Source organism: Ixodes scapularis, unplaced genomic scaffold (assembly GCF_016920785.2).
Source record: "Ixodes scapularis isolate PalLabHiFi unplaced genomic scaffold, ASM1692078v2 PGA_scaffold3__209_contigs__length_174095766, whole genome shotgun sequence".
NCBI lineage: Eukaryota > Metazoa > Arthropoda > Arachnida > Ixodida > Ixodidae > Ixodes > Ixodes scapularis.
In genome coordinates, this window is record NW_024609868.1 from 104,108,278 (window position 1) to 104,252,456 (window position 144,179).

The window sequence follows — 144,179 nt, forward strand, 5'->3', positions numbered from 1 at the left end:
TCGCAATACATCGAACTGGCAGCAAGGTGTATCTCCGTGCCGGCGTTCTTCGACGCGCGTCCGCGACAGATCAGATGGTTCAACTTTCCGTGCACCGTCTTAAAAAAAAAACAAAAAAAACAAGTGATCGAGTCAGCCGGTAAGGACAAATTTGAAATCGTGAAAAGCAATTCTTCGTCTCCTCCGCAATGCTAAAACTTAAGCACCAGAAAAAGTTCCGTCGTGCGAGTTCATCGTTTCAATTTAAATTTAAATTTACTTTAGTTTGCAGAGACTGGAGGGACTCAGACAAATATCTGCTAATAGCAGCTTGATGGGGTCTGAGAGTCCCGCCCATGGATAGTCGGCCGGTCATTGGATGTAATCCATAGATAATTCGCATTCGCATGTCATTCGGCGTACCAATATATTTGAACGAAATTTCAGCGGTTTCAGAGATTGCCAGTTTCTTTAGCACTTCACTGGACAACCGCGCTGGGCTGGTTTGTGGCGAGCCACAGAACGAAGGATAAATTAGTTTGGGCAATGGTGCGAGCATTTCGCATTTCGGGACCAAGTGGTGAAGATGCAACCTCGTCTGGCGAGAGCAACTGCTGATTATGCCCCTCCCCACTTCTCAGTTAGTCCCAGTCGACCGCGGTTGGTCCCCCAGTTTCGCACGCGGCACATAGTTCCAACCAGATGGTCCCTGCGAGGCGCAAATGGGAACTCAAGTGTCCAAATGATGTCGTTGCTTCCCAGAGGCTTGATTGTTTCTTTTAATAATAAAACTCATTTAATGTTGAGTTTCATTTGACTCTAAAAACACACATTAGAAGCTCAATCGAAACTCACTGTTCATTTTTGTAAGAGTACAACACATTTTTTATTTCAGATTCTTTGTTTTTCATATACCCGATCGAAAAAACAACCCTCTCGGCACCCCGCCGTTCGTGTGAATGCCGGAGTCGGGAGGGTGTTCCGCTTTTAAAATATTATCAGTGAGTTTCAATTGAGTTTCTAATGAATTCCTATAGAGTCAATTGAAACTCGATATAAAATCGATGATTAATAAGTTTGATTATAAGAACTAAATATATATTCCCTCGAATTTATTCATTACGAAGGAAATTGAATTTGGTCATAAGAAAATCAATATCGAATTTACTCATTAGGAATGCAATTTGGTTTGATAATTAAGAACACAATATATATTATTTCTAATTTACTCATTAAGAATAAAATTGACTTGGTTCATTAAGAATGTAATGTATACTCTTTTGAATTTACTCATCAAGAATGCGATTGAGTTTGCTGATTATGAACCCAATATGCAATTGAGTTTTCTCATTAGAACTCAGTATCCATTCATTTGAATTAACTCATTCGATATGCAAACGAGTGTGGATTTGGCGACTTCACCGAACGATCATTCCTTGTTCCAAGGTGTATATTTGCTTTGTTTTTGCTAAGGGATAGGGTCTAATAATGTCGAAACACTGTTCATAATTTATCAGAATCCTGAGGAGGCGATAGCATACTATACGTTAATAAATGCTGATATGGTCACCGGCCAGATGAATACATTTCATATATAGGCTATATAATGCGGTGGAGTAGCTAAGGGTGAGTGTGATTACTGCGTTGTTGCTACTTCATGGTGTTTCTGTTCATTTGTTTAATGTGTTTAGTTTCCTCCATGTTCCATGCTGTAAGGAATTGTAAGATAAAATTCTCCACATGGTGCAGGATTGTTTAAACGCAGTAGCAAAAAACTTCTATTGAAACACAGTTGCGAAAATTCGATGGAAACTCAATTGCAAAGATTAATTCAAACACTATTGCCAAAATATTAGTTAAAACAAAATTGCTAAAAATTAAGTAAACGCAGTAGCCAATACTTTGTGAAGGTTCAATAGGTCCAAAGAAAAAACGTATTAAGTTTCAACTGAGAATTAAATCTTTACCCTTTCAATTGAACCTCGTTTAATTTTTTTTTTTTTTTTTTGTAAGGGCGGATTGCAGGTCAGAATGTCAAACAAGATGAAATCTCCAACGGGTCAAACGTCAAATATTGAACAATTTGTATCTTTGGACATTTCGTCTGACGTTTTGACTCGATGGCCATTCTGAAATGTTTAGACGTTTTGACTCAATGGACATTTTGAAATATTTCGACGTTTTGAATCGATGGACAATTTGTCTCTACTTCGGATGTTTTGGCCTGTTCAGATATTACGACTCGTTGAACTTCTTGCCTCAATCGAAATGTTAGAAAAAAAAAATTTTTTTTTAGTGCGAAAGTTTTTAGGCTTAGCTTTCTCGTTCCGGGAGAAAAGTGAGGGTGTCAAGGGGAAATAGTAAAGTAATTTGTGTCCGGAATGCATTAACCTGTCGCTGCTCTTTAGAGCAGACTGTAATAGTGCATAGGCCATTTCCGGATTCGCCATATTGCATTCCGCCATATTTTATGTGGCTTGATGGTATCGACAGCCAGCAAAAGTTTACAGCCAAAGGAAGATGAGCGTTGTAATTCCGATACGAGGCAACCTGGTTTCGTCTTCGTTTGCAATAACAATGCTGACGCAACACCTGTCACATTTACTCTTAAAAACTCATGAAAATTCCTTCCTGATACGCCAATACATGACACCGAACATTTGAGGGAAGGTCCTTTCGGTTTGTGAATTTGGAGTGATACTATAGCACTCCACGCGTGCGCCTTCACAACTGCAAATGCCAGTTCGTGCTTAAGTACGGAAGATACCACGAAAACAGCGCTCCGAAACCCGTGGTATTTCTCCTAATAAACACCCGGCTAGCACGCAAACACGGTCTGAAATAAAGTAATTTCGGCAATATCACGCAAGCGCTTCCGTATTCGCCTAAATACGCGAATTCACATTTTGACTCGTTGGACAATTTGTCTCGTTAGACTGTTTGATTGCTGTGGGAATTTTTTGTCATCGGACAATTTGACTCGGTAAACATTTTGATCTTTCTGAACATTTTGACCTGATGCACGTTTTAACTCGGTTAACGCTTTGATCACAAGCGGGAGGGAGTTTGCTGCTGGTTCCGCCGATCACTGAAGTCACGGACACCCTTCCCCGAAGCATTCCCGGTGCATGGGACAGAATGAGACATTCGCACTGAGAGAGGGCCTCATAGTGGCACACGATGAAGGACATGTCGACTAATATATAATGACTGATATGCTTGTATTTGTACACGTATTTAATAAAAAAAGGACTGCTTTAAAACTGATGAGCGGACCTGGGAAATAAAAACAAAATCACATTATATAATCTGTCCTGGAATCGCATATAAGTAAAAAACAAAACGCATGACATGACTCACTAAACTCCCAAATAAAACAAAAATAAAATGATACAAAACTGGGTGCCAGAAAGCACGAAGAAGTTGTAAAAGTATAATATTTTTTTATCTGTTTATTTACTTACCTCGAAAAAGCATGCTAGAGCTGGAACGAATATTTTCGCTTTGCATTTGTACAATTTACATAATATTTGTACCAAACTCGCCGGCGATTCTGAACATTTCGCTAAGAATGACGGCAAACGTGAGCCAACTTTAAATGTACAAGGCTGCACGCACACAAACGCACGGACACTCGAATCTGTCTTTCGGAAATCAGGCGAAGGCGGTTAGCACGTTTCAGAACCGTACTACTACACTAGACTCAACATTGTTCGTAGTTTTCACGTCAATGTCACTTTCGTGGGCACCGTTTTCGTGCGCATTCGTGCTCTTGTATTCTCCGTCGTATGGACCGTCACCGTGATTTGCCCCTCGGGTAGGACTCTTGTCCTTGCTATTTGTCCGGTGAACGCCGTGGGGCTGGGAGCTTTTGCTGGCTGCAGCACATTGAAATCCTTCCATCTCGTGTGCTTTGTTTTGCTTGGTGGTTTCAGCAGAAGCTTGGGGCTCGCCTTCTTTTGCCCATCCGAACACCAGGTTATCGAGGACGGCGATTGGACACTCGATGCAGAGGTAGGGGATGGTGGCGAGTGCGTAAGCCGTGATTGTTACCCCTATGTGCTCTTGTCCCTGAAAGGCAACGAAATGATACAATCAAGCCTAGTTAAAACAAGCCCCATTAAAGTCTAGAGACAACATTTGCGCGAACAAACTGAGTAAATATATGAAATATTTTGTCTCGTTATTATGGACAACTGTCAGTACGGACAATTTAGGAGGTGACGGAGGCGTCCATATTAACGAGACACTGCTGTACGTTGCATTAAGACATTTTTTTTTAACCCACGCAATTTTTTATGCTAGGCATTGATTATAGGGATAATATCGAACATAGGCTAAATTTATGAGAATCAGCTCATTGCCCCCGGCTGGGCTTGCAAGGAAAAAAATCTCGAATACTACGCCGCTGACATTATAAAATATAAAACAGTTTGTTGTTGAGCGAGTTGGTGAACGTTTGGATGCATTGTTTTGCGCAAAATGACGGACACAAGAGAGAGAAAGAAATACAAGCGCTCGTGTTTGTTTCTCTCTCTTGTGTCCGTCTTTTTTGCGCAAAACCATGTTTCCAATACGTTGACATTCACCTTCAAATGTATGGCGCTAAACGGTAAGAAAGCCTAATCGGCCATATTTGTTGGAACCCTGGAACTCAATTTCAGCTTTTTTTTTAAATATATATTTTATAGAACAAAAAGGGTAGTAATGATTTTTGTTGTTGTTTTTAATTCTTGTTGTTTAACGATAGGAATGACGTTATTCTCACTTTTCAACATTAGAGTTATATTTCTGTGCGGTGAAACAGGAATTTATTCAATTTAAGAATCTGACGATATGTGTGTGTTACGTTTTAATTAACTAAAAAAACAAGTGCTTAAACTTCCTTAACATTATCTCATGCATTTGTGTTTACAGCAGCATTGGCGATATTGCACTGGCGGCATACATTAAAAAAATAAAACCGGTTATTTAAAGCAACCGTACCCTGTCTGATGGTAACTAAGCGCGGGCCGCATTTATTTCTGATCTGCACTCCCCCCTAAAATAAAACATTGATGTTTCAAGTTTTCAACAGACATAAAAGAAACATTAACACTGGGAAATAGATCATCAAACTCATATGTTCCGGTTGAACGAAGTTTGTTTGATCAGTGACTGCAAAGAGGTCTCGTCAGTAGGTCCTGAAATGCATAAGCTCGTAAGCACACGAACACATTTCTTTTTCTTGTTCTTATTTTCTTGCGTAGATTGTTTTGTCATAAAGCGCAGAAAACAAGGCTAATATATCAAAGATAATACACCAGTGCAAATGCAGATGACTGAAAAAAATGTGCGATATCTGTTGAAAAGGTAGGAAACGAAAATGCTAAAGCAGCTGTCAAACTGATCAAACTTCATACGAAAAAAAAGAAAAAGAGACGGTTTTTACTGCAGAGATGACGACATAATTATCTGCGAACGAGCCTTAAGAATGTTTAAAGGAGCTTTGCTTCGTACATACAGGGTGTCACAAAGGAAAATTTACACGGTCTTTTTTACCGCAAAAATAAACTAGGCACCGCCGAACGCTCATTCTCCGCCCAAAGGTAGAGCTAGAGGTCACAACCAGATGCCAAAGTTTCAGCCCGATCTGATACCTTATTCAAAAGTTATAAGTGATTTTCTGAAAATTTCAATGGGAAAACGCAGCCCATTTTTGCCCGTTTTCGGTTTCTGGTGCCATAGAGCCCCATGTGTTTGAAAACTCCGTCGGCCGCCATTTTCCCATTGAAATTTTCAGAAAATCACTTTTAACTTTTGATTAAGGTATGGGATCGGGCTGAAACTTTTGCATCTGGTTGTGACCTCTAGCGTTACCTTTGGGCGTAGAATGAGCGTTCGGCGATGCCTAGTTTATTTTTGCGGTAAAAAAGACCGTGTAAATTTTCTTTTGTGACACCCTGTATGTATTCGTCGTATGTTCGACGTGACAGGACTGCCACACGAGAAAGAAGTGCTTCTCAGGCAGTGTGGGCAGAGTGTCTCTTGTTTGATGTATTAGACGCGCGACCAGGGCTTTAGAGATTCCTATTATGGGAATTGACTCCACCACGCGCTCATTGTCTTCAGCCGTGCCTTGGCTGCGCAAGTGACGTAGCGATTGCAAAACCAGAAATCTCGCGCTAAGGGCACGAGCTCTCTTAACCTGCCACAGACTGTACAGCATTAGAAATCTTTCAAGTCCTCAGCCCTACTCCATCACTCGGCCCAAGACCCACTTTCCGCCTGCGCGGATCCGCACCATTAAAGTAAAGCCCGGCGCTCACCAATCGCGGCGGTACACTAATTTCATTGACTTTCTTGCCGACTGTCCAACTCAGAGCTCCAAAACGTGCATCCAACTTATACACACCATTCAAATTTTTACAAATCCTCAGCCCAGCGTGCGATCTCCTCAGCACAGCACGCGCGCTTTCGTCGCTTGGAAAGGCGAGCAAATCACGCGCCATGCGCACGAACACTAAAAAGGGAACCGACTGGCTGGCCAATCGCAGCGCGGTGCTCGCAATCGCGGCGGTCGGCGATCTCGCCTACTTGCTCGCCGTGTCCAACCTTAGAGCCCTTGTTTTTCGCTGCCGTCCCAAGACACTTGCCTCGAGGAAGGGCTGGTGAGACCTCCGCTCCCGGCGAAGGATGGCGTTGACTCCGAAGACAAAGACGTGCACGAGGTACACGGCGAACGAGAGCCGTCCCAGCGGGTAGAAGATCGGGTTGGAGAGGATCTTGTTGACGGGCCCACCGCGACCCGTCGCGCATGCGTACATGACCCAGGAGACGGCGAAGCCCCAGGCGAACCTGTGAAGGGCGGCGTAGACGTCGGACTCGAGGCGCTGGGGTTCGCGTCCCCGGTTCCAGGAGTAAGCGCCGAAGAGAGACGAGCAGGCGAACACCACCGCCACCGTCCACCAGAACGCCTGCGCCTTGATGGACAGCCGGTGCGGTTTAGCGGCCAGGTAGCCGAAGATGATTGCAGTGAAAAGCCCTGAAGCGTAGGTGAAGGCCTTGCCGTAAATGTAGATGTTCGTATCAATAACCGACCTGTGAAACGAAAAAAAATCGGCTGGCTTAAGACTGGTTCACTCATACGTCGCAGCGCTAAAATCAAGACTTAGAACAGAGCTTACGTGAAACTAACTAAGCACTTATTCAGCGCTGTATTACCAATAAAGCATGAGCTCAGAGCTGATGACCAGGGCTATTTACAACGTTTACTAACAGTTTTGTGCTGTATGTGTGAGCAAGCCTTTAAAGGTTCCTTAAAACGCAATGCAGGAGCAATAGCACTTTTAATTTTTAACTTTAGCTTTTAACATGCAGCTGTACATGCTATTGGAATAATATGTATACCGTTGCACGTGGCGAAGGAATTGTGAATGTACATAGGATTCTTCCTTTTCAGTCATGCATTTTTTTTTCGACAGCCCTGATATCATTATTGTCTGAAATGCAGTTACGCATCAAATCTGATAGCGAAATTCCTCCGCGTCCACAAGATTATTGTACCAATACGCAGTTACTACCCAATAGTACACAAAGTCCTTTCGTCAGAAACAAAGGAGCAGGGGAAAAAATGAAATATTAGCACACTATTTGCCCCCCCCCCCCCCTCTTCCCAACTCCACGAGTCCATTGGTCGCGCGGGTTATGACGTCATACCAAACGTTGCGATTCGTTGCTGACATTCTTTCTTACGGCCTTGATGCTGTGCGGCCAACATCAACCCGAGTGAGCAAGGTCAATGGAGGGTTTCTATATGAAGCTGTCGCGTTAAGAAAGAATGCGGAAACACTTTAGGCTTTTAATTAGGAGAGGAAAACTATACTCGGCGTTAACTTTGTTGGGCTAAGTTGTCGAGGCTAGTGTAGCTTCCGCAGTGACAGGGGAAAGGAACTGTCAAAGTTGCCCGAGTGCATGCGGATGGGACGCAACATGGAGCCACATGCTCAAGCAGCAGTGCGAGAATGCTAACTAGTGCAATCCACTTTTTACTTTGCAAAGTTAACGCCAAGTGTAAATTAACCCACAACTTTCCAGTTAATACGGAACTTTTGTTTCCTGCCACAATTGATGTCAACGTTTACAGAAAGTTATCCTCTTCGAACTGCAATACCAATGCCTCGGAGGCACGACCTGATTTGCCCAACAAAGGGCAGCGAGAGTGTCAGTATGCGATCTCGCCGCCTTCTAAATTAGCCTATCTTCACAGCTTGATCGCCCAACGCGATTAACACTACGTAGGTATATAGTTGTGTAATCGTTACAAACCGAATATCTGTTGAAATGACCAGAGACAAAGGCATGTAGTTGTAGAAGTGGGTGACTAATCCCAGGGCGAGGGAGGTTGAGAAAACAATCGCCACCATGATGGCAATACCCAGTTTCGGAAACCTGAAATAAAAAAAAAAAGCATGGTGCAGTGTTGTTGTTTCTTCTTCTTACGCATGAAATATATCGCCTATATGCAGCCATATTTTACCTTGACACGATCACCACGAGAATTACTGTTGTGACGATGGCCAGTTGAAAGTCCGCGGAAACGTACCAGAAATGCGGCAAGCACTGCGAAACCAAATGTATCAATGAGTGACCTTGCCTTAATTGTTCTCATAATAATAAAAAAAAAACAGTATGTATTTTTGTGGGAATGTTAGTGTCTATAATTTTTATTCGCTTCTAGTGAGCGATGTTGTTCCTTGAATGATCTTTGCACAGAGTCTGAAATCAAAATTATCGCGCTGGTGAGCCCAGAAACGATCATACCGGGAAAAGACGGAAACGAGGAAAGGAGGAAACGGCAATAGACGCCGGTCACAGAGAGCCGACTGGCTGGAGGATGCTGCTCGCTTCCTAGCTAGTCTAAGTGTCTGTTTTGTTGCGGTCGTCGTCATATTCACCATCTTGGGTTCATAGGATTTTGGAGCCCACTTTGGTATGCTAAAAAATTGCACTGAAAGCATTTTCATTAATGTCGGTGTCTATCGATTTGTACAGGTAGTCAGCACCTCATGCGTCTCTATCTGCGTCAATTTGATATGTGTATATCACCCTTCGATTGTTTCTTCCCTTTTATAATTCACTTTTTAATGCGGCTTCACCGCCTAAACCCATTACCGAAAGTTGCTGAATCTAGGGAAGGCACTGAGAAATCAGGCAACCATTTGCTTTGCTCTTTTTCTGTTTCAGAAAGTATCCCCTAGTTAGAAACACACTGAAAAGCCTACTCTTCAGGTAATACGAATATACGTACATACTCTGACTTCTCTCTATTGGATTCTTTATACTGCATACACGTTAGATATTCACAAAAAAAAACAACCTTTAAGCGTTGTAGGTATTTCAGTAACTAATGAATTCAATACGTTATTCGTGTTCATTAAGCCCTGAACCGATGTCTATTTTGTGGAGGAGGCCAGCTTTTTTTTTTTAAATTATTTATTTAAACCAGTTACATTTAGGCAGTTATTTTATTTCACTTTTTTTTTTTTTTTGGGGGGGGGGGGGTTACAGTTTCTTTCTGTGATGAATTGGAGTAAAGATGTCGCTTGGCATCCAGTACCCAAAAGAAAAAGTCTATTAGCAGACTGACGATTTTCTTATTCCTATTTGCGAACATTTCATATCAAGTTGGGCCAGCTGGATATGAAATGAAGAATTCACTATAACAGTAGCTGAGACGTTGGAAAGTAGTGAAATCATATCTGGCTACAATTGCTCTACTCCGTTTGTGCCTAAGTTGTGAACGAAAGGGAAGCTACGCACTCGCGAGACTAATCGCCTAATCCTGATTTTCGATCGTGCGTTTGAGTTGAAGCGTGATCTTGTGCCGGAACATTGATGTGCGACTGGTACAACGAGCACGTAGCTTCTACTGCACTCTCAGCTTAGGACCAAACGTAGTACACTCGTTGGGCTCGACGCGTCTCGTGAAAGTTATGACGACGTCCATTGAATTAGTTTCGGGAGGTTGGATCGGTTTTCTGTGGCCCTTTAGGGTGATCAAGGGGACGCTGTTTACTCATATAAGTCCGTTGGTAGATGCTCTTGATAACAAACTACTTATTTATAAGATAAGGTCGTTTCGTGTACGTGGAACTTTTTTTTCTTTACTTCATATTTACTGGTCCACGAGGCATAATTATTTCCCGTGTGTTGTGAGCTTGAGCGATATTATCTGTGTTTGTTGGGAGGGTCACAAGGCTTGACAGTCGGGCGAATTCCTTTGATTGTGTCCTTACTAAACGTGGCCTCGTGTACAATGATGGCCATAAATTTGTTTCTATTTTCCATGACTCCATGAAAGCATAAAAAAAGGTCACCGAACGTATCTGTTTTTCGTTTTTATGCTGTCATGCAGTGACGAAGATTTGCTTGTCTACTTCCTAAGAAGGGTCCGACTGTATCTCTTTCTTTCTTAGACGAAAGTGTCATAGCATTTGTCTGAACAAAACAATGATTTTCAGCATAGAAAATTGTTACTTGTAATTTCTGTATAAGTGTTCAGTGTGAATTATATTTCTAAGTCAATATCGGCGACATTTCAAAATACTTCGATCAAAAACTTTGTATTCTAATTTTTGAGTTTCGTTCGACAAACAGCGTTGTAGTAATTTACTTGATTGAAAATTGTGCTCCGTTGAGCTCTATGAAAGAATTAACATATGTTACCTTAATTCCAGAAAATTAATTATGTCAACAGAGTTTTATACTTTCTGTTACATTTCATAGGTTAATAACTCACGAAGACATACATATTTCAAAAAAACAATATTTTTGTCGACATTAAAACCGAGCAGTGTTGGAGAGATCTTGCAGTTCGTTATGTCTGCGCGGCTATTTCAACTAGGCTGATAGTACATCAATCTCTCGTGTTTCTGAACTTAGAAAATGTTACTGACAGGACTGGTTTTCGGTTTCTGGCGTTTCTTCAGTAATAGTAATAAAAGGTATCCGACATTTCAATAATTCCGGAATTGAATGCTACATTGAACAATTTTGTTTTGGGCTAACTGTGTTTCTATTGTTAATATTACTGAATAGAGTCGACTATAATAAATATTTCTGTGCACCATCAGCATAAACTTGGCCGACCTTGAGCTTTAAAACATATTCATTGAAATAAACTACTTTTTTTTTCTTTCTTACTTTCTTTATTTACTTAGTTTTTCACCGGCAATGAAGGTACGGACAAAATGCATTGGTGTCTCAAAGGGTTCTGACCCCTATACAGTTCAAGCCAGAGAAACAGAACAACAGCTGAAAACAGTATTTCGCAAAGCACATCGTAATATTAAATGTATTTTTTTAATTCCGGAAAACAAAATTAAAGTCAAAACTTGGCGTGTGTGATATTATTAAACAATCATAAAGCGAACCCCAAATTTGCAAAGAACATCGCGACGATCACAAAAATACGTTGTCTGCTCAGTCGGAAAGCCAATAAAAGAACTAATTTGAATTGCGCAAAGATCTGCAGCTTACACATGGGAGAGCGCGCGGGCTACAAGAAACGCTCACCATATTTGACAGATCGGTCATGTAATTGTGGGTCATGGTGGGGATCCTCCACCAGTGTACATCACAGGGTTGTTCCTTCAGGAACCACATGTCGTTCAGCAGCGGGCCCGTAGCGACTAGAGGTATCAGGTAGACAAATCCAAGAAGAGCCATCATGGACGGAACAAGCCTGCGTCGTGTAAAAGCGTAGTAACAAGGTGTTCAAAAAACGTGCTTTTTACAGTCCGTTTCACTTGAAGTACGACCGCAGCCGATAAAAGGAATCAACGGATTCATTGAAGCAGCACAAGAATAGCATCATCACGGCTCTCGTTTTCTTTGTGGTAAACGTGTGCGAATACCGCTTCCAATAGAATAGCCTTAACATATTTAGGAAAACCGGTTGCCGTGGCTTTCGGTTCCACTGTGAAGGCTAGGAATGACACGGTGCTGCCTGAGACGAAGCGATATTCACACACTCGTCTACGAGGGATTACCATCACCAGCTAGAACATGGGTCGCTAAACTATTTGGCTAAGGGGCCTGATCGGATATATGTCGTTGTCTCGAGGGCCTGAAAATAAGTACGTATATATAAATGAGGTGAAACGAAATAAATAATCCTTTCTATTGACAAGCGTTAAAATAAAAAAAATGAATATAAGGCAGACGAATACGTTCACATAATTTATAAATCCAATATTTTGAGGATAATGACATTACACAATAATTGTAACACAGAAAACGCCCCGGGCATCAGTTCAACTGCATAGGAACACTGGCACTTTTCAACGGGGAAGAAGACTACTAAGTATGATAGAACTCATGCTGACACCATGTAGTAGATACGGCACAGCATACCGACCTCAATGTACACGCAAATGAATTTTAACCGTGCGTAGTTAGAAAAATATAAAACACTTTGGCTAAGAACGATGAGGCAGGTGACAACAATGTACAATGAATAATACGACGAGAGGACACACTTTACGATAGGCAGTTCTCTCTTTCGATTATTTCTTTGGTATCTTCGTTTAGGCGGTTGGTGCGCGTGGCGGCACCGTTTCTTTACGCGCGCGCTTATTAAAGCGAAAGCCTTACTTTTCCCATTTCGCGAATGGGCTTCCGCGTGGTGACCGGAAGATGGCAATAGAAATACGTCATCAAGCACGCGCCACTCAGACGCGCCTCAGAAATAAGACACAAAGAAAAGCACAGCAAGGCAGGTGCATCGTCAAGGAAGCCGTGGAACTGGCGGGGGCGCCGCGCCTGAGCAGTGGGGGAGCGTGATGTCACCACCGGAGCACCGTGTGAAAAAGAAAGACGTGGCGCGCTGCTTGTAGAAACGCGCTGCGTGTAGAAATGCTTTCGCATTCCAACACGTCGGCAGTCCTAAATGTCTTCGTTTTTTGTTTTTTTTTGCATTTTGGTAGCAGCGGGCTTGTTGGCTTGTTGAAGGCGGGCCGTGCTTTGTTGGCAGAACCGTTGCTATCCCCTGGCCGGTCGGAAGACCTCCGCGTGCCGGATGTGGCCCGCGGGCCGGGGTTCGGAGACTCCTGGGCTAAACCAACCACTCAATAGAAAAAAGCGCAAGAACGTGGCGCATCTTACTACGCGGTTGGTTTATTCGGTGAGAGCCAATGCGCTAAGGACAACGAGCGCTGTGGCGGCGAACGTTTGGCTGTGCAGGATTGGCTCCATGCATGAGGTCTCAGCGTCGGCCGTGGTCGCACTTGAAGGGCCACGAAACAATTTGTGCGCGGGGATAAATATTCTTAAATTGGGATTTTACTTATCGCATAACGCTCAAGAAGGAGGGCAGAAGGGCAAACAACTGCTTTTTCGTTGCGGAAATTTTTGAACATAGCGTACTATTTCTCCCCGCTTTCCCTTCGAAAGCTCTCCGCCTTTTCGCTACGATACATCCGCGGTACACACCGAAGCACGCCAGCCGACCCCTGCTAACGCATGTAACACGAGCATTGCGTCATGGAACGTATGCTCTCGTCGAAAATCAATCGCTTTGACGAATGTTTGGATTCGCCTTCCTGGCCAATGAGCGCCGTGACGGCAGTTATCTTCACTTACAAACGACACGTTTCGTGGTGTGCTTAAGGAAAACACGCTGGAAGCTCGGAGTCATCGCATCCGGTGAAATGCTACGTCAGGGCCACATGATTCCCTATTTCGCTTTTGAGTTGAGGAGGAAAGCTAAGCTGGAAGGAGTTGGAAGACCATTTTCTGGCCCCTTTAAATTAAGATAAAGTACAAAACAAGTATGTCTGTTCCTTGTGCGTTTAAACATGCGATTTGCAACTGTAGTGATTCATGCCTTAAGTGGGCACTAAACCACTCTCTGCGATGGTCATGACTCAATCTATAGGCTCTACACGTCCTAAAATTATCAAAACATTACAATGATGCGTGGCCGATATCTGTATTAAAATCGGTATCAAAAGAACGACACCAGATGGCGCCATCGGCCAATGAAGGGCACAGGCCTGTCCTTCCTCCTGCGACAATGACCTCTAGTGCCCGCAATTGTTTCCAGGTAATTGATATTTAGTACCAATTTTAATTAAAAAAATCGGCCACGCCTTAACGCAATGTATGTCTTATATACGATGCTTAGAGTTCATAGATTGAGATATGACAACAAACGAACTATCGCAGAGAGTTGTTCAGTTTAGCTTCTTTTATACTCAGGAAACATAAGGCGTGGTGAAACCCGACCATCATTATCGCTTTGTAGAAAAGGATATTGCGCCACTCGCTGGTAAAACTACCGATGAACAAATCCCAAAGCAAGGAACATGAATGCAATAAGTCACGCCCGGTGTTTTTTAGGCTCTACGTGACTGTGATTCTGTCACTACTCTGAAGTCGCTTTCTAACTTTGTTGGTACATGGCGTGTGCTAAAGATATTAGAATAAACCCTTTAAAAGTTTAATAGGCTCTGACGCTGTAAGAACAGGAGCTTACTTCAAAAAGATCCACCTTCAGAAGTAATGGAACTTTGTGATCAATCTATATATCACGGGAATGAAGCACTTTGTTCCGAAGTGATCGAGAAGAATTTCACATCTTTCGACACTGCGGTACAAAAGTAGGCCACCAGCCAATTTTAACGGTTAAATCTTTTCAGTTAACAAACTGTCGCCTTTTATGCCAAAGAGGAACCTTCTAGAATAACACTTACACCATTAAAGAGATAATTACAAACTAGTAAGCACCTACGTTTAACGTGGCTTAAAAGTTTCATCACCAAACTGTGTGCTCTGTTTCTACTTGGCAGTTTTTATTTTTCCCTTTTAAAATGGCGCATATTATAAATCTCATGTGAACTAATACTCGAGGCTTTCACGTATTAAGCACACACCTTACGGAATTCTAGGCTTCGAAATAAATCATTTATCTTTAACGGCGTCGACCACTTACCTTATGTATCTTCTGATGAGAGGAACCAGAACGAGGAGGTACGTAGCCACTTTCGGCGTTGGGGTTTTCACTAAGATGTATCCTGATAAAAAGCCACTGGAAGGAATTAGAGAGTAAGTCGCACGGAGTCTATACTTGTTCTCTAAGACTTTTCAATTATTAGGAGAACTCCAAGTCTAGAAACTCAAGGAGAAGAGGAAATAAGAGCGCGCGGGAACCTCGCAATGCCGAGCTATATAAGGACAGATTGAAGACGCAATGGGCAGTTGCCATTACCTTCACTGGGGGGGGGGGGGGGGGGGGGAGGGCTGTAAACGTTGAAGACGTAGCACTCTAGTTATAGCGCTATTGATTTTGGGGCGAAGGTAATCCGAATAGGACATCAAAATGCTTGAGACACTGACAATTGTGCGGTAAGCCTCTTTCTGATGATCAATCACTCGACGAATCAAAGTTTAATTTTATTGTGCTTGCCAGCAGCTCGGAAGTTTTTACGGTAAAAGAAACATGTACAGAACGTTTCTTTTTTTTTTTTTTTAACGCGGGCCAGCCCCCTCCTTCAAAAAGCACAGACGGCACAGGAAAGAAATGTCGATGTCCCGTTGATATCTGACGAAGGGCACGTTTGTACAATTAAAAAAGTTCGTTGTAATGATTTTCTAATATGTTTAGCAATAACTTTTAACTAGTAAATTAAAAGGTATGGTTTCAATTAAAAACGTTGTGGGAGTCATTATAAGCCATTATATCAATCACTCTACAAAAATATATGGCGCACGGAGCATTTTTATAGCCTCCCGAAAGAGCGCTCACCTGTTTTGTTTTGACCTGCTTTGAAGTTTCGGGTTTTCTATCAAAACAAATCTCCGAGCGAACGGTCCTGCTCCGCCATGGTCAAAGCGCGAATCTCACGCACCCACTGTTCGCACTACGAATGTGACACAAACTGTCAAGGCTCATTCTTGTATTGCCATGCGAACATCATAGCGTTTCTTTTTGCCCGATCGTGCCACACGTCCTTCTCTCCTACAGGGACACGAGGCGATAGTCGCGTGATTTGGCCACGGCAAGCGGGGGCACTAACCTGGACACTTGGCGAAAAAGTCGGCGAGAAAAGCGACGGCCGCGATTCGCCAGCGCTGCGCTTGACCTTGTTGCTTGTCAATGATGGCCGCTGGATTCCTCGCCGACTTTGTCGCAGGACCGCTGACGCAAAGATTCGCTCCGATAGGGAACCAAAACCTAGATACGCGTCTAAATTAAACGTGTAATCTGGTTTTCGCTTCTTTTTTTTGTTGTTGTTGTAGTTTTTCGGAAGGACGCAAAATGCTGCTGCGCATGCCATTTTTTTTTTTTTCTAAAATGCGCCAATATCGTGGTTTTCAATGAAACCCAGAATATTTCAAATTGAACCCACACGTCACAAATAGAAGAAACGTTGATTCCTCAAAAATAATTAGAGCCCAAATATACCGAACCTTAATTATTTTTTCTAAACAGGCCCTCTGGCTGAAACCAGAAGGACATGAACCTTTTCTTTGTGCAACTTCTATACTTTCTAGGAGTAGTTTGGCCCGCGTTTCAAAACCCACCCTGTATAATAAAATTAAGTACTCCAAAATGCATGAGTTTCAGTCTCTAAAGGCACAAACTCCCCCCAAAAAATTACGATGTCAGTAAACTGTGTGTCTGAAACAAGTTGAAAGTTGTGCAGCTGGGCACTTTCTCTTTGCAACTTTAATTTACTTTTAATTTGAAGGTTTTCCTTTAAATTATAATGTGGTTAAGTGTATACTTCGGGCTGGGCAATTTCATTATGGTTTAGTTCCACTTCGAAACCCATCGACAGACGATTTTGCAGCTCATAAGCCAAGCAATCGACTCGAACCCCAACTTGCGCATGGTTATTCTTATGGGGAGCGTTCTTAATGACGAAAGTTATGTCAACGTTACCAATTATATCCTCTAATGTAGATGTTGTGTTGTTTTTATATAACGTGATATGGGATGGATTTACGTACGTGATTGCGAAGAAGCTCACAACACCCAAGAAGGAATTCAATTGGCAAGAAAAAAATATATCGTTTGCCATTCTTCTCGACACTACGGTTAAATCGGCTGAAGAGAAAAACAAAAAAGAATATTAATTCCTCAGACAATATGTTTTAGAAATATTAGCTTTTTTTAGTTGATTTTGTGTGTTTCTTATATTGTCAGTGACTATGGCATCCATCACAAAGCACTCGCGGTTTCAATTTGTATTTTTACCATTCTCCACAATAGCTCAAAACAAGCGATTTCAATTTTATCGGGAACGCCCAAACTGAAATGCGTTTTTTTTTATATTAATAATAACGCTATGCCGTGAATAAATTCTTTTTTTTTCAATTATCAGAACTTCTACTGACTAACTCACATTTTTATAGTGGCCATTGTGCTGCCAGGATGGCCATGCAAAGTTTGGTAAGCCGTGTAACTACTCGCGCCACAATGATGCTCTATCGCGAACTGGACTTGCGAAGGTTCCTGGGCTTACCGTTCCTCTATGGACGCGAAAGCGCTTTCTGCGCTCACATTTTGATGCCGATACCGCATAAGTTATTTCTACGAAACAGGCCCGTTACACAAGAGCTCACATTTTTTGTGATTTTTTCAGCTTTACTTGTACTTCGTTTAACCTTAAGACGCAGCCGACCCAACGTGGTGACGGGACCGATCAGAGAGCGTAAAAAGCGCACTGTCATGGTGTTCGTGATGTTTATGCATATGTTGTATTGCCGCTGAACCAATCATAAACACAAAAGGCAGAGTGACTTGCGCTTTTGATGCTGCTTGATCGGTCTCATTAGCGCATAGCATCGGCGACGTCCGGGGCTAAGCCGAAATATAGTAGAACTAAAGCAGGCATGCACCGACATTTTTTTAAGTTTTCGCAGTGAGATCGAGCGCTGACACAGATTGGACAGGAATGCTCCATGAGGCATTCGGCTACCATCGTGCCCAGTTAGTGGGGACGCTCGGCGCCAGGATCGGGTCCAACCGGTGAGGTGGCGCCATCCTATACGGCGAGAAACTGAGAGAGAGGAGGAAATGTAATAGCGTGCCGTGACGTCAGCTTAGTGCCGAGCTCTGCAGCTCTGACGTCTCCGAAGGCTCTCACCTCCTCACTCCCTCAGTGCATCACCATCGCTAATGGACTAAAGGGCGTGGCTTATTTGTTCGCTCACGCTTCTAGATTCGTGGTTCGCTCTTCGGTCTACGTATGGGCGAATGATACAATTTCATTGGTTCATGAGCAATTGTTAGATTCCTGAGAAGCACCCCGGCCCGCATTTCTTAAAGAGGTCAGAAAATAAACTTTGGGCTCCGATAAAAACTATTTAGACTGATTTCAGTAATCGCCTATCCTTTACTGGGCCCACACACACAATGAAGAGAATAGAAAGTCTAGAACCTGCTTTTCAAATGCTAAAATTTAAAAATACAGCGGACTATTTCGTATTTCTATCCTTTCCTTCGAAAGCTCTCCGCCTTTTCTCTGTAATACATCCGCACTACCCAAAGCCCGTGGGCCGATCCCCGCTCACGCATTGGACACGATCACGGCGCCACTCGGACGTATGCGCTCGTCAACGATCAATCCGTCGACGAACATTTGGATTCGCTTTCTTGGCCAATGGTGCCGTGACGGCGCTAATAATTACTTGCGAATGGAAAGTTCCATGGTGTGCTTAAAAAGCACTCTGGAAGCTTGGAAGCACCGCATTCCCGTAAAATGCTTCGTCATGACGACGAGATTACTTATTGCGCTATTGATTAAGAAGTTTGAAAATAATCTTCTTGCTGCAGTGACTATGGTGTAATGAGACATCCCATGGACTGTTTACGGACTGTGAATATTTTAGGCTGTGTTTGTTTCTTTAAATATTGAATCATTGTTTTATATAATTCAAGTGGCACTGAACTGTTCAAACAAATCAAGGACGTATTTGAGACGTGCAGTTGTATTGCATATCCCTCAGGATGTAGGAGTGGCCGAGGATAATCCACGTGGCCGACAGGACTCGCATGCCGTGCACGAATCCCAGTTCCTTGCTGTAGTCTCCGAACTGCGGCATCTGCATCAACTTCAGGATGGACCGCCGCAGAGAGAACGCCAGGAGAACTCTACAAGGAATACCTGACAGAAATAAATAAACGCATGCTTCAAACCGGCTGTCGAGTGTGCATGAAAAGATGCAAAATAGTCATTTTTCCAGCCACAAAAAAGGTCGTTTTGGACACAATAAAAAAAGCGTAAGCTCAAATTCTAAAATGCCTATGTAGCAAACAATGTAAGCAATATATGTTGTTTTTTTTGTTTTTTTTTTTTTGCTTTTTTAATATACATAATATAATATAGAATGCACTGGCTCTGTGACAGAAAATAAAACACTGTCATTCGGCACCTACAAATGAACCAAGTCTTGGAGAAAGCTGAACCTTCGTGTGTGTCTGACGGCAGCGGTGGGAACGGAATGCGGAACTTTAAAAACATGACGTCATCTCGGTCACGAGATCAAACATAAACACCAGATTTATCTACGAAGGGATATCCAGCTATGCCTAACATTTATTTTGAACCATAAAATGGCATTGTGGTTTCCTGTGGCATTTAATGACGTGAAAAACACTTGTCAAAAATAAATGTCTTACTGTGTTCTTTCTGATAGGATGGATGATTGGGCGAGTTGGTGAACCATACTTGACGGTGACGGCTCAGGGAAAAGCAACCTCACACCAGACACTTCCTGAGTGTCTGGTGTGAGATTGGTTTTCCCTGCGCTGTCACCGTCAAGTAGTGTTCGTTCTGGCTGAAAAAGGCTTTTCTGTTATATTTTCTACTAAAATAAATACTACAAATGCTTACAATGCGATGCCTTGATCTCACGGATAGTAGATTTAGGTGACTATCGACCCAGAAAGAAATTTGGTTGTTTGTTTCTTTTTGTGATCAAGGTAACGTCATGTTCTAAAACTTTGACAAGCTATTACAATCGTTAGCGTTCCATTCACACGGAGTTTCAGCTTTCTGCAATATTTAGTTCGTTTACAGGGGCCGAAAAACCTGGGATAATTTTCTCTCACGGACCCCGTAGGCAGACGGAAAACTTTAAAAAAATCGCGGTTAGCCGGTCCGTTACTTTCAAACTATCAAGACCTAGCAAAAAGAAAGCTTAACTTTGCCTTTAACATTCTGATAACTTTGAGATTGCGTTGCGCGTGCATTATGCGTTTCCTATTATTTGTTAGGATTGGTTGCGGTGATATTTGAGTGGTTTCGTACGGACTCCACATACGACTCACTAAATACTTTCCGGGTTTATCAGAACTATCGAGACAAGTGAAACTTATTCAGGAGTGGAGTGGGTGAGGAGTATGCTTTATTGAGGAATTAAGATAGGTTCTGCCTGTGGGGAACGTGGCACGGGGGGGGGGGGGGGGGGGTGCCCATGGGACTGTGGCGTACAAAGGAGAGGAAGACGAGGATGGGTGGCACGGGTCAGGGCGCGGACGGCGGGTTCAAGAATAGTCATTTACGAAATGGCGAAACATCAAGGCGCTGCCTCCAGCATGTCCAACTCTGAGACGGTGAATTCTTTACACCCTGCATTGTAATTTTTTTTGGGCGGTAGAGGTGGGGCCTTATCGAGCGCTAGCTAGAATGAACACTCCAAATGCTTCTTTCGGGGGTGCTTGTTGCGTCTTGATACCTTAGTCACCTTGTATTCCGAGGAGCTCTTGAATTAACTGAAGAAATCGTGAGGCGGGGAGGGGAAATTAACTTAAGGCTTCTCTATCGGGAACGACATCATATCGAACCGGAAACGGCCGGCAAAAAACGGGGATAAACACATCATCTCAGAGGCTTCGTGTTGGTCCCCGTTTTTTCGCCTTCGTCTCGTTCTTATTATGTCGATTACCAACCAGCTTGCCTGCTTAATAACGTTGTCTCCAATTATCCTTGAAGAATGCGGCGTGCTATTTTAGAACAATTAAGGCCACGCTACCGTCGACGCGCGAGTGTTAAAGAAACTGAAGGTAAAAGGGACGGGAGGAGGGAAGAGGAAAGCCTATTCTGTAAGAGCACTGTGGACGCCAAGAGCCCATTGCTTAATGGAAAAGCGCTTGCATTGCTTATTGAAACAGCGCAGACTTCATATTTAGGTCTAAATGGATGTTCCACGTCATCATTCGCTTAGCTGATTTCGTGTATCGCAGGGATTGGCTTTTGAGTGTTTTGAGGGTAAGTAGACGCGCAGGTATTTCTTAGGGTGTACGTCCGCTGCGCTATTCATTGCTGCGTTCTGATCCGCCTTTAACGTCATGAGATCACGTGGGGAGGTGTACCCTTCGTCACCCATGATTCGGCTGCACGCGCCTACGATCGCCTTGTGTACCGCAGGCTCGCGTGAGTTTTCGAAGTCCAGCTGGTTGCCGTGTCTTTCGTCTCATCATTGTGACGTAGACATGGGTGTCCGGCTACCGATTCCACGGTCCGGGTTTGATTCTCTACTGAGCCGTTGTGTAAACCTTCGTGTTACGATTAATTCTTTTTAATAATTACGTACAATAAGTATGGTACACTACGTCGTCTATGTGCTTCTTTCTACCATTTGTGGACTCGGTATACTTCTGTTGCCTTGGCCTGTGTGTCGCAATTTATCGCTACGTTCAAGGGTAGCACTTTTGAACGAAGTAGAAGTGTGTAAACAAGACAAGCGATGACTTTCAATTGAAGTTTCAACTGGAAAACAAACACTGAAATAAACAAGAGCATACAATACCATTATGGTAATTCAGCACGTCTACAGATAAAAAAATCTCTCTCCTATGCAGATGGACCCAATTTTGATTTACGCAATGCAAAGTCCCTTCTTTTTTATTGTGTACGCCTCAAATGTTTCTCTAGTCATCTGAATTCCGCTGCTTCCTACTATGGTGACGTGATAAAAGTCGGAGTGGCATCAACCCATAGTCAGAAGGGGAGAGATCAAGATGACCGGAAAAAGTTTAGAGGCTTTTTTTTTAATTCAGGGCATCCTTTTGCGGTTTAAAATGTTCCATAGATTATGGTATGTGTTTTTAGCTATCAATTTGTAGTGTCGTACGAACAATCGACGTTTATCGTGGCTTGTGTTTAAGAGATTCGGATATGGGCATGGGATTTTTTCAACGGGCATGGAACATTCGAGGGACCCGAATACTTAAAGCATGTCCCCGTACCAACGAAAAAAAAAATGATGTAAGATGTGTGATTCTGAAGGCAAGAAAGAGCCTCGCGGACAATTCCGTGGAAGCTGTGTTCTGCATCAATAGAAAACAAAGCGCTAGACAAAGGTTTGTCTCCTTAGAAAGCTTGGTAATTTCTTTTTTAAGGACAGCTCTAATTCGGGTTTTCTCTAGTTTTATGCGATTTCTTATAACCCGACTCGGGGGCTAATTTTCTGAGTTTATCGTCATTTGCCGAAAACCCGAAACCCTATAGAACTAACCAGACAAAAACATAATCTTATAGTTCCTCATAGCATTCATACATAAAGTTAGAGTGGTAACTGCATCATCAAGTTGACGTTTCTCGAAACATTTTGACTCCCAAAAAATCAACACATGATCGTCTGGGTCATTTTTACCTTGCCGTCGTGGTTTTATCGCATCCTCCCGGTCGTGAACGGATCTCCAGCACTGGAGCAAGTCAAATGCAGTTCCGAGGAGCAATAAGAAAATCCAAGCTCCGTAGATGCTTCTGTAACCATGAAGGAATAACATTATTTCCTTAGCCGCAAACTTCATAAAAATTTCGTATAGATACTGCCAATGTCATTTTTGACTCAAAGCGAATTACAATTGGTACTTCGAGCGAACTTAGCATTCAAAGGGCCATTCAAATGTGACCAGCTACTATTTTTGATCTTATTGGGGTCAACAGAACATCGCAAAAATCAATAGCCCAATGGCGCACTCGGCTGCCAAATTCAAAGCACACTCACCGAATGGTGACTTCGCGCCATGTTTTATATTTTGCAATTTACCCTGCCATAGTACTTTGTCCGGAAACCCATTTACGATCACATTCGAGGTGTTTGCGTCATGTCCAAGGAGCTTAAGTCTGGTTCGCACATTTGAGTTTCAGCGTGACGCACTGTGCAGTGCCGCTTGTGACTGCGCTAATACGGGAGAGTACACTGGCGCCATCTATCGAGGATCCTTGGTACACTTCAGGTAGCCTTATACTTTTCTAATATTTTACGCATCAATTCATGACCTTGAATTCTAAATGTTGCTTAAAAAATAATTTTTCTGGATATTTTAATTTTTTATGCCACTTTTTCCCTCTTATTTGATTTTCTTATTGAATCATCGTTTAACAGCCCTTCGCTGCCTTCCTTGTCTTGCACTCAGCCCATCGAAACGGTAAGTATAAGTGAGGATAACGTGCGTTGCTGGATGTTAGACCAAGCGTGTGAATGTTGGTCTCTAATATTTTCCTGGGCGCCTTAATGACTGAATAATTTAAATATTGTAGAGTTTGCGATACAAAATCAGCGGCATAAAAGAAAATTAAGCATTTATTTCTCCTCCTGTTCCCGTTTCCGCGACGCCGCTAGTGATGACCACTTTTTTTATGTTTGCATTTTTACCGCAGGTGACGCCAAGTTGAGCAAAAAGTTTTTTAAGCAAATGTCTTAAGAAATTATAAATTTTACGCGCAAGAAATTCGCGATTGGCCGCGAACTAAGCTGCAGTTATAAATCGAATTCAACCAGTTTCTGCGCTAACTGGTAACCGAATACATTTTTCAGACGCAGGACTGAACTGGAACCAATACCGCTCAAATACACTACGGCATACCGAACCAAAACTTTAGCAGAACCACACTAATGACTGAATTGACACACTGATTTTAATATTCCGTTCTCGCTAACACTGAGCGACGCAGCTACCGGGAACACGACTTTGCGCTTTCCTATACATTTTGCTCCACAGAGTATTGGTGCTCACCTAACTTTAGAGCTGGAGTAACTCCCCCAAAAGTGGACCTTACTTACACTAGCTTTGGTGCCTGCTAAATTTCCATCTATAAACAAAAAATACTGCCGATCACTTTTTGGCGCAAACATTTTCGCTCTTTCTCTCGTTATGTTTACCTGGAATGATACTAGTAATTAACAAAACGTTCCTGCGTAAAGGGTCTAGTACAAAATTATGGACGCTTATGAGTCATATATGCAATACTCTCGTAGTTTTTTTACAAAGGGCAAAGTAGATGTACGGGTATTAATATTCTCGCAGCAGCAATGATTGTTCTGTATAAACTTTTCTACTCAGAATAGCAAGGAAACTGGCTGGTATGTCACTTTCCTTCTTTGTTTCAAACATTTTTTTATTCGGTCAACACTGGTGCGTTATTGAAAATAAAACTGTATGACCCATATGATATATTTCTCATAACGCCGAATGAAAGAACCATTTTTCATATTATATACATTTTTCTCAAGGAAGAACGCTCAGGGCAATCGGATGCCCGGCACTTCTTTTCTTCATACTTTTTCTGTAATATGACAGATAAATGGGATTGTTTTGTCCAAGTGTCTATAATAACTTACTAAAATTCTACATTTTAATTAATATGTCGCACTCTTGATGGTAATTTTTTGTATTATACATGCATAAGATTGTGTAAGTCATCTTCAACCGCCTATATTGGTAAATTCAACTGATCGCTCAACATTGTAAAACCCGAGACGTAGGACAAAAGGAGAAGAAAACAGGGGACAACACAGACACAGGGCACTGTGTTGTCCCCTTTTTCTTCTTCTTTTGTCCTACGTCTCGAGTTTTACAATGTTGAAAATTCACCAGCTCGCTTGCATCTTCTCTGTAATTTCTTCGACTGATCGAGCTACTTAATTTCAGGTTTTTGTTCATATCGGTCTTTTAGGTCGTATTTTGGAATATGGGGCGTAGGGGTGCAAAGGGTTGTTTTTGTTAGTTTTTCAGAAGTAAAGGTGTATAATTTATAACAGGGTTAAGTTTCATTTATAAATAATTGAAACCACGAAAGTTTGACTCACATAATCGCAACTTGACGTTGATCCAAAACAACTGGAACGTTTACTCGGCACCAGCCGACATTAAGCTGGATTTTATACTTGCCAAGAACTAGAGGAAAATAAATGGTCAATTTAGCTCTGCCGGAATGAGGGCCATCTATTTTTTTTTTTTTTTTTGCTAAATATCAATCGTTTAACAAGCACATATGTGGTGGTATCAACCTTTTCAGAACGCAGATATCTGTTCTCAAAGCTTTCGCACTATGTTAAAAACAAAATCCTTCACCGTAGAACAATATTAGCACAACCATAAAATTACACACTCGGCGACTTAGCGGTGCAGAACTAATAAGATGTATAGAAAGTTCAATGACGAATCGTGTAAAGCTTCAGAACTTACAAAATTAGAGCGTATTTGCATCACAACTTAAAATGCTTAAAGTATGCAAGTAATGTATTAAAATTCGGATGATGGCAAATGTTTTTCAAACTCGAAATATATTGAGAGTCGACTATTCCTAGTACTTCTCATCTATGCTGCCAACTTGTAGCTAGAATTAATAGCAGTTTTGAGTATGTTATAAAAGGGGCGGTGCAACGATATTAACGCTGACTTGATTTGCAGCTTGTATTTTCATATTGTTTTTATAGACACAAATGAGAAAGCACGTCCCAGAGGAAACGAATCGTTAGCCAATCTGCAGCGGCGTGTGGCGGATTCGGGAATCACGGGGTCACGTCACTGGAGTAGATGCGAAAGTCCATAAAAGCAGTCCCCCTTCGCTGCTACACCCGCTGTGAGAGTGTAGCGATCCGTCTTGTGTTTCGATCGCTCGCCTCTACCTTCGGCGTTGCTAATCCTTGAAAGGTCGACAATCGCCGAGGGGGTGGCTGGGGGCTTAGAAGACCCAACGGGAAACCACGTAGTCCTCCAGTGGCGTCACTCAAAAGACGGTGCGTGGGAATTGAGGGAAACTTTTATCTTCTATTTGTTTCATTTTATTTTGTTTTAATGAAATCTAGCCCGTCCAAGCAAAACTTTTCTGTCCTTTATTCTTTGGCGAGGCTATTTGGTAAAAAGCCGAAACTCGTTTCACCGCCCCCTTCAGATAGGGTCTAAATGCTTAAAATGTATCCTTATATTTGAATATAAAATGGCGTTTTTGTACAATCACACTACTGGTCGCATAAAGGCTATTATTCATAAAAATGCATGAAGGGTAATCTAGATACCAGTGTCCAGGATGAACTGAAGGTCCTCTTGCTGGCACAGAGACGGAATGCAGGCTCCAATTTGGAACATAGCTCCGCCAAAGGCTTCTTTGGATGCAAATAGCCTGCTGATGTTCCCGACGTACTGCATAAACGGTTTCGGTAGTTTTGAGATCGTTCCTGCGTGTGTATCGGAAGTCCACAGCCGGCAAAGTATATTTGTGGGTGCCTATCGATTTTTCATCCGCATTAATCATATATATATATACAGAGTGTTTCAGAAAACGCAGGCGAAATCGCTCCTGCGAAAACTACTCATCGCAACGAAAAAAGGCTTGTGGCTTTTTGGTCCAGGGCCAGGGGCCCATTTAGGAAAATTATTAAAGTCCGGGATAATTAAGCTGTTAATTATTTTTGCGTAATTAACTTTTTTAGTATTGTGTTTAAGGGTATAGTTTAAATTAGAAAATTGCTCAGCATCATCGAAAAGCACCAAATTAACAAATTTCAGAACAATAAAAATCACGCGCAGCATTTTAAGACTTTCTGAAAAGCACACAAAATTGACGGGTTTTTAAGTTTCGGTTTGCTATCGGAGCGCATCTCAGCCCCGGCGGCACCGCGCCCTGTGGAGAGATAGTGCAACCAGCCTCTGCTGCGTCGCGCGATGACAGCGCAGCAGAGGTTGGTTGCACTATCTGCAATTTGTTGATTTAGTGTTTTTCGATGATGCTGAGCAATTTTCTAATTTAAACCATGCCCTTAAACACAATACTAAAAACTTAATTACGCAGAAAAAATTAACAACTTTATTAATAATTTTCCTAAATGGCCCCTGGCCCAGGACCAAAACGCCACAAGCCTTTTTTCGTTGCGATGAGTAGTTTTCGCAGGAGCGATTTGGCCGGCGTTCTCTGAAACACAAGAAGAGAAAACTTTTGGTGAAAACAGCAACTGTCAATTTATTCTTCGGAATAAACCGTCCGTTGTTGCTGCTTTCACTAAGGGTTTTCTTTTCTTTTCAGTTATATATATATATATATATATATATATATATATATATATATATATATATATATAATATATGTATCACAATTAACCTTTCTCAAAATATACTAGTAGGATATTAAATCTCAAAAGAAGGCCAATTATTTTCAAACTCGGAATGTATTTATAGTCGACTATTCCTAATACTTCTGATCTATATGCTGCCGACGTGTAGCTATCATAAATAGCAATTTTGAGTATGTTATTAAAGGGCAGTGCAACGATATAAACGCTGATATGATTTGCAGCTTAAACATATTTTTAGATGAGGGTGCAACCCGCTGGCTGCATGTATAAACACGGTGTTTCACGAAAAGTGGACAAATTCGATATTGCGAAAACTACTCGTCCCAGCGAAAAAAGGCTTGCGTCGTTTTGGTCCTGGACCAGGGCCTATTTAGAAAATGTATTAAATTCCGGGATAATTAGATTGTTAATTATGTTCGTGTAATTAACTTTTTATTATTGTGTTTAAGGGCATGGTTTCAATTAAAAATTACTCAGCATCATCGAAAAACACTAAATCAACAAATTGCAGAACGACAGAAGGAACGCGCATCATTTTCTGGCTTTCTGAAAAACCGCACAAATTCGGCGGGTATTCAAGTTTCGGTTTGCAATCAAGCGCATCATGGCCCCGATGGCACCGCGCCCCGTGGAGAAGTAGTGCAACCAGCCTTTGCTGCGTTACGCGAGGACAGCGCAACAGAGGTTGGTTGCACTATTTCTCCACGGGGCGAGGTGCCGTCGGGGCCGAGATGCGCTCCAATTGGATACCGAAAATTAACAAACCGCCGAATTTGTGCGGTTTTTCAGAAAGCTGTAAAATGCTGCGCGTGCCTTCTATCGTTCTGAAATTTGTTGATTTAGTGTATTTCAATGATGCTAAGTAATTATTAATTGAAATTATTCACTTAATCTAATTATCCCGGACTTTAATGGTTTTACTAAGTAGGCCCCTGGCCCAAGACCAAAACGACACAATTTTTTTTTTTTTTTTTGCGAAGCGTAGTTTTTGCAATATCGAATTTGTCGACCTTTCATGAAACACCCTGTATATATATAAAACTTATTTACTCAAGTAATGGCCGCACTATTTATGAACAAGGCACTTCTGTTTACTTTCTTTTGAAGCATATATACAGCCAATCATCGCGTTGCGCATAGATAACAGCGAATAACTAGATCAAGAACACGAGGCTCCATACAAATGCAACCTTCACAGATGGTATCTTCGTGCGAAGACGTTATCTGTCCTGTAAATAGCTAAAATCATGCTGTCGATCGCGGTGATTGGAAATCCGCGTACTCTGCGGAAAAGCGAACCCTGGTTTTCTTCATAAACAGTGCGACTATAACTCGAGTACATACGGTATATATATATATAGCCAGCAGGTTGCACTCTCTTTCCAAAATTGTTTCGAGTAAAAAATATCACCTGGTATAAATTTATGTAAATGAGAGTATGCATTTTAATTGCATTCTTGTTTACTACACTAACTTAGTTTCACATAGTGTTTGCGAAACAAACTGTCAAAGTTTTAACTCATGAAGTATACGCGACGCTTGTGGTGCTAGTATCGTAAATAACTTAAAAAAACATTAATGTATATATATATTTATATATATATATATATATATATATATATATATATATATATATATATATATATATAATGTTTTTTTTATCTAAACATGCAATGCTTGGAACAAGGTGTTCATTGAGTGATTCCACTGACACGAAAAGTGGATTTTATAACACGTCGTTGAAACGTGTTATAAACTCCTAAAAGTAAACTTTCAGAGGGCCTAAACAAGGCTTCTTCAAACCTTGGCCCGCGGCAAGATACGGCCCGCAGAGGCGCTCCGCCCGGGCCGTGACCCGCCGCTTTATAGACACTAATAAGCTCCTAAAAAATAAAAAAAAACGGCGCCACGACGCGTTTTAATAGTTGCAAACGAAGATTTAAGAAAGAACGAGAGAAAATCTGCATAAAAACGCGGGTTCTCTTGCCATATCATCTCTTTGTCATTGTCATCGCCAGCATTATACAACTCATAGTTCCCTATTTCAAATCTGTAGCTATGATCAATTTCAAAACTGTTGTATATTGTCATCATTAGATTTATCACCTCATTAGTCTTCTGTCCTGTGGCAAAGTTCCAAGTTCAGATGCTCTGTGATGTGTGCCTGGTTAGTTGTCTGGGTCACAATTATTTTGTAATGTCACAATTAGCAACATATTGCATTTAAAAATGAAGTATAAGTATGAGCCTCACTTTTTAATTCTTGATCTAGTTTCAGTTTTTGCATTCAAATGATTATTTAGGTTGATTTATTTAGTATCCCATGATTTATGTTGCCCGTTGTCAAAACGTTTGGAGAACTCTGGTCTAAACAAATATCAGTTTAAGCTGCTATGGTTATTATTGTTTTATACAGGAACCAGTATTCAACTCACCTTAAAGTTGTGGCGCTCGAAAACTTTGTCGATCACCTTGTAAAGTGTTGGGCTGATCTTCCCATTTGAAACAAGCTGAAGCATGCAATATCTTCCCTGGAACGAGCTTTTTGGATGTCGGATGTCCAGGCACTGGTCGTAGGCTCCGTAGTCAGCCAGGCGGCCGGTTAGAATGCCTGACGGCGGACGTCCAATCGAATCTATCACTGAAAAAGTCGAAAATTACTGCATTCACTTCCGTATAAAGTATTACTCGTTTGCGGACATGTACAAGTTTCTCAAAAAAGTAATTAAGCTACTCAGTATTGACCTTAAAAGTAATTTAAGTAGAGTAGAAATTACTCAAACCGAAAGTAATTGAGAAAATTACTAATTACCGTAAAAAAGTAGCGAATTGCTTTTGAAGTTACTTTGAAGTTACTTTTATAGCTTTTTTTATGCTAACAAGAAAGTACATAGGTTTTGATCCGTTAGCGAATTTGTGCCAGCGAAATATGGATCGGATTGTTTTTTTTCAAAGAAATGCTTTTATAGCTGGTTCTGCTTCTGCGTGCCTAATTGTTTTGTTCTTGTTTGTTTCGTCAATGGTGTAATGCAAATGTGTCATTTCTATTATGAGGTTTAGCACTGCCTGAGTGCCTGACTGCTTGATTTTTAGACAGTATTTGCTTGTTTACAGTGTTGCATAGTACATCTAAAAAGTACTTGAAGCAAAGTACAAAGTAAATTAGAGGTTATGTACATCAAGTAAAGCAGTAAATACACCGGGTGCAATGTACTCAAAGTAACGTCCTATAGATACAATATATTGCAAGGTAAAGTACCAGTACTTTTAACATAACCTTTCATGGTGCCCTTTCATTCCCTATACAGTGTTTTTTTTTTTAAAGGGAAGCTGCAACACTTCTTGAAAAAAAACGAGTTAGAGGATAATTCTGGCGTGTTTTTATCCCGTGAATCTGAATATCACATTCGTTTTCCCCGAAGATGCAACTAAAAGCGAGAAAATGCGAAAAACCTCCGATCAGTCGTGACGTCATACTAGGATCTTTGGGCCGCCAAGCGCGTGCCACTCGTGTGGGCAGCGCGTGCAATGACAACTTGCCAGGTGTATCTTTCCGCACTTACGGCAGTCGTGACGTCCCTTTTTAACCTTTTCGAAAATAGCAAGAGTGCGCGTGCATAGCTTTGACAGGCGCTGAAGATGCGCGAGAGCAGAGATTCCGAAAACTCCTAGTGTGACGTCACGCCCCGGGAAGGAGGGGCTTCGGTGGTACTTTAAAAATTAACTTCTGAAGCCTCCGTGCACCAAATTGAAAAATAATCTCGCTATTCCTGATCCTGGAGGTCAAATGAAGGCCATTGAAGTCTTTTTACTCAAATACAAAACCGCTTCAGTTTCCCTTTAACTGGTACGCATTGCTCTAGAGGTAATCGGAGGCGCATTAGTTTTTTTGCGAAAATGGCAGCAAATATTGCTTGAAGTCAAGTCGCCACAGAGTAGTTGTTTTACTCTCGCTGACGAACTATTTGACACAATCAGCTTATAAGCCACTTATTTGTGTCGGTCTTGTAGCCGCCATTACTTCACTCAAAGAAATGACCAGATGACGTCCTAAAAGAACGCGTTTTCCCATGACGATACGCCGTTTTTTTTTTTGTCTTCAAAGTGGAGGAATGTACATTGAAGTCGGGAGTTTTACTTTCTTCGGAAAGTACAAGCACATGCCCAGAGAATGTACTCCAAGTGAAATACAAGTTTTCTAAACAGTAGTACTTTAAGTACCATGCACTCAAAGTACTTCCCAACACTGCTTGTTGAATATTTTTTTATATAAGACGTTGGGGGAATTACTATGGTTTCTCGAACGATCGTCACATCTTTCAAGAATTGAATATTCTATGCTTTAAGAGGAAAGGAAACGCAAAAATGTCCCCTTTGCGTTGCCCCTTAGCACGCGACTCTTCGAGTACAGCACAAACTACGGGAGCACCAGATGAGCTTCAGAGCAGGTGATGCATTTTCTTGTCTCCTTTGAGGGAGGATGCAGTGTGTGCACCTCCTGTACTGGGCGAGAGTTTCTATGTTGGGGACAAGTGGGAACCAGCCCTTTCTTAAAATGGGTCAAGTCTCCTTGAGCTTCGGGACACAAAAAAACGCCAGTCTTCGGCGCTAATCCCGCAGTTACTTGGCCTCTCTTGCGTCGTGCCTGTTCGCTCCCCGCGCTTCGTAGCCGTGTTGTTGCAGAGGGTGGCTTGGGAAAATTTTGGGGGGTTTCTGACTCTCCAACCAATATCCTCCCCCCCCCCCCCCCTTTTCTACGCCACATGCTTCTCCTTCTTTGCAAATATCAGCTGATCTCCCAACATCTTATCTCTTTTGTGCAGCAATGTTTGTTCATAGGCAAAACAACCACTAAAATTCGAAAGTAATTTGTAATTTAAGTGGAAGTTACTCAGAAAAAGTAGTTAAAGTAAACTACTAATTACCGAAATGAAAAAGTAATTCAAAGTTATTGAACTACTGAGTAAAGTAGTTAGACTACAGTAACTTGAGTAGAGTAGTTGAACTACGTACAAGTCTGCTGATTTGTTAGATAACTAAATTTATTAACCGTGTGATGTGATGTCTGTTTAATATGTGGGCTCATTTGAATTATAACGAATTTGTTAAAGTAGGTCCTTTGGATTTCCTCGCAAATATATGAGTTGAGCTTAACTTTTCTCATAGCGAAATGTAATGCAAAGAAATTTACTCAATTTTGTCTTTTAACAAACATTTGGAAAAGTATATCTAAAGTATGCATTTAGTTAACCTATAGTATATTAGAACATGTGCTTTTTGTATGCACTCCCGGTTGCAAGGCTTGGTCGACCAGCGGACCGCACTGCTAAAATATAAAGTACACTCATAGTAAACTAAAACTATATGATGTATGCTAGAGATATACTTTTACTGTAGAACTATGTTTAATGCAAGTACAAAACTAGCATACTTTTTCATATCGCTTTTCACCAAGGGTTAAAATAATAGATATTGCCCTCAAAATAAAACCTGACAGTCCTATAAAAAAGCATTTTAAGAGCCACGTCGTACAAATACGTCAAAAACTAAATGTAAAGTTGCGTAGGCAGGCAATTTGCGAGAAGCTGTTGACATCACAGAAACATCTTTTTTCAGGAATTAAGGCCAGTTGAAAACCAGACTTAAAAGGAAACAAGTGATTTTAGTTTTAATGAGCACTTTTTTTTTTTTTTTGGAAATTGCAAGCTTGCTACTGGGAGACATTTGCATCACATTCGAAATGTCGAGGAAAATGAACCGTTAACAACTGCAGTGATGTGATTGGTCTAAGCCGTTTTGGAGCACCTTTCGGAGCAGCCAAAACAGTGTTTCGGAGCTGCAAAAGTTGCTCTTGGAGCAGATATTCTTAGAAAAATAAATATATTCGTTTCAAGTTCTCGACAAACGAAGCACACTTTGCTCGCCGCAGTAAACATATTATAGTCAAGTTAGACCACCTGGGAGTCTTTCAACAAGTAACTGAATTGCCAATGATATGAAACATTTTGCAATGCCTCAGTAAATGATACATATATATGTACCCGCTATAGGTGAATAAGAACCAAACTGCATCTATTAAAATTTATTGTAAAATGACCAGCTTAGTATTAAATATCACAGCATTAGGCTGACTAGTTATATATTAAATAGAAGCAGTTTCTAACTGTTGATACACGTGACCACTGCAGTGCAATGCGAAATTGTCACGCAAGCGGAGATAGCTGTTCGATCGAAACCATGCCACACCGCTCCGTCGCCACCTTGTTCCCGAAATGATACACAAAATGATCTGTCCAGCATACGACAAAAGTCAGCCCAGCCGCACGTGCTTGTCAGAGCGGCTGGCGAGGAACAAGCTAAACACACACACAAAAAAAAAAGAACCTGAGCGCATCGATGTAAAGACATCACGAGTTAGGGTCAAAAAATTTCGGAGCGCTTTGTGAAACGACTGAAATTGAAACAAACAAGCGTGCTGTGCGAGTTCAGTGTAACAGACATTGCCTTCTTTGCTTTAGCTCACTTCTCTTCCCCAACTCTTTTGCGGCAGATTTTTAACGTACCGCGGTCCCCTTCGGAACTAAACTTACCGAGAGAAACCTATGCAAACAGTACTTCGACACAGCAATCTTTGATCTAGAGGAATTTTTGTAGTAGCGTATTAAACAAGAACAGGAATGTTGATGAACATTAGGGCGGTCCTTACGTTCCAGTTTAGAAGGCGCCATAGCTGCAGCGACGTGGCGACGGCAAGACTCGACGACGCGCGACCACGGCGACTGGCAGGCAGGGACCAAATATAGTTTTCTCACGGCCGTTGCTTCCAGGAGCAAGGGCTTGAGCTCACAAATTAACTCCCGCCGCGCAAAAACGTGGTTTCGTTTCACAGCATGATCAGATGGCCGGTGCCCAGCACGCTAGTGTCGGGGCGTTCGCGCATGCCCGCGTCTATCGTTGAAAATGTTTTGAAATGACGCGAGGCAACGAGAGCGCGAGTCAAGAGACGGCGGGAAAAACCATGCAAGACCGGATAAACGGTTGATGCAGGGTACTTTGCGTCGGGCGGCCGCTTGCGCCACCTAGCTCATGTGTGTTCATTACAGTACTTAGTTTAGTTTCGGTTTTAAAAGGCGAGCAAAATTGGTTCTTTGGCGCAGGCCTGGCGCAGATTACCTATATTTTGGAAAAATGTAGCAGGATGTAGCAGGGTCAGCCCCTTGGCGCAGTTTGGCGTGATTGGCGCAGCAATCACATCACTGCAACTATGGCACAAAACAACTTTGAGCGCATAATGACAGAACTTGCCTAATTGAATTTTGCTCGTGTTGGCAATATTTATAAAAGGTACATCTTTATTCAATCTAAAAAAAAAAACATTTCGATATCATTGGAGTGCATTTTCTCAAGAAAAGTAATTTCAATAGTTCTGTATAAATTCTTGCACGTATGGCCAATAACATTGGGCACCCCAAGGTATTAAAATTAGCCTACTTTCAGTCTCGCATTGTCCGATCATTAAGTTAATTTTACCTTTTATTTTTGCTCCAGTCTTGTTAAAAAGTTGAAGACCATTTGTGATTGTTTTTTGGTTTATTTTTGCACAAATGTGTATTTCTTAATTCTCTTACTTTTTATGGATTAATTGCTCATAACATCGACAGACACTGAATATAAATATTCGTTCACGTTTTTCGTGTGCTCTCGGGAGAACCAGATTTTGTTTTCACTATTTTTTTTTCAGTGATAATATAGTAAGGGTGCAGGCGAGCTGGTGAATGTTAACTATGTTGAATAAACCTGAGACTGGGGCATAAATGAACATATAAGTCGAAGGAAGAAAAAGGGACAGGGCGACCATGTTTTCTAATGAACAGTCTAAAAAACTCGAAAATTGTTATTAATAGGGCTCGGAAAACGTGGTTTGGGGTTGATGCATGGTGTCAGTCCCGACAGTCTCCTGTCAATCCATGTGGGGAAGCGTTAACACGCAAGACGGGGGAAGCGTTAGCTAAGGGACCGAAGTGTTGTTTAGAATTGAGACGCCATCCTGTCCTTTTCTGTTCCTTCGACTTTTATATTCATTTCTGCCCTAGTCTCAGGTTTATTCAACATGGTTTCCTTTCATCCTTCGACTAAGGAATACTGGCTTCTCCGCAACATGCCTGGCAGGCTCGAATAATTGCGGATTTTACAAGTAAACAATCATTACCGTGACGCATTCACTGTCACGCCTGTTCAGGAAGACGCCTGCGTAACGTAGGATTTGTTTCCACAAACGAATATCAACGGACTGAAGATTATTCGAAGTTTACCAACGCTATTTATTTGCAATAGTCATCGACGCCTACAAAGACCAGCGAAGATGCAACATTTTCTTGGTCTAGAATCGCTGAGATGCCTTTGGAAAAAAAAGTGAGACTCAAGCTTTTATACGCCATAACCAATCATTACATACATGATTACGTCTCACCTTACCTGGAAACCTTCTGACTTCTCAATTCATGTTTTAATTATGGTAGACTTTTCAAGCCGTATAAACGTAGCAGCAACATTCAAGAGTTGTTCATTTTCATGAGCAATGATAGAATTAAACTTCGCACCAAAGTACGCTCTCAGTAGTATAACACATGTTTTCCCTTAAAGGAAAAAAACACCAGAAAACTAGAAAACCCTGGATATCTAACGAATTATATCAAAGGATTAAAACCGGAACAAGCTGTAGCAGATATTTTTAAAACAAGAACTAAAACTGACCTTTGCATATTTAAAAATGTATGAAATAAACTAAACACTGATATTAAAGAATCAAAATGTGAAAACTACGTGGAAACGTTTTCGGAAGTTATGGGGTATCGCCGCTTGATATAGCAAACAGTAAATGAGTTAACTTCTAAAAACGTATAGCCAAAAGAAATGTCATTTTACGATGAGGCGCTACGGAAGAACAGATAGCAAATCGGTTTACCGCCCACTTTGTTGCCGCTGGGGCTCCCTTAAATGACCGCGTATATATAGCATGTGAACAATTCATCAGGACAAATTCTGTTTATTATATCCGACTCATGAGTTTGATATTATATGGCACTGAATTGTGACTGCACTTCCGGTACAGATGATATCAAGCCTAGACCGTTAAAAGCCGTTTGTGAGGAATTCAGCTTCCCCTCAATGCTGCAGCTAAGTCTGTTTTGTTTAAGTCTACCGATATTTCTTTTTTTTTTTTCTTATTATTCTCTGAAGAATGCAGCGATTGGCTATCCCAAATGCTTCGGGGGAAAGCAGACAGGCCAGATTTCTTAAAGGTGAAGGGCCAAGACCGTTCTCCGCGTGCGCTTCACAAAAGACCTGGTAGTCCTCGCGTCAAAAAACCATGTGTCTTCCTCTGTACCATTTCCCGATCATTGATAAATGGTTCCTAAAGAATGTCTCTCAGGAAAGAAATTTTTCTTGTTTAAATGGAGTCAAGATGAGAAATATCCGTAGAGACGTCGGAAGTGATCGAAAAAAAGGGGGAGGGGGAGGGTTCCTCTCGAATTTACATTTTTTTGGATAAACTGGTACCTCCTGTCAGAAAACGATTTGACGATTTCGTACCGGGAAGCGCCGGGAAATAAAGGGCACCAATGGAAAGGAGAGAGAGGGTTCTTTGGTCTATGCTTCGTTTCATCTTCAGTCCAGACGCAGCCGACACAGCGAGCTTATTGGACCAATCAGACAGCGTCAAGAGAGCACCATCGTGGTGCTCGTCATGTTTCTGCACATGTTCAATCATTGCTGAACTAATCATAAACAAAAAAGGCCTATTGACTTGTGCTTTCGGCTTTGCTCGATTTATCCCGTTACCTCGTAGTGTCATCTTCGTCTGGACTTTCGCTGTAACAAAGTATAACCTATGGCGAGAGATAAGTCACGATCAGCATAAAAGTAATATTCGGGAGCCTAGTCTATCCAGGGGAACAACCTTTCTTAGCAATGCGGTCAAAGTTGGGCCCAATCCTATTTGGAGCGCCGATTAAAGTTGTGCGCTCGCTCTCCTCTTCTCCTTGAAAGGCCAAGAGAAGTTGTCCACAGGTATAGGTCACTGTAGCTCAGTGGAGCCAACAGAGCCAACAGGACCAAGAGCACTCACTCAAAGGAATTCTTGCGCTCGCTCGTGCTACACCCACGCAGCTTTAAACCGAAGGATTCTCAGGCCGGGAAACTCAGGACATGGCGGGGGCTGGGGAAGGGATGAGATAATTGCACCCTGTTCTCCCTGTTCCGACACCTCTGTAAGTGACACTGGCCAAGATGCTGCTTGGAGACCTTCAATGGGAATAACCCTCCTACATTGCAGGTCACTAAATCTACCATGAGCAGTGCTCCTTGTAACAAAATCATTTGAACAAACATGCCAGTAAAAAAAAACAAAAAAACTCCAATGACTTTCAATATGGAGTCACACTGCAGAGTTCTACATCACAACAAAATACAGGATGCATTTAAGTCTGAGCAATCAAAACCGGGGATAAACGATTGTTCTCGCTAGACTTTTTTATGGGGACCGCGCACAGGATAGCCTTGAGATACTGTTTTAAACTGTCGGAACAGATCAAGCTAATTGAAACGACATAATGTTACATCAGCGGTTTTTTGTTGTCATTTTTTTTTAAATATTACACTGAATGTATTGTGCCGTGGCTCGAGGTTCCCAAACGGCTCCGAAAGGGCTGTGTTTAGAACTGTATATGTCCGTTCAGAGGTATGAAAACAATGTTTATAGCACGTTATTAACAATGAAGTGCGTATCAGCTGGCACAGGGTCGAATATTCGAATATATATATATATACACGTAGTTTTGTTATTTTATACACTTGAAGGAAAATAAAACGTGAATATAATGTTTTTCAACTTGTTTACCTGCAAGAACAGAATACTACAACGTGGCATTTGTTTGTAGATGCGCGCCGATGTGTGTTTAATGAAGTAGAATGAAAATGAAAGGCCACAGAAATCCCTCCTATCCGCCTGCTCGATCGCTTCCTTGTTCGGTTTTGTCCTTGCGACAAAGCGGCTGAGCAGGAGTCCGCACCCTTCGCTCACAGCACCACAGACTGCGAAGCTTTTTTTTCTATCTTTTCCTCCGTGGTCGTATTTAACATGTCCGCCATAAATCGCTACCTGTTGCAGTCGTGGAACGGCTTTGTCGCAGCTACTTCTCGCAGCAACAAGATATAATCCACACCTCAGAACCACGATCGCAAAGCGCATAGGCCGGACAGGAGCGGCGTGGCGGTCATCTTGAATTGCGTTCCTCGCTGGCTCTCCCTTATCTCGCCAACATTCGTTCTCGCGAGACCCACGCTAGCCACGCCGCGCTACGCGCCTCTCTATATTTTGGTCCGATAGCGCGCCTCCGTTAGCCTCCACAGCTCCGCAATGTTTCCGCTAGCAGCGCGCATGCGAAGTAGCGTCGTCGCTCTAGCGTATGGGGTAGCGGGAGAGCCAAAACGATCTACTAAAACTCTCTATTGTTTATAGGAGAGAACGCAAGCGCTGTGCGTTTGCGTTGCGTGCCGCAGGCTGCACATGCGCGTCATCGCCATGCGTCAATCCAGGCTGCAGTTTGGGCTCCGCGCTCGCGCAGTGTGCAACACGCAACGCTAACGGAAACGCACAGTACTTGCCTTCGCTCGTACAAGCTATATTAAAACTCACTATTATGAGAGCTTGCGCAATAAGAGGAACCATACTAGCTACGAGCCAGGGTGGAGAACATATATCAGTATGATTTAAATGGCGATTGAGGCAATAATTTAATTTTGATGTACATCATAGTTTCAATGGTGCTTTTAATCGGTCCAGTTTTACTGTGATGATTTAAACCGAAGCTTACCTCCAAAAATAATAGTGATTTTTTTTTCTATTGTTTATTGATTATGCGCATTTGTCTGGTATTTCAATGAAAGAATCATCGCGCAAGAAAGATTTATATGAAACTGAACAACGACAAAAGCAGTGCTCTTCTGAAAAAATCGGAACGTTGAGCTTGATTTCTATCTTGCAGTTAGTTTGTCAACTATTAACGTCTTATTGCCACAAAATCAGACTGAAAAAGAAACAAAGGTAACTAGAAAGTTATCTCCTACTGCAGTCGAGTTAGGGCTCGGAAAGGAAAATCAATGAAGTTTTATAGATAACTGAAAACGCAAGCACTATTTGCTGCAGTATGCCGGTGATTACAGCAAAGTTACGTTTTTAATTGAATTGTACTTAAAAACTGCAGTAATCCTTTCCCCTGCACTATTACCGGTGATCCAACGAATTTATTAATTAATTTGACATGCTGAAAATTATTTTTAGTGGTAAAACAATCACTTTTTGATCTACATTGATTTAAATCCGACTCATCTGATTTAAATCACATAAATCTTATTTAAATCAATCTGATTTAATTTAGTTTCGAAAAAAACGCAATATTTTTTCTTCACCCTACTAGGAACCCGCGGGCACACAACTTAACCTAAGGAGTCATTATTCGGCTGTGACGTGTGAGCCAATCTGAAAGTTAGGTACCCTCTTGTTCCAGAGGTCCCTTTTTTTTCCTTCTAGAATGCAACTGGGTAATAGCTACGAAATGACAGTATGTAGGACGCTTAAGAACACAAAATAAACGAGACTGACTACCTCCCTAACCTTGCTAGTTGTCGCCGCTTCTTGACGCAACAAACTAACTCTAGTTCTTCTCTTTTTTTTTTTATTTATTTAACGTCGACAAATAATTTTCGGGCAGAAAACCACGCGTAAAAGGCTGAATTTGACGACAAAGCAAACGTTCTCTACTGCTGCTGTCCAAGACGCCGTATGAGACGTGATTGTTCATCTGGACGTCACGGTATCGGCAAAGATGGCGCGTCAATTAATTCAATCGCCGATGTAAGAACGAATGAATTAAAAAAAAAAAACATTCTTTGCAAAGACGGCTTTGCGCTACTTTTACTCGCAAACGTGAACTGCGCCCTTAATTTAAGTCACTCGTCTCACGGGCGAGTAGTAATCTTTTACTTTCTGTGCAGTGTACGAAGTTGGAATGTTAACAACACTCATGGTCCACGATAGCCAATCGTGACCAGAGGGGCAGGTGCTCGCAATCGCGGGGTTATACAGCTTAATCCAACGGCAATACCTTGCCTGATCACATTGGCTAACCGCACTTTCGAGTTCCGTCAAGGCAGCATCGGATGGTTGCCAAAAGCAATTTCGGAAAGGATCTCTTGGCTCGGCATACGTAACTAAACAAACGGTATGTTTTTTTTTCTTTATCTTAGCGGCTTACTTAATATTATTTAAATCTGGTGTCATTTATCTAAACAACGGGGCACTAACACACTCAGGGCCCGATTGTCAAATAGCGCTGGCTTCTATAATCTCACGTGCCAGTTATCTTTTTGTTTTCTGATGACCTTGACTTGACGGAAAGGAGTGTATTTTTCTACTCAGATCGGAGAGCAACGGCGCCTGCAGATGACTCTAGGAACAGGTGTAGTCCTCCTCTTATGTTGTTTCTTTTCTTGGCTTTTGGGCCGGGCAAATTGTGTATTTATACAGGTTGTCAGTGCCAATAAAGCTCAGTTGTAAGTCAGCGCTGTGTGTGTCTACCGCCTTCTACTCTGTCCGTGTCTTTGCGCTGTTCGTTTTCCGCTAATATGAATGACCAACTAGCCCAATCGTCAACACTACTGAACTAATTACGGCGCAACTGGTTATTTTAAACCTCGACCAGCGAACAAACTACAGTGCGAACGCGACCAAAAAGCACGAAAACATAGCATAACAGCGACGAGTGCCTCCCACATCGATTCCGGCAGGTTGCGGTGAGATTCAGGAACCGGTAGTATAGCGTTGCATCATGGTCTCGTGCAACAACCCTATTCTGGTCACGCGCAGGTTCCCTGGAGGCTGAGGAATAAACTCGCGAAGCCCTGCTTTCTTCAACATAATGGCTAATAAACGCCATATTTCGCCAGGCCACTAAAATAAAAGCCGTAAAACTCAGCATCGATAAAAAAAAGGAAAAAAGAACCCCAAGTCACTGAACCTTAATTATATGCGCATTAAGTGAGCCAATGTATACTTCACTTTAGCTCGGGTTGGTGTTCTGGGGTTACTTCTGGAATTGTGAGAAAGATGTACGCCGATAAACTGAGAGAGAGGAGGGCACGGAAGCGCGCGGGGACTTCAGAACGGATAGCTCTAGTTGAGATAGACTTTGGGGGTTTATGGCGCAATAGCTACGAGGCCATCTGCGCCAAACTAATTGTAAGAATCGTTGTACTAAAGGAAGGGTTTTACAAAAGTATGACCAAAAGGCTAGAGTCGGTGTAAAAGGCCAGTACTACTAAGGAATCATATTACTAGTTCAAAAGGCACTAGAGGATTCTCTCCCACAAGGAAAGCAGGATGAAATGGGATATGATATTGAAAAAATTCAGGGAAATGAATGCGGCGCTTGGGCTGAAGGCCGGAACACAACCACAAGATATGTAAAACAGTGAGCCTGTCACCACACTGATCACACACGGGTGGATCTTCTCCCGAAAGCAGATACCTATGAGTTATAAATGAGTGCCCAATTCTCAGGCGGCACAACAACGTTTCATGAAGTCGGCTCTTGCATGAAGAGCTTTCCCAAACTCCCAATGCAGGTTTGGTAGCATGGAGCTTGTTATCACACTCCATGTCCCATTCAAATTGCCAAGAACGAAGAATCGAGGACTTCACCAAGGGCTTAATATCTTGATAGGGTAGACAGGACAGCGATTGTGGAAGGTTCCCAGCAGATCCTGCAACCTTGTCGGCTTCTTCATTGCCTTGAATGCCAGTATAACTGGGTACCCAACAAAATTTTATATCTTGACCCCCATGCAAAGCAGAGTTAAGTTTATATCGGATTTGTTGTACAAGCATATTTTTGGTATCTTTAAGAGAGCAAACTGCAAGAATCACACTTTGAGAGTCAACAAACAGGACCGCCCTCAGTATTTTCCTACTGATAATATAGTCAATCGCCATTGATACCGCATAGAGCTCCGCAGTAAAAATGCTGGCAATACGATCAACTCGTTGAACCTTGGAGAAGCTTTGAGAGTATACAGAGCAAACGACGAAAGATGAAGTCTTGGCACCATCTGTATAAACATGAAGATAACCATCACACTTATTTTGCAGTTCAGCAAACTCTTGCTTAATTACAGCATGGGAAGTGCCGTGCTTGTTGAACTTCGCGAGAGACCAGTCAGATTCAACTCGCTGTGTTTTCCAAGGTTGAATACCGTTGACTTTCCGAACGAGGACGACCTGGTCCAGAGAAAGGTCCAGCGAAAAGCGAAGATGTTCAATGCGGAAGCTTAACGGGCTTACAATGCTTGATTTATTTTCAGAAAGGCGATAGAACCGTGATCTTGTGAGGCAAGAGTAAGTTGGATGCTGAGGGTCGGCCAGAATCTTGTAAGCATATGTTAGACTAAGATATTTATGTCGTTTGTTCAGGGACAGCTCATTGGATTCTGCATATAAACTGAGGACGGGGGACGTCCGGAAAGCTCCTCTTGCCAGTCGCAAGCCAAGATGGTGAAATGAGTCCAACATCTTAGGCGCAGAGGGCCGAGCCGACCCATACACTACTGCACCATAGCCAAGGCGGGATCGTACAAGGGCATTGTATAGCTGCAGGATACATTTTCTATCAGACCCCCAAGACTTGTGAGATAAAACTTTCAGAAGATTTGTCGACTGAAGGCATTTTTGCTTCAGCGCTTTAAGGTGGGAAATAAAATTAAGCTTTCTATCAAATATCACACCAAGAAATTTGTGCTCTTTCCTAACAGGTATAGGAGTTCCATACAATTCCAAGGATGGATCCAAAGAGAGCCCGCGTCGCAAAGAAAAGGGAACACATACCGTTTTTGAAGCAGAGAACTTGAACCCATTTTCGTCGGCCCACTTGGACAGTTTCTTTATGGCTAACTGCAACTGGCGCTCACAACTAGAAAGGTTACAAGACGATGATGAAATATGTATATCATCAGCATAAAGAGAATATGAAATAGAGGGTGGCAGCAGCTGTGCGAGTGAATTCATTGTTAGCAAAAACAAAGTAACACTTAAAACACTCCCTTGAGGGACTCCGTTTTCTTGAACAAAGGAATCAGATAGGGCTGAGCCGAGACGAACTTGGAAAGTCTTGTCTGTCAGATATTCCTTTATGCTTCGCAGCACACGGCCCCAGATATTACAGGCATACAGGTTTCGGAGAATCCCATACCTCCACGCTGTGTCATATGCCCTTTCTAAGTCGAAAAAAACCGCAACACAGTGCTGCCTGTTCACAAATGCCTCACGTATCACAGTCTCCATGCGAACGAAGTGGTCAAGGGTAGATAGACCTTGGCGAAATCCACATTGATTGTTATCAAATACCCTCTGGCTTACTAACATGTAGACCAGTCGCCTGTTTATAAGCCTTTCATATGTTTTCCCAAGGCAGCTTGTCAGTGCAACGGGGCGGTAGCTTGATGGTTCTGAGGGGTCTTTGTTAGGCTTTAGGAGGGGGATGATATGTGCGTGTTTCCAAGCCCGAGGAAAACATGCCTTTTCCCACAAAAGATTAAAAAACAAAAGAAGGTTTTCAAGGGATTCTGGAAAAAGGTGGAGCAGCATTTCATAATGAATTCTATCAGGACCAGGGGCAGAAAGCTTTGTCACATTAAGAGCCATCTCAAGCTCGCATCGCGTAAATGGTTGGTTGTAGTATGCTGAATTTCCTCCTGACATGACAAGCTTTTGCCGTTCCGCACGAGCTTTTAACTGTCCCAAAGTAACACTGTAGTTGGCCGAACTAGATGAATTATAAAAGTCTTCCCCAAGTATGTTGCCAATATCTTTTAGTGATGAAGAAGGGGCATTAAACGTTGGAATGGCGAATCACCTGTAATCCCCATTTATTTTCCTGTATCTGTCCCAGGCCTCTTTGGCTCGGACAAAGCTGGTTAAAGAAGAGATATACTTCATCCACGACTTCCGCTTTGCTTGCTTCCTAGTCCTACGAGCCTTGGCTTTTCGTCGCTTGAACTGAACAAGGTTGCTTGAAGTGGGGTATCTGCGAAATCTGCCCCACGCCCTATTTTGGTCCGCCCGGGTCGTGGCACACTCCTTATTCTACCAAGGTTTACATTTTTTGGGTATATTACCAGATGTCTGTGGAATGGACTGCTGAGCAGCCTTTAGTATCTGCTCAGTAACCTAAAGTGTAGCGTTCTCAGGGGACATAGAAGAAAGAAGCGAAGGATCTAAAGTAGAGTGAAGATTAAAAAGTGCCCAGTCTGCCTTGTCTAACTTCCACCTATTGACCAGCTTTAAAAGATTAGGCAATGGAACGGTACTCTCTAAAACAACTGGATAATGATCACTTCCAAAAGGGTTATGAAGAACCTTCCAAGAGAAGCAAGGAAGTAATGAAGGTGAAGCAATAGAAAGATCAATGGATTTGAATGAGTTGTGTGCTGCACTAAAAAAGGTTGGCTCTCTCCCGTTAAGAAGGCACAGCCCCGAAGACAATAAAAGACGTTCAATCACACCACCACGGGAGTCTTGACGGGTACTACCCGACATAGGATGTTGGGCGTTAAAATCAACCAAAATTAGAAAAGGTTGCGGGAGCTGTCCTATAAGTCCCTGCAGCTCTTGAAGGTTTAAAGGAATGTTAGGTGGTAAGTATAAAGAAACAATTGTTACAATCGGTCCAGAAGGAGACGTACTGCAACAGCTTCCAGCGGCGTGCAGAGCGGACCTTGAGAGCAAGCAACTCCACTCTGCACGACCCCGCAACACCACCATAAGGGTCCACCCCTTATGGCGGTGTTGCAGTGGAAAAGATCACCCCTCGAGGGGCGATCTTTTCTAAAAACCTGATGATGTCTTAAAATATTAAAGGAATTAGTGTGAAGATGGGTTTCTTGCAAGGCGAGGGCGATGGGCCGAAGCTGATCCATGAAATAGTTCACATCATCAATATTTCTTCAAATACCGCGACAGTTCCATTGCATAAAATGTAACTTAGTCATCTATAAAAGATATGTAAATATGCTGCTGAAAAAATAAACCTAATAAAATGAGTAAGATTGTAGAGTCAACACAAACTAGGTGGAAGACATTGGGATCATCATTTGGGCGGGACTACAGGCTTCTTATTCTTTTTATGTTTACTGGAGGGCGTTTCTCACTCCATATTGTCCTGGTTGGACCCAGGAGTGGACAGATCGTCAGCGTCCGTCAACATCTCCGCCTCCTGAAAGGTATCCGCTGTTTAATAAGCAGCACTTGTCCGGCCAGGTGTCCGGGGGGGGGCAAACCTCGGCCACGACCAGCTGGGGGGGGGGGGGGGGGGGTTGCAGACGAGCTGGGCGACGAGTCGTCTGAGCTCGTCCGGTCGCCTCCTTTCACAGGAGCGGCATGGGCACCATGCTGCTCTTTCGGTAGGGGGGCCCTCTCTAGCGAGCAAGAGCGAGAAGTTCGCTCCGTCTCCCCAGAGGGGGACCAGGCGCGGCTGCTGCCGGCCTGCCGTTGGAAAGAGGAGCGGCACGCGTGCTACCACCAGGGACTGGAGGAAGCAGCTGCTGCCCCTGTCGGGGAGCTAGGGCCCTGAAGTCGGCAGCCAGGATCTCGGGAGAGATCTGAGTGGCCCTCGACTCCGAGCGTGGTGCAGGGCCCCTGCGCACCACCTCGGCAAAACTCCCCTTTGATAAAAAGGAGAACCGCTTCTTGGCTTCTAGTTCTGGGTACGGTATGTTTTCCTTTGCTTTGACGGTAAGGATGTCCTTTTCTAACTTCCAAGAGGGACATGCCCGATAATAAGCAGGATGTGGTCCACCGCAATTAGCGCAGTGGGCCACAGCTGCCTCGCAAGTATCGGAAACATAACCTTGACTACCGCACTTCGCACACGTCCCCTTCCCACGACAGCTGCGTGTTCCATGACGAAAACGCTGTCAACGGAAGCACCGCTGGGGGTTGGGGACGTACGGGCGGATGCGGCAGTTCAAGTATCCTGCCTTGATTGTCTCAGGGAGAGTGTCCCTTTCAAAAGTCAGAATGACATGTCTCGAAGGAATTTGTTCGCCATCTTTCCTAAACATGATGCGTTTTACGGCGACGACACCAGCACCTTGGAGTCCCTCGAGGAGTTCTTCCTCACTGGTGTGCAAGAAGTCGTCCTCAGAGAGGACTCCAGGGACAGTATTTAGTGTGCTATGAGGGCTCACCGACACCTTCACATCAACGATGGTAGTCAGTTTGAGGAGTGCGTCACTTTGTTTTTTTTTGTGTTCACTTTCACAAGAAGGTCTCCAGTGTGCTGTTTTTTAGCCTTGTAGGAAAAACCTACAAGGTTTTCTAGCATCTTTGCTACAATAAAAGGTGAGATCTTTGAAACAGGTTTTTGTTCATCCAGCGAATGAACTATTAAAAACTTAGTAAATGTTTCTACTTCACATTCTTTGTCGATGGTTTTTTGTTCAGGGCAGCGCCTTTTAAGGGCGTGCCCTGAACGGGGTTTGGAGGGGTGAGACGCCATAAGAGGCCAAAGAGTCTTCAGAATCCGCGGTGCACCGCCCACCACCGAGCCCAACAAGGGGTTAGGTAACGCACCATAACAAGAAGGGCTTGGCTGGAGACGTTACGCTAACAACGCTGCCGGGAAACTATACCCAAGTGTGGGTCAAGACAGAGGTCTATTGCCACCCAAGGTTAGCCCTTGCCGCCAAAGAGGGCTGAAAAAGGAGCAAAGGAAATGAGAAGGAAGTAAAAGAAACAGGAAAGGTAAAAGCGAAAGATCGGAGGGGATAGCAGAAGAAAAGGCGACTAGACTGAATCATCCTGGCCGGGCCTTACCAGGACTCCCGTCTACGAGAAGCGGGGGCCGAAGTGGTGTATTGCCTCACCCGGGGGGCCCCGAAGGGTCCAAACCTACCCCGGGCTTGGCTCAACCACCAGGATGCCCTTTTCTCCGGACACGGGAAAGCCACGCACAGCCAGACGTGGGCGGGCGAACCCGCATGGCTCGGTGTCCGTGGAGACGCCACTCTCCAAACACCTGCTTTCACAGGTGCCCCCTGCGGGGTAGCTCTAGTTGGAATGATTAGTAGTTAGGCCTAAAGCAACGTTACAAGAACAACTCAGTTGGGAAACTGTCAGGGAACCTGCTCTGACAAAGTGGCACCGATCCGTACTACAAAACAGAGCTAATGGCGATCGCAACGCCGCCATTTCCCCCGCAGCGGCCACTCGGCGAACTGCACAGCTGCTTGCAGTGATTCGGGAGTATCGTATTCTGTAGCGTTCGCTGTCACTGTTCTATTTTACCTTTAATCGGCCATTTTGGCGACAAAACGTATACTGTGAAAAGGGTTTCAGGGATGCCGATCCCCGTCTCCTTAGCGGACGCTCCGCGAATTACAACCGAGGTTACGATGCTCCCAGATCGGAACTCGCTACCTGAAATTACCGGTGAAATATGGTTTTATAAAAGCAATATTAATTTTTCCGCAAAACATTGTACACTAAAAATTTCGGAAAACGTCACGCGCCAGCCATTTTGCACTAAGCTTCAAAAATGGTTTCTACAAAAGAAGTTTTTTTTTTCCGTTTGTTTTTCCGCAAAAACATGCTTTATAAAAGCCCAAGGTGACCACAGTAAAGAACAAAGATGGGGCCGTCATCTTGGCACCTCGAGCCCGGAACTTTCGGTACTCTGGGAACATTCAGTGACTCTGGCACCTAGAGTTATTACAATAAACGCTAGACGCTCAGCTCGCGCTAGTGTCTACGGGACTTCCGGTTTCAAATTGAAGCAGACAGCATGCAGTCTACGTTTCCAGCCTCCCTGTGTATTCCTATGGGGAAACGCGCGTGAATGTTGTCTCTTCGCCGGAAAATGATATAAATACCTTTTGTCATTTCGGTTGTACCGGATAGTATGTGTCTTTATTGGTATTGTGAAAGTGTAATTGCTTTAATTATGGCATTTTTTCTTTACCACTGAGCGATGTTAAACTTCGCTCTATTTCAAGCCCAAACCTCTGTTTCAAGGAAGGTATGTGAAAACGAGCGACGATTCTAAGCACACTAACGATCGAAAGGAATGTAGAGTGTGTTCAAGGTTTGCTAGCATTTCGGTGGTGCTTATATATTGCTAATAAGCCCGTCCTGTCATTGGATGAAAATTACTTTGTCGTGCATCTCTACGATCGGTTGAAGAAACATTCGAACGCAATAAAGCACGTGAGCTACGAAAGGTGCTTTTATTGGGCACCTGCCCTCTGGCTCCCTCTATTTGCAAAGATTTGGAGCGTGCGGGTGATGATTTAAACTCAGAACAAGCATCTTCGCACATATTCATGAGCAGAAAGAATTAAGCAGTACCTATTTATTGCAAATCGGACTATATTACGTGGCTTTCAATTTATTTTGATCGCCTGCGTGCACAAGGAGTTACTTATCCAGTGCTACTGCGTAGTTCTTGCTTTCTCTCTTGGTCGTGTTCGCGCTAACAGTGTCCGACAGTGCACATAAATACACGTCCGAAGCGGTTTTAACACAGTTTTTCATGCGACGAATTTCAAATAAAAATGCTGTAACTGACCAATTATTTGGTCTGCGTGACTAAGAAATGTTCAAATGTGCTTAGTACGTAGGAATTATTCGCGATATTTGCTCTTATAAGCGAGCGCAGAGAGAAAACGCACTCGCTTTTTCCCATAGAAATGCATTACCGGAAGTCAATTTCTGACGGCTTGCTGTCTGCTTCAAAATGCACCAGCGCACTAGCACCACTTGAGCCTCTAGCGTTTATTGTAATAACTCTATGCTCTGGCAGTAGCCATATAAGGCAACTTTCATATTTCAACTCATGGCTAAAGGGTGGCGCTGTTCTCAAATTTAGCTCGGTCTCGGTGGACGCCAGCGGCCCAGGTTTCAACGGTAGGTTTCCCAACTGAGTGTTCTACTAACGTTGACCTAAAGCTAGGAGTTTTTGTCTCTACTTCACTCGTCGAACGCGTTAGAATACGGACCGCAGCCGTCCGGCCTTTGGCTTAGCATTCGAATGCCTTTGACGAGTGCAGCCGAGTCACGGGCAGCCTTGTCTCCGCTACACTCGTCGATTGCGTTAGAACGCGGAACACCGGCGTCCGGCGTTCGGTTCTCGCATTCGAACGCATTCGATGACTGCAGCGGAGGAAAAGGCACCTAGCTTTAGGTCTACACCCCAGTCAGTCCAACCAGAGCTTGCCGTTCTGTCGTCACTGCGGGCTCCCGTCTCCTCCTCTCCCGCAGTTTCTGCGAGCATAGCATCAACAGCTCCTAGAAATAAGGCCATAGCGCTCCGAGTGGGCATGTCACAATGTCGGAGGAGCAAAGGCCATGGCGCAACTACGTGAGAAAAGTACTGCTGTCGACGCGTATCGACGTGAAAAAAATGTTTCTTCTCGAGCGGCGCGGTAATGTTCGTGCGCGTTTATTGGACATTAATACACGTTTTAAAAGCGCAGTCCTGTACAGTTTAATATATATATATATATATATATAATATAAACGTAATATACAACGCGTTACCAAGTTTTAAAGTACCAAATTTATATTTATGATTATCCCCGTAACTGCGGGACTACGCCCAGTTCCGCAGCTCCCCACACTTTTTGAATGAACCGGCTCCGAACTTCCGATGCGACATCTTCTTCCCTCGTACGGGCTCTGATTCTGGTAAATTTACGTTCCGTGTGAGCTGTTGACTGTCTGCAAAGATACGCTGAGACATTTCGGAAGGGAAAGGAACCTAAAAAATATCCAGTCGTCGCCGCAGAGGGAGCGCACACGAGCAAGAGATGGATCAACATTGTTAAGCCTCTCGTCCCACACTGCTGGTGCTGCTCTCGCGTGTGTTTGTGTGTGTGTGTGGTTCTTTTGATCCTCCTACCCGTCGTTTTTAGTCGTCACCGCAGTCTCGGGTAGTTCGTTTTGTGTTCGCTTGATAGTACAGCATTTACGTGGATTCGCAAAACAAGTACTGCTACGGTTTCAGTGACGTGTGTGGCAACTAGTCAACGATGACCTCTCTCTCGACAGAGAGAGACTTCTAGAAGTTTGTGTTCAAATGTTTTCGTGATGGATCGTGCGGGACGTATGGATACGATCGACAGGTGAGGAACAACTTATTTACGGGCTTTCTTGGTCATGTAAGACGCAAGTAAAGTGCTGCAGTCGATTTTTTTTTTTTTATCTCGTGATAGAATGGAATTTTGTTCTTCGTCGTTATCCGTTTGCTATTGCGTCGACATTTGTAAATATGCGTGGTAATATTATAGTTTTAGTGGAAGGTAAATAACCATTTTGTGAGATTATTGAACGTGCGTTGTTTGTGCTTATGTGTTTATTTATACAACGGTGTCGAACCGGAACCGAACCGAACCGAAAACCGGAACCGAACCGGTATTTTTTCCGGAACTGAACCCGAACCCGAACCGTTATATTGTTATCGCGATGAACCCGAACCGGAACTGAACCGGAAAAAAATAACGGTTACCGGCTCATGTCAAAACGGTTGGGCCACGCGCTGTTGACAATAAATGTGCTATCAATGCCATTTGTCTTTTAAGTGCCGTCAACTGACACACACCTCGCTTGCATATTTTTCTTCTCCACTCAGTCTTAGGAATATAAACGCTGCATCCATGAATCTTGACAAACGCTGCATCCATGAATCTTGACATAGGAACCAGTATTGCGCTGGTCGCGGCTTGCACGGAAAAAAGAAAATTAAAAGGCTGTGCAAAAAAAAAAAAAATTGCGTCACGGGATTTTATTTTCCTACAATCTCGTAAATCCTAAATGCTGCTGTGTGCTCATTTCATAACACGTTTCTAGAACGTGATGTTGCATTTTTTTTTTATTTTGATTTTTTTATTTTGATGTTGCAATTTGTCATTTATAATTTCCGAACCGGTTCGCGAACCGGTTCAGCGCCCCGAACCGGTTCGCGAACCGGTTCGCGGATCGAATTAATCGAACCGGAACTGAACCAGAACAAAATTAATTTACCTGAACCTGAAGCGTAACCGAACCCGTATTTTTTTCGGTTCGACACACTGATTTATACTAATGTTATTTTGTTGCCTTTACCACGTTTATACTAGAATCTTAACTGTATTAATGTAATAGTATTATTGTATACAAAATAGGTTATATTTTGTTCTTAGGCAGCTCGAGCCCATAGGGTGAAGTAAACTAGTTGACTGTAAATATTAAGTTTAGTACCCCTGCCACACGGAAAAGTTAATATATTTTTATTAAATAATACGGGATTTAATCAGCTCGCCGTTTTGTGTGATTGTGTGAGCGTCGCAAGCTGATTTGTCGGCCCCATATAGTCATTCGATCGAAATTACATTAATTTTAATTCAGTGACTGCACGCGATAACATCGCTTACGTGATCGCAAGTGACACTTGTTGAGCCGTGTCCGCGTTGGCAACGTCTACCTGATTTTTAACTGATCTGTATTGCTGTGTCCAATCACTGCGTGTCTCGCCATTTTGTCGAAATATTTATCTATAAAATATGCATTCCTAAAGCAATAATTGCGGGACTTAATATATTTTCTACTTAAAACAATCACATTTTTCTATATACCGACACGCGGGCTTGACGTCACGGAGCTGCGGTGGCGCTCCGGTCGCGCCGGAGCCGGGTCGTGTGGGCAAAAGGGCACACGTTTCGCATGGGTGTCATAGCATTTCAGCATGCCGCGAGGCTGCGTTGCCGGTAATCGCACCTATATGTACAAGAAAAATAGCGGAGTGAGTTTCCACAAGTTCCCGGCAGACCCTGAAGGGCATAGAAAATGGATAATATCCGTGGATCGAAAAGAATGGCCGCCTCGCGCGAACGACCGTTTATGCGGCAAGCACTTTCTTGAAACAAGTGCCGCTTCCATCTCAATATCCGTCCCGAGGCCTGCGTATGTGCAGGGAAACCGTTGTCTGATCGAGACCACCCGGATTTTGTTCCCACGGTGTTCGCGCACAAAGCACCGGCCAAGCGCTCGTCGGAGGCTCGCTACGCCCATGCTACCAAACAGAAGGGGATCGGCGGCAGAACGGCAGTGTTGTAGGCGTTAGCGAAAAAAAGTAACCGAATACGTTACTCGTTACTTGCAAATAAAAGGTAATCGTTACTGAGCTACGTTACCTGAAAATAAAAGGAACGCGCTACCGCTACCGATAAAAAGTAGCGCACGTTACTCTGCGTTTCTTTTTAAATTATGATTTAACACATTTTACGGTTTTGACGATACATGCATGCATAAGCTCATAAATCAAGAAACTGAACATAATTAATTTATCTCTTTTTACGGTTTCACCTATATTCTCACGAGAAAAAACGCAAAGACAAACATAGCTTCACGCCTAAAAAGACAGAAAAAATTGAAGTGTAATTTCTTTAAGACTTGGGAAGGAGTAACGAGTAACGTAACTACGTGACTTGAAATAGTAACGTAAGTACGTTACCCGTTACTGTGTCGAAAAAGTAACGAGTAAATTACTACGTTACTGAAAAACGTAACGCGTTTCTGGTAACGCCGTTACTTGTAACGTGTTACCGCCAAGACTGCAGAAGGAACAAAGCGTTACAGCTTGTCATGCATTGTGGTCATGAGGGTAGGAAAAATATCATACCTCTATTTCAATACGCTGTGTGTATTTATTTAATTAATAAATACACTTCCGCAGACCCACGGTCTGCTGATCCAGCCGGCGGTGCAAAAACCGACTCGAAGTAATCGTAGGCCTCGAGAGACTTGTACGCCTGCACTGTGTCGGCCGTGAACTGGCTTGGCGAAAAAACTAAATAAACGAGGACGTGAGCCGTCGACTTCGGTGGCAGCAACTTCACGTCGGAAGTCCAGCAGGCCTTGTTTACGGCGTACGGATCCTCGTAGGCAACGCCGTCCACGCACAGTTTGTTTCGATAGTGCTGCCGTTCAGGCTCGGGCAGCGAGCTCATATAGTCGGGCATAGCATACGACATACGTTGTCAGGAAATAAGACTCACAAATAAAGCTAGAAGCGTCCCTTCAACGTCAACAACGAGCGCACGCCATAGAACGCAATGGCGAAAACACGGAGAGCCGGGCTGCTTTTGCCCACATAGCTACCGCGCGTGCGCGGCCTTCCGGCCGTGTTGGTAAACAGAGCCGCTCCGCGTGTCGGTCTATAGACGTCTTCTACGCATACCTCGTGCCATTTCGCATCGATTATTTCGCGGCGTAAAGTTTTGCCCGTATAATAAAGTGTTTCTTAGACCCGTTGCAATGTGCAGCTTTCATTTTATCTAATAAGCAGGGACTCAAACCGTAACCGTAACCGAAACCGAAAACCGTTAGGAACGAAATTTTTTCTGTAACCGTAACCGGAACGAAACCGTTATTTGATATTTATAAAACCGTAACCGTAACCGGAACCGTAAATTATTCACCGGTAACCGGTTTTAACCAATATTAACCAAAAAATAAACTATTAGTTTTTCTGAAGTATGACCTGGAGGAGGGATCTTAAATTGTTGTGGCCATTTGATAGAGTTACTGTCAGCGAGTGGTGCATCTGCTTACATATTTCCATTCAATCTGACTTTAGGATTAAGAATACTCAGATTGAATTAGTGGTCGAGCTTATAATTAAAAAAATTCTATATTTCTAAATCTGCCACACTCCTACATCGCTACATGTATTCAGTACGTGTCGCTTTCAGTGTATTAACTAATAAGTTCGAATTCTCAGATGTCCATCCAACTCGGTTCTATCAAAACCACCGATGTTCCTGACATGCAGTAGCCAGTATAAAGAAACGAGGTAAATTGGCCATCATGCAGAGCTGGCGGAAAAGAAAACCTGGGCCCGTTTGCTCGAAGCGCTAACCGCGGCTAAAGTTAGCAGCAGTACCTAGGAAAGTGAGTTTGAAATCACGTGACTGGGGGCTGGGATGCCGGGAAGCATGGCGGCGCCCCGGTGCGTGAGCGCCGCTCGCTTTGTAACTAATATGTCGTTGTAGCTGCACTATCGGGCGCGTTAGTCAGCAACGAATGGTGCAGGAGGCTTTCGCTTTGCCTTACCTCGCTTAATCGCAAAGCACGAGCAATGACTTCGCGGCATTTGTTGCATAGTCTTTCGATTCTGGCCTTTCTAAGCCTAAATGAACGCGATAAGTGTCGGCATGGCAACGTCTTTGGAAAGCGGATTGCCTTGACTCAATCGACCGGATATTAATAGTACACAAAAGAAGACCAGCGTCCCGCCCCGACAGACCTTTTTCTAAATTACCCAAGCATCGAGAAGAACGCTGGAAGTGTAATTCTATGGTCCGCGCTCGCTGTCCTTCCTCTAATACCCCTGTTACACGGGCACACTTAACCGCGGTTAACTCAGCTTAACTGCTGTTTCGCGGCACCACAGATACCGCACTATACTGTCTGACAGCTATATCAGAAGAAGTGAAGAGCGCGCGCGCACTGCTTCGATAGATGCTCAAGATGCTCAAGTGCACGTTCGCCCATAGCTTTGACTGCATAGCCGCAGAATGTTGTCCGCAAGTATTGTGCGCTATCTGCGGCTTAGCGTAACTGCAGTTAAATGTGCCCGTGTAACAAGGGTATTATAAAAGATTCGAAGTAAATAATCATTATAAGACTTGGACGAACGCGCGTGCAAGGCAAAATTTGTTTTAGACTTTTTCCTTTAGAACGATAGGCCCGTAGCTCACAAGTTTTGAGCAGCGCTGCAGGCGAGCAAAATAGAATATTTGGCTCGCGTTTCGAACATGCATCAATACGCTTCCCCACTAGAGTTTTTTCTACTCAGTTCCATTCTAAGTTCCAGCGTAGCAGAGGCTACAAGAGCGAGCTGCGAGCTTTCCGCGTCCCTGCCAAGCACGCGCGCTCGCGCAGTGCGAGCATCGTTCAGGATGACGCGCTTTTCCGAGTAGCTTCGGCTTCACTATCACGTAAAGTGAAATATACGTGCTCGCGGAAGCTGTGAAAGAAAGCAAATATGAAAAGAATGTTTAATGGAACGCTGCGGCCACAAGCAGCATAATTCTGTTCTTTTTTTTAAAACTTTTTTTAGACGTTTTGTTACCGCACATCTACAGATGCTGACAGCGGCTTGTATTCGAACATGGCACGTGCAAAATCGAACGTTACAGCGCCACACGGATGATGCAGCCAGCAAAACTTGGTCGCGTCTTGCGTAAGTCTTCCGGACGCGCTCGCGCCCCCGGCCCAGAGCAACGGGTATATTACTACTGCATACGCCAGCACGCGCAATGCCTGCAACTACACTCGTAGCATGCACCTCGGTGCTTGGGAAATTTGTGTGCTATCAATACAAGGCCGATTGCGTCAAGGCAATCCACTTTCCAAAGACGTTTCCATGCATGCCGACAATTATCGTGTTCATTTAGGCTTAAGAATGGCCAGAATCGAAATACTATCTAAAAAATGCGGCGAGGTCATTGCTCATGCTTTGCGATTTAAGTGAGGTAAGGCAAAGCGAAAGCCTCCTGCACCATTAGTTACTGACTAACGCGCGCGATATTGCAGCTACAACGACATATTAGTTCCGAAGCGAGCGGCGCTCACTTTGCGGGGCACCGCCATGTTTTCCCGCATTCCTACCGATCCCTGTCACATGATCTCAGAATCCCTCTCCTAGGTACTGCGGCTAACTTTAGCCGCGGTTAGCGCTTCGAGCAAACGGGCCCTAAAGCCCCTGTATCCTGGGAAAAGTGGCGCCTTCATTGTTGTGGAAACGCGCGAGACACGTTCAGCGCGCCACTTCTGGAAAGAACATGGCGTCTGAAATCTAGCTCAGTGCTGCGCTGTGCCGCCATGACCTTCCCAAGGGATGCACGTTGCACGTGCCTCGTGCATCGACGCACTTTGCGCTACTTTTGAAACATGAAGGGGCTTTAAAGGGGCGATGCACTGATATTTGTATTTTGCGCAAATACCGCTTAGAACGAATCCCTGACGTTAATGATCTGTGAAATACCCGTTCGTTTTCACCACACGCAATCGAACTCGCAGAAAAAAATAAAGAAAAACAAGCAGAGTTCACCCCCTCAACTGGCAGCCAGAACAAGCGGCCCCGTGATCTGGAGCCGATTATATGCCGCCAATGTTGATCATAGCCATGCGCTGGGGTTGGCAAGGCACAGGACACGCGCTGAGTTCCAGACATTGTTATGGTTCCGCTGTTGTCGTCATTGCAGCGATTGGACACAGGACACTACCCGAATGTTTCTCGAGCTATCGATTATCACGAGCCCAAATCGAGTGTCCACGCCATGCTCGGGTCCAATCTATGAGCCGTATTCAAATATCGTCACTGGGCGGTACTGCTACCGCCCAGCTACGTCATCGGGTTTTTCGAAGGAGAGATTGAATGAAAACACTGGGTTTTGTCCTCGAAATTACAGCGCAACAAAGGAATTTCTTGGTCAGTCGCGTTGCGTGCGAGTATCCTTGAGTGCCACTAGTGCCATTAAGCTCGTGTAAAGTGAAAAACATTCCAATTGATGATCGTTGCACTGCCCCTTTAATGGGCCCTGCTGTTCATTAATAATGTTTATGTTGTTCATTTAGTGTGAAACGTGTCGCGAGTGACGATTTTGAAACAACACAGAAAGAAAAAAAAGTCAGGGGTTGGACATTGGCGTTTTGTATTATATATACAATATATATATATAGATGCTCGGGCTGAGAGTGGTGGAAGGAGCGAGGAAACGTCAGAAGGGTGTCCGAGTTTTTTTCTTTTCCTTCCCGCGCCGAGACCCTTCTTCCAACCGAGTGGCACCCGCCGCCTAAAGCCCCTTCATGTTTCAAAAGTAGCGCAATGTTCGTCGATGCACAGGGCACGTGCAACGTGCAGCCCTTGGGAAGATCATGGCGGCACAGCGCAACACTTAGCTATTTCAGACGGCATGAATTTCCCAGAAGTAGCGCGTCGCACGTGCCTCGAGCATTTAACAACAATGAACGGCGCCACTTTTCCCAGGATAGAGGGGCTTTACCGTCGCCGGCACTGCCACGCCTCTCAGCTTCTCAACATGACAAAAGAAAAAGCCAAGGAGAAGGATGCCTCCTCGTCAAACGCGCCAACGCGCCACCCTCGTCCAACAGACATGGGATGTAATTTCTGCCTCCTTCGCCTGAACCTTGGGAGCTGCCCTGCTTCCAATCGTCGATGGCCTGGCCAATATCGCCCCACACGGCCAGCAGTCTCAACAGTCTCTCTCGCAAAACTGTGAACGCGAGCTATTCGAACGTCGGCACGGTGAGCTCGAACATCCACAGACGCGCCGAGAGATCGCTTCCAGCGTCGCCGGAGGCCTCCCCCTGCCACCGCCGGAGGTATGGCTTCTACGAGAATCATTTCTACCAGAGCCACCAGCGCAATCCAACTACCTCTGATAGAGCCCCCACCACCCATGCCGGAGCGAGGGTCCGTCTGCCTACGACATTCTGAGCGACCTCGCCGAGGACACCATAAGTTTCTCCACGAGAGATGTCCATGAAATCAGGCATCTCCCCCGCCATCGGTTCTACTGGGATGACATGCTCCCCGAACACCAGCACCTCATTTTCGATAGACTGGAACTCTTCCACGTCGTCGCGAGAGGGAACTGTAGGACGGCAGTCCTATCCCAGACGTCGAGGATTCGAGTCTGAGGTTTTCAGAGAGCTCCCCGACCAGCTACCCAACCATCCTCGACGCGGACGCCACACGCCTCGTGCTCCCGCGCACACCAGCTACCGCCCAGACACCAAGTCGAAGAGGCCCCCTAATCGTGAGTCCGGCAGCTACGCTGAGTCTTCGAAACCCACCAGTGCCGTCATCGACGGCACAGTCGTCTCCTCGACGCTCCTGTGCGTTTTTCCTGTCGAGGACATTCTCGCCCATGCTGTTTGCGAGGCTGGCGTCTCGGCCGACCGTGCCCGAGCTTGATCTTGGATCGAAGAAAACGACCCAATGGATCCCGACTCGACAACCACCGCCACCGAGCGAATCCTGGAGTGGCTCAGCAGGACCGACAGTCATTGAGCCCCACGCCGATGACGGCTCCTTCGACACGTACGATGGCAAGGAGGAAAACCACACCAACACAAAGGAACACACTACAGACAAACAAAGCGTCGTCGAAGACTCTCAGTCGGACCTGGGTAGCACTGCCTACAAGTCAAAAGCGACGGGACCTACACCGCCAGTCCACTCGACCCAGCAGGCACCTGAAGTCGACTGGGCAGTGTTTAGTGAGGCAAGTAGTTTTCACGGGCCGCCCGACTACGGCGGACTTTCCATTCGCTGCACGAAGGCTTCTTGCCTCACGGCCCGCCCAGCCCAGCTCTCAATTTTATTACTTCATTCCACTTAGCAGTATTTTACTAGTGGATGGCTGTAGTTCTGTTCCTTTCTTCAGTGAAGCGAAGACTCGCCTGCGTGTATGAGGTTGAAATCAATTGTAGCGACGAGAAAGTGCGAATGGTTCTTCCAGCATCAAGTGGGAACTTTCTTAGGGTAATTGTTTATAAATGGTGCCAAACAACAGAGTAGCGGTGTTTATTTTAATTTTTATTATATAGAACGCGATGATCCCCGAGTACTAGAAGTAACATGTATGCTCGGGCATCAAACTAAATAATGTAAGTAGATGCAGTGAACAAGACTTGGAGCTAGGAACGTGTGCAACTTCTGACCAATTAGAAGAATTAAGACGTTTCTAGGTTCCTTGTATTTCACGTTATTGGATATCTGAGACTACTTTAAACAGTTTTTTCTAAAATGGCTATCTAGCATTTCAATTAGACAAATTATTGTAAAAACCGAAATAAACCGGTTTTTATGAACGTGTAACCGGTAACCGAAACCGTAAAAATTAAAACCGTAAAAAACCGAAACGAAACCGTTATCAACAGGAAGTGGTAACCGTAACCGTAACCGAAACGTTATATTTTTCGGTTTGAGTCCCTGCTAATAAGACACGCGTATGTGACGAAAAGCGCGTTACGACGGTCGATCCACGCGCGTGGCCTTCGCTTCGACAGGCGCCCCCGATGGCCTTCCTTTGCGACGTCACGAGAAGAGCGCTACGGCCTTATTTCTAGGAGGTGTTGATAGCATAGCACGAGTCTCGTCACGCTCAAGTACCTATTTTTGCGACATCTGCTACTTTTGAGTCTGTTGAACACGATTTGGTGAAGTCGGCGTTTCTGAGCCGAAGACTGAGAGTCAAGGCAAAACGCAGTGTTGGAAGCAACGCGTGGCAACTAACGACGTTACTGGTTACGCGTTACATTTTTCTGTGACGTACTTGTTACTACCCTAAATGATTAACGAGCAAAGTATATAAGTTACCATTTTAACGTATCGTTTATAAAATTACCTTAATCGCTACGTTTATTTTGATATTTTTGTTTGTTTTAGCTAAAATGGGACCTAATTCTTAGCCCGTAAACAGCGCAAAAAAAAGAGTCTTATCCTTTCTCTTCTTAACGTTCCAAGATCCTTCGTCGAGACTCTAACGTTCCCGTCTCGATGGTCAAAAAATGCCATAGGGTTATTTCCGGCAGAGAAGCCCCAACCGTCCTTGGTGGATGTTTTGGACACACTTCTATCAAGAGGCGCCTCGTCCTCCCCGTAAATAATTGCCTCCATAGCTCAAAAGACACAGGTGTTTCGAAACATCCGATTCAAGTGGATGGGCACTTCGTTCCAGCTAAATCCGTACGAAGACTCTTTTGAATTATGAGAATTCCATGATCGGTTCACAAGCCGCGATTGTCAGAGCACTTCATTTCCGCTCTTACGCTCTGCGGATTAGAGAAATGTGTGCTCCTGGTCCTAAAACCGGACATTACCGTCTTTGTGACGAAACATGTGAAGCAAGTAGGTATTCCGCTCCACAACGAATTCGTCACCTTGTTGTTGCCTAACGTAAGGTCTCTCTATCGATCGCGTTTCTTGTATTCCAACTTCACGACCTTCCATTTCTTTTTTTTTTTTTTCTGTTTTTAGGTTAGTGTTTACTTTTTGTCACACTCGTATTGTATCACCGTTCGTGGAAGGTCTGAGTTGTGGATCAGAATCCCTGGTGAAAAGTTCGAATACTCTCGAAACATCAGCCGAAACCTCAGCCTGTTTTATAATATTTTAATGAATATGCCAAACAGTTATAGCAACGACAGCGGTCAGGTCACCTGCAGCAGGCCGGAAAGGTTCTCGAGGTGACTCTTCCCACCTGAGCCCTGCTGTTTCGCTGTTATCTGCCCAAGCATGCAAAGTTAGGCCTATGTTCTGTTCTAAACAGAGGTGTCAGTAAGTACGTTACCTTAATGGAATTACAGTAATTAAATTACTTTTTGAAGTAATGTAATGAATTACTTCTCTAGGCTAGTAATATCGTAATGTAATGAATTACTTTCAGCCAGTAATTTCGAGAAAATTACGTACTACTTTTGAAATTACTTTTGTCCTAAATGAGAAAATCTGTTTGCAAGCTTTAAGAAATAAGAGGAAAATTATTTTGCATAGCGAAACGTTGTGAAAGAGCACCAGAGGAAATAATCGATAGCCACCTGAGCGCAAAGCCCTGCACGAAAAGCTGGGCAGGCGCACAAAGGAGGGCTGGAAAGGCGAAGGAGAAAAGCTTGCGTGTAGACATCGCGAAAACGCAACGGCTTACGAACTCCAGGCACGAGAGATTCACGGCGTCGCGTCATCACGACGACACTATACTTCGTTCATTCCTAAGCTGACAGTGCTGTGGGAGCTGCAAGCTAACTTGGACCAATCAAACACCTTCTTTAATTCACATATCCCGTCCCTTTCTCTGCGTGTGAGTATGAACGAGAGCGTGGTTGCATGGCGAACGATAGACGTATGTCTGCTTCATCAAACACGTAGCTTCCACCGTTCATCCCTAAGCCGACACTGCTGTGAGAGCTGCAAGCTAACTAGGACCAATCAAACACCTTCTTTTAATCCCGTGTCCCGTCCCTTTCTCTGCGCGTGGGTATGAACGAGAGCGCGGTTGCGTGGAGAACGATTGGCGTGTGTCTGCTTCAATAAACACGTAGCTTCCATCGTTCATCCCTAAGCTGACAGTGCTTCAGCTTAGGGATGAACGGCTTATGGGCTTTACGAGGCGACGGGCACATCACCAGTGAGTTAAACATAATTTAAGACCTGAGAGAACAGGGCAACATATCTGCAGCCTTGTACTTTCATCAGGCAAGGTCAAACCGTAAGCTTTGACCATTGTGAACAAGAGACGAGAATAAATAATTAATTCCAAACGCCTTGTCAAAGCCCCAGATCGTTCCATGCGTCCTCGAGCAAAGCAGGTGCCGCTCGCGGTATACCTCGCTGCCTTCCCTTGGGAAGTTTATTCGGGAATAAGCCTAGAAGCAGAAATCGCTCTCCGTTTGTTGCAAAAGTACACAATTTAGGAAGCTCGCGCCATTCCCCAACTGGCGACGTTTTTCTTAGCAATTATCCGGGTCCTTTGTGTGGCAATACGGAAAGCCTTGGACTCTTTTGATTTTCGGAAAAATGCTCCTTGAAAGGCTTGACCGAGAATAGGTAAACTATGCTTGGCGACAACTTCTCTTGGTAATGCACTAAAAGGTACAGGCACGCGTGCCCTCTCCCATTTTGAGCGCTGAATAAAGCCATGCGCGGACTCTCGTCCTCTCCACTGCGTTGCTAAGAAAAGTTATCGCCGAGCATAGTGCTCTCGGGATAACAAAATTAGATTGCGTCCGAAGCCGGAAGGGAAACGTTTCACGTGACAACTCCTTGTAAGAACGAGCTGCCATTGCCCGACATAAAAAACTGACAAACTGGAAACCATATCACCCTTTTAGTAAGAACCTTCACCATTGAATGAACAGCAAAACCGGGGAGTCGACTATCTTTCTCAGTCACATCTAAAGAAGAAGTAATTAGTAATGTAGTTTAATTACTGTTTGAAAGTAATTTTGTCATCTCTGCACTAAAGAAGCTATTCATCACGTTTAACACTTATGTCGCGTGCGCCAACAAAACCACTGCCCAGTATGGTTAACATTGAGGCACATAAGGTTGTTCCAGCGTAAACAGGAAGGTCTTAGTTTTGGTACATATAGACCAACTCAGCTCTCTGACGCGACATCACTGTGCTGGCGCTGCTGTCGGCACTGCGCATGCGCAGCGCCTCGCTTCACCCGAATCTGGTTCCTGCACACACGTTGTATGGGCAAACGAGGGCTTGTTTTGTTAACACTGTGTTGGATGAATGCCGTAAATAAAATAAGCCCAAATTACTGCCTCAAGGTATTCAAAAGTAACGTTTAAGTAAATTCAAAGTAATTTTATTACTCTGGGAAAGTAATTGTAATGTAATGTCATTACCTTTAGTCTGTGGGAATTATAATGTAATTTAATTGCATTTGCGCAGTTTTTAGAAAAGTAATTAGTAATGTAATTTAATTGCTTTTTGAAAGTAATTTCGCCATCTCTGGTTCCAACTAGTAGCGCTGAGGTAGAGATGCGGTGTATGTGGCAACAAACCTGAATTCTAAATTCGACTCGCTCGAATGCCAAACGATAACGACGCGTGCGCTAACTTGGCGGGGAGGGGATTCATTTTTCTATAAGCGTAACAGCGCAGGTTGACTGATGATCGGTCATAAAATAAAACCCCAATACAGGAGAAATAAAAAATAAAAAGAGACAACAAAACGACGTCTTTTTGAGTCGTCGTTCTTCTCTCTTTTTTGTATCATTTCCTCCATATAACTCTTTTTCGTTGATTCTATTCAAATCAATGCGGCTTGCAATTTCATAATAGTCTAATCATCTAAACAATTTTCGTCATCCGGTGTTAATAACATTACATGGAACTTTTAAAAAAAAGTTTACTTCTTCATTCTGTCTAAACACTTCGAGCAGTCTCTTTCACTAGGTGAGTTTCCGGTTGTCTGGAAACTGGGAACGTGACTCCATTTCACAAAACCGAAAATGAATAGTGTCCTAAAATTACATTCATCTCACTCACGTATATGATTTAAAACGATAGAATATATCGTTTATTATAATCTGGATAAATTTATTTAGGTCAACTCATTCTAAAACACTACACGGTATTCATAAATCATTTTCTGGCAAAACACAACTTGTAAGGTTAACGAATGACTTTCAACCAATCCTAGATGGTTGTTTGGTGATTGACAATTTTTCCTGGACTTCTCCAAAGCGTTGGACAAGGTGTCTCATAAGCTCCTTCTCTCTAAACTCGACAAGCCTAATATTGAACCTAATGTTCTTTATCTCTGCTGGCGATTGCGTTGCATACAGTGAAATAGCTAACAGCTCGGCATATCACTTCTTCGGAATGGCCTCGATTCTATATCGCGTTGGTGGAATGCTTGGCACATTTTATTAAGCTTTAAAAAGTGACATGACCATTTCACGATGATTTAACGTATTTGGAATACATTTTAGCGCTCAAAAAACAGGGACAAAGAGGCGAGAAACAGACAGCACAGTGCGCTTGCTGTCTGTTTCTCGCCTCTTTGTCCCTGTTTTTTGAGCGCTAAAATGTATTCCAAATTCCAGAACCAACTAGCCCAACAATCGACTCTACTGAGATTTAACGTATACCGAATTCTCAATTGCATGACATTGGAAAACGTTGACACTTAGAAACATCTGGGTGTTTACATAACTGATAACATCGGACCTCACTTGAGGCTTATGGTTCTACACATCGTTTCTAACGCAAACCGGATATTTAAAACACAACTTTTCCCAGGCTCTTTCAAATCTGCAACTATTTTTATTTAGAACACTATCAGGAGAAAACTAAAGTACGCGTCGGGCGTCTTGGACTTTAACCCTGTCAATCTTGTTGGCGGCTTGGAAGCTGTCCAGAATAGATCCTCGCGCTTTATTAGTTCTAATTCTCAACGTACACCGAGTGAAACATCTATAAAAAAAACACCTAACCTCTATTTGCCTAATCTTTCTTTACACTGGAAGAATCCTCGTTAAAGTTTGTATTAAAACAGATATTTTTTATTACCCATTCCTGAAATTTGAGCTTCTAATGGAGACATTTTACATACCATCACGCACCGATAACACAGATAAAGTCGGGACTCCGCAGTGTCCGACTAATGCCGTCTTTAAATCATTCATACCTCGAACGTCTACTTACTGGAATCATCTTCCCACATCTATTGTCACAATTCTTAATCCTGATGATTTTAAATGTAATGCAACCGGACTCTACTACGACCTGTTGTATGATTTCCTTTTTTTTTTACTTTTTTTACGTTGCAAATCCCCCCCCCCCCCCCCCCGGGTTTGTGATGCCTGCTGGCTCTAAAGGCACAAATCAATATCAAAACGAAAGTGTGGCTCGCCACAGTATGTCATTACGTGATTGACGACGGCATAAATTGCCTGTAATCATACAATCACTTTAGGACGGGTTGACGTTTCTGGGATACTCCTGTAACCCAAATTGTGATAAAACAAATAGCCTGGGATCGGTCAAACAAAGGTACTGTTTTTACATGATAATTTTGAGCTTATCAAGAACGTTGCCTGAAGCCAGCATTTGGCAGCCATAGATTGAGAGTGAAGCCAAAAAGCGACTAAACAACTTAACTGGTTATTCCGAGCAGATCATGAACAAAGGTGAGCCAATATCTATACCCCTTAAGAGCAAGCATTTTACGACGTCCAAAAAACATATGAAAAGGCCTCTAAAAAAGCTCTACCAGAATCATTTCCAGATGGTTGTTTTTTTCTAAGTTAGGAGCAAGAAACTCGGCTTGTTCGACTGACGACCTCAAGAATAAAACAAACAAAAGTAAACCATTATTTACATTCTGTAAATATTAAGCGCCGTTCACACTCTTGCAACCGAGTACGACCGAGAGAGACCAGACCGGTTTTTAAGCCTTTTGCGACTTCTTAGGACCGGATGCGCGGCAGCGGAGCTGGTCCTAAGAGATCGTAAGAGGCTTAAAAACCGGTCTGATCTCTCTCGGTCGTACTCGGTTGCAAGAGTGTGAACGGGCCTTTAGTGTTATGTACAATTAAAGGGGTAGGGAAAGGAAATTCCAGCGCTCATTTTCTCCTTTGAATGTGTTGCATGTTGCACCCTTATCTCAAAAACACCAGTCTCCCGTTGAAAGGCACAAGATAACTAATTTTAAAGCTAAATAAACGATCTTTCAATGTGAACCTGGTGGATGCAAGCGGAGCCTATTTGGGAGGTAATCTGGCAACGTTGGGGAACTTGCTACGTAGTCGTGACGTAGAAGATTCCTTCGGAGCAGCGCCGCTCTCTGGCAGTTCAACATTTGCCTTCTTAGGTTTCCTCCTCAACTCACATATCGCGCATTGTACCAAGCGGTCCAAGAAGACAGAAAGGAAGGACTTTCCTCTTTCTCGGACCCTCGTTCGTGCAACCGGACACAGCCACTCTCCCCTAGAGATTAGCCCGTCGCTCAAAACTCGAACAAAAGTTGCTTTCTCCACCCCGTTCAGCCCTAAGCTGACTGTGTTGTCGAAGCTACGTGCTCCTTGGGCCAGCCACACGCTCGTCTTCCCACGGGTGCTTCGAACTGCTCGGTTGTAACGCGCTGACGCTATTGACACCACCACAACGCTGACAACGCCACCAAGGTCAAAACTCATAACCACGTCAGCCTTGCCGCCTTACGAATGCGGCAAACCTTTTTTGTTTTCGTTTGCGCCGGATATCTAATGACGCATCGCGCTCTCCGCGCGCTTCTTGCGCGATGCATCATTGAACGGTGTATGTGGCAACAAACACCGCGCGCGCGGTGTTTGTTGCCACATACACCGTTTGAAACGAAAATATCGCCAATCGTTCAAAATACAAACGTGCGATTATCATTTACGGTTATTATCCATCATGCTTGACTCATTTCGGAACGAAATGTGAATATTTCATTTTTTGTCTCCGTAACCCTTTTAGTACAAACAGTTAGAAGGAAATAAGAAAACGATGGTTTGAGCGAATTAATCACAAATATATGAATATATGAGGCAGTAAAAAAATGCAAAGCAGGATATATATTTTTCATTACCGTCAGAATACTAGTATATCATTAGATAGCTCATCTTAATATCTGCGCACTCACAGATTTGTTGTGTCATAGTTTTCAACGGTTCATATCCTGCAATTAACCTATGAGAAACATTTATCTAAATAACAAGCTTACATTTCTTTTCTTTTTAGAGCGCAGCTCTTGGCCGCCCGTTTCCGGCTTGAGCGGCGTCGCCGTCGGCGTCGACGTCGACGTTTTCGTCGCCGTCGCCGTCGGCGTAACCGCGCGGTGCATTATGAGAAAATTTCCCCGCCAAGCTTAGCGGAAACATTTCCCCACTAAATCTAGCGGAATTCCCCCGCTAAATTTAGCGGAAAATTTCCCCGCTAAATCTAGCAAAAACATTTCCCCGCCAAATCTAGCGGATTTTTTTTTTTTTCTTTTTCAACAAACTAATTATAGGAGTTGGAAACATCCTGTGTTCTTAAGAAAATAGTTCGTAATGGTTCGTGTTATGAAATAAAGATATTAGAAGTTTCAACAAATTCAGTGATTTGTAAACATCTGCCGAAATCTCGACGGTTATAGCGTGATTTTAACGTATTTATCATGTGACATTCCAGTTTTCTTTATCTGCTAGGTTTTATTTTATTTATTATTTTCGATTGCAGTTTCATTTATAGCAGGAGCGGTACTATCATAGGTTTATTTAAATTTTAAATATGCGGTGCCTTTCTACGCCCCACATGTTTTATCAAATCAAAATTATACTATAATGATGCCTCGTTAATATGGATACAACAATAAATAGAAAACCTCATTTGTGGCCGAACTGGGTAAATATATACATTTTTGACTCGTTATTTCATAGGCACCTCCCACTATGGACGCTTTTTGTGTGTGTGTGTGTGTGTGTGTGCACACGCAAAAGATTTTAGTAATGAGGCATAACTATGCATAGTGAGACTTGATAAAGGCCGCAACGCGAACGAAATTAGAAAGAACACGACAGGGAACTTACTTTGAAGAGCCCATAGTTCGCCGTCCCTCATCGCCGTCCCAATCTTCAAGAGGCCTCCTGCGCACTTTGAAGACAGTCGCGGGTCGTAGATGAGCTCGCTGATGATGGGATAAAACTGCTTCGTCGCGAATCGCGTTATGTCCTCGGTCAGCTGCCGAAATCCCTTTTCCCTCTCTGCAAGCTCGGGGTCTAGGGTAGGGTCCTCCGTCGACTCCGCGGCGTTGCAAACAACTACGGTGTTGGCCGCGACGACCATGGCGGCTACAAAACTTAAGAACTTCACGAGCCTCCCCATACTTGCCGGTGTCGCTCTCACCGAAAACCCAAGAATCCGCCGGATCTGAGTGGATAAAAGCGAGGTTCGCACGTCTCCCCCACCAGCTAATAACGCACTGGGAACCGTACAACGAAACGTCAGGCGCTTTCAACGAAAAAAAGAAAAGGTGGAGGGGGTGAGAGCCTGCGTTGGAATATCCCGCCTACCGACGCTGGCTTTATCCAAGGCCAGAATAAACATTGAGCCGTGGCATTTGTTACCGTCGAAGGCGTCCTAGTTTTTCCTGTTGTGCATTTGATAGGTCAGATGTAATCACGAGAGAAAAAACGGAAAACCTTGGACAGACATCTAACCTCAATCACTTGCGGAACTGACGCGAAGGTAACCTTGCGGACCTGCGATCACTCGTGCTTCATTGATGAACGTTACAAGCGGACTGGGACCACATTTTTGCGCGGGTGTTTCCCAGAACGCTGGCTAAATCACACCTGCGAAAAGTACGCATCGGACATTAAAAAAAGTTGATGTCTTATGGGTCCCTGCCAAAGTGCCCAGTTATATAAATTAGTAACATTGCGCGTAATTAGGTTTTTAAATTACTTTTGAGTAATAAGCTTTCAATCAGTAAATTCAAGTGTGTAGTTCAATTATTTCCTTTTGTTGCAATATCAAAGCAAAGTCAATACAAAAATGTCGTCAAATAGGGTTTTTTGTTTGTTTTTTTCTCAAGCAAGGTGTGCGAATAAAGAAATTTCAAGTAGAATTTAATTTAAAGTTAATAGTGTCAAATAGTGAAGAAAAATTCGTATATCGAATCGAATACCAAAAATTGTATTGGCGATACTCAAAAAAGTCACATAACTAAAACAAAAAAAGCCCACAAGTGTTTTTTTTTTTTTAATATAGCTACGTTAAAGGAAGAAAGGCTACCACGAACAAAAGTGATGTAGACCGCAGTTTACCGACAAAGCTTAGCAGTCACAACTGACTGATGTGTCTACTCATCCGCGTGGGTATACGCATTGTGCTGGGTGAATGACGGATATGGCTGAAGGGTTTCAATCGGGCGGCGTCTTGCGCTCCCAAGCCCTGGCACTTCACTTCATACCGCCGGGATCGAACGACGGATTAAAGGAGGAGTTTGGTTCAATCGTAACTTTTATTTGTCATATTATGGACTTAACAACCGATAATAGACTCATAGTGCACAGAGGTAGACGTAGGTGAAAAAAATTGTCGACTCTAAAAAGGTCACATATGTGGTTTATGGCAATATTCTTACATCTATCAGTTGACAAGCGCCACGAAAAACTGTAGTTCGAAGACGGGCCTTCTCGGTTGCCTGCACACAACTAGCATTGAGATGATAGCGATCCTAGCGCAATGAGTCCCAAGGGCGACGGAGAAAGTCCTTTTTGCTACGATGCTCCTTTTGCGCAAACGTTTTGTTTACCATAAAAAAAAAAGAATCAAAAACTTTTTTTTTCTACAGCAGGCAATAAGAATTTATCGTTTTACCGGTTCCGCCACTTCTACCCGTCCATGCAGGCCGATAACGAAGCGAGCTCCGCCGAGCGCACGCACCCGGAAAAGGTGCCAAGTGTTTTCGGAAGCTTGTCAACTGACCTTGTTGTGTTTCCGTCGAGCGCATTCAAGAAGTTAGCAGCATTGCTTCTGATCGAAGAACACAAGCTAAAACTACTTTTTGTCGAAATGGTTCATTAAACGAGGCGTCTGAACGCAGGCTGGATTTAGACAACGGGGATGCATGTGCACGGTGTATTCCAGCATACAAAAACGTTTCTGAATAAACTCTATTTTATATACCAGCAGTACAGACATTTGATGCATAAAGTTTTTTTGTTTGTTTTTCAATTGAGTAGTAAAAATTCGAAAGTCAAGTCGAATTATTCGATCAATCAATATTCGAATTGAATTCGAAACTCGAATATTCTTTCACCCTCACTTAAATTATAATGGATTTATTTAAGCAGGGGTCCCAGCGTTTTCAAAGAAAAGATTTGGGAGCCCTGTCTGAAGAACAATAAAATGCAGAAACCAGGAAAATAGGATAGTTTACATAAATATAAGGCATGCGAAGCATCTTAAGGCGCTTAAAAAACAACCCTTCATTCAGCCGCCTTTTCAATGTTCTGTTTTTCATCGAAACGCGTTTCCGTGACAGCGGTTCTGCTACGCCGCAGCCGAAGTGCGAAACTTAGGTGCGTCTCCACGTATTCTTCGCATGACGAAGCTAAGCCAAAACCAAAGCTAATTCTTGCTGTGGTCGGCGAAGTAGTAGCTTCCCGCTTTGACTGCGGAGACCAGCACCGCTTACGCAGAAACTCACTATGACAGGAGACCGAAACTTAAAAACGCGTCCAAATTTAGTGGGTTATTTGTTTGTCCTTTATATCCCGTAAGATGCTTCGCTTGCGTTGTATTCTTGTGAAATTCACTGATTAAGTGCTCTTCGATTTTCTCGAAAGGTTTCTAATTGAAATTATAACTTTCAATTTACTAATTAAAAATATAATTACTCAACAATAAATGACAACCAAAATATACGAAAAGCTCTCTTCTTTTTTTTTAGATGCGCCCTTTGGCAGAGTTCAATTTAAAACAATTCTTTTTCTGTGCGATCTTGTGGATGTTGCGAATAGGCCAAACTAGCGTAAAACACCCGGTACATTGGCAGTTTCTTTTCAATTAATTCAGACGGTGGGTTTCCTTTAAATTCTTGTTTCTTCATGTACCGCGCGAATATGCTTAGTGTAAAAAAAATAAAATCCCAAAGAAGCGGGGAAGGTCGGCTGTGTGTTTTCACAATTGTTGTCTATGATATCTTTGTTTCCCGCTCAATTCTAAACTGCAAGCGACAGATCGGGAAAACATTTAAGACAAAATATATGCTTAGGCTAGACATCTAACATTTAAATGAATGTTTAACATTTGTAACCTATATTGGTTTTACGAAACCCTAAACATGCCCCTAAAAATAATTTTACTTAAAACCGCCAATTTTGTTCATGTTTTAGATTATCATATTAAATTTTATACCACACAGAACGCGTGTTGTTTTTTTCAAAACAATATAAATGTTATGTTTCTGCATTCCAAACGATTTGATCAGCTCATTGCAACAATATTTGTCTTAAAAGCAAATTTTCCTTTTATTATTTTTACGTGGAGTGGGTTTTGTTTTAAGCTAAGGATTGTGTTCTTGACACGTTGACGAGATAGGATAACAAACAAAACACCTTTTTTCGAATTTCTTTTTTTTTTTTTTTTGTAAGTCTCAAACTTATTTTCTCGATTACAGCCGGTCTTTTTTAGCCGGCCCGGCTGGCACAGAGGCCGCCTAAAATTACAGAGTATATACCAACTCACCGCACAGCCTACAATTAGAGGCTACGGGGCCTAGATACAGACTCAACCTGTTTTATGTCACGGCGCGGCGGGGGGACTTCGGGCGCCATGCCAGCGTGGGTTGGGGCCAAACACGCCAATCTCTCCGTTTATTGCTACGTGTTTTCGTTTTGCCTTTTATTTATGTTTTGTAAACATGTAGGAACTTTGATGTTTGTCGAAGTGCTGCAGAGTTGTGCAGCCTCTGGCTGTGCCTAAAGCGTGACTGGCAAAATAGTCGCAATTAGTTTGGGCTTAATTCGCCGCCTGCCCAATTCGTTCAAGAACGTAAATACGCGCCATTAAAAACGGGAAATGACGTCCTTGGGCCATGAAGCACTTCGCTACGGGCGAATTCCCGGAGGCTTGCCGGCGTGCACTTTATTTGTATTGTTCCAACACCAACGCGCCAGCCCCGACAAAGACTGCCGGGCCACTCAGGCTCTCCTTCCGAGCGTTTTCACGTTCCTACCTCTATCACCGGTAGACCATGTTGGCCTTCCACGAGTCATTTACACCGTAATTGCGATACGAATTAACACTTGGCCTCCGGATACCCGTCAACTTGAAGGAAATGCGCGGTAAATCGCCTCGGTGTAACCTGTAGAGACGATGGGACGTTGACCAATGCAAACGATGCCGATCGCCGACTTGTTGCCGTCGTTTTTTGTTCGTATGAACCAGGTTAACAAGGTGTGCTCGCTATAGACTAGCTCACTGTATACAAACAAACCTGCGTGTGCCCCCACCAGGGGGTCTAATCTGGACACCTGGCGAAACACGTCTTTCGGGAATTCTTTGTCGTGATTGGCCGGCTTCGTGCTTGGCCTTTCCGACGGCCAATCATGGCGGTCGAATTCCTCGCCGCCTTTTTCCCCGAGTGTCCAAACTATAGAGCCACAGGTGTGACCATCGCACGTGCGCAGAAACCATACTCGCTTGACGGGAAGCGTCTGCGCAGTAGCGATAACAGCCCCGCCGCAATGACGCGAGGTCAGCCTAGTTGAGGTGGCGTATACAGCCGAAAATTCCTGAGGACCGATCCGCCCCCACATCATGTTGCTTCGCTCTCTTTCACTAAGTAAATTGCGCTTCGGAGTAACGACGCTTGCACCATCTTCGTGCACAAAATTATTGTTACCAGCTACCTGGAGCTGTATCGGGAATAGTGGGACACGGGTTTTCGTTGTCCAGAAATGTGAAAGCAGTCCGTGACAGAGCAAAACGCCGTCGCCTGAGCTTCCCCATACTGTATCTTGAGCTGATGGAGTCGTAACGATCGCCAATTGCGTCTGCTTTGCACTAAGTTCCAACATGGCGGTGTCCAGAGGAGAATCGGGAATGAACTTCCGACGCTTCAAGCGTAGCTCATTTAGTGGCTCTAGTCTCGTTAATATAGAGAGCTACAATCCGGACTATGGACAGCTAGTTCGGAACGAGCTGGATAAATACCTGCATTTTCGTCTCGTCATTTGAACACAACTAAGCTTTTTTTCTTAAAAAAAAAGTCCACTAATGCAAATAAAATATTAAAAAAAATATTTCTGAAGTTGTTTTTTTTTTTTTTTTTATCACGGAGCACGCCAACGCTCCACTATTTTCTGTTGTTGATAGCCTTTCCTAAGAAATCAATAAAATCTGGGCGCCTAAGAATGCTTCGATTTTTCGAGGCTTTTCGGCCAAATGTGTCATTCGTACACTTCTCCCCCTCTTTGTGTCAAAGCCGCAGAAGTCAAGCATAAAGGACATTCATGGCCATGTGTACCTTAGGTGCATAAAGACGAAGAACTATACATTTCTGTCGTCACTCTAATGAGGAAATGTATGTTGGACTTTTTTATCTTGACATGTTATTATGAACGACTCAGATTATGGACGATTTCTATGGGAAACGGAGCTATTCATATTACCGAGACACGACTCTACTTCCGACTTACGTGCTGCTACGGGGTCTGCAATATTTAGTTGCGTCATCGGGCACTGCAGCTTTTGTTCGCACTTGTTGCGCAGCCCGAACGAATTTTGTTCTGTGTATGTTTAGACATCCGGATGTTAGCTGCGATGGGCGTCTCGTGTCTCAGCTGAACGTTAGAAATTCTGCCGGTGCAGTACGACCGCTAGCCTGGGGTCTGTATCGTTCACAACACAGTAGTGATACTCGACAGCGGGCCGATGCGATGCTCATTTAGATCGAAAAGGGGCAGGGTGGGGATTCACCCCAGGATCCCTGGGTTCTGCAGCTAGAGCTAGAGCTCACGTGCCCAAAGATGCAGTGCGTTAACTCAGCGTGACGTAGCAACTGGAAATAGCGAAAAACCTACCAGTATGTGGATTAGGATTTAGCGCCTATTCACCGGTCTTTGCTCACATGGATCGCCGCACGCAACGCCATTCACGCGAAGCTACGTGGTATAACTAGCCTCGTTTATTTTGCTCACGCCGCTAAAGTAGTCATACATTGCTAGGAAGATGTGCAATCAACAATCCCGTGTGCGATAAAGGCACAGTAACTAACGCCTGTTGTTAACAACATCGCAAGCCATTGGTTTGCCTGATGGATTACTCCGCCCTTCCTTCCACCATACTAGAATGTTCTAGAGGAGGTGTAGTGGAAAGAGCGGCGACCGCTTACTATGACCCGCGTGAAGACGAAAGACGTTGAAGGCCAAACGAGCGGTATCTGGCGCTTCAGTATTAGCTAGGAGAACTGCCGGCGCACGTTCTTGGAGAAGCCGGAAAGCGAGGCGAGAACTAATGGTTTTGTCGAACGAAAGCATCATTTCTTGCAGTGATTCAAAAGTGCTCAATCTCTCGCTATTTTACAACGAAACCAGTGACGGGCTTTTCCCGCCACTAGAAATTACGTCCGTTGTTGATGTTGTAGATGTTGTCATAGATGTTGTTGTTGTAGTTGTTGCAGTTGTCGTAGTAGGGCGTAGGGTGCATGTCGTTGATGTTACCAAATTCATGAAAAAGATCGCCCGTTGAGCACAAAATTCGAAGCTGTGTCGGCTACATGAAAAACGGAGGCGTTGCCACAGTGTTTTTTTTTTATTTTTTTAATACAGTTTAATTACGTACCGACCGCATTGCCAGGTCAAAGTTTGCCCAAACAACTTTGTCATACACACAAAAAGGAAGAGAAATATCAAGATAAATGTGGGGCGCAACATTTGTCACCCGCCACGGTTTGTGATTACTTACACCAAGGTGGCTTTGAGGTGTGAGCAATTGTTACCTTTTGAATGCACTGCTTTATTTTTTGCCATGTGTCACTGGCATTCTCTTGCCCTGAGTTGACTGCACTTAGCATCCATTGCACCTTTTATTTGAGCAGCTACCGGGCTGCTTTTTTATACTGGAGCCCTCTCTACATGTCAGGTTCGACTTAACCATAATGCGTGGAAGGCCATCAAAAGTTACGATTTAAATTATTGTGACTGTTGCTCCGAAACACCTGATAGATTTCCAGCTGGGTTCTAAATTGTATTCAATGATATAGCAAGAGTCCGCCCGAAAACAAAATACACTCTTGCAGTCTAAAAACACATGACGAAGCGCCTTTCCTCCCCGCAGAAACCGCACTCTTTCCCGAGTGAAAGCCAGTATCCATGATATAACTAACAAGGATTTCGTATGAAACCTGATAAAAAAATACTCCTCTTTTTGGCGAGAAACGAAGGGTGCCCAGACAAAACATCAATTCCGGAATATGTTTAAACTATTTCCCATACGAGGGTGGGAACAGTCTACTGAATGTGTCCCAGTACGGTCGTTTTTTCTTCACTTGCTGTAGGTGCTAACCTCATTTGAAACGAATTTGTCGCATTTGCGATTTTTTTTTATATAAGTGCAGACATTTCGCAACCTTCAGCTCCCCGGAAACGCCGATAACTTAATTAGGTACACCGCTCCCCAGTGCCCATCGTAATATTTCGTCACTTGAGTCTATGAAGAGAAAACATAAATATAATTCACTTTTATCTTTAGAATCACATACGCCAGACCAATTCCGCCACACTTGAGGGTAGGAAAGATATTTGAACGTCTCATTTTCTTCATCGGACAAACGTGGCGAAAATCAATGTGCATCCCACACGGTACTTGTGTCGATCGAAACGACCTGGGCTACGTACATCAAACTGAAAAAGAGAACTGTGCTGCACACGAAGCTCCTTTGGAGAAGATGATTATGTCTTGTGTGCTACGGTAGAAGTGCCTTCCTCATTTTCTGAAGCATTGCCACCACTTGTCGTGAGTCGGGCATGTCAAAGTTAGTGGTACACCGAGGTGTTTTTCTAGAGAGGATGACCCCTGCATAACCAAAACTCTTGCAGGCTGGTAGACCAAGTTCCTCAGCCACGCTCTTGTAGATCATTTTCAGACAGACGAGCTCCTGACGCGGTATAAAATTACTGTATTATATTTATTTCCCTCGGGATCTGCTTTTTTTCTGACCGGACGATGGATACGTCAACCGCGCATGCCATGATTTTCAGTTTGCGAGTTGGCACCTAGATCCATAGAATTTTTTCATTCATTTTTATCGCCTGATACAATGGCTCAGGGCAGAGTGCGAAAAGTAGGCGGAAAGTTGATACCCTTGCCTTCCGGAGGAGAGTACGCTGATTTCATTTTTTGTTCACTAGTACCTTTTTAGAGATGTGGCACACATGAATCTAGTTAGCAAGGGCGTCGCTCACCCCTATGCGTTTTCGAAGTTTGATCAAGAAGTCTGCTTGTACGCTGGCGAAGCCATGGTTTAAGTCGAGTTTCACAAGAGCTAAGGGTGTGCTCAACATTTGAGCGGCTTCGGGAAAGTTCGCAATGCATGTAATATGTGCGCAATTGAGCGCGACTCTATTGCATAGTTTCGGTGGTATTTCACCACCTCCGCAGCTCCTGCTATTAGTCGTTTTTACTAGGAGGCTTGTCGATATCTTGTAGTCAGTGCACAAGAGTCTGATTGGCCTGAAGTTATTGAGCGATGGGATGTTATTTGCGGAATGCGGTTTTGATATTAGTACATTAACTAGCGGGCACATCGACGGCGTTAAGAGCCTTCTTTTAAACGTTCCCTTGACCGCTTTATGAAGGAGTGGGGACAACTGCCTGATAAACTTTCTATAAAATTTCTGGTGCTAAACCATCCGACCCAGGAGACGTGCTGGATATCATTCCTTGTGTTGATCTCCTGATTTCGTTTGCGCTATTTCTGTGTTCCCACGTTTGCCGATGTCATCGCTTAGAGGTTTTAAAGCCGTGTAAGCATGTCGCCTAGAAGGCTGCCGTTCACGGCGTTTTCATTTGAAAGGTTGTGACCGCATTCCGAATAAAAAAAAAACACATAATTTAATCGTCTCAGGACACACTTCGGCCCTTGTCATTTTTCCCGAATGGTGTTGCACTTTACTCTTTGTTTTTCGAAGAACGAGAAGCGCTTTGAAGGCTGTTCGTCTCTCACGATTAGTTTCTCAGGACTCCTTACCACTGCAAATTTATACCTTGCTTTGAGCAGAGCCAACATTTTGTGGTTTATACACCAACTCAACTCTCCTACGTCACGCCGCGGTGGTGGCGCGCCGGACGCACTTCCGGTCTGGGGCGGTGGGCAGAAGTCGCCGTGCCAGACATGCATTCCTGTGTTCCTTTGGAAGAAACGGGACAAAAGACGTGCCTTCTCGTCAAAATGCTGCGACGGGGGCTGTACCAAGAGAGTCTAGAAAGTTTTTGAACATCAGTTTTCATGAGTTTTTGCCCCCTCCGTTCGTCCGAGGACGTGGATAGTAGCCGTGAAAAGGGCAAACAAGACGCTGTCGAACTACGATTGCGTGTGCGGGCCACAATTTGTGGTCGCCAGATGTATTTGCTTTGTTCCAACATGAACGAGAGAAAGCCCCCAAATTGTCCGGACCACTCACGGGTTCAGTGCGTCTTCAAATTCACACGGCCGCCTGATCGTTCGAACTTTCGTCTGCTCTTTCAAAGTTGTCTGCTTTTTGTCGTCTGTTCGGTCAAACAAAAGCGGCCCGTAGACCAAACTTTGACCCGGTGATTGCGATAAGAAGTAATTGCAGGCCTCAAAAGGCTTAAGTAGGCTTGGCGTAAACAGTAGATACAAGATGTTAATTATTGGTACCGGTGGCCATCACCTACTTCTTACGCTTGGTCTGTTCCCGTTTCCGATTTTCAGTATCGACGTCGATCATCGCCGCTACCTTTTACACTTTTGCAGCACGAGCGACGTCGCGACCGAAAATAGCTACAAGAATCTTATCATGGTTTTGGCGTCCATTCTGCAGCGTTCATGCGAATGAATCGCCGCACGTCAAATTATTTACGGAAAGTTTAGCGGCGTAACGAGCCTTGATAATTTCGCTCAGGCGATTCAAGTGGTAAGACATTGCGATGACGACGTAGAATCGACCACTCCAACGCGAAAAAGAGCATGCATACTCACACAGACGCCGACAACGTGACATTCGAATGGTTTGTTGACGCGGGACGCGGTGCTTCTTGCCCGTACTTCATTGCGCGTGCGTTCGAACTGTCGTCTGCTCTTTCAAACTTGGCTGCTTTTTGTCGTCAGCTCGTTCAAACGACAGCGGCCGTAAACCAAACGTTGACCCGGTAAGTGCGATAAGAACTAAGTGCAGGCATCAAAACACTGTTGAAGGTTGGTTGGGGTAAGTCGGCTAAGTGTAAACAGACACAAGAAGTTGTTGATCATTGTTACCAGTGGCCAGCACCGACTTGTAATGCCCGATTCTACTTGCGGTTTTCAGTATCGATGTCCACTATCTCAGCTACGGTTTACGCTTTTGCAGTCCGAGCGACGTCGCGACTGTAAATAGCGAGATGAATCTCATCGTGGGAGTCAGGCTTTAGCGCCCATTCTGCGGCGTCCACGTGAAATGAATCGCCGCACGTCACATTATTCACGCAAAGTTTTGCCTCGATAGTTTTGCTGAAGCCGCTCAAGTAGTCAGACATTGTTAGGAGGACGTAGAATCAACAATTCGAACGCGAAAAAGAGCACGGGGACTCCCACCGACGCCGACAACAACGCAATTCAATGGTTTGTTTATGGGCGACGGCGGGCTTCTTGCCCACCATCCACCGCGCATGCGCGGCGCCGGTGGCGTCCGCTAGGGGCGCTCCGGTTTGTTTGTAAACATGAGTTGGTGTATAGCTTTCATTTGGTTCCAAACTGGTCTGGGTTTGAGTCGTCCGCCGTGGTGAGCGTTTCTAAATCCCATAAAAGTGCTTTCTTTTTTTTTTCACACCTTTATGTAGCATTTTGTTTGGCATAAGACATAGTTGCGCTTTTCACTTCGGCCTTCAAGATTTTCATTCTTTAGTCGTTGAAATCCGGGTCCTCTCTTGGGAAACAGAAGATGTAATTCTTTGTAACGGTTGCAATTTTTCATTTTTTTAAGGTTACTGTTAAGCATTTTGTAGCCACTGCTGCGGGGACTCGATTGGTGGAATGTGCCTGCACTCTCCATTCAAACGTGATTTAACCATGGTCCGAAAAAGAAACTGGTGAAACTTTGTAATGTGTCTCGCTGTAGTTAAATGCGCCGGAAATGTAGGTTCTGTCTAGTTGCGTACTGGATTACCCCTGCCAGTGTGAATGAAGCCGCGTTTTGTAAAAGCGCGTGATTTCGATCACATCTATGGGGTTGTTTTCCTTTAGTACAGAGCGTAGCACTTTCAATCTCTTATCAGGTGGCGCCCGTCCCGGAAAGTGATCTTCGTGTCTGTCCACGCAGTTGAGAACACCACACAGAATTACCTCGCAAACGTGTCTACTACCAAGCGTGTCGACTCGAAAAACCTACGGGCTCGCTCATGTTGTTTGAGGATTTCTAGCCTAACTTCCTTACCAAGGTGCTCGTCAAAATGCAATCAACGAAGCTGATTCTACCTCTGTCGTCAAGCCCGATAAGGCGACAACCCCCCCCCCCCCCCCCCAAAAAAAAAAAAAATGTTTTCTGCGAAAAAACAGCGCGCATCTACCACTGTTTCTGCAAGAACGGGAAGTAAAACGTGAAAATATTTCTTAATTGTGTTTCTCGCTCTTTCCTCCTGTTCGATTATTTCCAGCTCTGTTTCTTGGACAGATGCTAAATCAATTCGCTTTTTCAGTAACAGGTCTAAAAGCCAGTGTTTTCGCATAAAAGAGAAAAAACACAAAAGGCTGGATTTCATGGGGCGAACACGCTGCGAAAAATCGACGAATTTTTCCCGGCGGATTTTTCTCTGCGCGTGGCATCAACACAGTGGCTGCTATACGTCGCGCGCAAAGAGAGTGCCGTCGGGCGCAGTTGGTCAGTTATTCTTCGCATAAATCGCTGCCTGGAGTTCATATTTCACTATATTGAGCGTTCTTACGATAATCATGATTGAACTTCGAGATACCTCACTCCGCACAAATGCCCTCCTTCCTGGTTGCACGGTAAAGGATTCTAAAAGATAGAGAAGAAGGAAAGCAAAGTGCAAAGGTATACACTTTAGCATACCGGTTTACGCTTCTTGGTAGAAGACCTCTTTTGGATCACTAAAGGTTTAGTAAAGATGTACCGTCGAGAGCTGAGGGCTCCGGCTTTTATCAGCTTGAGGGAGGATATCAGAGCGTCCGTTGTTTTACATCGCTTCGCAGTCATGATGTTCCAGCGTTTTTCTGCTGCGTGATCTTTTTCGCCTTTTTTTTCCTATTTTGCGTTTGGCCATTAAGTTACTGCCGGATTCCTTACCGAGCTCCATTTATTTGTCTTCCTCAGCTGTCCTCGACTTAGGTTGCGTTTGCAGAGTTCCGGGCAGAGGGTCAGGCGTGTCGCCGGTGTCCGGCCGTGGTGCATCCTGCTGAACCGCCTGCTTCTCATGTTGCCGCTGGGAAGCTTGGTCTGTCGCAGCAGAAGTCAAATTGTCTTGAGCAACCTGAAACTCTGGCGTCGCCGTGGTTTTGACCTCGTCGTTGGTACCGGTATCGTTCATGTTGCACAAACCCATTACGTGCTCGAATTCGTGTTCCTTGCGTTCTAGTCATTGGCGCATGACTCTGGACACAGTCGTCTTACTCATGCACAAGCATGCTGCACGTCTTACACCACGGCGTCCTACATTGCTTTAGAAGGTAGTCGAAGACACATTGGTGGTCGACCCGGTATAGAAACCAGAGCTCGGCGTCCCATGGTGGTGACTTGGTGGAGAATGAAATCAACAGTGTACCCTTTTTTCAACTCCCCCGTGACACTTCTCGTTACACATTTTTGAAAACCGGAGACGACGGACGAAGAAGGGGAAAACACACAAAACGTCTCAAACGTAGCTACTAAATTTTATTTGAACAGTCGTTTATATAGCATCTCTCCCACACGTCTTCCGGAACTGCCCACGTCACTGCAACTTTTAGCCAGGGTACATCTCATCTTGACTTTTTTTTTCCTCTAATCACCTCACTTAGTTTGTACAAAGCATTGCAATACAAGCCCCATCGTCGCACTTCCTAAAGTCGGACCCAAGGAACCACACCTTCACAATCCACCTAGCCTAACTGGCAAAAAAAAAATTGTGATAACAGCACAAAATCGTTTGGGTCGCTTCGTCTAGTCTGATAACAATTCAAACCTCCGAACTCCCTTCAATGTAGCAACCTTGAAGGTCGGACCCAACGCACATACCTTCAACCACGCTCCAAGGCCTAACTCGCATCTCGTATCACAAAAATACTCCAAAAGCCGGGAGACGTCATAATTAAAATAATAATTGTCTGCCGGATTGGTGGTCTGCTGTTGTTTTGAGCAAAGAAAAAGGTTGTGCAAAACGAGTTTTGAAAGAGACAATTAGAATCACGACTGTACGAAACCGTATCAGTCAGCAGTCAATCGCATCAGACGAAGCGACCCAAAAATTTTTGCTGTTGTAAATTTTTTTATATGTTTTAATGTGGGGTGCCTGTGCGTGATACGAGATAATTAAAATAAGAACACCGACCTGACATAACAGAAAAAACAATTTCATTGAACATTTCGCCTCCCATGCGGGAGGCGAAACGTTTAATGTGAAAAATAGCGTTGGACGTGAGGTTGAACCTTGCATTTGCTGTGTAACTACTGATGATGCCTCCCCCATGGGAGGCAAAACGTTTAATGAAATTGTTTTTTCTGTTATGTTAAGTTGGTGTTCTTATTTTAATTATGACGTCTCCCGGATTTTGGAGTATTTTTGTGATACGAGATGCGAGTTAGGCCTTGGAGCTTGTGCAAAGGTGTGTGCGTTGGGTCCGACCTTCGAGGGTTGCGACAATGAAGGGAGTTCGGAGGTTTGAATTGTTATCAGACTAGACGAAGCGACCCAAAAGATTTTGTGCTGTTATCACATTTTTTTTTTTGCCAGTTAAGCTAGGTGGACTGTGAAGGTGTGGTTCCTTGGGTCCGACTTTAGGGGGTGTGACGATGGGGCTTGTATTGCAATGCTTTGTACAAACTAAGTGAGGTGATTAGAGGAGAAAAAAAAAGTCAAGACGAGATGTACCCTGGCTAAAAGTTGCAGTGACGTGGGCAGTTCCGGAAGACGTGTGGGAGAGATGCTATATAAACGACTGTTCAAATAAAATTTAGTAGCTGCGTTTGAGACGTTTTGTATGTCGTCCCCTTCTTCGTCCGTTGTCTCCGGTTTTCAAAAATGTGTAACATCAACCAGCTCGCCTGCCTACTTACTTTATCTTCAATCACAATTCTCGTGGTTTTTTCGATACCTACGAATCCTGGTTGGCGCCATTTGTTCCGCATCGCCTTCTCCGCACTGCCGTGGATTGAGAAAGCTTTCCTATCCGCTTCCCCGAGCAAGTTAGTTGTCAGCAAGTTGACCTTGAGGGTTTTCTCGATGATCAGACTTCTTTTCCTTAACTAGGAGTTCCCGTGCGTCAATTTTTTTCCTTAGCTAACACGTTGCGTGGCGTTAGATTCTGCACATGGATGAACTGGTATGCACCGAGCCCAGCAATGCCCTTCAGGCTGATTGATTGATAGATAGATAGATAGATAGATAGATAGATAGATAGATAGATAGATAGATAGATAGATAGATAGATAGATAGACAGACAGACAGACAGACAGACAGACGGACAGACAGACAGACAGACAGACACAGATAGATAGATAGATAGATAGATAGATAGATAGATAGATAGATAGATAGATAGATAGATAGATAGATAGATAGATAGATAGATAGATAGATAGATAGATAGATAGATAGATAGATAGATAGATAGATAGATAGATAGACAGACAGACAGACAGACAGACAGACAGACAGACAGACAGACAGACAGACAGACAGACAGACAGACAGACAGACAGACAGACAGACAGACAGACAGACAGACAGACAGACAGACAGACAGACAGACAGACAGACAGACAGACAGACAGACAGACAGACAGACAGACAGACAGACAGACAGACAGACAGACAGACAGACAGACAGACAGACAGACAGACAGACGGACGGACAGACGGACGGACGGACGGACGGACGGACGGACGGACGGACTTATTTATTTATTTATTTATTTATTTAGGTTTATGGCACATCACCATAAAAGGGTAAATTGCCCCAAGCATAGACTATTGGAATACGGGGTTACGAAGCGGAAAGAACTATAGTGTCGAAATATGCGATGAAACTATGGACATGGCTGTGTATAAGTGCAAAAATATCACCATGTTCTTGGGATAGAAACTAAAATCACAGTCAGTGTAGAAGCCCGATTTCTGTCAGAAAGCTAAAAACACAGCTGTTTGAGATGTCCGGTTCATCACCTAGTAGTAAGGCAAGGTGTAGTAAAATGTGTTATTTTTAAAGCAGTGAGAGGTGTTTACAACGGCACTGATGATACACAGGGCATTCAGTGAGTATGTACATAATAGTTAGAGGTAAATTACAGTGTCCCCATACAGGGGCATCCTCCCCGCTCACGAGATGTCCATGTGTGAGACGGATATGACCAATTTGTAACTCACAGAATATGAACTCATAGAAGCGCTCTCGATGTCGGGTACTCTCCCACTCACCTAGAAATTGTTTGATTGCTTGAAGTTCATTGCCGGTTTGATCGTTCCACTGTAGCTGCCAGTTTGCTTGGATGCAACATTTCAAAGAGTTGTGGTAATGTTTGTTTGGTATTTGACGTGTATCGATTTCTCTATCACTAGTAGAGCTGGCTGCGCAAGCAGCCGGCTCATTTTTAGGAATGCCAACGTGGCTTGGAACCCAGCATAGGACTATGTCAAGATTTGTCTTTGCAGGCAAGAACAGTTTGTACTTGAACCCACTAACCAATAAGTTTGTTAAAAAATTTATTGATGTGATTTCTTTTAAAACACTAAAACAAAGTCTGTCTCGATTACAGCGTGAGGAACCCTTTTTTTTAATTATGTAACCAACTGCCAGCAGTAAATCATAAAGCTTTGCTTTTAGTATGGTAGCTGTCGAATTGATTATTTTTATTCAATTTACCGATGGTCCCATCATAGCACAGCCTACTACCGAGTCTCTTTTTTACCGTCTAAATCAAAACTGGCAAACTGATAATACATGTTTTCAATCTAGAGAAAACAATTCCCGCCTTATGTTTTCGGTGAAACATTCCTTTTCTTATGCTTGGTGAATGTAAGGTCGCAATGTATGTGGCATTTGTTCCATGGGGCTACAATTGGTGGATACTGGAATAGTAGAGGCTTTGCATCTATCCGAACAGATTTCCGCTGCACTATTATTCATTATAGAAAAAGAGGGGGCTATGGAAGGTTTGTTTTGAAATGCGCGCTGAAACTTCATATCCTCAATACTATCTCGAACGGGGTGGTCGGCGGCGGAGCGAATTATGATGGACTACATGAAACCCCAAAAAAATTCCTATACTCGAGGGACAGTTCATTCGCTTTTGTTTAAGGGCTCAGCACCGGGGAGGTGCGAAATGCACCAATAGGTAATTGCAGTCATTGATATCGAATGGGATCTAACGTCTTTATAACTGATGGTCGAGCATAGTTAGAGGCATTTCAACCATAATCAAACTGAGAGCGAATGACGGAGCGATACATGCGCAACAGGCACAGTCGGGCAGAGCGCAATGATACATGTGACAAGACCTTAAGGATGTTCAAAAATTTAAGACACTTGAGCTTTAAGCACTTCATATGTGGAATGAAAATCAACTTGGAATCAAACATATGGTCCAGAAACCTGTGTTAATTTTTTTACAATAGGAGTACCACACATGCTCAAAGACGCTTCTGAAGAATTCCACGTCGACGAGGAAAACACACACAAGCCGTTTTTTCGGAAGAAAATTTAATACCATTTTTATCAGCCCATCAGACCAAGTTATTAACCGCAAGTTGGACCCGGCCTTCAGAAATTGAGGAATTATAGGATGAAACGGAGATCTGTGGATCATCAACATATAAAGACTATTGCACTGAAGGAGGAATTGCACGGCTAGTGGAACTAAGTTTGACGATAAAAGGTGTGACACTCAGTACACCCCCTGAGGCACTCGATTTTCCTGTAAAAACTCCTTAGAGAGAGTTTTCAACACCCTCACGCGGAAAGTACGGTGCTCCAGACAACTCTGTATAGCACTCAACATTCAGCCACGTAAACCAAGTTCGAAAACCTTGCAGTATGCCGTAGCGAAAGACCGTGCCGTATCCCTTCTCCGAATGAAAGATGGAAAGAAACTTTTCCGTGTTCACAAACGCCTCACATTCAAAAGTCTCAAAGCGGACGAGACTATCAACATTGGACCGTGCTGAACGAAAGCCACATTGTAACTTATCAAGGCAGTTGTTTTGTACTAGAAAAAACACGAGTCTTTTGTAAATCCTCTTTTCTAATGACTTGGCAAGAAAACTAGTTAGAGCTACAGGTCTAAAGCTAGATCCACAAAGGGGATATTTGCCGGGCTTCAGCGCTGGCAGTGCGACCGCGATCTTCTAGGAGGATGGAAAGTGGCCCTCAAGCCAAGCTCCATTAAGAAGGTACAAAATTATCTCCATAGTGGATAGATGAATATGTCTGAGCATTTTATAATGAATACTATCCGCTCCAGGGGCAGTTTGTTGGAAACAAAGAGTGTCATTTGAAGTTCGTATAATGTAAATAGAGTATTATAGGCTTCGTGCATGCCACCCGATCTGATAACAGTTTTTTTTCTACATTTTTCGAGTGGCGCTGAAACGTTTGAAGGTAATGTTGGGAACTGGAGACATACTCGAAGTGCTCACTAAGTACGTTGACCTGTTCCTCAAAACTTGCAGGACACACTACAATTCGACTGAAGAGGGTGACAGTGAATTCTTGGTGAGGGTCGTTAATTTTACGTACGCGATTCCAGACTTCCTTCGCATATACAGTGCTGTTAATTGAGAAAGCGTAGCCTCTGAACTTTTTCTCTTCGCTCGTCTTCGAATACACCTCGCCTGGGCTTTCTTTTTTATATTCAATAAGATTGTCAGTTGTAGCGAAGCGCCTAAAAATACCCCTACTCAAATCTCTTCCTTTTTGGCCAGGCAGCAATATTTGTTCCACCAGGGCTTAAATCTCCTGAGTAGATGCGAGGACGTCATGGGGATGGAGAAAATGGCAGCCTATAAAATTTGCTTAGTGATATGTTCAGTGGCTCCGTCGATATCGAGATCATCGAGTGATGTGTATGCAAAAAGGGGATGATTCTTTTAAAGTAGCCCACTTGGCATTTTCAAACTTCCAACAAGGAGAGCGCGTTGAGACTGTCATGTGAAGGTGGTTAAATTCTAAAATGATGGGGAAGTGGTCACTTCTGTGAGGATTCCGGATGACAGTTCACGAAAGCAAATGGAATAATGATGGTTAACAAAATAGATAGTTCAATAGAATTAAAACTGTGAGAATTGCTGAGCTAAAATATCTAAACTTATTTGTGTCTAGCAGGCACACTTCCGTAGAAAGCAATACACTTTCGACAAGGGCTCCTCCGAAATCCCGACTGTCACCACCTCACAGGAAATTCTGTGCGTTAGAATCTCCTAAAGTAAAAAAGGTAAAGAAAGTTCATTAACGAGGTCTTCTAGCAGCTCCATATGTAACTGGTAGATGGGAGGTACATACAAAGAACAAACTGTAATTATTCGATCTAACAAAATGTGTGTATACACTGCCTCCCGTAATGTCTGCAGGGACACGTCATTACAAGGAACTGAACGTTGCACAGCCACCGAAACACCTCCAGCGGCATGAGCTGCATTCATGAGGTCTGTACAAAACACCTGGAATTCTTTTCAAACATGAGCTTCGGTGGTCTTTAGGTGTGTTTGCTGTAAGCTACATGCAATGGGCCGGTGATCGTCCAAAAGATAGCTCACATCGTCGTAATTAGGCAGGAGGCCTTTGCAGTTCCACTGAAGGAAGAGAGACATTTATCTCCTATGAAAAAAAGAAGTCAAATATGTGACCTATACAAAAAACTAAATCGTGGTTTATGCGTCTTTTGCTGCCACAATCCGTGGGATAGTTTTCTTCTTTGCGTTGTCCTTCGGCAGTAGTTCACTCTCGCAGGAGACCGATGAGAAATCCTGATACAGGGAGAGGAAGGTCCTCGTCAGAAAGTGGGATGCTCTCATCCATTTTCTCATCCAATGAGACCTCGGGTCCTTTGGACGGCAGAGGTGGATCTGACCGCACAGGCTTTAAAAAGCTGTCAGAGGCACGGGGAGGCAGCCCTCACACCCGCCAGAAAGGACGATACTGCCCTAGCACTCGAATACAGTGACGGAACAAACGCACTTTTAATTTTTCAAAATGATATTGAATTACTAACGACATGGCTTTTCTGCATTAATTTTTTGTGAACTCTAGTAAAACCAAACGTGTGTGCTTTCGTAGTCCCTACAAACATTTGAACTTAACGACTTCATTGTTTTTTATTCTCATCATTGCAGAAACTGTAGCTGCCTACCATAAGAGTATCCTAAACAACAAAATATTTAGGGTTTCATCTTGATGTAAAACTTTTAAGGAATGATCACTGCGGGAACTGGCGCAATCCGTGCCCAACATGACGACACAAACTCCCGCTAGCAACTAAAAGCCCTCCAAATGATTTACGAAAGGTGCATATTTTAAATTTCCATGGAAAAAAAAAATTTCCTAACGATAGGGAAGCGTCTACAGCGGCAGCGTCTATCCCTAGCAAACTTCGGCGTAAGTTTGGGGACCACAAGTGTATTAAACGACTCTTCTTCACCTTAATAAGATCAGCTTCGTAACTCCTCACGATTCTGTTCAACAATTTCAGAATCAACTAGTAATAATAGCAATAAGCTCTTCAGAAACCGGATTATAATATCCGTGTTGTAAGTAGTGCGTTACAGGCAACGATATTACTTGTAACGCGTTACTTTTTTCAGTAACGTACTAACATACTCGTTACATTTCTAAATGAAAAACGAGCAAATATTTGCGTTACTATTTTAGGGAAATTTCTATCTTATCCCGTTACACGGTATTGGTCACTTTTGAATCATATTTTTTTTTATTAGGCTTAAATACAAATTTATATTCAATCACAAACTTTCATCAAAAGAGGAAAAATTATGTCCGTCTCAGTGGCCAATTTTGAAAATAATCGTGCTGAAAGTTAACGTTCGTCGCAAGGTTATTAACGGCAAGAGAGCCGCACCCATCCTTGGTGGATTTTTAGGACGAACTTCAAGCAAGAGGGACCTCACCCTCCTCGAAGATAACTGCCTTCATAGCATCAAGACACAGGCGTGTCGCGTTTACAAGCATTTGTCTAGTTTAAGACGAATGCTTTTTTAACGCGACACGCCTGCATTTTTATGCTAAGACGCAGGCGTGTCGCGTTAAGAAGCATTTGTCTAGTTCTAGACAAATGCTTTTTAACGCGACACGCCTACGTCTTTATACTATGAAGGCAGTTATCTTCGGGGAAGTGGCCAAGTTGCGGCTCGCGAGCCGCATGCGGCTTTTTGCGTGTTAAAGTGCGGCTCGCGGCTCCCTCACCGCTCACACTCTCGCCTCCCTCCCGCCTCCCTCCTGATCACACAAGCACTTCCCCCAAAAGAGAAATAGAACGCTTTTTAAACTGAAATACAGGTTGCGGTTTGGTAGTCTTATGCTACTGTTACCGCATGTACAGTTGCACTGCTTTTGACTCGGATAGATTGAAAGTAGTTCCAGTTTCGTTTATTGCACTGGACAAAATTTTGCCCCCCCACGGCTTTTGGAAGTTTTGTGGTTTTGTTTGAGGCTCTTAGGCCGGGTCAGCCTGGCCACCCCTGGTCTATATCATGACGATCCGTCCAAGCTTGGAGGCGTATGGAGCACTTGATTCTAGCTAGATACGCACGAAGGCTCCTTCGGGCTATGAGACATTCTTGATCGGGTAACTAGCCGAACTTGTCAGCGAGCTTTCTTTCGATTCTTTTCCACCCTCACGCCCTCCGGATTAGCAGAATAACTGCTTCGATACCTAACCCAAGACTATACATTCGTTCCATCAAATCTTGAGTGAAGAATAACCTTTCAATTTTCATATTGCGTCTTAGCAGCTTGTTTTATTTCTAGGTTCGAGTTGACCAGAAACTTGCGGTGTCCCCCTAGCCAGTACACGCTAGCCCAATGTGGTAGCAAGGGTGGTCTTGCGAGAGAAGTGTGAGGTGACTCCCAGTACTCGAACGCTGAACGGCAGATTCTCATACCGGCAGGAAGATTGAGAAGCAGAACGACCGCCAAGATGCTTTCTGCACCCAAGCGAGATTGTCAAGCGTGCACAACTCCTCACAGATACTTTTTATCCCCCTTCTCAAACCATAACCCCACACCACGGCTTTAGCCATCCCCTTGCCATGCGGTCCAATGAATAAATAAATATCTTGTCACATGAGATGTAAAACCCAAGGGGATGCAAAATGACACCCCAAAAAACACTCCAATTCTTTCTCTCTTTTATGCATTTATGTTGGTTATCTTTTCTTTTAATGTTTGACCTAAGGTTAGTCCATAAATCGTGGTTTTTGTATTCCTTCTTGGGAATCATTCATTTATTTGTTTTTTTTTAAGTTATTTTCTCTTCGACACGCCGGGCTCGCATCAACTTCTGTGAGAAGTGGGCCGGACTTCCTAGTGAAACGTTCGAAACATCCAGTTTGAACCCAGCCGGTACGTTATATATCCGAAACAGCTAAAGCGACGAAAACTGTCGAGTCTTCCGGAGCTGTCCGGCAAGCTCCTCGAGGTGGCTTTTTCCCCGTGTGAACTTAGCCGTCATAAAGGCATGGACTCTAAACATCGTGACAGAAACATCTGCGAACGCGGCACACGAATGTTCAAAACACGATTGCTTTATACGTATGTATGCTTGAACATGTCTTCAGTCAACTTTTTGCATGGCTAACGCTAGACCACCGTCTCACGAGAAACAAGCGCACGCCTCAGACAAGGACTTCAGATCTTCTTTGGCATGATGCATGATGTATTAGCACTTGAACCGCAGATGCCCATTTTCCCCGCTGCTTTTGTTCATGTGAAAATGCGAGTATCTTGTGTGGATCTGTCCCCCCGATCACATGGACACCAGAAATCTAACGTTCTTAGTACTTGGCAACCAAAAACCTAAGTTGTTATTATTATTTTTGTTTTACTGTTTTAATTGGTGAATTTCTTTCTGCTGTTGTGATCGTGGCGAACTTCTGAGATTAGTTCAGGAAGTTTTCCATACTGTTTGTTTTGTTCACCAAGTGTTGCACGTATTGCTTCTAGGCTAGGCGAGTTTGCGTTAGCTGGTCGATGGCCTGGCCCGGTTTGCACGCCTAATCGCGGTCGGAGAGTGCGGGTTTTGTTTACCACTGGCCAATTTCTATGAGTTGAATGTGCTTTCACACTTCTCACGATGCGCGGATGTCCCGGCTAATAGCGGTGGTACAGCGATGTGTCTCAGTAACTTGGTCAAAATTAGAGAAACTATACTGTGAGAAAGGGCTTTTATTCCCCTGGTAAGCGCACAAACCCTGATATTTGTCGTACATATACCAGGAATGCCGCGACTTTCTTCGCACCTGAGTTCAAAAGATCGCATCAATGAATCCAGAATGTAAAGAACTTTTGAACTTGGGAACTTTTTACGTTATAAATTGGCCCATTTTGAACCTTTCGAATATTTGTGTGCTATAAGATTTAATTATCTTTAAAATACTGAAGTTTTTTTTAGAAAAAATATCCTAGTAGTTCCGAACTTTCGACCTGCGAAGGTAACAAGTTCGACGATTCCAACTTCTTAACAAACGTTTTACGATGTTCAAATCATTTTTTACCCCAGGATTTAAGTTAAGAAATTAAAATACCACAACGGTAATAATGTGCGGAATAGAGAGGGAAGAAGAAAAAAAGAAGAAAAGTGGTGGTGCTGCGAAGAATTTGGCAGCCTTGAAATGCCACCGAAGCTTCACTTAGCTGGTCCTAAATGGTGCCGCTAACGGCACGCTTTGGGTGGCCTCGGCGCCTCGGCTTCGTTCCTCGTACCTCAGGGTTTTCCTCCGGCATTCGCACAAACTCTGAATGTGGCCGCCAAATAATGTGCAGGCAAACGAATCCCTCGACTGCCTGTTTGAAATTTCACAGTCGTTTTGCTGGGACACTCTTAATAACTTTAGTTGTTTATTTAATGTAAATTCCCGATTTCCTGGTATAAAGAGTTCGCTCGTGTAAGCGGCTAGTTGGGGAGAGGCGCGCTTAAAGAGCGTCGCCGACGGCTACAAAACGTGTTGAATCGGCGCTTGCTCTTTGATTATTAGTGATTGAAGAGCCTGCCTTTTAGAGTGACCCATATTTTCATTCATCAAAGAGTAAAAGTGCGAGAATTTGACGATGTGGTGAACATAATACACAACTAAGCGTGACCTGATCTGAAATATTAAAAAAAAAATACGTTTCATTTTTTTTATCTGATCATTGCCAATTTGTAAAAGGTACGATCCACCATGCTCTAAAGGATTTTTACTACATCGTTGCACCAGTTCAACGCTTACCTGATGACTTAAAACAAATCACTGGTTGAACCGTGAGTTCCACAGTATTCAGAAGGAAGGAGTCTTTACAGCATAAATCAAATACTCAACAGTGCAATTGGTCCCATATGTCACTTTTTTTTTCGAGATGAGTCCGAAATTGCGGAATTCGATTTCAGTCTTTGCGAATCAATGATTCGACTTTTAAACTCGCAATTTTCGAATTTTCGTACTTTTAGCTCAAGAATATAAGTTATTTAAAATTTTTCAAACTTGGATTTAGAAGAAATGTTAAGCCTACGAATTCCTTTCCTTATTTATGAAAGGAATTCAAAAATATTTTTATTTTGTACTTTTAGAAACCTTCGCACCTTCTGACTTTTCGAATTCAAACCTCAAAAAGTGTTAATGTTTTTTTGTTTTTTTTTTACTTTTTGAGCTTTTTTTGCTGCATTGTACATACAATAATCACTGACAGGATGAGAACAACAGGATTTCCCCAAAAAGTACTCTGCATCCAGCAAGCGCTCATTGCCTTCCGCCGTGCTTGGGCTGAGCGTGCAAGCTCAAAGCTCACTAAAACTCAAAAGGCTGTCGAAGCCAGGAAGCTCGCGCTGGTGGAAAGTTGACAGAAGGACATACTTGCCGTTCCCACTCTGTGTGTATAACTTTTCTCTGGCCCAAATTATGTTGCAGAAGCGGCTTTTCAGCGTCTTCCGGTGCTGCAGGTTTCACTAAAACCCAAACAGGTCTATAGATTTCGTTCCAGCGCCTGGACGTTTACGTAGTTCTATGTGCGGCGAAGGTCAAGTATTGCATTTTAAAAGGTGATATATCAGAAGTTCTAATCTAAGCTCCAAAAATTTATAAGATGCAGAACTATAAGAACTCGATTTTGTTTTATGGTAATATACTATTTTAAGCAAAAACAAAATATTCATCTAAAAGGATTTTTAAGGAAAATGAACGCGACGTCGGCAGAAAGTTTGTGAAACAAAATAACTGTGTGTTTCTTTCTTGCACTTGGCGTACGTATTGACACACAGCTTTAACGCTATGTAAAGGCCGTTTAGTTTAAGCACAACGCCAAATAAGAAATCATCCCCGGAGCCTGCCGTCAGTCGTGTTTCTTGTTTCAGTCGTGCAGCCTAGCGGAAAGATTTGGCACAACAGAAACGGCAACAGAAAACGTCCCGGTAAAGAGTTGCCACCTTTGAATTATGGCCACTTCGGGCAACATGCCGGGAGAGCCGAAAACAGCAGGTCACTAGCATTGAACTCTCCTAACTATCTGGTGTCGCTATCAGTAAAAGCAAGTTAAGGTAAATTCAGTGGTTCGAGACGATTTCATGCGCAGACTCGATTTGATGCGCTACGGTCGCATCGACTCAAACCCGACGATGAACTTGTGTCAAAGAGACCCCTTGGGACATGAACTTTAGTTAGGGATGTCGCGAACCTGGCCAGGCTCGAGATCGATCAGGTTCGACTTTTGCGAACTCTTGACGCAAGGTTCGGCAAAAGGCCGACTTTTGTGCGTATGCTCGAAAATTAAAAACAAGCTGACGCCACCTGGCGGAGGAAAAGTGCAATATTTATTGGGTCTCGTGATCCACATTAAGTAACGAAGGCACTAAAAAGCAGGGACTGAAACCGAAAGATATAACGTCCCGGTTCCGGTTATGGTTACCTCTTCCTGTTGATAACGGTTTCGTTTCGGTTTTTTACGGTTTTAATTTTCACGGTTTCGGTTACCGGTTGCACGTTCCTAAAAGCCGGTTTATTTCGGTTTTTACAATCATTAGTTTAATTGAAATGCTAGACAGAAATGTTATATTAAACTGTTAAAATAGTCCCAGATATCCAACGACCTGAAATTCAAGGATCGTAGAAAAGTTTTAATATTTCTAATCATAGAGTTATTATAATGTACGCTAGAGGTTCAACTGGTGCGAGTATCTATGCGACTTCCGGGAGGCAAATTGAAGCAGACAGCAACCAGTCTACTTTTGCAGTGCTCCTGTGCATTCCTATGGGGAAACACGCGCACATTTTGTCTTTTCGCCGTAAAATAACATAAATATATTGTGTTATTTCGGTTGTACCGTATAGTGTTACCTTTTTTAACCTTACGAAAGTGTAATTGCTTTAGTTACAGCATTTTTCTTTACCACTGAATGACGTAAAAAATCGGTGTATTTCAGGCCCAAACCTCTGTACCATGGCAGGTATGTAAAAACGAGCGGCGATTCCAATCAAAATAACGATCGAAAGGAATGTAGAATGTGTTCAAGGTTGGCTAGCATTCCGGTGGCGCTCATATATTGCTAATATGCTTGTCCTGTCATTATATGAAAAGGACTCCGTCGTGCGCATCTTTACGATCGGTTAAAAAAACATTCAAACGTAAAAACTAAAGTACGTGGGCTACAAAAGGTTGTGTTTTTGTTGTTTTCTATGTCCGGCAGTTTTTATCGGGCACCTGTTTTTTAGCTTCTCCCTTCTGCAAAGATTTTGAGCGTGCGGGTGATGATTTGAACCCGGAACAAGCATCTTCGTACATATTCACGCTAGCAGTACTTATTTATTGGAAATCGGACTATATTACGTGGCTTTCAATTTATTTTGATTGTCTGCATGCACAAGGAGTCACTTATCCAGTGTTACTGCGTAGTTCTTACCGTTTCTCACAGTTTCCCAGATGTCTTTCGTTCGTTTGGCACGTATATCCCCCATGCTACAAATAGCCGACGCCGTGTTCGCGCTAACAGTGTCCGACAGTGCACATGAATACACGTACGACGCGGTTTTAGCACAGTTTTTCATGCCACGAATTTAAAATAAAAACGCCGTAACTGACCAATTATTCCGTCTGCGTGACTGACAAATGTTCGAAGCTACCTAGTACATACGAATTATTCGTGATATTGGCTCTTATAATCGAGCGCAGAGAGAAAATACACTCACTTTTTCCAATAGAAATGCATTACCGGAAGTCAATTTCGGACTGGTTGCTGTCTGCTTCAATTTGCAGCAGCACACTAGCGCCAGTTGAGCCTCTAGCGTACATTATAATAACTCTATGCTTCTAATTGGTCAAACGTTGCGCACGTTTCTAGCTACAACGCTTGTTCACTACATCTGCTTACATCATATAGTTAGATACCCGAGCACACATGTTACTTCCGCTACTCGGGAATCATCTCATTCGATAAAATAAAAATAACTATAAAAATAAACATTCCCACTTTGTTGTTCAACAGCGTTTGTAAACAATCCTAAGAAAGTTCCCACTGGATGCTGGAAGAACCATTCGCACCTTCTCGTCGCTATAGTTTACTTGAACCTAATACATGCACACGTGTCTTCGCCAACACTGAAGGAGCAGAACTATAGCCATCATCTAGTAAAATACTGCTAAGTGGAATAATGTAATAAAATTGAGAGTTGGGCTAGTTGGTGAAAGTCAAACACAATGTAAATGCAATAGCCCAAAACAAGGAAGACTAAGGAGAGGGGGATCGGTGGCCGAGTGGGCTACCGCACACCAGTTCGGAGCACGTGGAGCGAAAGCTCGCGCTGCAGAACCCAGGGATCCTGGGCTCAATCCCCACCTCTGCCTGTTTCGATCTGGATGAGCATCGTACCGGCGTGCGGTCGTGTACCACTACCGCGTGATGCACGTTAAAGACCCCAGGCTAGCGTAACCGACTCCGGAGGCATCTTCCCATGCGCTGCTGGGTAGCAGGGGAAAAGGGAGCGGTTGGCAGTGCGGCAAAGTCGGCCAAACACGCAGGAGAAAGGGAAGCCATTTTGGGTGAAAAAGGAATTTGATCTGAAACTTTATTAAACAGGAGACGAAGAAGAAAAAAAAACAGAATGAAAAAGTGAAAGCCGTTTACAACTCCCTGTAACGCCGAATTGGAGCGCAGCTCTTGAGGAGGAGGAGGGATGGGTACTGAGGGGAGGGTAGACCCCTCCTCCTCCTCTTCCCCTCATTCTTTAATATGCTCCGGGGGGGGGGGTCACGTGACCTCGGGGGGGGGGGTGTCACGTGACCTTGGGGAGGCGTGAATTGGGGGTCACGTGACCTTGGGTGTCACATCGGGGTCACCTCAAGGTCACGTGACCCCCAAGGTGACCCCCACGTGACCTGGGGGGTCACGTGGGGGTCACCTTGGGGTCACGTGACCTTGAGATGACCTTGGGAGGGTCACGTGACCTTGAGGGTCACGTGACCTCAGAGGGGTGACGTGACTTGGGGGTCACGTGACCTTCAAAGGGTCACGGGGTCATCTTGGGGTCACGTGACCTCGAGATGATCTTGGGAGGGGTCACGTGACCTTCAGGGGGTCACGTGGGGTCACGTGACCTTGAGATCACCTTGGGAGGGGTCACGTGACCTGGAGGGGTCACGTGACCTTGGGGGTCACGTGACCTTGGGATGACCTTGGTTACGCCGACGCCGACGCCGCTCAAGCCGGGAACGGGCCCCTAAGAGCTGCGCTCTAAAAGAGAAAAGTAAAATGCCAAGTAGCCGCCGCCCCCTGGAGCGCCTTCAGGTGAAGCGGGTGCTCCAACGAGCGAAGGACATAAGGAATGGCAAGGAGCCGTTCTGGCATGTGCGAAGTAGTGTCATCGGCTGTGTCGAGCCTGAACCCAAGACAACCCATGCGTCGCGTGGGCTCTGCTCGTGTCGCTTAGATTTAAGCAAAATCCCGACCCCAGCAAGTCCTCCACGAGGAGGCGCACCGTTGACGCCAACTTGTCTGGGTCGGGATGTACGCACAAGAAGTTGTCTTTGTGAGACTAAGCCCAGAGTCCACGCGCTCGCATTTCCCTGACAATGGCTGTGGCCAAGAGCTGCATGTAAAACGGCGCCGGGCGTATCACGAAGGGCGTGCGGCAAAAACGGCAGTAACAGCGGCCTTCTCTAAATCTGGTCAGGTTACGGGAAGAGGGATGAAGCGTGATATGGTAAAAGGCCCCGGCAAGGTCGAGCTTCACCATATACGCTTGGGGTGGGAGGAGGTTTACTTTGATGGCCTGGGGCAGCGGAGTAAAGCGGAACTGAGGTTCCTATAGGTAAGGAGTAATTGGGCGGCTGTGTCTAAAACAAAATGGGACTCGGTGGCTAACTTGGATACGAGGAAGACGTGGTTGAGGTACGGATCATATGAGGAGCGTTCGATGATGCCGCCTAGATGTCGGTTATGGCGGCCTCGATTGTTGGGATCTGGTGAGGGAGAGAGGGGCGGGCAGTGAAGCAAGAAGCCTTTGTGCAGCACACCGAAAATGCGCCGAAGTCGGGCGGCCCGTGAAAACTACATGCCTCGCCTAAGCACTGCCCAATCGACTTGAGGTGCCTGCGGGTGGACTGGCGGCGGAGTTCCCGTCCTTTTGACTTATAGGCGGGTGCCTGCGGGTGGACTGGCGGCGGAGTTCCCGTCCTTTTGGCTTATAGGCGGTGCTGCCCAGGTCCTACTCGGAGTCCTCGACGTCGCATTGTTTGTCTGTAGTGTGTTCCTTTATGTTGGTGTAGTTTTCCTTCTCGCCATCGTAGGTGTTGAAGGAGTCGTCATCGGCGTGTGGCTCAATGATACTCTCGGTCCTGCTACGCCACTCGAAGATTCGCTCGGCGGCGGTGGCCGTCGAGTCTGGATCCAATGGGTCGTTTTCTTCGGTCCAAGATCAATCGCGGGCGAGGTCGGCCGAGACGCCAGCCTCGCAAAATGCATATGCGAGAACGTCCACGACCGGGAAAATGTTCAGGAGCGTCGAGGAGGCGACTGTGCCGTCGGTGACGGCACTGGTGGGTCTTGAAGACCCAGGGCAGCTGCCGGACTCACTTAGGATTAGGGGGCCTCTTGGATTTGGTGCCTGGGCGGTAGCTGGTGTTCGCGGAAGCACGAGACGTGCTGCGTCCGCGTCGAGGCTGGTCGGGTTGCTGGTCGGGGAGCTCTCTGTAAACATCGGACTAGAGTGTGGACGTCTGGGATAGGATCGCCGTATTTTAGTTCCCTCTCCCGACGACGTGTAAAAGTTCCAGTCTATCGAAAATGAGGCGCTGGTGTTCGGGGAGCATGGCATCCCAGTAGAACCGATACGGGTGGAGGAGCCGGATCTCGTGGACATCTCTCCTTAACAGACTTTTAGTGTTCTGAGCGAGGTCACGCAGATTGTCGTGGGCCTGAAGGACCCTCGCTCCGGGAATAGTGGTGGAGGCTTTACAGGAGGTACTCGAATCGCGTTGGTGGCTCTGGTAGAAATGATTCCCGCAGAAGCCATACCTCCGGCGGAAGCAGGGGCAGGGCTCCGGTCATTCTGGATGCGATCTCTTGGCGCGTCTGTGGATGTTCGCGCACAACGTGCTGACGTCCGAATAGCTCGCGTTCAGAGTTCTGCAACGGGAATTGCTGAGACTGCTGGCAGTGTGGGGCGAGACCGGCGAGGACATCGACGATTGCAAGCAGGTCAGTTCCCAAGGTTAAGGCAAAGAAGGCAGAAATGGTATCCCCCGTCTGTTGGACGAGGGCGGCTCCGTCATCGGCGGCCAGGTTCGTTGGCGCGTTCAACGACGACGCATCCTTCTCCTTGATTTTTTCTCATGACATGCTAAAATGCTTGGCAATGCCGGCGGCTGTCACTCTGTTCGAAAAAGGGTCTCAGCACGAGAAGGAAAAGAAAGAAACTCGGAAACACTTGGGACGTTTCCTCGTCCCTTCCGCCGCTCTCAGCCCGAGCATATTTATATATGCATATCATACAACACGCCAATGTCAAGCCTCTGAATTTTTTTTCCTTTCGGTGTTATTTCAAAATCGTCACTAGCGACACGTTTCAGACTAAATGAATACCAGGTTTTCTTTTTCGCCAGCTCTGCATGACGGTAAATTTACCTATTTTCTTCATACTGGCTATTGCACGTCAGCAACATCGGTGGTTTTGATAGAACCGAGTTGGATGAATATAGGAGAATTCTAACTTTTTAGTTAACACCCTGAAGACGACACGTACGGAATGCATGTAGCGATGTAGGAGTGTGCCAGATTTAGAAATAGAAACCTTTTTATTATAAGCTTGATAACTGATTTCAACTACGTATTCTTAATCCTAAAGTTGAATTGTACGAAAATGTATTACCAGATGCACCACTCGCTGACAGCAACTCTGTCAGATGGCCACGACCTTTCAAGATTCATCCTCCAGGTCATACTTGAGAAAAACCAATGTTTTTATTTTTCGGTTAATATTGATTAAAACCGGTTACCGGTAGATAATTTATGGTTACGGTTACGGTTTTTATAAATTTCAAATAACGGTTTCGTTCCGGTTACGGTTACTGAAAAGATTTTGTTCCTTAACGGTTTTCGGTTTCGGTTACGGTTACGGTTCGAGTCTCTGCTAAAAAGTAGTATGTTTATTTTTATATTATGCAAACATCGGTTGTCATCCTATGAAATATCAAATAAACTATGTTATAAATTAGTGGTTGCACGAAATTCGAAATGTTGGGTGTATGAGTTGTGTAACACTGTTCACCTAATTGGTACACAATTCTGGAGCGATTAAGAGTGTGAATAATAATATGCACTGATTCCCACATATCTATTGATTGTGACACCCATGCCGATCACCAAGATACCGGCGCTGCTACTTTATGGTCGTAAAAAGACAAGTATATTTACCTATCTTTCGATTCACTGCCTTCAACCGGTCAGTTCAAGGACATTGTTTTATCTTTATATTTTGATTCTACGCCACCACGGCTTATTTTGATTCTCCCGAGATATCATCCGGCCTTCTTGAAGGCATGTCGTTACATTTCCGTATCTAGGTATTTCGGGGTCACCGTGCTTAAGTGGCTTCTTATATTCGTTTACTTATCGGTAGGAAAAAAAAAAACTATCTTTGGTGCAGATCCTATGCACATTAGAATACTGCGTATCTTCGAGTGGGGTTAGTGTAGTCTCGCATTCTTTCTTTGTGGTAGGCCGATGGGCCCGACTATTGATCATGGACCTCTTATAATAAGAATAATAAAAAAGAAAGAAAAAGAATGGTGATTTCATTAACAAAAATTTATAGAAAACGTTCTCTCTCACGAAAGCAAAGACTGCTTGTCTGCGGGTTCAAGGGAACCTACGAAACTCTTTAGCATATTCAATAATTACTATTAAAAAACTAACCCGGTGCCTTTACCACAGTGTCCAACAAAAAGCACATGTCCAACAAAAAGACTTGATTCTTGACGGCAAGTGGAAGAATATAAAGTAATTTTATATTATAAATGTTTGGGCGCATTCACCAAACACCATTTCCCTGGCGCCTGTTTTTGGGCACTTTATTCGCTTCTTACATAGTGAAAGGGCCAGATAGGTCATCTGGTAATTTATTCAAGAAGGAAAGTCTAGGCAACCAACTCAAGGAAACTTTTTATGGGCCTGTTTGCCCACAACACTAAAGAAAAAGAACACCACAAAAGAAAATCACGTACGCACGTGCCAAAACCAAACTTGTTGCCAACGCCGCATCAGTTCGCGCTATTTCGATTCTGCGGCCATAAATATTAGAGGCCTTCGCAAGTTTGCTTCAAATGTAATTGGTGGTCCGACTTATACACATTACCTCTTCGGCCGTCGCACAAGGTTTTCATGTCCTCAACCAGGCACGTAGCCAGGGGGAGACCCCTGGCGCCGGGCCTCCTCTCCCCCCCTCCCCCTCATAGAGCATTTTGTTTTTTTTTGCAAATTAAATTTGCAAATAAGATACAATTCTCTCTGCTCGCGATAACGGCTGCTTTTGAAATTGGATTGCAAGAATGTAGCGTCCAGTTTGTCAGACTTGTATTTGTGTAAAGCCGTATATTTTGAATTGGGGAGTTTAAGAAATGATTTTACCTGTGACTGTGATTGTTAAGTCTTAATTGAAAAGGTGTGCTGGTTTGGCCCACGTACAGCTTACCGCAGGTTCCAAATGTCAAGAGGTATATAAAATTACTTGTTCTGCAATTTACGTTTATGTGGATATTGTAGGCGAAATGGGAATTCGTACTGCCTACCGTGGTTTTAAGTGTCACGTGTTAACACCTCGCAATTAGTTTTTCCATAAGGGCGACTGCCAGTGCTTTAAGTGTAAGTTGTCTTAGACTTAAATATGGCGTTCCTAAGATTGCGTGAGCGACTGTAGACTACTGGGGGAGCAGATGGGATTATCCTTGCGAGGCGTTCACTTTGCTGTCAAATGTTAAAATCATTTCTTAATATGGGTGCGACATTCGAAGACTTATTGTTGAAAGTTAATACCAGGTTCGCCCGACGCTCCTTTGTCTGAGGACTCCGCTTCCTCAACAAAAGGCCACGATCAAGGGCCACTGCTTTATTGGTCGCATCGCCTATGATGTTTTCTGGATACTTCTGTTCTTTCAGGGCTTGCCGTAATTGATCGGTGTTTGTTTTAAAATCGCCGTTGTTCGAACATATACGTTAAAACCTATGGGCCTGACTGTAACTTATGCTATTTTTGCAGGGAAGTGGGTGGCGGCTGTCGTAGTGCAAATATTTCTGACAATCCGTCGGTTTTCGGTACAGTTGTGTGACAATTTAGAGTCATTAATTAGCACTCTTTTGTCTAGATAGGTAATCTTAGATTTTTAATAACTATGTGCAAACCAAATTGAGGAGTGCGCTGAATCAAAAGATTTAATGAACTCGAGAAGCTCTTCTTTTTAATGCGACAAGATAAAAAATATATCGTCAATATACCTTTCATGATAGACTAGTTTGAGCGAACGCGATGACAAAAAGTAGGATTCTAAATTTCCCATAAATATATTGGCGTACTTAGGTGCAGTCTTCGTTCCCATTGCAGTGCCTCCAGATCGAAGGAAGAAACTTCCATCGAATTCAAAGCTATTTAACTCAAGCAGCAGGCGCGAGAGGGTAGCCACGACATGCTTATCTGGCAAATCGTCACTCCTGTGAGTGTAGTAGGCATTCACAAGGGCCTTTATGCCATCATTGTGGGGGATGTTTGCATATAAAGACGACACATATATCCTAACAAGGAAAGCATCTCTAGGGATATTAATTTTGGAAATTTCACTAAGGAAGTGTTCTGTATTCTTGATGTACGATGGGAAGATCAGTGGGATGTTCCTACTCGAGGTATCAATGAAGCTAGATTTTGGTTCGGTGAGGGTTCCTGATCCAGATATAATGGGATGGCCTGGGTTTTCTTCTTCGTAAACTTTGGTAGCATGTAAAGTTGACCTGGCACGGCGTTTTTAGCAGTTAATACCTTTGCCATATTTTCGGTAATTTCCCCCTGTTCTACTAGCTGTCCCAGGTGCCGCCGTATAATGTCGGCATGTTGCCTGGTTGGATCGCTTTTGAGATTACAATAGAATTTTGCATCGTTAAATTGTCTATTTCCTTCCTGTAAGTAATCGCTGGTGTTAAGAATGACTATGGCGCCCCCGTTGTTGGCAGGTTTTACCACGATGTCGTCTCTCTCGCTAAGAGACCTTAGTGCTGTAGCGAACCCAGGGTAGTCCTTGTTGTCGGGCTCCGAAGGAGCCAGGTGCCGACCTGGACATCGGGGAGATGGGCCTCGGAAGCCGGGTGTCTTTTCGACAGACGTTTAATTTACATTTGTACAAGTAGACAACCAAAGCAGAAAGATCCTTAGCAGCCGTTCGTTGCCTCTTTTATGGGAGTTCCCTTTTGCACACGCCCCCAGCTCTTTGACAATGGCGGTGACGTCAGCCCCCACTTTTTCCTGCATCCGCACACACAGCACACACAATGGTACGGTTGCGCCGAGGCACGTACCGTGGCGCTGTCACGCGCAAACGCCCAAGGGCGCCGAACTGCCGATTGCCCCCGCATAGAACGCGATACGTTCGGCCTCGCACTTTTATTGTTCTTGGCTGCAGCCGATAAACATTGGTCACGCCGCCGCCGGATTTTCTTCGCATTTCGTCGCTCGGCGAGCCTGCCCGGGCTTGAAAGTCCGTCTGCCCTGCTTCCGGTGTCGTCTTCTCGCCGTCGCTTTGAATCCTCGCTCGGGACTGAGCTGGGTGCGGCATCCTTCGATAATATTGGGCAGGCTTGTTGACTTCATGCGCCGATTGAACCCCGCCACGGGCCATACGCAACCGTCGTCTGGCTCGCTGAGCTGACAGCGGACGGATCACCACGGAGAAGAGATTTGGCCGAAGTGGTCGGTTCATTACAGTGCTCTCCGCTGTGGAGCGGGAAGGTTGTAGTGATTGGGCTGCTGTTTTTCTAAACGCCGTTACGATGTCTTTCTGAACAGCATTATTAAAAGTGTCTAAATGCGTGTTGTATCTGCCAGTTTTTGGGAGTCCAACCAGTCGATGTGGATGGAAGTGCAGACGCGCCTTCGCGGGGCCTGCCTAAAAGAGCTCCTGAAGTCGAGGGTTGCGGGCAAACTTACCTAGGTCTTAGAGCAAAGAACGTTCATCATATCGCCCTGTTGTGGGAAAAACGTAGAGTTGCCGCGAGAGGAGCGACGTCTCTCGTGTGGACAGTTCTATGTTTGATAAGTTAACTATGTTACTGGATTCGGGAAAACAATTTTGCGTTTCTCGTTCACACACTCTCTTTGGTGGATCCCGAGTGGGTAGCTCTACGTCTGATGCGTTAACTCCTTCATGGGATTCGCCTCGCCAGCTCCGCACGTTTCGTTCACACACACTTGTCGGAGGAGGTCGAACACTGCCCCTAGCCAGCTTGTTTTTCTTTACCTTACTGAGCCTTCGCCGTTTTCTCTCTCGGCGGAGCGATTACCTTACCTGCGCTCTTTCTCGTTTAGTTTCGGTTTGACGCCGTGTACCAAAGTGACATTTCTTGTCCTCGTAACACCTACTACAAATTATTTAACCAAACTTTGATGGCAGGGCTAGACCATATTGAGGTCGAGCTTCAATTCTCTAAATACATTATGTGCCCCGAAGTAAAAAATTAAGAAGTTAGCTAAAACATGTAAGTTAATTAGCTAACCAATTACCTAATTTCACCTTTTTTCTAGAGGCTGCCATGGCCATTGGCACTCCCCATGGCTTAAATTACTATATCTCACGTTCACCTTTTTTTGAAAATTTGGTGCAGCTAAAAGAAAACACCCTGTATGTTTGTGTGTATATATATATATATATATATATATATATATATATATATATATATATATATATATATATATATATATGTATGTATATATAAACGAATATGTGCAGATGAATGAACCGTACTTAATCCAATGAATTAAAGAATCCAAGTTGTCAGGAACCCGCCGATAGCCAAAAAAATGGCGGAGCCAGGATTTGAACTCTGGGCCTCCCAATGTCCGGTCGGGTGTGCTAACCACTACACCACTCCACCTTAGCTTCCTGGCGTTTCCTACCTGTCTTTTTTATTTATTTTTTTTATTTAAAAACGTTTTTATTTACAGAGTTAAAAGCTGGCCTTCTTGGCCATTGCCGAAGCCACACATGTATAGAAACCAGACTTGGACGTAGTTCAACTACTCTACTCAAACTACTGTAGTTTAACTACTTTTTCGAGTAACTTGGTAACTTTCAATTACAACTTGATTTGGGTAATTAGTAGTTTAATTTAACCACTTTTTCAGGTAACTTCTACTCAAATTACTAACTACTTTCCAAATTATATAGTGCTAACTTTGCCCATCACGAAAGTTTGAGCGCAGAAATTAATAAGACGCCGGCAGATGAAGTGGCATTCCCGAACAAGGGGCCTCCTTGTTCGGGAAGGCGTCCTTGGACCAAGGTGACGACGAGCAGCCAAGACGTAACACCGGCACGCACGAATGAGGGAAGAGATGCTTAACAAGCCTTGGTTGGGTATTGACCTAATCCGGTAATGCACGCAGGCGCCGCGTTTCCAGCTGCAGCCGTGAAAGAAGGAGACACTCTGAGAGTTGTTGTTTTCGTGTTGTCTGTCATTAGTGAGTTGTGACTCAAGTGGTACGTTCCACGGGAGGCGCCACTGGCATGACCTCGCAGCTGGGCGCCTGTTCCCATGGTCGCCCTGTCGTCAGCGCATACGCCTTTGCAAAGCCGGACTCCCCCGCGCACAAACGCAGACACGGATAATATGTTCATGGGAGCACGTTCCCGCTTCCAGCTGCAACTTTATACGAGCGACGATGCTTGTTAACGTAATATTTCGCGTCCTTTCGAGCATCCATGCCTGGGAGACCTCTTTGTTAAAAACGGTTAAGGCGCGTCAGAATATTGTAGTCGGCGGCGACGATTGCGAGTTACCCTTGGGAGATCCTTTTGTTAGGCCCGGCGTCAGCCGCAAAGTATGCTTCGGTTCATCTTCTGTGAAACCAAAACATTTTTTTTTTAGTAGCGTAGCACTCGCACTACAACGGAACGCGCAGTCGTCCGGATGATCTCATCGTCGTGGCGCGAGACTTGAACCCTTAACTGTCTGGTGCACTCGCTCAGCGTACTCTCAGAATGCCGTCGGAATAAAGAGGGGCCAGTTATAACAATCTCAACTTGACGAAGAAAAAAGAAAAAAGGAGGAAAGTTTGTTATAAAACACCCTCTACCCGAGGCAAACCTCACATGTTTCGTCATGGACACCTAAGATACCGACACTCGCTTACCCGACCCTGCACAGCCTGTTTCTGAAATTCAACGCTGCCGTTCCATCCAGCCCGTCGGTGGAACGTCTATTTAGCTTGGCTGGGGACGTCTTTAGAAGGAAAAGAGGAAAACTCTCCTATCAAGAACTTTGAAAGTCAATTCCTTTTGCCAGCGAATGAACTATTTTGGCGAAAACGCAAGCCATAAATAGACTGTATTTATTTTAGGCTCGCAGGGTTTTTCATTGATCAGAACTGCTGTTCATTTTGCTACCACAAAAATATAAAAAAGTAACTTCGAAAGTAACTTCAAAGTAATTCGCTACTTTTTACAGTAGTTAGTAGTTTACTCAATTACTATTACGAATGCGTAATTTCTACTCTACTCCAATTACTTTTGGCGTCGATACTCAGTAACTTAACTTAACTACCTTTTTTGAGTAATTTGTACATGTCTGATAGAAACCCACCCAATCAAATTTTCATAGGATCAGTTGAGCATTATACAATTCCTATTTATGAACTTGTCTCTTTTCTCCATGTAGTTTTTTAAACGTGCTTGCATAACGGACCACTGCTCGAAGCCGGGCATGCACGTTTGCTCTAACAGGTTACTAGTGTAGGAAAAGCCTTCGACAAAATGGCTCCAAGCAGGCTTGCCTTTTTCTTCAACGAGCGTGTGCTCTGTACGGGATCTCCAAATCGCATGCATCCCGAGCAGAAATAACACTTCTACGCACTTTTGGTTTACACCAGCTGCAACACGGAGAAATTTTAGAGTGCCCCAGTCTGGCTGGGCCTCATCAAGGTTAAGTGCATGACGGAGTTCCGACCAGAATATTTCAGCATTTGTGCAGTACAGGAATACATGGTGCAAAGTCTCCTGGAAAGGACATAAAGCACAATTGGCAGACCCCGCCAAAAGAAACCCTTTGTTCTCGAGCCACGTCTTAACAGGCAACACTTCTGTGTGAAATTTTACGAAGAAGTCTTTTATGCATGTTTTTACCGGGTATTTACGCAGTTTTTTAAACACTGTAGACCCTTCTACGCTTTCCGGCGGAGAGCGATACATTGGTGGCGGTATTACCAGGTCGATAGTGTCCCAATACAGCTTTTTCCTATTCGCCTGGATTAAGTAGTCCCAAGAAAAACGTGATTGAAAAAAAGTAATGGCGTCTTCAATTTCTTTGTAAAACCTAAGTACGGGAGCCCTTCTGGAGGCTTCTTCCGTACTAACTTGCCAGGCCGACAGGTATCGTCCCCCTAGGCACTTTAAGGATCTCGCCAGAACCGGGTGGATTTGGTCCCGAAAAAACAGAAAACGATTTACTTTTATCTTTAGTTCTAAGTTAACGAGTCCCATACCTCCTTTGGAAAGGCTAAGAAACAAATTAGTTCTACGCATCCGTTCAAACAAAGATTGCCAGATAAATGTTGCACAAATCCTGTGAAACTTGTGGATATCTACTTGACGGGACGGCACAACCTGTGCCGCATACCATACACTCGAAAAGAATACAGAGTTACAAACGAAAGACCTGTTAAAGAACGAAAGGTACCTTCCGTGCCATTCGCTCATTTTTCCGTGAACCTTATTTAAATGAATGCCCTCTCGGCCGGTGCTGAGTGATAAAGTTTCGAGTTCAATTCCGAGATATTTAGAGACTGAACAAGACCAATTCATGCCCAAATACCTCTCGGGTTTTGTGATCCATGGGCCGAGCCAAGCCCCAGTCGATTTGGACATATTCATGACTGCCCCTGACGCGTTGGAGAAATCCGATAAATGTTTTACTGCAAGCTCCAGTTCTCGCTTAGACGAACATACAATTGCAACATCATCGGCATAGGCTAGAATTTTAGTTGGGCCGGTGCCAAGATTCACGCCCTGAATGTTCTCGTCGGCCATAATTATTTTACATAGAGGTTCTAAATATAACGCAAAGAGCAGCGGCGACATTGGGCATCCTTGCCTTACTGATGATTTTACCTTTATAGGAGTAGTTTGGTTCCCGTTGACTAATAAGCGAGTAGTGATTTCCTTGTAGCAAATCTTAACATACTTTGTTAGCGTCCCTCCAAGACTGCATCGTTCCAGAAGTGTAAAGAGAAACGAGTGTGACACCCTATCGAAGGCCTTACTAAGATCGACCTGGAGCACTGCAATGGGGTGTTGTTCGGCCTCCGCCGTTTCGCATATAGTCCGCATTATGTGGGAGTTTGTTGTGATCGACCTACCTTTAAACCCGTAAGGTTGATGATTTCCCACAATACAGCTTAAACCCTGTTCAATGCGTTTAGTCAGAATTTTGGCGAGGATCTTGTAATCTGAAGTCAATAGGCTGATTGGTCTAAGGTTGTCTGCGCTCGTAACGCTGGAGCCTGCATTTTTTTTGGGAATGAGAACTGTTACTGCTTGTCGCATTGATGGAGGTAGCAAATTTCGTTTTAAGATGTCTGCATACACATTTCGGAGTATTGGAATTAGAAGGCTTGAAAACTTTTTATAAAATGCTGAACCCAGCCCATCTACACCTGGCGACTTTCTGGTGTTAAGTTCTTTAATCGCTTCTCCTATTTCTTTTTCAGTGATTTCCCCATTTATTTTCTCAGAAATCTCCGGAGGAATTTTCGGCATGGCTTCCAAACATTTTTCTAGAGTGGTCTCATCTACCTCTTTCTGCACACTCAACAGCTTAGTGAATGTATCTACGAGTTCACGTTCGATGTCGTCCTGCTCTGAAAAAACCTGTTCCCCAACTTGCAGAGAAGTTATTTTATTTCGGCGAATGTGATTGCGCTCTTTCGTTTTAAAGATTTTAACAGGCTTTTCTTCTGTGTCTAACGCATGCAACCGGCATCGCACCATTGCACCACGATATTCACCTTCCATAATCGAGAGGAGTCGTGACTTGCATTCGCGAATATCGCTAGTGAACACGCCTGGGGTTCGGCTTTCTTCACCGATTAAAGTTTTCAGAGTTAATTCAAGGGTGCGCTTTTCTGCCCGCGTTTGAGCAGCCTTTTCCTGGCTATACCGAAAGGTGATTAATTTGACCTCTTCCTTCACGAGTTCCCACCTAACAGCGTCTACGCCAGCCTTGTTTGTTTCGCGTAGAACTTCCTCTATTTTGGCAGCAAGCGGCTTCTCTTCTAGCAGGCTCTCGTTCATTTTCCAAGAACTCCACCCTGATGTTCTCTTTACTTTAGGTTTGCTTTTTCCCACCCGCACTGAAACGATTGCATGGTCCGAGAAAGCGACGGCATTGACCTTGTATGCTTCCGCAGTCGCTACGCATTCGCTTGACGCATACACACGATCGAGGCGCGAGTGACAATTGCCCTGCCAATGGGTATAGCCGGGCCACGGCGCCGACGCCACTTCCGTCACATCTTGAAGGTCAAAATCCCGTAATAACTTCTTAAGCTCTCCAACGCTCGAATCAGAATGGAGCCCGTTTGAGCAGTCTCGCGAATTTACAATACAGTTAAAGTCACCAGCTAGTATCGTCTTTGCCGACGTGTCCAAGTATTGTCGTAGATTGATAAAAAAGGACTTACGATCTGCTGGTGTGTTGGGGGCGTGAACACACACAACTTTAAAGAGCTCACGATTACACAGCAGTTCCACTGCACACACCCGACCGCTCTTATCACTTTCCCACTCCGGAAGCACGGCGAGAGCACTATCTTTTCGAACTAGGATAGCCGCCCCCCCACTCTGTGCGATAGCATTCGAATGAAACAAACTGAAATGTCGCTCAAGGAATCGAGCCAATTCTTGCACCTGAGAATCGGAGGAGAGTTTCGTTTCCTGTAGAAACACGATGTCTGCGTTCTCTTTCAACAGCGCGTTTAACACCCATTGTTTCCTTATTCGAGCTATCAGGCTAACGCAATTTAAAGTTACTAATTTCAACTGTTTCATTATGGTCGCGATCCAAAGAAAATAGAGAACAAAACCCCGCGCATCAAAACGCGTCTGCACACAGCACGACGCTGAAAGCGTTGGAACAGTTCACCTTCTAGGAGTTCCTTTAGTGCCGGTCCTCTAGCGGAGGCCGGGGCTTCGGGGCTCTTAGGCGTCCGCGTCTGGTTGTGGCGAGTTTACAGTGTAAATAAGTCGGTGTGCCGTCCTCCTCTTCCTCAGCGCTGTTCTCTTGGACGAGAGGTCGCTTGATAGCCGTGGCAACCACCTCCATCTCCGCTTCCTTCTGCCCTGCCGTGTCCGGTACCGCTGCCTCCTGCGCTTGGTTCGCCCGGCCATCCGCCTGGAAAACGGGCGTTGTGTCACCGCCAGTTAGTGGGTCCTCAGTAGTAGCGTCCGCAGAAAGCTCGACTTGTGAGGAAGGTGTCGACTTTGAGGCCGCAGACGTGCCCCTGGACGACGGGGCCGCAGAAGGATTGCGCCCGGTGGTGTCCGAGGGCATGCTGCTGGTCAGCGGGGCCGCAGATGGGTTACACTCGGGGATGACCGCAGGCGTGCCCCTGGTCAGTGACTCCGTGGAAGAGTTGCACTCGGTGGTGCCCGCGCTCGCTGCTTGTTCCGCTTCCCTTTCGTCCATCAGCATGTCGAGGTTTTCATCGAGGAGTGGTCCACTTGTTGCAGCTGCGTAGGTTCTAACGCAATCTGTCCTAGTGTGGCCATATCGATGGCAGTCCTCACAGCGAGGGACTCTGCAGTCCTTCCGAATATGCCCGGTTTTTTTGCACCGGAGACATAAGGGGGCGCGTCCGGGCACTACCCTATTGAAAATAATTCTGAAGGACCCATCAGCCTTGAAGGATTATGGGACCGCACAGGCCTTCAAAACCCTTCAAAAATACCCTTCAGATATACCCCTCAGAAAAAACCCTCCAGCCCGACAGCCCTTCAACCCCAACCCCTTAGCCCATCAACCCTTTAGACGCCCAAATGACTGTGAACAGAAGACAGAAATTCAGTTCAAAACGTTATTGAAAATTTATTGCGGATATTGAGTTTTACATGCGTATTAACACTCAAAAAGACAATAAAAACCAACGCTTGTTCAAGCCCGGGCGCAAGCAGCTGTCGACGAAAGAGATCATATAAAATAGGAACAACTAACTTCTTTATCACAACGAAAAATATATTTCAAAGTACTCACAATGCCGTTGGGTAAATTCCTGATGTACGGTAGTTCAGCTAATAAAACGGAGCAGGTGCACCTCACGTACACATACACAGTCCCAGTAAGCACGTTTAGCGAAAACCACGAACTTGCAAGCAGATCCCGTCACCGTTGAGAAATTCCGAGCACAGTCACGGTTTTGTCCACGATGTCGTCGGGGCGGCGTCTTCGGCGTATTTTTCGCTCGCTGGATTCTTCTGACATCACAAGAATTCCTGAAGTCCCCCTCACACCCTTTAAAGAATTCCTGAAGTCCCCTCAGAGCGATTTTCAATAGGGTAGGACGAGCGCTGTGCCGCCGAACAGCCGGAGTTGGTGAGGGACGTCTTCCTTTGAGACGCCCTCTTTCAGAGTGATTCGAACCAGTCTTGTCGTCGACTGTATGCCCTGAAAACTCTGGGCCCGCCACGTCTCGCGGGTGACTTCATGAACTTGGCCGTACTGCTCTAGCGCTCGACGCACCGTGTCATCGGACACGAGAAAAGGAACCCAGTGAATCTTTATGCGGAGTTCTGAGTTTTGGGGGTCAATGAGAAGACAGCGCTTGCCTTTGATGGTGAGCTCCTTGGCCGCAAGCAGTTGGTCCTTTGCTGTTGTAGACTGGAAGGGGACCATCCAAACGTGGTTCATTTGATAAGCACTAAATGAGGCCACATCGCCGAGTACTTGCAGTCGCTGTAATTCTTCTCGAAAGTCGTCAATACGGTATGGTCGTCCGGTTACGTCGCAGTGTAAAAATAAAGAGTTCGTCGTGACTATTCCAGAAGGCAGAGGGGGCAGGATTATGCGGTAGTTATGAGCAGCCGAAGAACCGCGGCCCGCGAAGGCCGTTATCACCGCTCCGTGGGAGCTACTCATCCTATCGTCCGCACCCGACGAGCGCCGGCAATAGAATGGCGTTTCCTACCTGTCTTATTAATGCACAAGAAACGAAATGTGTCGAATCGGAGGTGTTCTGGAAACACACGCCGCCGCGTGGAACGCGGTACGACGCTTAGTGTCACGTGGTACGTGCTCGTTTGTGCTCCAGAAATCCTCCCACTCTTTGTCTCGCCCCGCGTACATGTAGCATTCTTTGTTTATGAGCTTTTAGAGACACGGTATCATCATCATCTGCGAGAATCAAGAGCCACGTTATAGACCCTTTCCGAAATTCAGTCTGGCCACTTTGATCACTATCATCATCTGCGGAACGGCATCTGTGCCATACCAATGGCGGCCTTCTAGTGACTGATAAAGGAAGACGTTGAAGATGCTTCTAAGCGGATCTTGCGAGGCTTGCACATTCGGGGGGTCAGTACGACGCGACGCAGGAATGGAGCACAAGAGTAAGTAAGCGTTTATTTCTAATAACTCAGATTCAGTCAATCTGTGGGCGGCACACAATTGGCTTTAAAGCACTTTGGTGCCTAGAATTTTCTCGAGGCATCTGAGTGGGTCGGAGCTTTGTTCTGAATGCAGGTTCTTGGTCACCATCGAACTGAAAGTGATCGAGAAAGAACTCGCACTGAAAAACTCCTCACGTGCCGTTCACTTGCAAGAGTGACGGTGCCGATACAAGTTCATTTCCGCCATTGATATGGCAAAACCTAAACTGCTTCACAAGCCACCAGATGGCACTGAATTTCGGAAAGGGTCTATTGAATATACAACACGGGCACTTCACGTCATCGTACGTGGTCTCCGAGGGGGATATAAACGAATATGTGCAGATGAATGAACCGTACTTAATCCAATGAATTAAAGAATCCAAGTTTTCAGGAACCCGCCGAAAGCCAAAAAATGGCGGAGCCAGGATTTGAACTCTGGGCCTCCCAATGTCCGGTCGGGTGTGCTAACCACTACGCCACTCCACCTTAGCTTTCTGGCGTTTCCTACCTGTCTTATTAATGCACAAGAAACGAAATGTGTCCAATCGGAGGTGTTCTGGAAACACACGCCGCCGCGTGGAACGCGGTACGACGCTTAGTGTCACGTGGTACGTGCTCGTTTGTGCTCCAGAAATCCTCCCACTGTTTGTCTCGCCCCGTGTACATCTAGTATTCTTTGTTTATGAGCTTTTAGAGACACGGTATCATCATCATCTGCGAGAATCAAGAGCCACGTTATTGAATATACAACACGGGCACTTCACGTCATCGTACGTGGTCTCCGAGGGGGATATAAACGAATATGTGCAGATGAATGAACCGTACTTAATCCAATGAATTAAAGAATCCAAGTTGTCAGGAACCCGCCGAAAGCCAAAAAATGGCGGAGCCAGGATTTGAACTCTGGGCCTCCCAATATCCGGTCGGGTGTGCACTACACCACTACACCACTCCACCTTAGCTTTCTGGCGTTTCCTACCTGTCTGATTAATGCACAAGAAACGAAATGTGTCCAATCGGAGGTGTTCTGGAAACGGGGAAAATCGGGGAAAATGATGTCATATGACTTGGTGTGACGTCACTTATGAACATTCAGTTTCTCCTTGAATGCTGCCTTCTAAACACTAAGAACAAAGAAATATACAAACGCTGGACTATCAACTAGGCTCAAGCCTTCTTCTTCCTTCACTAGTATCAGTATTTACAACCCGGATTGAAGCTGTCTTCTTCCTTATTTACAACCTGGGTTAAAGCCTTCTTCCTCTACTTCTATACCTAATTACAAACACGGGGTGCGTCTACTTCTACACCTATTTACAAACGCGGAGCTGCCTAAGTATATGAACCAACCAATGTTGCGGAATGGGCACCCCCCATTCCATTCCAATTCCATTCCGGGAAATTAGAGCTCCGACAATTCCATTCCTTTCAACTCCTCGGAATAGAGACACTGAGGCCGTTCCCACCTCTGAAATGGCTGCACTTCACTATTTCATTCCTCTAATTCCTAAACCTTAAAAAGGGCCATAGATAGTCACACTGTGTTACTAGGAAAAAGCAGCGTAAACCTGCTGACTTTCACGCGGAGATGACTGAAACATTATGCAAAAGCTTCCTCAAAGCACTCACCCTACTAAGCACGAGGGTGATCGCACGAAGCGCTTCCTAACACTTGGTGTCACTGCAGACATTGACCGCGCAATCAAGCGCTAAAGGCTTGCGAGGTGGCAGACGTCAAATATTAAAACCACCCATTTTCTTCGCAAACGCACCGTGTGCCCTCCACAGACACATGGTTAGCGTATTGTCCGTTTGATTACGCCTTCAAAATGTCTAGGTCGTGCCTGGCGCAATAACTTGCTCTCTCCTTCGAGTGCACAACAGCACCGCTAGTGCGCTGTTTAAAGCGAAGCCGTGTATACCTGCCCCAAATGACTGCTGTATGAACAGCGAACCGATTACAAAGTGCAATCGGTACACGGCCCCAGCACAAGCGACTGTGGCACCATAGTATAGAACCTGCCTTAGAACGTAAACACTTACGTTTACTGTATGATTCTTGCGATTTCTTAACATTTTCATTCCTATTCTTCATTTGTGTTCTACGCAAACACTAGAAGATCGGCTGGGCTACAACTTGAAAGCAGGGAGCCGAACCGGTCAATATTCTGGTTTGGCTCAGGTTCTGCTTCAGTAGCTTAGCATTTTGTTCCGGTTTTGTTGTGCTAGTTCAGTAATACTTTTGATATAACGGTTCGGGTCGAACGGTTCGGGTCGAACGGTTCGGGTATAACGGTTCGGTTGGTATAACGGTTGATACAACGGTTCGGCGAACCAGTCCAAACCGGTTCTTACAAATATATCCACACCTCCCAGTCGTTAACAAAAAAAGTCGAATTCAACACGGCGTCATCGACATTTAAAGAAAATAAATCACCAGAAGCCGTGCTGCGGAAGCGAGGACAGCAAAACAAATAAATGCTTAATTTTGGTTTGTGATCATGACTTTTTAACGCAAATACCGTTTCATAAAAATTACGTGGTTATGAGGTGCTTGGAAACTGAGAGTACAGTACTCAGATGTGAAATCAATCAGCCAGCACGCACAGTAACAATTGCCACCCAGGTTAAATGAGAAGTTCAGTCATTGGAGTTAGATTGCTAGATTGAAGTTTTTACGGGCTCACGCAGTACTGATGCACGACCGCATGCCGGTACGATGCTCATCAAGATCGAAATGGAAAACTACTCATGCCGCACGCCCGAACGACCTGCTCAAACGACTGAGTTAAAGAGGAGAAAGAGAGCGAAGACCAGGCGAAACGCGATTTAAACGAAACAAAAATGATGATGATTGGGGTTTAATGGCGCAAGAGCGACTACGGCCATATTGCGCCAAGAGAGTTAATTTAAGGAGCCTTGCATTTACATCTAACTTTACTTATCTATATCAAGTGCAAAAGGCCAATTGCATGTAGGAAACTTAAAACGCGAGCAAATGGTACCAAAGGTCTATCACCAAGCAAAAAATAAGGATGAAATGGAAGGTGGTTTCTGAAAAGTTCTGGAAAATATCTTCGACGTTGATGACCCAAAAATCTACAATTCCACAGGATGTGAAGGACAGTTAACATTTTCCCACACTTTTCACAGAGCTTTACATCTTCACCGCAGAGCAAGTGCAGGTGAGTCAATCGAGAATGACCAATTCTCAAGCGGCATAAAAGAACTTCCGAACGGCGGTCCTTATGGGAGGAACTCTCCCACACTTCTAAGTTGGGCTTAATAATATGAAGTTTGTTATCTATCTGTGTGTCCCAATCCTGTTGCCATAACTTAATAATTGACTTGTTTAAGGCTGGCTTGAGGTCTTGGTGCGGCAGGCCAAAAGACGTTTCCGTGTAATTTTTTGCAGAAAGTGCAAGATGGTCTGCATTCTCGTTACCGGGAATGCCCACATGACTGGGCACCCAGCAGAAGTTTATGAATTGTCCTAGATGGAAAGCTTTGTTTATCTGAAAACGAACCTGTTGCACAAGAGCGTTCTTGCTGTCTGCTAAAGATGAAATAGCTAAGAGAACACTTTGGGAATCAACAAACAGAACTGCTTTGTTAATGTTATTTTCTAGAATATATTCAATAGCCATCAGGATACCATACAGTTCAGCAGTAAAGATAGTTGCTAGAGGGTTGAGTTGCCTCACTTCACTGAAAGCGAGAGAATAAACTGCACAGCCTACGCAATTTAATGTTTTCGAGCCATCAGTGTAAAAGTGGAGATAGTCACTATATTTCTTCTCTAGCTCTGCGAACTCCCGCAAGAGAACAAGACGAGGAACAACCTTTTTGCTGTACTTCGAAAGTGACCAATCACAAGAGATTGGCACCAAATCCCAAGGAGCAACCCTATAGGCCTGTCTCAACAAAGGAGGCTCATCAAAACAAAGTTGCAGCGACCTTGCCATGCTCTCAGCCTGAAGGCTCAAGGGCCGAACAATACTGGGCTTATTCTCAAAAAGGCGCAATGATGCAGAGGTCTGCAGAGCAGAGAATGCAGGGTGGTGTGGATCACTATAAACTTTGTAGGCATAGCAGAGACTAAGATATTGTCTGCGTCGCTCAAGGGACATCTGATGTGTTTCAGCATACAGACTCGGCACGGGCGACGTGCGAAAAGCACCTGTGGCTAGACGCAGGCCAAGGTGATGAATTGGGTCTAACATCTTCAAAGCAGATGGTCGTGCCGACGCATATACCGGTGCACCATAATCCAACCGGGACCGCACTAGAGAGTTATAAATTCGCAGCAGACATCGTCTGTCAGACCCCCAAGTTGTGTGCGACAGCACTTTAAGAATATTGGAAGATCGTAGGCATTTTCGTTTTAGTTCTTTCAAATGGGGTACGAATGTGAGCTTCTTGTCGAATATCACGCCTAGAAACTTGTGCGCCTCCTTAACAGTAATGGTAACGTTATTCAGATGCAAGGTAGGATCCGGTGACAACCCTCGACGCAGCGAAAAAAGAACACATACGGTTTTGTCGGGGGAGAAGCGAAACCCATTTTCGGCTGCCCACTTGCTCATCCTGTTGATTGTCAGTTGCAGTTGACGTTCACAACTATGCAGATTGCAAGAAGAAACTGAAATTTGCACATCATCCACATACAAAAATAAGATACTGTCGGTGGTATCACCTGAGCCAGGCTATTGATTTTAACTGCAAAAAGTGTGACACTAAGCACCCCTCCCTGAGGGACACCACTTTCTTGAGAAAACACATCTGATAAGGTGGAGCCCAGACGGACTTGGAAAGTACGTCCCATTAAGAAGCTTTGTATGCATCGCAACATGCGACCCCGAACACCGTAAGCATAAAGATCCCGCAGGATACCATAGTGCCACGTTGTATCGTACGCCTTTTGCAGATCAAAAAACACAGGGAGACAGACCTGGCGGTGTACAAACGCCTCACGAATAGAGGTTTCAAGGCGGACTAAGTGGTCCAGGGTGGAACGTCCAGCTCTAAAACCACACTGATTAATGTCAAGCACATTCTCACTCTCCAAGAAATGAATGAGACGTCGGTTAATCATTCTTTCGTAGGTTTTTCCCAAGCAACTTGTGAGAGCAATGGGTCGGTAGCTAGTTGGTTGAGAAGCATCTTTGCCAGGCTTCAGAAGAGCGATTACATGAGCTCTTTTCCAAACCTCGGGGAATGCAGAGCGATGCCACAATGAGTTATAAAAGGTCAACAAACTGCCTAGAGAATCAGGTGACAGGTGCCTTAACATCTCATAATGAACATTATCTGGTCCAGGAGCAGACTGTTTCTTTACACTAAGAGCCACTTTGAGCTCAGAGAGTGTAAAAGGCCTGTTGTACGGAGCGTCACGAGCACCAGACAAATTTGATTGGTTGTTTCTCTGCTGTCGAACTGAACTTTTTAAAGGCTTCACTGCAGTTGCGTAAACTAGAAACATCCTGAAAATGTTTCCCAAGAACATTCGCTTGATCTTTCAGATATGTTGAAGATGATGCAGGGAAGAGAGGAGTTCTGAAAGGTAAGTAGTCGCCCCTAACCTTTCTAAGCCGATCCCACGCTTCTTTTGTAGATACAAAACTACTCAAGGACGTCAAATACTTTCTCCAGGAGCTTCCCTTCGCCCGGCGTCTTGTCCAGCGAGCTTTAGCTCTCGTTTTCTTAAACTCAAGTAAGTTGCTAGAAGTTGGATATCTACGAAAGATGCACCAAGCTTTGTTCTGGGACTTTCGTGTTGTTTTACAGTCATCATTCCACCATGGCTTGCATCTCTTAGGAAGACGACCAGACGTTTGAGGGATACTCCGTGTGGCAGCATGTATTATAACCTCTGTGACATACAGCGTTGCTTCATCTGGATACATGTTTGAGATTACAGAAGAATCAATCAGTGCCTCTAATTGAAAAATGGACCAATCTGCCTTATCTAGTTTCCATCGGTGCATTCGTGTTAACAGAGTCGGAAGAGAGACAGTACTCTCTAAAACAATCGGGAAGTGATCGCTCCCAAAGGGATTATTAAAAACCTTCCATGAAAAGCATGGAAGTAATGAAGGTGAAGTAATAGAAAGGTCAATAGATGTAAATGAGTTGTGAGCAGAACTAAAAAAAAGTAGGCTCTCTCCCGTTAAAAATACACAAGTTAGATGATAATAAAAACCGCTCAATTACTCGGCCTCGAGAATCGAGGCGAGTACTGCCCCACATGGGGTGATGGGCATTAAAATCTCTTAAAATTAAGAAGGGTTGAGGAAGCTGTCCTACAAGACCCTGAAGTTCGTGAAGTTGCAATGGAACGTTTGGTGGCAAATAAATGGACACAATTGTAATGAGGCGGTCTAAAAGAAGGCGTACCGCTACAGCTTCGAGCGGTGTGCAGAGAGGGACCTCAGAGCAGGCAACCCCGCTCTGCACGACCACTGCTACGCCACCAGAACTGGAACTCAGACGATCTTTGCGGAACACTTGATAACGTCGTAAAATCTGTGTATGATGTGTTTGAAGATGAGTTTCTTGTAAAGAGAGGGCAATAGGCCGAAGATCATCCATAAAATAGTTAACGTCATCAATATTGGGTAAAAGACCACGACAGTTCCACTGCATAAAATGCAAATTCTTCATTTATCTAAAAAGGTGAAGTGTAAAATTAAAAAGAGAGAGGCAATGAAGAAATTGAGAGTATGAAATTAATGGTTATTTGGGAGGGACCACTGGTTTTTTCCCTTTAGACTTCAAAGTCTGCCACTCCATGTCACCCTCGTCGGATGCAGGAGTGGGTGACTCAGCGGTATCATCCATCGCCTCTATTTCTGGAGGCGAGCCTTTACCTGAAGGTTTTGGCTGGCTCGTTGTGCGGGGTGGCTTGCCCCGGCCACGACCAGCCGAAGAGGCACCGGAGGTGCTGGGCAGAGTGTCTTTCAACTCTGCCTCCTCCGGCCCCTTGGGTACTGCGGGAGCGGCAGGAGGGTTGTGCCGCTCTTTCGAAGAGGAGGTCCTCTCTGAGGAGGTCGGGCGGGAGTTTCGCCCCCTCTCTCCGGGAGAAGACCGCGAAGTGCGGACAGGTGCGGCATTTGCCGGCCTGTCTAAAACCAGCGAACCAGCATGTGCACTCCCTCCATGAAGAGGGGGGCACTGCTGCCCCGGCTGGGGGGTTGGGGCCCTGAGGGCTGCCTCCAGAACCTCAGGTGAGACCTGGGTAGCCCTAGACTCCGAGCGTGGCACAAGACCCCTCCGTGCCACGTCGGCGTACGATCTCTTCGACATGAAGGAATACCTTTTCTTCGCTTCGCTATAGCTGATATTTTCTTTGGCTTAAATGGCAATGATTTCCTTCTCTTGCTTCCATATGGGACAGCCACGATAGTAGGTAGGGTGTGGTCCATCGCAATTAACGCAGTGGGCCACATTCTCGCAATTGTCAGAGATGTGATCCTGACTGCCACACTTTGCACAAGTCGCCTTCCCTCGACAGCTGCGTGTTCCGTGACCAAAACGCTGGCAACGGAAACACCGCTGGGGGTTGGGGACAAAAGGGCGGATGTGGCATTTCAGGTATCCAGCCTTGATTGTTTGTGGCAGTGTGTGTCGTTCAAATGTAAGGATGACGTGTTTTGAAGGGATTTCTTCACCATCTTTTTTGAACATAATCCGTTTTACGGCGACAACGCCGGCACCTTGGAGTCCCTCGAGGAGTTCTTCCTCACTAGTGTGAAGGAAGTCGTCTTCAGAGAGGACTCCACGGATGGTGTTCAGTGTGCGGTGAGGGCTCACCGACACTTTCACATCAAGTATGGTGTTCAGCCTGAGAAGCGCTTCACTTTGCTTTTTATTATTTATCTCAACAAGGAGGTCTCCTGAGTGGAGTTTTTTAGCCTTGTAGGAAAACCCTACAAGGTGTTCAAGTACTTTGGCGACGACGAATGGTGAAAGCTTTGAAACAGGTTTCTGTTCATCGAGAGAATGAACAACGAAAAACTTCGTGAAGTTTTCTACCTCTGGTTCTTTTTCAATAGTCTTGTGTTCAGGGCAGCGCCTTTTAACGGCTTGCCCCGAACGGGGTTCGGAAGAGAGGGGCGCCATAAGAGGGCAAGGAGTGTTCGGAATCTGTGGCGCGCCGCCCACCACGGAGCCCAACGAGGGAATAGGTAACACCCCATAACAAATATGGCTTTGCTGGAAGCATTACTCTATTAGCGCTACCCAGAAACTATAACCAAGTGTGGATCTGGACGAGAGTATCTGTCACCACCTAAGGTTAGCCCTTGCCGCCAAAGGAGTTGAAAAAGGAAAGAAGGGAAATGAGAAGAGTGAAAAGAAGAAGAAGACAAGGGTGAAAGAAAGGAGGGGATAGTAGAAGTGGCGACTAGGCTGAATCATCCTGGTCGGGCCAAGCCAGGACTCCCGTCTACGGGAAGCGGGGGCCGAAGTGGTGTATTGCCTCGCCCGGGGGCCCCGAAGGGTCCAAACCTACCCCGGGCTCGGCTCAACCACCAGGATGCCCTTTTCCCCGGACACGGGAAAGCCACGCACAGCCAGACGTGGGCGGGCGAACCCGCATGGCTCGGGGTCCGTGGAGACGCCACTCTCCAAACACCTGCTTTCACAGGTGCCCCCTGCGGGTAAACGAAACAAAAAAGGGCAAAAAAAACACAACAAATGATTTGCTGTTTCTAAAAGAAAAAAAAAAAAACGAGCACACACAAAAAAAAAACAAATTCATGCAGCTTCCAGGGCACTGGGTGACTGGCGACCGGCGGCGCAGTTGTAGCTTTCGTTGCGGCTTCGCCTCTTGGCGCCTCCAGGTTTCGCCATAGCGGAACAAAATCGCCGACAGCCATCACATTTTTGTTTTTATTTTGATGTTTAGTGCTTTCTCTTTTCTTGAGGAATATTGCGTAGCAGCAAGAAAAGAAAATACACAGAAAACAGAAAGGATAACTCAAGCAGTCTTTCAGCTTAGGCCAGATATATTCCGTTTCACTGCGATGGACGCCACGACCTACACGAGCCAATTCATAGTTTATGGCTTCTCTCAACTGCCATACGCACATTTGCGTTTGAACGCGTTTGAGTGCGTTGCGGAGTCCTTGCGGCCAGGCGGGGTCGCTTGCAGAACGACGCGCGCCTTCCCGCAACGCTCGATAGCGCGACGCAAGCGAATAGAGGCTCGCTCAACTTTCCGAAGCGTTGCGGTGCGTTCGGGTGCGTTCGACCAATCAGAAGCCGAAAGAGGAGAGGGGATGACGTGTTCGCTCGCCCCACCCGGCCGACTCGGCGAGACGTATCCGGTTCGCCGGTCGCAGTGCTTGCTTTTTCGTTTTGGGGAGCGGTGGGGACTGTATTTTCCAAGGCTGCGATGGTTCAAGCTTGACAAAACGTCGGGGAAGCCGGCGAGATTGTCCCAAGATCGAACACCGACGCCGTCGCCGTGGGCCGCCATGTTGCCTTGGATTTCGCTTACTATTGGTGAGCCACTAGCGACGATAGCGCGTTCTTATTGGCTCTTGACTGCGGTTGACTGCGTGTCAACGCAACTGTGCGTACAAGTTTGGCGCGAGCGGTCTTCGCAACGCAACGCGTCCGCTTGCCGCTACGGAACGAACCGCGCTCAAACGCGAATGTGCGTATGGGCCTTCATGGCTCGCGATCCCCGCGTCGCTCCGCAAAGCCGGAAGGACACGTGACACTCCCCGATTTGGCTCCGGTGGCTCGTAGCACCCTTTGCTGTCCATGGTAAGCTGAGAAAAAAAAAGTATAGAAGTGTGCGCCTCCTCACCGACGCCAATGCCTGCTGCACATAGACGTGAAATATACCTCTTTCTTTCGTTATTTTTTAGCTGTGTCCATGTCGTTTTTTTAATCGGAACTGAAACGCTGACGCAACCGCCGCGAATATTTTATTGGCTTGTCGCCGCAACCCGCAAGAAAGCGCGGCGCGGCACAAATTTTTTTTTTGCGGCAAACCATTTCCAATGAACCGGTAACCGCCATATTAAATTACTGTTTTATTCTGGTTCGGGTTCAATATCAAAGGTTTAATTTGGGTTACAGTTCTTTCCTGTTGAGTTAAAAAGAACGGTTTTGTTCCGGTTTTTGGTTCGGGTTCGGTTCGACACCCTGGTTTAAAACTACATGCTAATCGCGCATGATTGCAACAGCCACTTTGTCGCGTCTCGCGGCGCCAGGAAGGAGACGTTGTCTCTCTGCAACGATTCAGTTTTTATTGCTTCACTAAAAACGCGCCCGAGGGCGCGCCATTTTTTTTTCTTTGAAGGAGCGTAAGCCAGTGATAAAATCAAGCTGTCAATCACTTCCAGTGCAATGATGCTGCTTCAAGAGCCACTTATCCTGCGCTCGCGAATTGCGCCATCAGCCTGTAGGCCCTAGGTGATAATCGACACAGCTCGCATAAGAACCAAGCCCCAGTCCATTCCCACTCCTTTCCCGGCAAACAGTACCAAACTCCATTCCCATTTCATTCCTTCCAGCGCTGCCGACATTCTATTCCCATTTAATTCCGGTGTCGCGAAAATGCGGAATGATTCCGGAATCATTGAAATTCCAAAGTGGACACCCGCAACACTGGTACCAACTAGTTCAGCTCCAACCAGAGGTAGCATTTGTTTTTAGTTATCTGAGCACGCCTTCAATTCGTTTCCCAAGAATATGTACCAACTAGCTCAGCTCCAACCAGTATTCAGTTTCTCCGCTAGATTTAGCGGGAAAATGGACGTCACGGGACATCAACAGCACAATTCCCCGCTAAATTTAGCGGGGAATCGAATCGCTGCTGACGTCACATGACGTCAATTCCCCGGTAAATTTAGCGGGGAATTCAATTAGTGTTGAGGTCACGTGACGTTAATTTTTTCGCTAAATTTAGCGCAATTACGCCGACGCCGACGGCGACGCCGCGAAACACGGAAACGGGAGCCTGAGAGCTCCGATATAAAAAAAATGAACGCCGTTTACAACTCCCTGTAACGCCGAATTAGAGCGCAGCTCTTGAGGAGGAGGAGGGAAGGGCACTGGGGGGGGTTAAACCAACCAGGGGGGGGAGTCACGTGACCTTGGGGGTCACGTGAACCCCAATGCCGATGATGTCATCACTGACGTCACTGATGACGTCATCAGTGACGATGACGATGCGGGTACCGATGACGTCATTAGTGACGTCACTGATGACTTCACCAGTGATGATGACGATGACGATGCGGGTACCGATGACGTCATTAGTGACGTCACTGATGACTTCACCAGTGATGATGACGATGACGATGCGAATGTCGGTGACGTCATCAGTGACGTCGCTGATGACGTCATCGGTGATGATGACGATGACGATGCGGATGCCGGTGACGACATCAGTGACGTCACTGATGACGTCATCAGTGATGATGACGATGACGATGCGGATGTCGGTAACGTCATCAGTGATGATGACGATGACGATGCGGATGCCGGTGACGTCATCAGTGATGATGACGATGACGATGTGGATGCCGGTGACGTCATCAGTGATGATGACGATGACGATGTGGATGCCGGTGACGTCATCAGTGATGATGACGATGACGATGTGGATGCCGGTGACGTCATCAGTGATGATGACGATGACGATGTGGATGCCGGTGACGTCATCAGTGATGATGACGATGACGATGTGGATGCCGGTGACGTCATCAGTGATGATGACGATGACGATGTGGATGCCGGTGACGTCATCAGTGATGATGACGATGACGATGCGGATGCCGGTGACGTCATCAGTGATGATGACGTCACCGGCATCATCACTGATGACGTCACCGGCATCCACATCGTCATCGTCATCATCACTGATGACGTCATCGGCATCCACATCGTCATCGTCATCATCACTGATGACGTCACCGGCATCCACATCGTCATCGTCATCATCACTGATGACGTCACCGGTATCCACATCGTCATCGTCATCAAAAAAAAAGTAAAAATATGAAAAAAATACTAGGGTTACGCTCGTGAGGGTAACCCTAGTAACCCTTGTGAGGGCAACTCTCGTGACCCTCGTGAGGGTAACTCTCGTGACCCTCGTAAGGGTAACTCTCATAACCCTCGTGACCCTCGTGAGGGTAACTAACCCTCGTAACCCTCGTGAGGGTTACGAGGGTGAGTAACCCTCGTGAGGGTAACTCTCATAACCCTCGTGACCCTCGTGAGGGTAACCCTCGTGAAGGTTACCCTCACGAGGGTTACTAACCCTCGTAACCCTCGAAAGGGTTACCTTCACGAGGGTTACCCTCACGAGGGTTACTAACCCTCGTAACCCTCGTGAGGGTTACAAGGGTAAGTAACCCTCGTGAGGGTAACCCTCGTGAGGGTAACCCTCGTGAAGGTAACCCTTTTGAGGGTAACTAACCCTCGTAACCCTCGTGAGGGTTACGAGGGTAAGTAACCCTCGTGGCCCTCGTGATCCTCGTGAGGGTAACCCTGAGATTAACCCTCGTAACCCTCGTAACCCTCACGAGGGTTACGAGGGTTGCGGTTACGCCGACGCCGACGGCGACGGCGACGCCGACGCCGACGGCGACGCCGCTCAAGCCGGGAACGGGCCCCTAAGAGCTGCGCTCTAAAATGAAAGACGCTTACAAATCTCTATTGTGAAATTAGAGCGCAGCCCTTGAGGGGAAGGAGGGGACGGTACGGAAAGGAGGGTTTGCCGGTTTGCCCCGCCTCCTCCTCTCCCTTTCTCCTCCTCTCCTCCTTCTCTCCCCTCCTCACCCCGCGAACCCTCCTATCCTACTCCTCCGTACTCTCTCCTCCTCCTCCTTCTCCATACCCTCCCCTCTTCTCAAAGTTTCCCCACTAAATTTAGCGGGAAAATTGATGTCACGTGACCCACTCAAATTCAGTTTGCCCGTTAAGCATAGCGGCAAAATTGACGTCACGTGACTCAAAACCAATTCAGTTTCCCTTCTAAATTTAGAGGAAACCACGACGTCGAGTCACCTGACCTATACACAAATTTACTTCCCCCGCTGGATTTAGAGGGAAAATTCCCGTCACGTGACCTCAACACCAATTCAGTTTCCCCGATAATTAGCGGGAAAAATGACATCACATGACTTCGCGATACGTCATCCATAAACAAATTCAATTTCTCCGCAAGATTTAGCGGGAAAATTGGCGTCACGTGACCCCAACAGCAATTCGATTTCCCGCTAAATTTAGCAGGACGGACACGCTGACGGAGACGGCGACGCAACTATACGCGGAAGCGGGCGCCTAAGAGCTGCGCTCAAAAATTTAGCTCCTAAACGGTTTTCGTTTTCGGGTACTGCCACGGCTTGAGTCCCTTGTGACAACGGCCGCGTCTGGTCGCGGTTCTTCTCTCTCTAAAAGTGCTCACGAATACAAGGTCATCCTGCTATTCTTGCCAACTGGCTATCTTGCACAGAATGCTCTGTTTTTGCACTGCGACGTTCGAAACAGACCCTAGAAGATTCAAGAATTCCGGCAAGAGCTGGAAAGGTTGAACGTTCTGCAAGAGCTGGCGTCGACCGGAGCCCACCAAAAGAACCACGTTTGCATGTTCCGGCTGCACTCGCTCGCCGCAAAGCGGCGCTTGGTGGACGTCAAGGAACTTCGAGTGAAAGGGGGGCGTTGCCTCGCGTTTGACCCTGCCCACACGGAGGTGAAGGTCAAGCTGCATTGGGTCCCCTACGACGTGCCAAACTTTCAAGTACTTCTGGAGGTCGAACGTTTTGGCAAAGTGACTGACATTAGTCGTGACCACTTTCGCGAGAGAGGGTTTAAAGCGTCGAGTCAAACAGGCGGCTGGTCCAGATGACCCTTAAAGACGGACTAACAGTGGACGACTTCCCTCATGACGTCCGGATTGAGGGCTGCAAGTTCCCTGTTGTGGTACCCGGAAGGGCGACACTGGGCCTGCGGTGCAGTCGAACCGGCGCGACGGTCGGGTTCAGCGTTGCGCCGAGTGCCATAGCTACGGCACGCAAGTGAGGACTGCGTTGAAACGTACGCCGCGGTCGCCCAAGAACGTCGAACCAATGACGCGAGCGACTTTATGATGGGCAAGGTGGAAGCAGGAGACGCAGTGGCCAGCGTTCCACCTGCAGAGCAGCCCGGCGCGGAAGCAAGGCAGACGACATCCGCCCTTGCTGAGGTTAACAGGAACGGATCGTTCCCACATCTAAACGGAGGGTCCCTGTCTGACTCTAGCGCGGCGGTAGAAAAGCCTGCACCGCAACCTAATTAGAGCAAGAAGCCAGGCAAGGGAACAAGAAAGGAAGATGACCAAGGTGATCGATACAACTCCGAAGAGGACGACGCACTCGTGGATCATACCAACAGCGACAATGAGACGGGCCAGGCTGGAAAGCGGCTCTTGGAGCAAATCCCTCCGCCAGGCCAAGAGGACGACGTGCACGGCACAACAAAGCCAAGAAACTCCGCTGGTGCGAAGAAAACCCGGATGTCAGCAAAGCCACGCACTCTCCAGGACGTCCGTAAGAAAGAAAGCTTAAACTGAGTGTTCAGCTTGTTGCTCGCTTCCAACCCGTGTCCAGGGTGGTTCATTTTGCGTCGTCGTCCATGTTAGTTTTGAAGAGGGTGTGTCAGATTACAAGGTGCTATACTTTTGCTGCTCTTTGGTGGGGCTTCCAGCCAATAAAAGACGTACAGTGACGACTGTCAAAGATTTCAGTCGTGCAGATCAGGACAGTGCACTTGTTAGTATAGATTCGGCATTTGCTGACTTCCAAATAAGTTATACCGATGTCTCCGTTCTTTGGCAGATATTTAGGCTTATTTTGTGGTTGTTTTTAGACAACTTCATTCCTAATAGATACAGGTGTCCAAAACAAAATAATCCGTGGATTGATAGAAACATAATTGATCTGAAACAAAGACTAAAAAGAACGAGAAAACGAAACTGAGGGTACGTGAGTTACAGACTGAGTTATCCAGCAGAGTTGCACGGGCAAGAGAGAGCTACTCTGTAAATGATGTACAGGCTTTTCTCAATGATGACCCTGAAATCATTTGGAGGTGCCTGGCCAACAAGAATAATCCTGTTCAAATAACTATGATAAATGAAAGTCTTTTTTTAGATAAAAAGAAATTCCTCAGCATTTCAACTTTTGTTTTCAGTCAGTTTTCGGAGACAAAGACAAGTATGAATGTCGTGATTCTTTGTCACCTATGGCTTCTGATTTAATTTCCTATCAAGGTGTTTTGTCAATGCTGTTAATTCTAAAAACGAAGTCTGGCGTAGGACTCAATAAGATTCCAAATATTTTTTGTTCAACGGTACACAGTCACTGCCACGTTTTTGTGACAATAATATTTCAGACTTCGTTTTTCACCACTGTGCTTCCGAGTGATTGGCTCTTAGCACGTGTCGTGCCTGTATGCGAGAAAGGACACCCATTATCGTTACCAAACTATCGTCCCATTTCTCTCACATGTACCTGTTGCAAACTCATGGAGCATATTACTTCATATTATTTTATTTCATTTTGTCCCCTTCCAACATGGCTTCAGAACGTGGTTTCCAACCAAAACTCAGCTTAGTCTTTCCGATTCCTGTAACTAAATGAATTAAATCATACCTACAAGGGCTTAAACAGATTGTTGATATTGGTAGAAAATGTTCAAATGGGTTGTGTGTACATTCCGGTGTGCCCCAGAACAGCGTTCTCGGGCCCTTATTTCCAATATACATTAAGGACATTGTGTTAGTCATCGATGAAAGTGCAAGCATTAGTCTTTTTGCGAATGATTGTGTTCTGTTCAAATATATGACAAGCTCATTCGACAAGAATGGATTAAACTCTTCATTTTCGAAAATTGCACATTGGTGTGCCGAATGGCAAATAAAATTAAATTCAGGAAAAACTTTCATTATGGGTGACCAAAAAAAAAAAACTGACGATTTCTAAGACTCTCTAACAGAGATCTGCACGGGTACGGGTCGGCCGAACCCGCGGGTCGGGCTCGGGCTTCACGGCTACAGTTATGAAAAGCCTAGGCCTTTCATGAATGTTTGTTGTTGTTTATTAGTAGCAACGTTTTTTTTGGCGCTTGTTTCGGGGGGGGGGGGGGGGGGGGTTGGGTTGGGTTGAGAGAGGAACCACAGTGGGGAAAATGCAGATGCTGAAGCATGTGCCTGTGCGTGTATATGTTTTTGTACGGTTCGGTGCTTGTGCAGAGAATGCTCTTCCAGAGCACTAGCGGCGCGGCGTTCATTTTCGTCACCGGCGGCGCCGCCATCGTACCATCGCTTCCTTTCATCAACACGCACCCATACGCTCCTACACAATGCGCAGCCTCGCCGACGTAAACCGTCTGTACGTACAAGTGCGTGCATCCACAATATAGGTGAAAAGGTTCCTCTGAGGGGTGCTTTTCCTAAACAATATATCGCAGCTCACGCAAAAAAAAATTTAATACTTTTTTTGTACGCAGCGTGAATGTGCAATTTAAAACTTCGTGCGTATTTTGCGCAAACGAGTCGCGAGGTTTCCCTTCGTTTTCAACTTTGACATTTTATTTTGTTTACCGCTGTTTGCCATTTTCGTCTCTCTCCCTTTTTCGCCGGATTTGATCACAGAAAAAGACGATCTGGGTGATTTTTCATAACGAGCTGCCTAGGCCCGCTCGTTATGAGTTATAACGAGCGGGCCTATTTAGGACTTATAATACGAGCAAAAAAAAAAAAGAAGAAAAAACATGCTTTCTGCATTGAATATTGGGGGACGTAATCAACATATCTGTAGCGGTGGCAAGCGAGCTGCAATGCCGCGCAATTTGTCAGCTATTTATACTGTGCTAAAATAGAGCGGGCGTCAGCGGGTCCGTGAAAATTAGCGGGCTGGGCCGGGCTTCTACATATCGGCCCGTGCAGACCTTTACTCTCTCATGGGATACACACATCGATAAAATCTGCCCCTCCGCATTCCGTAAACTTGGTTTCCTTAGGCGCGAACTCATGAAAACACCACCTAGTGTCACACGTTTAACTTCCAACACTTTTGTGGGATCGATATTTGAATACGCCAGCCTTGCCTGGGATTCATTCACCAAAAACGACATTTCGAAGCTAGAGATGGTTCAAAGGCACGCGGTCAGATTCATCTATGGAAAATTGTGAAAGATTGGACTCTCCATCGCACCTTATGAAAACGAACGGCACAGCTACACTTGAGCTGCGTAGAAAGCACTCCTGGCTAAACTTTTTATTGCTTATGATACGAAACAATGTACGGACTGGCACACATAATCAGCTCATCCCGTTAATGTCACGACCTACCAGGCACCAAAATAAATATTCTCTGCTTAACCCATGACCTTTTTCTAACCTCGGCTCCGGATTTCCAACCGATGCGGTACAACTTGACTTTGCTAAAGGTTTTGACACAGTACCACATAACCAACTGCTACTAAACGTTTCGTCGTTAAACCTTTACACCAATGTACTTTCATGGAATAAATCTTTCCTTTCGTAACAAAGCCAGTTTGTTTGTTTGTACTAAGGACTCTTCATCTGCCTTGGCCCTGTTACATCCGGTGTGCCCCAAGCAACAGTCCTTGATCCACTACTCTTCCTTATTTACATCAACGAGCTTCCACTTCAGGTATCTTCATCAATGTTTTTATTTGCAGATGACTGTGTCCTTTATCGTAAAATAAAATCTCCCTTTGATTCTGCAGAGCTACAAAAGGTACAAAATGACCTTGACTCTATTAATAAATGGTGTAGTAATTCGCAAATGTCTTTCAATGTTAACAAATGTAAACGCATGCGCTTCTCTCGTTCCACCTCCTAAACCTCCTCTCCTCTTACTCTTAATGTCGTTCCTCTACAATAAACTGAAACATACAAACATATTGGTGTTCTTCTAACTAAAACCTCTCTTCGGAAAGTCCTATTAATTCAGTGGTGTCTGCTGCTAACCCAAGCCTGCGTTACCTCTATCGCAACTTCAGATGTGTCCCAAGTAACGTCAAGCGACCCCTTTACATTTCCTTAGTACGATCGAAATTAGAGTACGCATCCTTCATTTGGTTATCCTTACCTTTCTTCAGTAACAGAAAGTATTGAGGCTGTCCAAAACCGTGCTACCCGGTTCATTCAATGCGACTACTCACATTTCTCTAGCGTTTCTGTAATAAAATCGAACTTTTTCCTTCCCTTACTTGCTATCAGACGGAAATTTTTTCGTCTCTGCCTATTACATAGCATCTATTATTCGCTCCCTCCTACATCGGACTCTTCTCACTCTGGCGACCTATTTGTCTGCTAGACTAGATCATCCTAAAAAATTAGCCCGGCTGCAATGTTTTTCCACAGCACATCAAAACGCCCTTCTCCCCGACGCAATTTTGGACTGGAATGGCCTTCCCGGTGACATAGCAGCTAGCGAGGACTCCGCCGCATTTCGCGAAGTGATTCAACAATATTGTGATACCCACTCTCATCTCTAACGCCTCACGGCCCTGAGGGTATTGTAAATAAATAAATAAATAAAAATAAATAAATTTATTAACACCAATCTTTGCTCGCACTAATTGTTTCAAATTGTTTTCTTTACCCGCATTATCTCAGAATGGAAGTCTCTAGCTTCTAGCGTTTTTGAGGCTGCCGATTTTCGTGATGCCGTTGATAGATATTTTTTTTATATGTTCTTCCTTTTCTCTATAAAATAGCTTGTATCTTAGTATTTTGCACGTCACTCTTCTGTATTGCATTTATTGGTATATGACTCGAATATGTATACGGATGTGTTTCATTTTTGGTTTGAGAAGTGCGTCCCTGTAATTAACTTGTTGATATGTCCACTCCTGCTTTGGCCAGTCTCTGGCCTGCAGTATGTTTAAGATAGAAATTTAAAAAAAAAACTACTACGACCGGGCTGCCACATCCCATCGGCGTAGCAACTCTAGTACGTGGCCTTAGTACTAGGGACAAGCAGTATCAGATACAACCTTCGTTGAGCGAAGCAAACCTTGATGTTGTTTCTATACAGGAAACTAAAATGGAAAATGATGACTGCATTGAGTATGCGCTAAGGCTTTTCCTTAACCGGAACGAAGTGAGCGTTTGTCACGCAGTAGGCTCTACCGAGGTGTTTTTTTTTTTTTTTTGCATTATCTCGAAAGTCGTCGACATCTATGTATCATACTTTGTCACGCATGGTCAAGGCCGCTTTATAGTGGGCGATTTAGATTTACATAACCAGGTGTGGCAAGTGGTGTGCATATACGCTCCAAACCGGGTCGGCAAGCGAGTTCCTTTCTTTGCGAGTTCGCGGACGCACTTAGGCTGCGAGAAAGTCGTTGTGCTCGCAGAAGACTTTAATTGTGTGTGCAGAAGTGAGGACAGAACATCGACTAGACCGTAAAGAAATAAGAGTGTAATATTTCTGAAGAATCTTCTACACGAATATAGCTTTGTAGACGTCGAGCAACTTTGACATACCAAACCAGATTTTCGCTTTACTAATTCCAATTTAGCTGCACACGCTCCTTTAGATCGCATTTATGTATCCTTCGATTCCCTCAGTTCCGTATCAATGTACGACGTAAAGCCGATATTTTTTGGTTATCACCGTTTGATAAAATTGACTATGAGAAAAAGTACCCAACCAACGAGAAAGTTCAATTTGGACTTCTGGAAAACAATTGTTAAACTGCGCAAAGGCGAGATTTTCGTAAAAGGTGCTACGCAGAGGGTCAAACACTTACCCGTGAAAACGAAGTTCAGCTTTTTAGAAAGATGGGAATATTTAAATCAAGTAGTTGACCAAGTCGCGATAGAAAGGTCATCCCAGTTAAAGTTTCTAGCAGTGAAAGGGGAAAAGGAGCTGCGCAAGTATTGATTGGAATTACTACGGTGCGAAAGCGAGCATCCGAGAACATGCGACGTGAAAATAAAACAAAGCCAAGCTAGAAAGTTTTCAGCATGACCGTTATCGAGGAGCGGTAATACGGGCGCGTTCTGATAAGTTTCCTTAATGTGCACGCAGCCCACAAGTCGCGCTTGGGCCAGCAAAAGTAGTTGTCGCTCGCAAAGCAAATATCAGAGATGAACACGGAGGAGTTATGTGCAATGACAGATATTATTCAGCGCGCTTTTTTCGCGCAAATCGCAGCCTCTTCGGGGCAACGTAAAACCGAGAGGCGCTCCGCCTCTCAAAGAGCTGCTGCGTAATGTGCCAGTGTTGTCGCAAGAGGTGAACGAGCGATTGGAAGAGCCAATCACAGAAGGCGAAATAGCGATCGCAATTGATACCTTACATGTGCAGAAAACGCCAAGACCGGATAAAATCTGCGCGGAATTTTACAAGAAATTTAAAAGTTCTGTCTGTCCCTTTCGTTTCAAGATGTTTTGTGATGCTTTCGATCTTCAAGCGCTGCCATTTTTTTCAGACGCACACAGTGCTGATTCCTAAGTGAGATGACGCAGCAAAAAAAAATACAGGCCACCGGTTACGACCTATCATACTCTTAATTTAGAATATAAAATATTTGTGTTGAGTTTAACCGAAAGTGTGCAAGGCGTTATTTCCAATTTAGTTTGAGCACATCAAGGAAGGACAACTCAGAGCATTATCCACGAGGCAGAGCTACTCTTGACTGCAGTAAGTCCCGAAAGAATAGGGTGTCAGTGATTATAATTGATTTAGATAAGGCGTATGACTGCGTGCTTCTTAGTGTTTTTTTGGAATGTATTTCTTCACGCTAACGGGCAGGATTGTCATAGACGTCTTAAGAATGGCTAATTTAGGATGCACTAGGAAACTGGCTGTGGATAATGTTTTAATTTCTAAAATGCATATTTAGTCTTCAGTGACGCAGGACTGTCCTCGCTTCTTTTTGATGTCTGCCCTACCCTGGTGTCTCTGTTCCTCAGTATATTACAGGGTGAATTGGTGCTTGGGTATTTCATAGAAAATACAAAAGTAAAAGTCCTGACGTAAGCGGGCGACGTGGCTGTTTTCTGTGCGGAAAAGAATTGTATGGCATGTTTCTCATTTATGTAGAGCGTTTTGTGACGTCACGGGCGCTGTGATTGTTACGAGCAACTGTACTGGCTTATTGCACGGCGACTGGGACACAACGCCCAATCAGTCTGAATGTACCCGATGGAGGTGTTAGCCAGAGAGGTACCTGGGAGCACCCTCTAAGCATTTCAATCAAACCTCGGCTTATTGGCAAAATGTCACGGACAATTTAGTAGAGCGCGCAAGACAATGGGGTACTCGTGATATATCCATTTTTAAAAAGACGGCAGTGTGCAATGTTTTTTAGTGCAAAGTTGTGGTACGTGCTCCAGTATTTCAACTGTTCGCGAATATGTATACAGAAGATGCAGCCTGTATCTGCACTGCTCTTGTGGAAAAGTGCAGGAGAACCAATTCGCAGGCATACTTTTTTTTTTCGACATATCTTCAAGGGCTGTCTGGGACTGCCACATCTCTTTCTCCGTCAGCTTGTCTCACGTTTCCTTTTTAACCAAACGAATCCACTTATTCAAGTGATGCTGCAGACAAGACTTGCAGCTCACATTCTTTTTTTGTCTGTCGTAACTTCTGACATTGTTCTTTCTGCTAAACGAAGCGTCTTCGTAAAAGAGGTGGTTGAGTCTTTTAATTTTTCGGTGGTGAGGTACTCGCTTGATTATATGTCTGTTGTTTCACGAAACAAAATATAGCGTGTCCTTCTCGGTAATTTATTTCCGATGCCGAGTATAGGTCTCTTTTTGCGAATGAACCAGGGCAACAGGTCTTAGTTCAAGTGAAACAAAAATGTGTATAAGGCCGTCAGCAAATATCTCTCTCGTTCGATTACACGGCGCATGATCATGCCTGGGCGCGTAAAGTGCCCGCTTTGATAAGTCCCAGAAACCATTGAACATCTCTTTTTGCACTACTAGAATGCACTATTTTTTTTTTCTTTTCTTTCGGGGGGTGGGGAGGGGGGGGGGGGGATGTGTCCTCCAAAGAACTTCAAAGGAACTTTTTATGACACCACACGCTATTCGCTCTTTGCCTATGGAGTCGCATGAATAGCTTGCAACTCGACATAAATATGGTCCCGGTTTGTTTCCTTTGTGGAGGTGTCAGATGATTGTGAGGCATGCCAAACGATTCCCCAGGACAGTGATGAGTTATGATCAGAGCGAGTACCGTCCAGAGTGAATCAATTCGCTGGATAACCACACACATAATAAATAATTTTTTAACAACCGCCCATAGGCGCAGCGAGGCTTTTTTTAAAGTATAGATACGCTTTAAAAGTGTACACGTGTATGTATACATGTGTGTATATAGGTATCCGTCTATGTGCTGAAAAAATATCTGAAAGAAAAATTATCTGTGGCTTCGAGGCAAGGCGCCGGCATACGGGTCCCCAGTTGGCGGGTTTGAATCCCGAACGAGGGGCCTTCGCTGCAAACTCACGAAGGCTTATTGCGGAGAAGGTGCCGTGCAACCCGAATTTTGTTGGGGCAGAGCATTTGATCGACTAACCTTTCTATTAATTAATTAATACTTTAATTGCTATTAAAAATGCTTTTAATTTTTTGTGATAAGGGGAAAAGTAGAAATTTTCAAATGATCCATGCAAATCTTTTTACTTTCCTAGTTAACTTGCGTATGGAGCAATATGGCGCATCAAAATGTAGAAAATTATGTGTTCTTTCAAACGAAACAAAGGTTTAGAAAATTAGTAAAAGTATTTTAAAATTTGATTTCTTGAAAATGCAATGTCAGTGCGGAAACCGTAAAAACGCGGAAAGTTCTACAGGGCGTTTTCAGATAAGGTCGAACAACTATGTCCAGTGACCATTTTTAATTTTGACGAAAAAACAATATTTTGCTGGCTCCATGCTTAGAAAAATAAAACCAATACCTGTTATCAAAAAAAAAGTTGTCTTTGCGAAAAAAAAAAATTTGTAAGCACCCTCTCAGTCATGTGCGCGTTTTGCGTGTCACTCGATAATGGCGTTTCAAGCGGCTTCGCCAAAAAAAAAGAAAAAAGTGCTGCCTACGGGTGTAGAAATGTTTACTGACAAAGGAGGCGTAGGAAAATTGACAAAAATATATTAACCACCGAGTATTATGGTCGTTATTTTGACAAACATAATCGCAAACATGGCACATTTCGCAATAACGCTCCGGATTAAAGTTTTCACTTCTGTATCCATAAAAGCTGAGATCTTCAAACTTTGCCAGAGTGTTTCTTTGTATATAGTACATCTTTGCATGAAATATTGTTGCCCTGGTTAGCGGGAGAAATTAACAAGAATTGCTCACACAGGGCATTTACATAACTAACCATTATTTCAAAATTCATTTAAAAAAAAGACATCTTTAAACTTGTTTAAACTTTACGAAATTAACGTTTATGATATGCACTAACAGAGTCTGCAAAGATATAATACGAAATTTGTGTGGCTTTGAAGTTATAAAGCAAGAAATATGGTCAAATTGAGAAAACGCGCTTGCCATATATGGGGCCTGCACATACCCATTGTTCACAATTTCATTACTATTAAAAGCGTAAAGATGCTACGGGGTGGTCAGGAAAAGACGAACTGACAGCACAGAGGTGGTCAGTAGTTTTCAAGGGAAAATCCCTAACACATTTTCGTGCAACCGACGCAAAAATGCCATGGACCGGAGCGATCAAGAGGCGCCATCATTCCTAGTAACATGCTTAGTGGTGCCTGTTTCAACAGCCGGCGTGTAGCGTCTCCGTCTACGCGACGTAAAGAAAGCAACCGGAGTGACTTTGCAAACAGATCAGCCTACAACCTTGGCGGTAACATGATGTAGGAGGTAAGGCGCGGCAGAACCTGAACCTGAACGCCAATAGATCCGCCGCCGTGGAGGGCCACACACCGCGTAGAAAAAAAGAAACCTAAATATAAAAATCTGATTGACTGAGGTCGACTGTATTAGGCTGCGTTTTCAGATAGAATCAAACAACCATGTCCGGTCAGTATTTTTTTTTTTTTAACCAAAAGATATATTTTACTTGTGCAAGCGCAAAAACATAGTCAAACTGTTTTGCGGAAATTTCTCTTTGGGAATAAAAATCACAAAGTCGCTGTCGGTATGCTCGCACGTTTTTACGACTTGCGTGAAACAGTCTCTTTGAATATTTATAAAAGAAAAACTGTTGTTGCCTCAGGTTTAACATTGTTTGTGCAGAGACGGTACGTAAAATAAAATAGGTAAACGTCCTTTATTGATTACGAAGCAATTTAGAGCTTTATGTGTCTGGATCTTAAAAGACGGCATATTCAAATTCTTAACATGATTTACACGCGTGTTTTTAATATTTTTATAAATAGTCATTGAAATCGGAAACGATAACCTTTCTAAAAAATATACAACGAAACGTAGACAGGTTCACCGATTTTGCAATAATTGGAAAATCTGTTTAAAACAAAGGCAATCTGAATTTTTCTTGTACTTTATAAAAATCAAGGCTCATAATCTGTCCTATTGAGGTATTCAAAAATCCTCCGCAATATTTTTGTATTTTTGATTTCGTAACCGGAGTAAGAAAGACAGGACGTGGCCGATTTCAAACAAGGGGAAGAAAAGGGTCGACAAACGTAAGAAGTCTGTGAAGAGAAAGCACTGTGACAGGAGTTCGTGAAAAATAAGAATTAATGCAAAAGATTACAAGATAGTCTGAAGCCCTTCCTAGGGAGTATGGGCTGCTGACGACCAGGTTTAAATAGCGATAAGAAAAAAAAGACCATGTTTAAAGTGGTACAAATGAAACACGTTTAATGAACGAAAATCCTGTGCGCCCATTCGGAGCTTGTCGCGTGCATTCTTTCTGCCGGACTCTGAACTAAGTCGGTCACGGCGCTTTCCTGCCACTCCGAGGAGAATTTTTTTTTTCTTTTTTTCGTTTTACCTGTGGCGATCACTCTTCGTCTCTGCTCAGCGGCACCGCAAGCTCGCGACCTCGACCTGATTTTCGCAGCCATAGGAGACTTCATTTTCAAAGATATATATTTTTCTGCGTCTACTGTTCTTGGTACAAGTAGCTGTGGTTGCGAACTGCCGGACCGCGTACACTGTTACAAGCGACAGGACTGAATTCCACGTAAAACAGAAGCAGGGTCCCGCTCCTTTGCTTTCATGTCCCTGAACACTTTGATGTCAGCTTTCGGGAGGTGGATTAGTTTCACGTTCGGCAGTTTAGTGTTCAGTGGGGCAACCATCTCTGACTCCGAATGGATCACAAAGGCGGTGGGCTGAAGGAGGTTGTACAACGTTGCCTGGTGCTTGATACGACACACGATTATATGGCAGGAACTCTTTCCATGCCCAGTAGCGACAAAAAAATACACTTCGCTGAAAATTAAAAAGTTGATTTGCAGCCCGTGCAGTTGGTAAGTACTAGTTCTTAAAGTAGCTTGCTGCACCATTACTGACGTAGGTCCCTGAGCATACACAAATTGGATTTCACGATTCTCCAAACCATTGCCATATAAATTCAGTTACAAACAATCTCACTAAATCCAGTTTTTTTTTTGTTTTTTTTTTTTTTTTTTTTTTTTTGCGGTGAGGCTTTTTACGACGGCGGGTGTATTGGCGCTCAGAGGCGGCGCAAGTTCCGGTTCTGCCGCGCCCGACCTCCTATATCATGTTACCGCCAAGGTTGGAGGCTGATCTGTTTTCAAATTCACTCCTGTTGCTTCCTTTACGTCGCATAGCCTGAGACGCTACATGGCAGCTGTTGAAACAGGCACCGCGAAGCGTGTTACAGGGTGGCGCCTGTTGATCACGCCGGCCCATGGGCACTTTGGGGTCGATTGTACGACAATGTATTAAAACTTTTTTCCTCTAAACTATTTTTCACCTCTGTGCTGTCAATTGTGTCTTTTCCTGTCCACCGCGTATCATCTTCGCGCTTTATAATAATAATGTAATTATGAAGAACGTGTATACGCACGCCCCTTTTATGGCAACCGCTTTATGTAAATTTGGCCATATTTCTCGCTTTATAGATTGAAAGCCACACAAATATTGCAGTATTTTGGAGATACTGTTAGAAGACATTAGAAACGTTATTTTCGGAGAGTTTAAACAATACTAAAGATTGTTTTTTTGAATGATTTCCAAAATAATGCATATTTAGTTTAATGCACCTGTGTGAACAATTTTTGTAAACTTCCCCGCTAATCAGGACCCCAATATTGCATGCAAATATGAACTATATACTGGGCAACGCACTGGCAAAGATTAAAAACGTCACCTTCTATAGGTACGGAGAAAACAAATATTTAATCCGGAGCGTTATTGGGCAATCTGCGTGTCTGCGATTTTGTTTCTCAAAAAAACAACCATAATACTCGGTGATTACTATTTTTGTCAATCCCTCCTTTGTGCGCTTTGTTGGGAACATAAAACCTATGCAATAAAATCAACAAAAAAGACTATCGGTGTCCTGGGGAATCGTTTGGCATGCCTCACAGTCAACTGTGACTTCCAAAAACTAAACAAACCGGAACCATAATCATGTCGAGCTGCATGCTATTCATGCAACTCCCTAGGCAAAAAGCGAATAGCGTGAGGTGTCATAAAAAGTTCCTTCTTTGAAGTTCTTTGGAGGACATCCCTTTGCCCCCCCCCCCCCCCCCCCCCCAAATAAAACAAAAAAGCATTGCATCCTAGTAGTGTAAAAAAAACGATGTTTAATGGTTTCTGGGAATTTGCAGACTTTACGCCCCCCGGCACGACCATACACCATTCGCCTAGCCAGAGCTTAACAGGCATGCTGTCGCTATGTAATCGAAAGAAAGAGGCTTTTGCTGACGGCCTTATACACTTTTTTTTTTTTCACTTGATCTAAGACGTGTTGCCCTGGTTCATTCGCAGAAAGAGACGGCTACTCGCCACCGGAAACAAATTACCGACAAGGCCACGGTATACTTTTTTCCGTGAAACAGTAGACAAATAATCAAGCGAGTACCTCACCACCGAGAAATTAAAAGACTCAACCACCTCTTTTACGAAGACGCTTCGTTTAGCAGAAAGAGCAGTGTCAGGAGTTACGAGAAAAAAAAAGGAAACGTGAACTGAAAGTCTTGTCTGCAGCATCACTTGAATAAGTGGAGTCGTCTGGTCTCGAAGAAAAAGGAAACGCGAGAAAAGCTGACGGTTAAAGAGATGTGGCAGTCCCAGACAGCCCTTGGATATATTTCGTAAGAAAGGATGTCTGCGCATTGGTTCTCCTGCACTTTTCCACAAGAGCAGTGTAAATACACGGTGCATTTTCTGTATACATATTCGCGAAAAGTTCAAATCCTGGAGCACATACCACAACTTTGCACTAAAAGAAACATTGCACACTGCGGGCCTTTTAGAAATGGACAAATCACGAGCACCCCAATTTGTTGTGCACTCTATCATATCGTCTGTGACATTTTGCCAATAAACCGAGGTTTGATTGAAATGCTTAGAAGGAGCTCCCAGGTACCTCTCTGGCTAACACCTCCATTGGGTGCATTCAGACTGATTGGGCGTTGTGTCCCACTCGCCGTGCAATAAGCCAGTACATTTGCTAGTAACAATCATAGCGCCCGTGGCGTCACAAAAAGCTCTACATAAATTAAGAACATGCCATACAATTCTTTTCCGCACAGAAAACAGCCACGTCAACCGCTTACATCAGGACTTTTACCTTTGTATTTTCTATGAAAACCCAAGCACCAATTCAACCTGTAGTATACTAAGGAACAGAGGCACCAGGGTAGGGCAAACATCAAAACGAAGCAAGGACAGTCCTGCGTCACTGAAGACTAAACATGCATTTTAGGAATTAAAACGTTATCCACAGCCAGTTTGCAAGTGCATCCCGAATAAGCCATTCTTAAAACGTCTATGACAATCCTGCCCGTTAGTGTGAACTAATATATTCCAAAGAACACTGAGAAGCACGCCGTCATACGCCTTAGCTAAATCAATTGTAATCACTGACATCCTAATATTTTTGGACTTACTAGAGTCAAGAATAGCTCTGCCTCGTGGATAATTCTCTGAGTTGTACTTCCTTGGTGTGCTCCAACTAACTTTGAAATAACGCCTTGCACACTTTCGGTTAAAATAATTGCAAATATTGTGTAATCCACAATTCAGAGTATGATAGCTCGGCAACTGGTGGACTGTATTTCTTTTGCTGCCTCATCTCACTTATGAATCAGCACTGTGCTCGTCTGGAGAAAAGAAAATGGCAGCACAGGTAAAGGATCAGTTGCGAGCGCCATTGCGCCTTCTTTGATTCGTTCTTCCAATCGCTCTTTCACCTCTTGGGACAATACTAGCACATAACGCAGCAGGTCTTCAAGAGTAGCTCCGCCTCTCGGTTTTACGTCGCCCCCAAAAGGCTGCGATATCGCTCGAAAAATGCGCGCTGAATAACATCTGTCACTGCTGATAACTCCTTCGTGCTCATCTCTGATATTTCCCTTGTGAGCACAAACTTTTTTTTCTCGCCCAAAGTGCGCCTAGTGGGCTGTTCACCTTTAAGAATCTTCTCAGAACGCGCCCGTATTACCGCTCTTCGATCACGGTCATGCCGAAAACTTTCCAGCTTGGCTTTGTTTTATTTTCACGTCGCATGTTCCCGGGTGCTCGCTTTCGCACCGTAGTAATTCCAATCAATACTTGCGCAGCTCCTTTTCCCCTTTTATTGCTAGAAGCTTTAACTGGGATGACCTTTCTATCGCGATTTGTTCAACTACTTGCTTGAAATATTCCCATTTTTCTAAAAAGCTGAACTTCGTTTTTACGGGTAAGTGTTTGAACGTCTGCGTAACACGTTTTACGAAAATCTCGCCTTTGCGCAGTTTAAGAGTTATTTTCCACAACTCCAAATTGAAATTTCTTATTGGTTGGGTACTTTTTGTCATAGTCAGTGTTATCAAACAGTGGTACCCAAACAATATCCGCTTTACGTCGTACATTGATACGTCACTGAGGGAATCGAGGGATACATAAATGCGATCTAAAGGAGCGTGTGCAGCTGATTGAAAATATGCAAAGCGAAAATCTGTTTTTTATGTCTTAGTTGCGCGACGTTTTTAAAGTTATATTCGTGCAGTGGATTGCTCAGGCGTATTAAACTTTTCTCAGTGTACGGTCTAGTCGATGTTGTGTCCTCACTTCTGCATACACAATTAAAGTCTTCTCCGAGCACAACGACTTTCTCGCAGTCTTAGTGCGTCCGCAAACTGGCAAAGAAACGAACTCCCTTGCCGACCCGGTTTGGAGCGTATACGCTCACCACTCGCCACTTCTTGTTATGGAAATCTAAATCACACACTATAACGCTGCCTTGACCGTCCGTGACAGAGTATGATACATGGATGTCGACGACTTTCGAGATAAAGCAAAAAAACAAGAACCCTCGGTAAAGCTTACTGCGTGACAAGCACGCACTTCGTTTCGGTAAAGGAAAGGCCTTAGGGCATGCTCAATGTCCTGATCATTCTCCATTTTAGTTTCCCGTATAGAAACAATATCAATGTTTTCTTCGCTCAACAAGCGTTGTTGCAGATACTGCTCGTTCCTAGTACTAAGGCCACGTACTAGAGTTGCTACGCGGATGGGATGTGGCAGCCCTGTCGAATTAGCTTTTTTTAATTATTATTTAGAGCCTACTGCAGGCTGGGCCAAACAGGAAAGGAAATAACAAAAAGTGAAATAGAAGGACGCACTTTTCAAACCGAAAATGAAACACATTGATATACATATTCGAGTCATATACCAATAAAGGCAATACAGGAGAGTGACGTGCAAAATACTAAGATACAAGCTATTTTATAGAGAAAAAGGAAGCACATCTAGGAAAAATATCAATAGCATCACAAGAATCGGCAGCCTCAGAAACCCTAGAATGTAAAGAATTCCATTCGGAGATGGTGCGGGTTAAGAAGGTACATTTGAAACGATTAGCGCGTGCGAAGATTGATGTTAATGAATATTGATTACGGTGCCTGGTAAGTCGTGACATTAACGGAATGAGCTGATTATGTGTAAGCCATGCATTGTTCCGTATCATAATAAAAAAAAAATTAGCCTGGAGAGCTTCCTATGCAGCTCAGGTGTAGCTGCGCCATTCGTTTTCATAGGGTGCGATGGAGAGTCTAATCTTTTAAATTTCCCATATATGAATCTGACGGCGCGCCTTTGAACCATTTCCAGCTTCGATATGTTGTCGATATGTTCCTTTTAGCGAAGGGATCTCAAACAAGGCTGGCGCTTTCAAAATTCGATCGCACAAAAATGTTATAAGTTAAAAATCTGACACTTGATGGTGTTTTCATTAGATTTTGCCTAAGGAAACCAACTTTACGGAGTGCGGAGGAGCAGATGTTATCGATGCGTGCGTCGCATGAAAGAGTAGACGTCTGCACGGGCCGATATTTAGAAGCCCAGCCCAGCCCGCTATCTCTTGGGCCCGGACCCGCCGGCGGCGCGCTATTCATTTATGACAGGCGGCCCTGCCCCCCGCTAATTTTCACAGAACCGCTGAGGCCCGCTCGAATTTGAGCTAAGTACGAATAGCTCACGAATTGCGCGGAATGGCAGCCCGCTTGCCATTGCTACAGATATGTTGATTCCGTCACCCAATAGTCAATGCAGTAAGCATATTTTTTCTCCTTTTTTGCTGGAATCCAGTCGGACCAATCTGCGGGCCTAGGCAGCTTATTAAAAATCACCCAGATCGTCCTTTTCGATGACCAAATCCACGCGGAAAACGGTGAGCAACAAATTGACAAGCAGCAGTAAAGAAAATTATGTGTCAAAATTAAAAAGGAAGGGATACCTCGCGACGCGTTTGCACAAAATACCCACAAAGTTCTAAATTGCACACTCCCGCTGCGTACGAGAAAAAAAAAACACCGTTTTGTTTTTCGCGGTGTTCTGCGAGATATTGTTTAGGAAAAGTGTAAAGGTCAACGGAAACGACAGTCACAAATCCAGAGGCGCGACATGCGCAGGGTTTCGGTACAGTGGCTGTAGTTTCGGTTTCGTCTTTCTTTTCGCTCAGGATGACCTTAAAGTGAGCGACGCGACTGTGGCTCGAGCGAAGCATGGAAAAAAAAGAAAAAGAAGAAGACGCTCGAGGGCCGTGAAGAACGTCGGTCGGGCAACGATTCGATCTCTACTGTAAATAGACGTTTCTACTCCGCAGACCATCGACGTTCCCAGTCATCGGGTCCCTGACGCAATCGTAAGAAAAGAACGAACCTTCACTGGCGCAGTCGACAGGATTGCGTCAGCGGGCACCGCCGGCTGGAACGACCCAGCAGATTCAGCGGACAGCGACTCTTTTCAACAAGAAGAGAAACGGCAAGTTCCTGGGCCTCAGCAGCCGTGTTTAACGAAGAAGACTTGGAACGCCGAGACTTCTCGTCGACGCGGCTTCGGAAGTGCTGCAGGCTCACAACCCTGAGAAGCGTCTACACGACTTGGACACCGTTATCGGGCCGGACTGTTCCGATCAACAGACTGCGTGTGCTTGCCATAGGGACTTGTCAACCTTCAAAGGTAAGGTGATTATTTTGACTGGTGCCCGCCATGGAGCTACGTAGGGGGGAACGGCGTAGGCCGGTTTCCTCGTTGGATCGGGATGGAACTGATGATAACAGTGTCGACGAGCGAGGTGAACCGTCATCTCGGAGTAGACCAGCGACGACCGTGGGGGCGCACGAAGAAGGGGTCCGGGATGGCCGTTCGAGTAGCTCACTGATTGAAAGAGAGATTGAGCTCGTAAGAGGAAAAGAACGGCTAGTGCGTCTAGAGATTGAACTAGAGCGAGTTCGTGCGGAAAACAGACCCGGAACCAGTAGAGGCGGCGCAGAACTCAACCTGAAGGAAGAGGTGCTTAGCTTTTCCAGGCTCATGAAGGGTGTCTTAACACAAATGCCGTCGTCCGAATTGCTCGTACCAAGCTGGTTCGATTGTGTTTAAAAATGTCTTTGCGACATATGAGGTGCCTGAGCGCCTGAGGGGATCGCTCGTGTGACCTTATTTTACGGAGCGCATGCGGGCGCTGGTGAATAGGCTGCCTGTCGGCGAAGCGAATGATTACGGTGCGGTTAAGGAGCGAGTTCTCTTGGAACTCAAACTGTCGCCGGCTGAGTACAGGAGGCTTTTTCTCAAAGCCACTAGAATGGAGAAAGAATCCTGGACTCAGTTTGCGACACGGGTTGAGAGCTGCTTTGAGTATTCTGCTCGAAGTCGCTCGATCGACTCTCTTGAGGACTTGCTAGCATTAATGGTTTCTGACTGCATTAGAGATTCCTTGCCAGTCGACATGCAGACCTATGTAACGCTAAATGAGACCGGAAAATGGCTTAAACCGGCAGAGGTGGCTGCGCTGGCTGACCGTTCCGACGAGGGCGAGCGATGCAAAAAGCGAGATCACCCGCCAGGTAAGAGCCGCGCATACAACACAACAGAGGCCACTTCTCTCGAGAAGAAACGCGAGAACCGAAAACAGGGCACTAAACCTAACGTTTTTCCGGTGAAATATTTCAATTGCGAAGGTATGGGACACTTTTCTCGTGACTGTCCCCGGAACACGGCAGATGTCAAA

General features: G+C 44.6%; 1 protein-coding gene and 1 pseudogene across 1 annotated transcript; both read right to left on the bottom strand.

The window, feature by feature from the left end:
• Positions 1-3,657: 3,657 nt before the first annotated feature.
• On the bottom strand, positions 3,658-11,688 carry LOC8025188 (nose resistant to fluoxetine protein 6). Its single transcript, XM_040205644.3, has 5 exons — positions 11,536-11,688; positions 8,498-8,580; positions 8,287-8,409; positions 6,615-7,059; positions 3,658-4,050 (listed from the first exon to the last, which is right to left on the bottom strand). The coding sequence occupies exons 1-5, from the start codon at positions 11,686-11,688 to the stop codon at positions 3,658-3,660; spliced, it is 1,197 nt and encodes a 398-aa protein (XP_040061578.3).
• A 7,242-nt stretch (positions 11,689-18,930) lies between these two features.
• Positions 18,931-109,176, bottom strand: LOC120836644 (annotated as a pseudogene).
• Positions 109,177-144,179: the final 35,003 nt, after the last annotated feature.

Bases quoted from the DNA above. Each gene is read 5' to 3' on its own strand.
- LOC8025188 (XM_040205644.3), bottom strand. From the start codon at position 11,688: ATGGCTCTTCTTGGATTTGTCTACCTGATACCTCTAGTCGCTACGGGC. The intron at 8,410-8,497 runs GTAAAATATGGC...TTTTTATTTCAG, and splicing joins CTCGTGGTGATCGTGTCAAG to GTTTCCGAAACTGGGTATTG. The intron at 7,060-8,286 runs GTTTGTAACGAT...TTCGTTTCACAG, and splicing joins GTCATTTCAACAGATATTCG to GTCGGTTATTGATACGAACA.